The 109,659-nt window shown below is 44.9% G+C and overlaps 2 protein-coding genes and 1 pseudogene across 2 annotated transcripts; all 3 read right to left on the reverse strand.

The window, feature by feature from the left end:
• Positions 1-1,904: 1,904 nt before the first annotated feature.
• EHD4 (EH domain containing 4) lies at positions 1,905-70,207 on the reverse strand. The gene is made up of 6 exons (XM_016144895.2): positions 69,881-70,207; positions 53,408-53,584; positions 44,781-44,878; positions 19,889-20,301; positions 11,116-11,280; positions 1,905-5,811 (listed from the first exon to the last, which is right to left on the reverse strand). Exons 1-6 carry the CDS (start codon positions 70,114-70,116, stop codon positions 5,275-5,277), a joined length of 1,626 nt encoding a protein of 541 aa, XP_016000381.1. The 5' UTR covers positions 70,117-70,207; the 3' UTR covers positions 1,905-5,274.
• LOC118601154 lies at positions 55,328-55,446 on the reverse strand (annotated as a pseudogene).
• Positions 70,208-76,266: 6,059 nt separating the features above from the next.
• On the reverse strand, positions 76,267-109,320 carry PLA2G4E (phospholipase A2 group IVE). Its single transcript, XM_036238262.1, has 20 exons — positions 109,208-109,320; positions 104,332-104,404; positions 98,588-98,724; positions 96,818-96,949; positions 95,815-95,855; positions 93,926-93,968; positions 93,077-93,140; positions 91,982-92,142; positions 91,795-91,884; positions 91,336-91,373; positions 89,392-89,527; positions 87,993-88,129; positions 86,866-87,088; positions 84,213-84,327; positions 83,516-83,653; positions 82,230-82,337; positions 81,462-81,665; positions 80,489-80,655; positions 78,824-79,010; positions 76,267-78,359 (listed from the first exon to the last, which is right to left on the reverse strand). Exons 1-20 carry the CDS (start codon positions 109,301-109,303, stop codon positions 78,139-78,141), a joined length of 2,511 nt encoding a protein of 836 aa, XP_036094155.1. The 5' UTR covers positions 109,304-109,320; the 3' UTR covers positions 76,267-78,138.
• Between the last annotated feature and the right edge of the window lie 339 nt (positions 109,321-109,659).

Below are 109,659 nucleotides of genomic sequence, written 5' to 3' on the forward strand. Positions count from 1 at the left end.
TGAGAGCTTCCCACGGTGTCGTCCTCTACCTACAAAGTCCCTCCTGCCACTGACTGGTTTCTCAATGCCTCGGCCCAGAGCCTGTCGGTCACGAACAGCTGCTGCTGTGTGCCCCTAGCACTCTACCGTCCCTGCAGGTGCTCATCATCCTACCTGCACGTTGGCCTTCGCATGGCCCCCTGATTTACCTCCCAGGGCCTATCTCTGCTCATGCCTATGGAGACTCCTCATTGCCTGGACAGAAACAAAGCTTTGCTGCCCACGTCCAGACTTCAGCTGTTCTCTCGGCTTAGAATGTCCCTTCTATTCTCTATTGTCCCCATTCTCCTATCAGCCCCAGTTGAAATCCTGCCCCGTCTAGAAAGCCCCCCACCCCTATCTTGTTTCTCCTCCTAGTAAGACCCTTGGCCTAGGGCATCTGTGTGACGTGACCACCTGAGGATAGGATGGAGCCGCCTGAGGCTTTGTACACAGAACTCAGCACAGGTTGTTGTATCTGAGGTTGAGTGGGGCTGGGGAACTGCTCTTCCTCCTTAGCTCATCTGCAGCTGAAGCCACTGCATCGGCTGTGAGCACTGGCTCTTTTTGCAGTGACTGCAGCCCCCACTGAAATGAAAATCTCTGTTGGTCAGTACATGCTTTTGGATTATTTAAGTTGCAAGTAACTGAAATCTCAAGTCAAATAGATTTAAACATTATAAAGCGGATGTATTGGCCTGCATAATTGAAAGGTCTGACAGGAGGGAGACTTTAGGTGAGACTTGATCCAGCAGCTTGAATGATGCCACCATAGGCCCAAAGTCCCTCTGCCTTTCTCAGTGCCTCCTTCATCTTCACGCTCCACAGGGTGATTGCTATCAGCCTAACATCGCTCCCCTGCCCCCCGCTGCTCTGGGCACCCTCTCAATGCCATTTATATTACTGTACCAACAGGCTCACTTCTAGACATTGCGTGGTTCAGAGGAGAGAACATGTCTCCCAAGAGATGAAACAGAAATATGAGGGGCCTGGCTCTCACAGGCTTCAGCCGAACCACACGGCTGTTCCTGAACCAATTTCTGTGATCAGGGGGATGATATACTCTAACTGGCTTAAACCAATTAGGACCCGCCCTCGGGTGGGGGGGTCAATCTCACCCAAACTTTGTAATTCAGATTAGGGTGGACAAGTGGGGAGTGCTCTGCAAAGGAAATTCCTGGTCTGGATAATCAGAAGGGTAGATGGGTGCCAGTGGGAAAAACCCAGATGTTGGCTATGGGTGGTCTACACCTGTGAGGTGTGTCAAGAGGCAGGACGAGTGCCAGCCAGCCAACCAGAGCTCCACCCTAGCTCTACTGCACCTTCAAGTGCATGAAGAGAGAACACTGTGCCCAGTGATGCCCGGTTCTAGCCTCTGAAGGGCCCTTCTCCATGGCCCTCTTGTCTTGGCTTCCAGTCACTCTTGAAGCTTCAGCCTCCGTCAGGGCCTGCTCCCGGACCTGGCCTCTGCCTCAGCGGATGGAGCCATTTTTCTTCTAATGGAGCTTCATTTTGGGAATGTCCCACTCAGAGAGCACACAGGAAGTCGGAGGTCACAGGGATGCTGTACAGAGGGGCACCTCACCCCCTAACTCCTCGGCCTTGTTTCAGAATAGATGTCAGGGATCCCACTTCACTCCCGAGACAGCTACATGCGGTTCCTGGACAACCAGAGCCAGTAGAGTGATTTTTTCAGAAGTTTATTCATCAGTAGACTGTGTCTTTTTTTTTTTTTGACACTTCTAAACAAACTTACAAAAAAAATAGAAGTGCTGTGTATTAACTGCATTGGCTAATTGACATATAACCTGATACACTCTTAATTAAGCTGTTTACCTGAATAAACTCAGTGGTTATGTCCTAAGATTGTTTTTTTTTGTTTTTTGTTTTGTCACATTCCATGGAAGAAATTGACAGTGCCTCTGTTAAGTGCTCTGCTTATCTTCAAGGTGATTCGTCTGGGGTATTATGGCTCTGGGCGTAATGAAGGGGTACAGTAGTGCAAAGGGGAAAGGTGCAGGTGCTGGCCGTCAGGCGTGACTCTGGTGGCTAAGCCCCACCCTGGGCAGTGGACCCCAGCACAGGACATTCTCAGTGTGGTGGAGAGGCAACTTCTTAAGGAGACGCAGGGCACCAGAAGGGACTGTGGTCCGGGACGGTAGGGCCAGGGCTGGGGCCAGGGTTCTGCTGAGGCCTCTCCTGCGGGCTGGTAAGGAGGGGGATGGGTTTTGGGATAAAGTAGGCATCATTTTGCTTCTCCTCACACACTCTCTGACCCACCTGGACACCCAGTCCCATGATATAGAATAAGAATTCATTTCCTCAAGGCCTAACATCCTGTGGGAGGAAGCACAGCCCCAAATCCAAAGACGCCATAGCTGCATAACGAACGAGTATTCCAAAGAGAAACTGGTCCAGCCCTGGAGAAGCGAAAGCCAACTGAATGAATGGCCCTCCTCATGGAAGTGACCCCGCCTTGTGTCGTCCAAGTGTGCAAGAAAAAAACTGACGTGTAAAGCTAGGCTGGAGCATGACGCCAAAGCAGGTTAGATGTCTACAGGTGGCCAGGAGCTGGGGAGTTTCGGCAGGTGCTAGAGGGATTTAGGAGGGCCTCATTAGGAGGCTTAAAACTGGTAAGTCAACTTTGGGAGGAGTAGTCTGAAGTTTTCATTTTCTTCCCCTAAACTCAACATTGCAGAAGGTTGTGTTGTGCGATATCATGTTGTATGTAAAAATTAGATTCAAGATTCTTAGATTTTCTTCTGTGGAATCATGGAGAACATGGGGATAGTTTTTCAGTGCTAGAGTTTACTGACTTCCACCCTCCTACCCGTCTGTAAACACTCTGGGGAGGGGGTACTTTTAAAATCAGGGTGGTGTGGGAAGGGCAATATGGTCAAGACGAACAGATCTTAAGAGGACTGACTGCTCTTCTGCCATCCTGATGGGTGGGGGTGGGAATAATGGGCAATTTGGATAGAATCAAGGAACTTTGTGTGGGTCCCCGGAAGATATGGGGTCTCACTTGGCCACCATCCCTAATACTTTCCAGTGTGTGTCTTTCTAATCAACTCCAATGACTTCATGTTGTAAAAAAAATATTAAAAGAAAAATGGACATGTGATTTTTTTTTTTTTCTCAGTAGGGAAAGGATCCAGCTGTCAGACGTTATCCCACCTGAGGGCATGGGGGAGGGGAGCAGAGATCACAATGCTGGATGTTTCCTTCCACATGGAAACCAGAAATCGGTCTGTTGGTCTTCTAAAACAGTTTTCCTATATGTCTTGACATGGACAAAACATGCCCATAGTTACATACATACACGTTGACGAGTGTCAAAAATAATAACTCATGTGACATATGTGTATATATTTATCTTTATATATGTATGACAATCAAGCAGAGTTAAGAAGAAAGATATTTCTGAATGGAAAATCAGCTAACTTTGGCATCTCCAAACCTATGGGCAAATGACCTCTCTCTTTTCTCTCAATTTTGCCCTTTGGTGGATTCCACTGTGCTTATACTCTTAGGCGGTCCTCACGCATTCACAGATCTGCTCATGTTACAGTACTGGAATTATAAATATCTCTTTTCTCTGTCTAATTAATTTAAAAGTGCTCATTAAGATTAAAAACCATATTCCGCATTTACTTCTCTTAAAGCTAAATTATTTAGAAAGTTAGCTAGGGAGTATGAGGGCTGGCATCTGGATATATGCTTTTCTAAAATAAAAAGTTTCTCTTAAGTCTGCAGTTCTGACCCTGATGTCACAGGTGAAAAGAGAAAAACAAAAGTGGTTTTTGAAAAGCTCAGGTGGGACTGTTCTGATTTCATTGATTTCCGGTGCTGGAAGGGCCCCATGTCATGCAACCATCACTCTTTCCTGTCTTTTTCTATTGCATAACTAATGAGGAAAGGCACCTGCATCCTGGAGTTGGAGCCCACACAGCAGGGAGGGTGGCAGTGAGCATTAACCACCTCCACCTGACACAGGCATCTGAGTGCATAGTCCAGAGGGGCTGACATGGGGGACCTGGGAGAAAACCAGGGAGCCGATGTACAGGGACGTGCCCATACCACATGACAGGCAGTCATGATATGAACCACAAAGCCTTTCGAAGGAAAGGTTTTATATGAAAGTTTCCATCCTGTTTCTGTATAAAGGCTTTTATCCTGAAGAGAAAAAAAGTGGACTATTTTATAGTAAAAATGCCTATTTTTTAAAAATAAAAAGTGTCTAAACTGGTTGACTATTCTTTTCTACCTGGTAGCTTAGGGCAGGCTGGCCTCTCATTCCCCTTTGTGTCCACAGGCCCAGGACACTGCACGCACCAATATGTGTTTTTGCTGAATTTAAGTTCTGCCATCGACCGAGGAGCCTTGGGGACATGTAACCACACTGAATTGATGACTGGGGAGAACCACCCCTCTTCCTGACTGTAGTTTAAGTACGATAAATAGACTTAGCTATAACTTTTTGGATAGACCAGTAAGAAAAGTTACTCTTTAGACTTCAGCATGATTTAAACACTAGAAATCTTGCTACGGGATTAATAAAGGTTATGCATTCAAATTCCTAACCAAATACAACTTTGCTGGGAAGGCCAGTCAGCGGGGTGCTGGGACAGACGCTCTCTTCGGCCTGGCTGCCTGTTCTGCTCGTCTAGAGTCTGCAGAAGGGACGGGGCACACACAGATACTGTCCCTCCTTTCAAACCTTGGGCAACACCTGCCTTCTCTTTGGTAGACAGTTTGGAGAAAAAAGAAACCCTCTCTGCTCTATTTTTTTTTTCCACTCTAAATACAGCAGGAAACAAAATAAATAAGATCATCTTTGCTCCCTCCTGGTGCCCTCTGAGGGACAGACAGGTTCATAATGATGAGTGGTCCAGGGAAGCCCAGCCGATTCATGCTTCAGCAGGGCCCCTAGCTCACACCCTGTGCTCCGGGGACTCTGCCAAGCCCACCTCCACACCTGTGTCTCTCTAGGCTTCTGAGCCTTCTTTGGTCAATTTCTCTTCAACCCTACAATCTCTTTATCCATCCCCTCCCCCCAATATTTTAATAGAAACTCAGGGAATTTTAGAGGTGAAAGGACCATATCTAGTGTCCAGTGTCTACCCTCCCCATTCTACAGATGAGGAAACTGAGGCACAGAGAAGGCAGTGCCTTGCCCAGGGTCACTCAGTGAGTCAGTGGCAGCATGGGTCTCAGGCTCAGGTCCCCTGATTCCCACCCCATACTGCCTGCCCCTCAGTCAGCCTTCTGCAGGGGCTTCCTGTGAGAGGGGGGCACGAGGTGGAGGGGCAGGTCGTTGGGCAGCTCGTAGCCATCCAGCTTGATCTTGATGAGGTGTTTTGCCAGGGCAAACTCCTCCTCGTCCAGCATGCCGTCACAGTCACAGTCGGCCAGCTTCCAGATCTTGCCCAGGACGCTGTTGGGCAGCTTTGAGGTCACCATCTCCTTCTTGGCATTGACGCCCGTTATCTTGCCATTGACAGGAGACAAGGTGTAAAAGAGCTCGTCATAGACGGGCTTGTCTTTGGCCACAACCCATTCCTCCTCGTCGGCACCCTCCTTGGCACCCTCCCCATAGCCCTGGTTGAAGGGGCCCTCAGCAGTGCCATCGAAGGCACCACCCTGCACGATCTGCGTGGGCATGCTGAGCTCCTCCTGGCTGATGAGGCTCATCAGGGATGAGATCTTGCTGGTCAGCATGTTATCCACAGCCTCGATCAGCTTGGGCTTCAGCGAGTGGAATTTGGTGAAGTCATAGTTCTCAAGCTGTTCCTGTAGAAGGAAAAACCACATACTTGGTCACCTGCGTCTCTTCAGGAAGCAAACAGGGAGAGAGATGACTGAGGGAAGCGAATGCTCCCTTAGAGCAGACATTCCACCGCCCTGGGCTGTTTGGGGCTCTCTCTTTGGTGGGGTCCCCATATCTGAACTCAACAGAGACAGGAGTGGCTTTTGGAACAAGCAACAAGATGCAATGTTTTGCTGTAGCTAATATCTGCTGATGGCCCTCTGAATGACAGCCATCCTCTAGGGCATTGAGACAAACTTCCTTCTCCTTGCCTTTTTCTTTTCTTTTTTTTAGTGCTCTAGATATTTCGTATTTTATCTTTTAAGGTGATTTTATGACATATCTCAGTCTTCACAACAATGCTGGGAGTAAGGAAGGACGACCATTAATAACTGTGTTTTACACAGAGCAGATGAGTGTCCTAGTAGAGTCTAGACTAGAGCCTATGCGTCCTGCCTCTTGACTAGTCCTCCTTGTGCTGGAACACAAAGCTGTGACAGAGGGGCTTATTTAGGTGAAATAATTATTTAAGGACACTGTTTTGGGATCGGTTTTTTAAAGTGTAATTTCGAGTACAAATAAGTAAAAGCTGAAACTGGTAAGAGAGCGGAGTAGGAACAGGGAAGGTGAGAATAAATCCAGCCAACAGGGCTGAGTGTACTCGTCAGGTCAGTGCAGGTCTCTTTTCCACGTCCCAGGAGAACCGGCGATCAGCAGATGGAGCAGCAGGAGCACAGGCTCCAGAGAGACAAGGCAATTTCCGGGCCAGGACAGGAGCCTACCATAGATGCCACAGAGGCTCTGTAAATGGCTCTGAAGACATAGTTCTTCCTTCTCTTGGTTCTCCTAGGTTACTCATCCATCATCCATCCATCATCCAACCATCCATCCATCCATTCATCCAACATTTATTGGCCATTTGTTATGTGCCAGGCCCTGTTCTAGGGCCTGGGAATATAAAGAGAAAAAGCCACAGTCTGGACCCTCAGGTGGTTTATGTTGTAACTGAGGAAGGACACTATAGTTTTCTAGTTCCTGTCTGCTTTCAAAAAGGGCTTGACTTAGCTTATAGTGAAAACCTTAACGTGAAACTGGAGTCATTAGAAAGGGAAAAGCCAACCAATTAAAAAGGAGAGGAAAGGAATCATCACATCAGACAACGAAGGTGAGAAAAGCCATTGTTCCTCAGCAGCCCCAGTCAAGGTGGGGGTCACACCCCTCATTGTCTGAAGGAAGAAACCGCCTATTCATTGTAAGAAACAAACTTTCTCTGGCCCTTAATTGTGAGATTACCTGGGGCTTTTTATGAGGGGCCTCAAAGATCTAGAACAAACGACTTCAACAGCAGTTTTGTCAACTAAAAGCAGAAAATGCCTGGTATGGCAGTTTTTATATGGACTCTAGGTGAGGTATTTCTGCTGGGAAAATTCTAGAGAGCCAGGTATACAATTTTTGGGAGATAAGGCAGAGAGACTCTTGAGGAAAAAAAGTTTCACTTACCCCTCAGATATGACTTTTCAGGCAGAAATAATGTGACGGGCAGTCAGAAAAAATTAAAACTTTGTGCTATCATAAATATATTTTTATTGTAAAAATGTTGGGAAAAAACTGGTAAATAAAAATAAAAAATGGAAATTACTTATAATCTCATTACCCCAAAATAACCTGCTAATATTTTGGGGCATACATTTCTAGCCATTTTTACACACACACACAAACTCTTTAACTAAAACAAGACCACACGTGCTGCTTAACAACGTGCATTTTAAAGAAATAATGTATTATATCTTTCCATGTTATTAATTTTTATACCTTATTTTTTGTTTTTAGTGACTTTCCCAAACTATTTTTTTTGCAAAGACTGTATTCACTGAAATCTCTGTTCCTTAATTTGTGTTCAGCTAGAGTTTGGACAGAGATGTCTTTGAATGTCAGAACTAAAACAAAAACCAAACTCCAAGACCAAAGAACAAACAAAACACCCACTTCCCCATCTTTGTAGAATATAGCTCTGTTCGAGAGCAGTACTTCCATACTTGGCCAGGCTTGCACTGAACCTAGGAATCATCCTCATATATAACCTATTCTTAAAAGCTACACAATACTGAATTTATAGCTGGGCCCAGTCATCATTTACCCTGTCCCATGTAGTTGGATATTTAGGTTATTTCTAATGGAGAATTAAAATTGTGGTCTGTAGGGTATACTCTCAGGGTAGGTATTCTATGCTATTATTTGGAAATGGAGCCCTGAGCTTTAGATGGTGAAAGGGACAGAGCTGAATGCTGAACAGCCTGACATATTTCTACAGAGGCACCTTCAGCAGTACCCTTCTCAGCAGTAAACTCTGCAGCTGTCACATTTCATTGGGCTGAGATTACGCCCAGTGTTCAGTCTGCCCTCAGCTTAGAGCAGCAGGGCAGTGCAGGTTTCTTAAACACATTCTGGCTGGCGTGTCTTCCATCCTTATTGACAGACCACAGTCACCTGCATCTCACCCTAACATCAGCACCAAACAATGCTGCTAACACTTTGAGCTCCTGCTGCCAACTTCTCAATCAGCCAAGGAGACTGAGACAAGAAAGCCCAGGGGGAGGAGAGCAGGCAGCCTACACAAAAATCTGAGTGCTGCTGGGGTAAACAAGTTTGGATTCCCCTGGGTGCACAAACACCTACCCCATTTCCTCATGAATGAGCCTGAGCTCTTAGTACACACAGAGCCTCTGTGTCTAGCTAAGTGGACAAATGAAGGGCGGTGCCCACCCCAAATTTCTATCCTCTGAATCAGGGGGACGTGGATTCAGATCACAAACCTCTGGGAAGCCGGGAAAGGGAAATGGCCACATATTTGCAGGAAGCAGCAGCAGCAGCCATTCCTACCCTGAAAGGCACGTAGGAAATAAATCCTATACTCCCATCCTTGTGGTACCTCCCCGCCCCCCGCCTGATCACAAAGTATGGGGTACGAATTAAACTACCATTAAACTACCGTCATCCCTGCCCTCCACCAGGGTAGCTCCAAAACAAATCTTTTTAATGGGGTGAATATACCCTTGGGAATTTAAAGATTTACTCATTAGCAATTGTATCCATCAAAGCCACCAAACCCGGGATCCTGAACTGCTTTCTCCAAGACACAAAGGTCAGTTCCAGTCTCTGCAGGGCTATCCCTTGCCCCCATTCACTCCCAGCATTCACCAGTTTTCAAATCCTCGGGGTCTGAGCAGATGGGGACGGCTCTGCTGCCCTCTGCTGTTGAAATACTGCCAACTCATCAGCTATGGGGACCAAATTCTCCCTGAAGGAGAACAACTGAGTCAGCAATAGAAGTGGCCTTGCCAGTGTTCTCCTCATTTTCCGTATCAGTGTGGTAAATTAGATTCGCTCCTGAAAGGGTGCAAGGGAGACACAGGCAGCTTTACCAGTAGGTCACGGGCCTCTCCCAGCACTGGGCAAAAGCCTTCGAAATACACTCAGCTTACTGTTACAGCTAAGAGTCAGCTGGACTAGCTTGGCCCATGAGAGCACAGGGAGAAAAGAAATTTAAAGCTTGCATTGGTGAGCTCTCTGAGTGACCCCGAGATGTGCCAAGATCACAATAAATCCATTGCTGAGCCTTTACATTGCCAGCCCCTGTCTCAGACACAGGTGATGTGAGGTTGACCACCTGTGTTGGAGAGGATGTCAGACACTCAGCAGACTCAGGGATGACAGAGGCCCTGACCCACACCATGAACTCCCCAAAGTTTCCTGGTGACAGTAAACTTGCTTAAAGTATTGGGTGACTGTAAACATACCTTACAGGCTCTAGGCCTGCCTCGCTCCCTGGGGAGTCCCTGGGGGTCGTGTGATCAGGGCTGTCTTCCAGTTTCCAGGGGTTTGCTCTGGAAACTGCTTGTCTATGAGCCCTGTGAGAGTCAGGGCTGGGCCTGGGTCTGAGATCCTCACTATCCTAGAGCCTGCTATAATATAAATGTGAACGGAAAAGACGGGCTATGTAGCAAACCTGACAAGCTCAGTGACCGAGAGTACCCACACAGAACAGTCTGATCCCAAATTCCTAACTGGGCAGGTCATGGGGGACAGTTCCATTCTGGGCCTATAAATTCCTTAATAAAAGGTTAAGCTTTGCCTTAATTGAGCTCCGTCCATTGTTTTCATGTATCTAAGTAAGATAACATACTCTTGGAATGTCATATAACTACCTTTTCCAGACCCCTTGGACGGGGCATAACCATGCCATCTCTATTTTCTATAAATGCGAAATGTTAACTGCCCTGTACGTACCAATGTAAAACAAGTATGTACCTCTCCATTTTACTTTTTATCTAACCCTAGAGATTTCTCCCCTTTGCTTTCTCACCTCCTTAATCTACCACCAATAGATTTAATGTAGCCTTCCTTGTGTTTTCTCCTTTGATTCTAAATGTATAAAAAGAACTGCAAAACTCATTCCCCAGAGCATTTTCTCAATCCTTTAAGATTTTACTTCTGGGCTGGTCCTCAGTTTTTTTTAGCTCAAATAAACTCTTATAAAATTTTTCTATAGGTTTGGACTTTCATTGACGTGAACATGCACCAACTTATCGATGAACTCATTTGACAGATATTCATTGAGCACCTGCTTCATCCCATGTGCTGGGGATAGGGCAGTGAACAGGACATGGGTCACTGGCCTCATGGACTTACAGCCTGAAGAGGGAGAGAGCCCAGATGCAACTCAGGAGACCCTGACACCAGGCCGAAAGCTGCCCAATGCCAACTTTTAAGCAACATCCTCAGTGAGCACTTCTCGCTGTATCCAGTGAAGTCTAGCCATGTCTACAGAGCCCATGGCCTCTGACTAGGCCCCTGCGCCTGCACTAGCAATACTGCCTAAGCACATAATCCCACAGCACAGGGCAGTGCCAGGCAGGGCCAGCTTGAGGAGACTACCTGGGTGACCGCCAAGGTCACCCTCAGCTCTAAGCCTCCTAAGGTTCTGGGATTCCAAAAAACAGGTGTCACCTCAACCTTGTCAAAACAACCTTGAACACAGCCTAAGAAGGTCACTCGTGTGATTTTCTCATGTGAGCTTAATTGGCTTCTTGAAATGTATCCTGTTTTGTTTATATGTTCTGCTTTATTCACAGGAGGCTATTATCACAGACCACCATTAAGAAGATGAATTCATTGCATTCTCCTCCATCCTAAACCATGAAATCTACATGTGTACCAGCCTAGAAGCTGGGCAAGGTGGCAGTGCCTCTCCATCCCTCACTCATGACGTTGTAACAAGTGCCCAGTACCTGCATTGCCTTGACCTCCGGGAAGTCCCCTGCAGAAATCTGGTATTCTCGCTGCAGCTGAATGTAGATTTCTGGCAACCTGCTGATAAGCTCTCTCTTCTTGTTGTCCTTTCCAAATACACTCGGCATCTCCTTCTTCAGGTAGCTGATGATGTAGGCGTGTACCTGCAGAGGTATATGACAGTGAGGATGTGCTATTTAGAAGTCCGCCAGAAGGACAAACACGATGGCATCTTATATGTGTCACAATGCACAACAGGCATCTACACAGAGCCATGGTCCTCGGGACAGGAGGAGGGCAAGGATCCGGCAGGGAAGGATGGGGGATAATAACAAGCCAGGTTCCGGGTATGTAGGATGTGAGGTACATGAGGGACTCTTCGCGAGTGCTGTCTCAGGATGGCTAAAATGGAGGATGAGAGCTTGGGAGAGAGCTGGCCTAGTTGATGGGTTTGAGAACTGGACTAAAGGTGGTGACCAGAGCTGTGGGGAATGGATGAGACCATCCAGGGAGAGTGAGCAGAGAAAACCCCACCATCAAGGGCCAGGAGGAGGAGGAGTCAGAAAGAACTCGGGAGGTGGAACGTGGGAGATAAGGGGTGTGGGAGGACAAATTCAGGGAAGAGGTGACATCTGAGTGGGGACTTGAATAATAGGTAGGATGTGTAGATGAGGGGAGAAATGTTGCAGCTGTGGGGGAGGGAAGAGCATGGATGGAGATGTAGAGGTGACATGCTGTGGGCTGTATTTGGGGGCGGTGCCATGTATGAGGCTGCAATGCAGGCTTAGAAGAGGGGAACTTAGACTCTGCTTGGTGAGAGCTAGGAGCCGATGGAGGATTTAGAATGACTCTGCTATCCTAATACTGGCTAATGATGGTTCTGGGAGACGAGAGAGTCAGGAATAATGCTGTGAGCTTCTTGCTTTCCAAGTGGGCTGATGATGCCTGGCTAGGAACAAGGTGGGGGCAAGTGAGGTTGCAAAGAAGATCTGCCTTGGGACTCTATTCTAAAAAGTATCCCTGAGGAAGGGCAACTGACTTGGGGAAGTTCTATGGCCACAGTTAAGTTGTGGCTCTGAGTGGCTATCCCGTGTCTGTGTAGGGCATGAGTGGGATAAGTAGGGCCTGGGTGGGTTAATCTGGTGATGAACCAGAAGATGTAGAGAGAAAGGTCATGGGGCCAGTGCCCAGGAGCACCAGGAAATGAAACGAGCAGATGTAGATGGCTGATCTGCACGGAAATGTGTGCCTGGTGAGCAGTGAGGTGAGAATTCCACTACCTCCCCGTGGACAGTGAAGACCCTGAGATCTCTACCGGTGGCACTGAAGTCATTTCTGCACAAGACTGGGCCCAGGCTGGAGAGCAAAAGCTCTCTCCAAGAGAGCCCCCCCCCCCTCGCCCAGTACATGAGGGAGAAGCCCCAGAAATCCTGATCACCTGAGCAGGGGTGAATACTGCTTGGGCATGTCACCCTTTTCCTTAACGCTTCCACTCTTCCGCTGAGTTCCATCTTTAGCACATTAAGAAATGTTCATTACAAAAGTTCTCTTTGTGCATCTAGAATTCTACAGAGCAATTTACAAGTCAAGAAAATAACTAAAATAAGAAAGGAAGAAAGACAGAGCAGTGATTACGAAAATAAAATGACTACGTAGCTATGGAAAATCCTATTAAAGAAAACAGACTTCAACTGTAATCTTGTGGAAGAATGAAAATTAAATAAAAGGGGCAAGCAGATACATCTCATAGTTCAGCCGAGGGCCTCTGTGTAAGGATACACTCTGGGCATAGCCAAAAACATTTTGCTAAGACTTGGACACTAAAATAAGTACATAGCTCAAATGCTGGCATGCTCGGACCAGACAATGCTAACTTTTCCATCTTTATAAAGGTCATGTTTCACATAAGCATACATTGTGCTGCCTGGCTATTGCTACAAGTATAGACTGGGAGAGATGATTCTAAAGTTTTCTATTGCTAGTAAACTTGTTTATTTACTTATTTTGCAAATTAGGACATCCTATAATATTTACGTGATTCTCTGAGATAACTAGAGAAACCCAAACTTTGGGAATCATTTAGAGTGATGGGCTTTAACTGCATTCCTGAGGATATAACGAATAAGTGGTAAGACTAGTAATTTCCTTGCCTTGGATAGTAATGCCTGACCTGGTTTGGATGGGGCTGGAGGAAGGCCCTGCATAGCCTGAAGGGTTTGGTGGAGTTGCCATATTCCAATGAGGCGAACTGGCTGCTCACCAGCTACCCCTGTGTCATTTCCTGGGCTTTGGCCTTCCTGGAACGTCTGGACTGCTCCCTTCCAGGCTCAGATCTGTCCCGCTCTGTGGCCAGCCCCAACTGAAGTGAGAAGTCCCACAGATGCTCAGTTTCCCATCCACAAGGGCTTCTGACCCCCAAATCCTCCTTCCCCAAGCTCAGGCCTGGGGCAGCTGCCAGGCCCCTTAGGGATCCCTACGAACACCTCACCACCCACGAGTGTGGAACCTCGGAGCTTCCAGGTCCCTGCTCAGGGAAGGCTGACTCTCTACCTAGGATTGGCACCCTCTTTCTGAACACTGCCTGGTACTGGGGCCTGCTTTACCTAGGCTAGACTGTGGGTGATGTGCACCTGCCACAGCTCTCCACCCACTGCCTAGCACCTGCTCCCTGACCTCAGCCCTCACTGTGTTTAATGGCTAATGACTGAGGCTGCTGGATAATGGGCCACCTTTGAACACACCAGGCCTCTGGGGCCCTGATATAACTGGGGCAATTTCTGTGCCAGGCCTCAACTCCCTCCTCCTCTCCTTGCCTAGTGCCACCTGAGTCATGACCCTCAGGTGGCCTGCTCATGCTGGAGGCTGCTCTCAGCCTCAATCGCCACCTCTGGAGGTTCCGTTGGCCTGTTTTGTGGAAGGCTCCTGTTGTGCTGCCTCTGCAGGCCACCCGCCTCCTGCCCTGCCCTAGGCATCCTGAGACGATAACCTAGGTCACATCCACGCATGGACCCTGCCTCTAAGAAGTTTATTAAGTTACAAGGCATTTTATAATCCTTAGAATCATGGAGTTTTAGCTCTGGGTGGAAGGAACCCCCTATGTCTCGCCGAGTCCTGGTTCTGGGAAATTCATATGACTTACTCAAGGTCACACGATGAGTTAGGAGATGCGGAGCTGGCACTAGCATTCAACTGCCTCATCCCCATCTTTATACAATCAATTGCTTTCTGTGGATTAAAAATCTTACTGAAGCTGTTAAAAATCTGGAATTCAAAACGAACTGCATCCTATAGAACAAAAGTGTGGAAAACTTTGAGGTTTGGCTTCTGATTGTTCCTCATAGAGAAGCTTTGGAAGGTCACTTACTCCCCGCAACACCCCCCGCCCCGCCCCCGGCCATAAACGATATGTTATGACATACAACACTATAAACACCACAAAGAATGTGGGTAAAGACTGCAATCATCTGGCAGGAAGGCACCTTATAATTTTCTAAGGACTTTTGGTAAACAGCAGGCACAGCCAGGATAGCTGAAGTCCCCAGTCAACTTCAGCAAAAGCCCTTATGTCCAGACCAGGTTGATGGTCCCTGTGGAAGGAGGTGCAAACAGTTTGAGATGTTCTGCTCTTTATAATGAGAGAAAACCAATTGAGAGAAGAAAAACAGGAAGGAGAAGATGAGGGAGAAAGAGGAGAAGAGGGAGGCAGGGTGAGGCCCTGCCACCACTGCCCACTCGCTGAGCGGTTCCAGGAGAGTCGTCTGACCCTCACTCATTTGCAAATTGGAAATTGCAACTCCTACCTCACAGGGCTGCTATGAGAATCAAGAAGTCCTGGATGTGAATGCGCTTTGTCCACTAGAAAAAGGAGTGAAATACTACTTGTGATTGACTAAGATCAAAGACCAACAGCTGGAGGGGTAGCGATGCCAGAGAAGGCTCGTGGCTATTCAGTCCTTACTGAGTAATTAATACACTCTACATATTTGAATAGCAATATGATGAGTTTGGGTCCCATGTGCTTCATTTACAAGTTGAACCCTTGGGGCTTTTGAACATTCTTATCTTGCCTAGCTTGCCCTTTTCCATGTTTACAACTGGAAAAGCCCCAACTTGTCCTGTGGTGATGACTGGAGATAAACCAAATGGATCGAAATGCCAATTTTTCTCTGGGTTAATAACTCAGAAAGAGATGTCCTCCCTTTAAATGAACATAAATTTATAGTTCACATGTACACTGCCACAACCTTGTTAATTGTGTCCAGTGACAAGTGTTTATATACTCTGAAGCATGTGCTCAGAGTAACACTGGATACATCCACCCTGAGCTTGCTCATGGTCAGCAGGAATGAAAACACTCATGGAATTTGGATACTGGGAGCAGTTAGGGGAAAGTCAGGGTGAGAAAACACAGCTCTACACTGTGCAATCTCCTCAGCGAGCTTAACGCGACCTGTTGGCGACCTGTGTCTTTGTAGGCCCAGCTGGAAGCTTACACTGAACACCTAACATCAGGGGATCAGCACATTTTTAAAATGGGTTTATGATGACATAAGAAATTCAGTTCACAAACTAAAGACCCCAAAGATGAACCCATGGGTTACTAAGAGTGTGAGACTGAGAGAGGCAAAGAAAAGCAACTGATAGGTTCCCACTTGAGCAGGGGCCTGTTATTCTGTTGAAATACAAACTAGTACTGACAGCACGTGTGAGACTCCGAACAGCTTATAGGGGACTTGAGGGCCCCACCCAGTCATTTGAGGTCAACCTTCAAAGAGACAGGCTTCCCCACGCACATCCACAGAAACTCAGGGCTGCCCACTGGGCTATTTATAAACACCCCGTGGTGGGTTAAGCATTAAAGGGATCATCATCACCCACTGTAGAGTGGCTCTCACACTCTAGCCTGGTTCCATTTGGTGAATTTCAAAATCTCTAACTTCTCCACAGAAGGAACTGACAGTGCAGACGGACCGGAAAGCTGGGCTCTGCACATTACATGTGACCAAGAAGAGAACACATTTTGAAGATGAAACTAAACTCCACAGAACTATAGTGAACCCCCCAAATCACTGACCTCTCCTTTTCCTTCTCATTTTTCAGTTGTTCCTCAAATGCTGACTTATTTTTTTTTTTGTTGAGCAAAGATTTCCAAGTGGGTGTGAACCTTTTCTATGCTTAGGAAACATTTACAAAGGGTGAAGTCCGATAGTGAATGGGCCTCATTTTTTACTTTTGTTCATTTATCCCATAAAATACTCTCATTTGGGGTTTGTAAGAGCCTGATTTCTTTAATCTGGCTATTTTAATTACAGCTGAATATAATAAAATTATATTTTCTAAACTCTTTTTTTGGGCTTTCCCCAAATGAACCCTGACTGGTATCTTAGATTGTGAACAGTCTTCAAAAAATGATGTCTACTAATACCAACAAGATGTGATCTTTGAGGCTAACCAAAAAACCCACTTCAAAGGTTTTCTCTTCTTTAAAATAGAGAGTTGTGAAAAATACATGTAAATAGAAGAAACTGGGAAATCATTAAATTTCAAGAGCTATTTGATAAGAGTGTCATTTTTATGACACCTTGAGTTTGATTGCTGCAAAACTGGCAGGACATAAATGATGCACTTGTTTTATTTCTGGATGGGCCATGAATTCTGCCTAATTATGGTGTTCTATAAATAGACACACCCCAGCTCAGATCTGACACCTCCTAGGTAACATCTCAAAACATCCTTTGCAGGTTTTCAAAATGTCAGCTTGATAAAACTCTAAACTTCTGTAGGGTTTTGATGGGTGGAGAATTTTATAGAATAAACAGAATGACAGATTAATGCAGAAAGCAAAGACATACATAGTAAGGAGTAAGAGATGCTGGATTTCAGGTGAATGCTCTCTGGCCCAAGGAGTCAGACCGACTGGGGTTTGATACTGTATTTTGTAACTTACAGGCTGTGAAGCCTTGAGCAAGTTACTTCACCGTTCTGAGTGTCAGTTTCCTTGTGTGAGAGATGAATATATTGCCCAAGTCTGTGCTATTATTGACAGGATCAGACAAAATAACATGTAATGCAAACCATAGAGCTTCCGGAACACTGCAGACCCTTCGTAAGTGTTGATTTGTAAAAAAGAAAACTGGGCCAAAAGAAATAAAGATTAATATACCAGAATCCAAGAGCATTTTTAATAAATACAGCAAAGACAAAAACTTAGGTGACTTTTTGTCCATTTAAGCAACGAGTTCACAAATGGCCATAAAACTGCAGGTGGTGTGAAGTGGGTGGCCTCGAAGGCTACTGTGCTGAGTTCTGCTCCTTATCTGCCTGAGATTGCTTCCTGTCCCCCTGCACAGCATGGCACTGCCCCAGGAGCACACTGGCACTGAGAAGCTCAGACTGGAAACACTGGTACTTCAAACATGTTCCTTTATGAAAAGGAACAAGCCAGATACTATTCTCAGGAAGAAAAAAAAAAGACAAGCTTTTTCCCTAGACGTAAGCTCAGCAAGTTGACCGCCCCCTGTCCCCCAGCTCCCATCTGCACAAGAGCCTTCATTATTCCTGGTGTCAGTACAGAGCAGCATTCTGTGTCCCTCTAGACCCGGGCCATGCTGGGCCGTCCAGAAGGCCTAATGCTCGAGGATGGCAGGAAGTCTCATGATGCTTGACACTCCCAGGGAGCTCTTGGCTCTTTATTTAATTATATGACTCCATCTTAAGTTACTAGGCCTCAGCAATGACTGGTAAATTAAATATGTCTGTGGTCACTTAAAAATAGTTCCCAAAATTTTTGAGATCTGCAGAGGCTATAACATGATTTACCAGCCTTGGTCATAAAATAATGTTGGGTATTGTGTATCCTGAATGTTAAGTTCTGCTGTATCAGCTGGAGAAGAGAAGCACACATGCCAAGCGGTCACTGAATGGGCAAGAACAGACTTCCTGCCACAAATTATTAGGCTCAGGACAAGTAGGAGAGAGAAATCATTTCAGGAGAGCTATAAGCAAGTGGACTGATAAACCAGTTAGCAGAATTATCTTGCAGAACTGGAACAAAAGTAGCTATGGTTCTAGAAAGGAAGCAGCTTGTACCAGGAAGAAAGGATAAAGAGCAGTGACTCACAGGAGCAGCGGTGACTGTAGATTAGCTGAGCAACATGGGAGGATAACATGAGCACACACCAGGACGGAAGTTGGGCAGAGAGGAAAAGAGTAGATAGAGATACTGTACATGAGGCTGCGGTAGCCAGGGAGGCCTTTTTGACACAGGGGAGATTCTGCTGTATGAGCACACTGGCATGGCGACAAAGGCTGCTGAGAAGAGATAAAGTGTTGGAAGGCGGCTCACCTGCCCAGTGGTTACCCTCCATGATGTCCTCAGAGCACACTGTCCACACCCCAAAGGCACACAGCTCACTGTTTTGTAACAGGAGTTTTGGCACACACCCCGCCCCCCGCCCCCCACCAGAATAGGTTCCCCGGCCTTGTCCTGTGGGCGCTGAACAACTTTTGGATGAATAAGGCAAAGTGGTGAAGGCATGCTTGGCCCCAAAGCCAGACCAGAACACACTCACTGAACAGCAAGAGAATCTGGGAGGGGACACGGGTTCTTTGCCACCAGAAGACAAGGGGGAAGTGAGCTGACATTGTCTCCTAACCAGGGTACCAGCAGATTAGAAGAGGCAGGCCAGTGGATTGGTTTTAGCTGAAGAGACAAAGCCAAAATAGAAGGTTACACTGCGATCTGGGAGGGCTGTTGGTCCTGGCTTTGTCACTGATTAGGTGACCCTGGAAAAATCATTTGTCCTATTTTGTCCTTGTAAGATTAGGGAGTCAGGATAGTCCTCTGGTTCTCAAACTCAGCTGCTCATCAGAATCACCTGGGGAGCTTTACACACACACACACACACACACACACACACACACACACACGATTTGGAAGCTCGAGCACAGTGTCTGGAATTCACATTGGTTAACGCTGCTGGGTGTGCTACTGGGTGCTTCTGAGGATCACTGGGACTAGAAAAACTCTAGAGGCACTTCCGGCATTAGAGGACAATGATTTTATGACATATTTTTAAAAGAATAATTTTTTCCTATGCTTTTCCTTAGTGGGGTCATGTGCTTTTCTCTCTCCGGAGATATGACAGAACTGACTCTACTATTGGAGGGTGGTCAGCAGACTACCACTCACCCCTGCTGAGCACAATCTCCTGGGGCTGCAGAAAGATTCGTCTATGAAGTAGGGGGGCCAGGAGCCACTGTGTGCACACTCACGGGCCACAGCTCAGAATGGGGATAGGGTGTGACCCCAAAACCAGTTGGTTAAGTTAGGCTGACCCAACCTTCCTCCCACGGTTCCTCTGGGTCAAGGCGGCGACATCAGGTTCTATACCTTAGGCACAGGGTGACTAGTGCTGGCATTTCAGCAGCCCACCAGTTTGCTGGTGACGTTCCATTTTGTCCTAAAAGAATAGCAGCTTCCAGGTAGAAAGTGCACCAACTCATCCCTGTGCACCAGGTGTTGCACAGAGCACTTTGCAAGCCCTGTCACCCTGAATCCTCACAAGCACCCTGTGATGTGCTCTTCTTAGCTTCATTTTACAGAGCGAGGAGCCAGAATCTAAACAAGGCTTGAGGCCTTCTTCTGACCCACAACAAGTTCTGTCCCCTAAGGCTCCTGGAATGGGCACCCCACCCCCACCTTCCCTTAGAGAGGAGAGAGCAGGAAGGTCCCCTGCCTGAGGCTGCTGCCCCAGGTGTTTGCTGGCTTACCTTGGCCAGCCTTGCGCGCTTGATGAGGTCATTGAGTTTGCGCACCGCTGCCTTTTGGGGAAGGCTCTGGATGTCTCTGAAGAGGTCCTGGGCCTCGGCCTCGAAGAGCCGGCGGTTGTCAGTGTTCTGTAGGGGCTGCGCCCAGAAGGAGCCGATGTAGACGCGCAGCACCTCGGGTGTGTTGATGACCTTGCCTAGTGACCACATGAGGGCCCCATAGACGCGCATCAGCTGCTGCGTGTCCACTTGGTCGGCCTTGTTCAGCACCACACGGATCTTGTCATCCTGGCCCCGGAAGGCCTTGATGGCCTCTGAGAACTCGTCCGAGATGTCCAGTTTGTGAGCATCAAAGAGCAGGATGATCCTGTCAACCCGCTCAGCAAACCACTGCAGGACCTGGCAGAAGTCGTACCCTAGATGGAGAGAGGAGCGTGTTGGCGCAGCCGCTGCTGCGGGAGGCACGCTGACAGGGAGGGTCCTGTCTCCACCCTGGAGGCAGTGGAGGATTCAGGACCTGGGGCTCCCTGGGTTGGATGCATTCGATCAATGATGGGAGCCCTTCCATGGGAAGAAACAGAGAATAGAAAGGGGCTTGCGGGCAACGCTGACGTCCATATCTGTAATTTCATTTAGTCCTCACCAGTCTCTTATTTCGCATAGCCCTGTCCTTTTTGAGCAATGGAAAAACTGATTGGTGGCTCTGTAAAACCTCAGGCCCTGGATCAAAAGCTCTTCTGTCACAGTCTCACTTTTCTGAAAGTACCAAAGATGGAGAAGGATGAAAACCTGGAGGCCACCTGGAATCCCATGGGGTGTCCCGTCAGCACAACATAAAGGGAATCGCCTTCTCTTAACCCAAGTTTTTAAGGGTGTTAAAGGTTTTTAAGGAGGTCAAAGGTTGGCCTGGCCAAAACTGTGACCAATATTTATCATTCGGACTATTTATATCTTAAAGATGTTGTAAATATCTTTAAAAATTATGTCTTATTGCCATTCTGTGCCAATTTCTTTTTTTAAAATGGCTAGGCCCACAACAGATTCTGTTTAGTTTGCTTTGGCCATGTACCAATATGCTCTGAATCATGCAGCTAAATCAATACTCCTCTTAGCCTGTGGTCAAGACTTTCAGGCATTTCCCCAGGGAGCAGAGACCCATGAAAGGCAAACAAGAGGAGGCTAGTCCCACAAGGTTTATTTTTAATCTCAATCTGATTAGCTGTGGAATCAGAGTCTCAGTGCAGCCCAATCAAAGGCACCTTTCCTGACTCCTGATTTAGTGCTTACATCTTTTTTTTTTTTTTTTTAGATTTTGAAAACCCCCAAATGCGTAAAAGTCTAGAGAATCATATGTATGTTGATAGACTCATCAGGTAACTTTAATAAATTTTGACATTCCAGATATTTTAAATAATTTAAATCTAGTTTATTTTCATAATGAAATACCATACAGCACTGAAAATGAACTGATGATAAGATTATCACTGTCAGCATAGGTAAGTCTCCAAATAATTGGTGTGTAAAAAATCAGTTTGAAAGGGTATATCCAGTTAAACATTCATGTAAAACACTAAAAAAGAAAAAAAAAAACCCACAAAGCAATATTCAATGGCCCATGGACACATACTGAAGCACAAATACAAAATGTTACCACCTATTTTGGGATATTGGGAGTGAGGGCTCTAAGGTGGATGAGAGGGCATCTGGAGGAGAATAACCTATTAGGCAGAAATAAAAGGGGTCCCTGCATTGAAGTTTTCATGAATTTAAAGAACAGGTGTAAGGGGAGCAGTTGAACAAGCAAACTGGATTCAGATGCACTTTTAATAAAAAACCCAAAATGTTCGGCAATGCTGAAGCTCCCTGTGCACCCTTTCCGAGCCCTTTCCTCAACCTCCTCTCAGAGAAAACCACGGCCTGCATGTGCTGTTTATCGTCACTACGTGTGTTTGTGTGCTCCCAGGTCATGCGTTTCACTTCTCTATTCTGCTTCACTGCGGCACTCCCTGATTCCTTGGGACCAGGAGGCAAAGGTGGTTCTCAGAATATGGGCCAGAGTTTATTTTCATCACTGGCAGCAGCCAGATTAGAACAGAGAAAAATCAAAGACCTATTGAATGGGTCGCATAGTAGAATGTAAAGATTCAGAGTCAAGATTTCACTCCGAGTTATCCCTGTGAGGCCAGAACAAACTGCCTCCCAAGGTAACAGTAAGCGGTTCTGTCATTCAAGGCTGACTTATGGCCCAGAGAGCCTCGGATGCTGGCAGTAGATCCTCAGCAGATGAATGAAGGTGCTGTTTGTTCCCTGGGAGCTGGGAAGACACTTTGCAACCACCCACCAGAAGGATCTGCATGTGAACTTGCTTTTCCAATAGGGATGATCGACTTATCAGTTTAATCTAATCCTCTCTCATTCAGTCTCCTTTGTGTCCAAAACTGGGTAACTGAAGGCTCAGAAACATGGAAGAAAATGCTGTGTCAGATGTATGCTGGAGTGGACTCGAGCTGTGTTTTACTGCACACCCTTCCTGTGGAGGGTGGTCCTCGTGGGCCAACAAAGCTGCAGGTGTGGCAGACAGAGGATTTAGAATCAGACAATCTCCTTCCACCAGAGTGGGGTGTTGAATTTTAAGGAAATGATGCAAAACCATAGGGAGGATGAGAATTTATTCATGGTGGAGGTGGCTGAGTTGAGAGTCTAGTGGTGGCGGCTTCCTAACCTAGTTTTTGAGTCTAGTTCTCCAACCTTCCAATTAATTCTATGAATGACCTGATCTTCCAAATATCCCTTTTCTGCTCAAGTTAGTCAGAATCAGCTTCTTTGCTTTGCTTCCAAGAACCACGATTGGTAAGTAATTTTTCCCACATTTGAACATTTTTGAACTCTGGATGCCTCTTACAGTCAGTGCCAAAATAAACTTGCCACTCCCGTCACTGTCACCACTAGTGCATGTGCAAATTCAGCCACGTAGACATGTATCTCTTCCTCTGAGGGCCATCTGTGTTGAGTGGTTGGCCTTGACAGCACTACACGTGTTTAAACTTCAACTTCAACTTGGGTTCCTAATAGTTATTTTAAATGTCTTTTAAAAAGACTTCACATTGCACGCTCCAGTGCAATAAAAAGCTACTGATAACAGAGCTGCCATATATAAGTTAACCATATCCATTATTCATCTCTAGAGGAGTAGCTGCATGTATATATTTTCTTGTTTTAAAGTAATGAGAGCTCAGTAAGGTTGAAAAAGTCTAGGTACGTAGAACTGCGTCACTGAGAAGTTGTAAAAGGATTGCTTGTCACACATCACACAATGAAATCAAAGGCGAAAAAAATCACCAAGTGTCTCAGGAGAAAGCAGAGAATTATCAAAGCTGGAGAAGTTCGTTTTTTCAATCCCCACCCCACCTCCCACCCCTACACACGCACACAGTTTTCAATATTATAATTCAGTGGCATCAAGTACATTTATGCTGTTATGCAACCATCAACGTCATCCATCCTCAGAACTGTTTTCATCTTCCCAAACTGAAATTCCGTGCCCATTAAATACTAACTTTCTGTTTTGTCTATGAATCTGACTACTCTAGTTACCTCACAGAAATGGAATCATACAGCATTTGTCTTTTTGTGACTGGCTTACTTCACTTTAACATAATGTCACTGAGGTTCATCCATGTTGTAGCATGTGTCAAAATTTCCTTCCTTATTAAGGCTAAACAGGTCTGTTCATTTCTTTTATCTTCATGACATAAGATGGGCACCAAATATCAAAAATTCCTGGCTGATCTTTAAGAAATTATTTAAGATATGATATTTAGTCTGACTGAATAAAGGCAGAAGGAAAACAGTGATCGGAAGGACCTAGAGACCACTGATTCTCAAAGTGTGGTCTTGCATCAGAATCAAATAAGGGGCTTGGTAAAATTTAGACTCCCAGCTGCTCCCTAGAACCATGGAATCTAAATCCCTGGGGGTGGGCTTGGTGATCTGCATTTTATAAGCTCCCTAGACAATTTCAATGCCTGGTAAAGTCTGAGGACTACTGCCTTAGATTAAATATCAAGGCATGGACGGCAGATATGTCTTTGTTATTTTGGTCAGCAAAACAAAACACATTTAGTTTCTTTTGATTTTAAAAAGTTACAAATAGATGGTTAGATGGTGCATCACTGAGTTGGGGAAATAGAGAATTTGAATCTGCTTATTCAAAGATGGATTTTAAAATCCATGAAAGCTCCCCTATCTTTGTTTATGCTGGGCCTTGGCCCTGGCAAGCCCTTCCCCTCTGTTTTAGGACCTAGAAATCTATCCCAAACCCCTCTTCATTCCTTAAAACACCAGGGTGCATCCTGATTAAGTTACATATTACTTCTTTAAGCCCCAATTTTCTCATTTGTAAAATCGTGTTACTAAGTGATTACATGAGAAAATGCTTTTAGTGTGCTCAATATAATGTTGAGACTTAGTAAGCTTTCAATCAATATAAGCTTTTATTATTTCTGTCCCTCTCCCCTGCTGCAGGTGAACTCAACTGCTCCCTCTGCCAAGCTCCCAGAGCCTTTTGCTTGTGATCACACCACTTTATTCAGTGTGTTATCATCAGATGGATGTATGGGGTGCTCTTATTAGACTATAAATTCTTTAACCGCAAGGACAATGTCTTCTTGGTTGCACAAGACAGTGGATATCAGTGTGGTCTTTGGACTTAGACTGCTTGCGATTGAATCCTGGCACTGTCACTTACTAGTTCTGTGACCTTGGGCAAGTGACTTAAACTCTCTGTGCCTTGTTTTCTCATCTTGAAGAGGGAACTAATAATAGTATTCACATACCTCATGGGGCTGCTGAGTTAATATATGTGAAGCATTTAGAAAGCTCTCCAAAATGTTACGTAGTATTTATTTTTAAAATCTTTGTATCCAGTGCCTGGTGTATGGTGGGAGGTACAAAAAATGTTTATTGAGGATGCCTGGCTGGGTGAAGTATAGTCTGTAGCTACGTAAAGAAACAAAATTAATTAGCACAAAGGTAACAATGCAATGATGCTTGAGCCAAGTGAGAGGACCAGAGCTCAGAAAATAGCTAACGGAAGATGCCAATTGAGCAGAGGACCACTCACATTTTATAAATAGAGATAGAGGATGCACAGAGACCCAGTAGCCTTTCTTTCCTTGTTTGTTAAGTGGGCAGAGTTCTACTAGTTGGTCTTAAAGACCCTGGGTTATACCTAAAATAAATCTATCGCAGATACCCCCTGGCTTAGGAAAGTCCTGCATATACCACAACTGGCTGGGATAACTCAGGGTATGCACTGTACTCTGTAGGAGGAGAGAAATGAATTTTCCCAAAGATTCTGTTTGAGAGTGGTGAGGTCCCAATTAACATGAAGTAGGTCTATGATGGAGCTACCACTTGAAACAAGGTTGAAAACTAGTGGTCCTTAGACTAAATGTGGCCCTTGGCTGCTGTTTTGTTTGGCCTACACAGTGTCTTTGCATTTCGAGTTGGCTGTCTTCGGTCTGGATATGCATTATTCACTCGGTGCTCACTTCTGAGTGGGAACACTACAGCTCTGACGCAGCCTTAGAGACCAAAATGTGCCCTCTGAGAAGCCGCCCCAGTTCTCCTTGGCTCCCACAGGGGTCTCAAAGCCCCCCCGGAGAACTGTATCATGTGAGTTCACAGGCGTTTCCCTGACTGGGCCGTGCACGACTCTGAGGGCAGGGGCCCCTCTGACCCTGCTCGCTCCAGCATCAGAACAGTGCTGACCAAGAACAGGTCTCGGCAAATGCTTCCTGAAGACTGAATGTTTTCTGTGGAAAAATGTGTTCAAAATTCCCAGAACTGGCTTTAGATAATCTTTTGGAACACATCTCTCTGGAAATTGGAAGTACACTAAACATCTTGGCATTAAACAAGACATTTTAAATACAAAAATTAAAAATGGAATAATTAATAATTACCAAGTACTTAAGATGTGCTTGGAATTGTTGCTGAGGGGCATACTTCTATAAAACTGAGGCTCCTAGCTTTACCCATAATACCCTCAAACTGGAAACAATCCAAATTTTCCTTAGTAGGTGAATCGATAAACTGTGGTACCATCTACACAGTGGAATACTACTCAGCAATGCAACAATGCAGGTGAATCTAAGAAACATCATGCTGAGAGAAGACAGACACCAAAGAGTACATACTGTCCAATCTCGTGTAGCTTAAATTCTAGAACAGGCAAAGCTAAGCTACAGTGACAGAGAACAGATCAGCGGTTGTTTCTGGTTGAGGGTGGGGCTGAGACTGACGGCCAAGTGGCATGAATCAAGAAGGAACTTCTCAGGGTGACAGACGGTTTCTATTTCTTGATGATGACGGTGGTTACCCGAGTGTGCAAATTTGTTAAAACTCACATTTAATTAAATGAATGCATACCCATATGATTAAAGTGCTATACTTCAGTACAATTGACTTCTTTTAAAGTAAAAAAAATAGGAAATAAGGGAAGAAAAAATAAGAGAAAGGGGAAGAAAGAAAGAACCCAGGGCTGCTAAACTAGTTTAAAGATATACACCTCCACCAACTGCTGAATGGACCTGGAAGGTGAAATCTGTCAAACTGGGGGACCATGTAACTAATCTGGCTGGATATGGAGTTGTACTTAGCTAAAACAGGAGCTCTACGCTTTAGCTGAAATCAGTCTTAACCAAAGAGGTTAATGTGAAATTTGGCTCGTCCACTGGAACTTTTGAGTTGTGTTATTTCACATCTCCTGCCCTCTGGCCAAGGTGATAAGAGAGCCTCCCCCCGTGATGGATTGGGGATGAGAATGCTCTAAATTTATGGGAGTCATTCCAGCTGGCAGAATGCAACCTGGCCTGGGCGCATACAAATCTGGGTGTGTATGTGAACACATGTGAGCATGCATGTTGGTGCACTGAATGTATGTATACATGAGTGCATGTGTGGAGGCCACAGGAATCAACATATTAACAGAATTGTTCTCTTGGTGCTCAATCTATTTTTAAAATTTTATTCATTCAATAATAGACCTTTCAATTCTATAAGATCTTCCAATGGAACTTTGGTCTGGAACAAAAGAAGGATGCAATCAGTCCAATGTTCAAAAACATAGTTTCTATCTGAGCAAAAGGACCCTAATGCTATATAGCTTTGGCAGCTGAAAAAGAGAATCTATCCTGCAGAAGATCCCAGGCTTGGCATTCCTGGCTCCATGTTCTGGGAACAAAGGGAGGGGACAGGAAGGAAGGGGCCCCTTCCACCCAATCAGAGGCTTCCCGTCAAAGCCCCCGTGGAAACTAGTCTCCATCCCGACTGAAGAGACCCACCAGGAAATGGCATCTAAGGTTAGAACACTGGCCCTCTAGCGCAGGTAAATACACAGCGGGGGCCCTGAGGAAACAAATTTAGCAGACTATTTTTAATAGAACAACAGAGAAAAAAAAATGCTTCGATTTCTTCCCAGAGCCAAGTTTCTAATTACATAAGTTTTAAACAAGATGTGTGTTAAGAAAAGGATGCAAGATAATGGAGGATAGCCAGAACTGAGGCCAGATTCTCACTGACATGCCCTTAGCCCCATTCTTGGGTGACAAGGCCACTTGCCTAGCTGAACATAGCCTGAGACTCTGTTCAGACCACTCCTCTTTGGTGGGGACCCAGCCTGCCCCTCCTGGAGCTAGCAGCTCCTATTCCAAGCTGGGGGACTCATACCCCTACCCCAGCACATACTGTGTGGGTCTGTTTGTGGAACACCGGCACAAAGTTTCAGTTAAGCCAGAGGAGTAACTTCTAGAGATCTGCTACACGACATTGCGCCTACAGGTCACAATACTGTATTGTACATTACAAAGTTTAAGAGAGTAGATCACATGTTAAGTGAATAAAATAAATAGAATAAATTTGGTTTAATGAAGTGAACAGACCTGGACGAGAAGTGCAACTGATTTTTAGCAAGTTAGAGGGTTTGGTTGCTTAAATAGTACTGAGTTTGTAAAAAAAAAAAAAACCCAAACCAAAACAAACCAAACTAAACCAAAACAAACCATAAAAAGGCCATTACTAATTATAGGAAGTACAAATCATCTCAAAATAAACATCAAATATCTGGGATCACTCAGGTATTAAATATATGTTTTCAAAAATAGGCACTTCAGTTAAGAATAACAGCTGCTTCAGTTAAACATGCGCAAGGAGTCCTTGTATTGTTTCCAGGCTAAGTTTACTTTGCAACTGAAAAAGGCAGTTTTTGAAAATGTGATTGGGTTGGTGTAGAATGATAGCTAAAAATAAATACTTGCAGCAAATATTTACCAAGCTCCCTTGACATTCCTACACTGCCCTGAGAACTTTATATCAACAGAATCTCCTGTAATCCTCACAATAACCCCATGAGGCCGCTACTATTATTATCCCCTTTTTGTAGGAGAGGATACAGAAACTCAGAGAGGTTAAATAACTCACTCAAGGTCACACAGCTATTTCCAAGGGGAGCCAGGATTCAAAACCAGGGACTCGCATTCCAGGCCCTGTGCTTTTTGTTCATTGCGCTGCCCCATATGTACACCAGGATGGTGGGATTAGAGAGCATTTTTATTTTCTTCTTTTTGATCCCTTTTTAGTTTTCTAAGTAATCCACAATGAATATATACTATTTTTGTAATAAGAAGAAATAAGCATATTGTCAAAATTATTGGTCCGTAAGTGACTGGGTGCGATTGAGGAGGGGTTTTCTTCTACAATGGCGTTTATAGCTGGGCGCTGGATCTCCAGCTGCTTTCCAGCCTATCCCACCTTAAGAAACCCTGAGGGTGAGTAGGGTCTCTGTGACTGCACAATCCCCTGGGGGAGGGGCAGCCCCAGTCAGCTGTGCTTGCCAAAGCAATGGGAATAAGCTGTGTGAAAATGAGTCATAGACACTTAGCTCCTGCTGCCCTCTCTCCCTCTCTCCTCCTCTCTTGCCAGCTCCCCTGCCTCCCAGATGACCAGACACAGTTGGGACCGGATGGGGGAGGGGGCAGGCTCCTACTGAGTGTTGGGGAGGTACTAACACCGAACCCCATCCTAGAGATCAAGACTGCAGAGAGGACAAACACGGTGGCCAGCGGCCTCCACATCCACACTGGTGGTCTCAGTTCATCTCTTTTTTGTGGACATTCGGTGTTGTTGTTGTTGTTTTAACCTCAATGTATTCACTTGGTAATGGCCATCTCTTGGAGAATGGAAGTGGCTATAAATAGTCCCTGCACTCCCCTGCCTTACTGTGCCTGGCCTGAAGGAGTTTGGCCACTGAAAGTACCACAATTTAGATAAAATTAAGGACTGAACCTGTCCTGGGATGGGCTTGGTCTTCTTTATTCTCTAGCTCATCTCCCCAATCCATGTCCCTTTGGAATTCAGTCCAAGACTCTGTGAATTAACTTTTCTGTTGCCTGTTTCCTCCTAAAACAAACAAACTAACCTCACAGCCTGTCTCTCCTTCCTCTGGAGGATGTTGTGAAGATAACGATGGGGCAGATTGGGGCCACATGACCCTGAAGGCCCCTTGGATCACAGCTTCATGCCACACCATGGATGGGAACAGAAAATCTGTACTTGAACATTTAGCCCGATGAATGCTGCTCTTCCTGGCCATGTGAGCAAGTAAAAGGAAAAATTGAGTTTCATATCTCATTTTCCATCTCAGATTGAAAATTAGGTTAAGAAGCAGGTCCAATTAAAGAGGACTGAGCCCTAAAAACAGACAGGAACATTACGAGATATTTTAGGCTCTTTGTGGGAGAGAGAATTTTGTGAAATCTATCGAGAAAAATCCCATAAGTCCTGGAGCCTGGTTCAGCATTTCACTTTGCTGGGCTGTAGTTTCTACATCAAAGGAGTCAGATGATCAATAAAGATTCTTTCCTGATATATATGGTTGTTCTGAATATTAAGCTGTTCAGAAATAAAAAGTTATATTCTCGGGAAAATCAATTTAGTGTCTGTATAGTAGATATCAACTAATTACAATACCGGCATAAGAATATAAAATCGTTTAGGGGCTACAGGACTACTCAATGATTAAATTTAAATGATAAAATTATCAAGTAGCAAGTTTCATTTTATTATATTCATTCCACTGGACTCATGTACTATGGTATTTTGGGTTGGTTCGAAGGTCTTGCATGTTTCCAGAGGGTAGTTAGTTGCCCTGAAGTTTACTTGTCCTCCAATTCTAAACAACTCTATGCTGAAAGAAATGAGCCGAGAAAAAGTCACTTTCAAGGATGCTTAAGAGGTCATCAGGTTCAATTTTCTATTATTATAATTAATAGAATCCAGGAATCAGGCCACACACATGGAAATTGCCCATATCTCATTTTCAAGAGGGCTTTGTGTACCTCAGGCAAGAAAGTCACAGACAATAGTCTATAAATCAGTCAGTTTGTACTTGCATCGCATTTTCTTGAGGCAAAATGCCAGTGATATACAGACTCCACCCAAGGATGAAGAGGCCAAATATTTACAAACAAGGCTTCAGTGCATCTTGTTATTTTGTGGTTCGGAAGGGCAAAAGGACAACGTTTCTTCAAGTCACGATTTAAAAAAAAATAAATGTTAAACCAAGAGGATGACGACTTTGGGACTGACAAAGGGCATGTAAACACCTTCTGACCCTGAAAACCCCACCTTGCCCCATTCTCCCTTTTTAAACATTCCCAGTGTTGCATGAGTGTTCTGTGAGCATTTGGACAACAGCCTGTCATGAAGTCCATCTCCAGCAACTAAAGTATCACTCCTAAAGCCAAACTATTACTCGGGGTTAGTTATTTCTGGGTCTATGTCACAGATGGAAAGATAGATCAAGTCAGTGAGGACCACGTGAGTCCACATGAGATCCTTATTAAAAAGAAATAACTCACTTCGTTTACTAAAAGTCCATGTAGTTACCAATAGTATTTCAAATAGTAACTACCTCCGGAAATCTTTTGAAAAGATCTGTCATTATGAAAAGATGCTCAGTCACACTAATAATGAGAAACGAAAATTAGAATTATAATGAGATGCCATTCATTTGTCAGATAAAGCAAACATAAAGCGAAGATAAAGAAAAAAAATGGCAATGCCCTGAACTGGGGAGGATATGCAGAAATAGGTACTTCTGCGATATTGGTGGGAAAGTAAATAGGTACATCTTCTAGAGAAGGCATTTGGCATCTGCTACACAGTAAAAAGCCCACAGCTTCTTTTGATTCAGCAGTTCCACTACTAGGAATGTGTCTTATAGTTATATTTGCACATTACTGTGCAAACTGTATATACCTGCACGGTATGTGCAAAACTATATGCACCGTGGCATTGTTTGTGACAGCTAAAGATTATAAGCAGCCGGAATGTTATCTATCTAAAGGATACCAGCTATTAATGTTGGCACATCTATATGACAGAATAAGAAGGAGGCAGCTCTAAAGTCTAGATATGGACGTGTTCCAAGATTTACTGCTAAGGGGAAAAATCTTAGTGCACAGCAGTGTGCAGAGGGTCCTCCCACTCTGGGAGGCATCCTGAGACAGTGCTGACAGGGATTGCCCCGGGAGAGGGAGGATATGGGGGATGTGGATGGGACAGACACTCTTCCCTATCTAACTTTCTGTAACTTGAATTTTTTGTCCCAAGCACGTATACACATTTGCACAAAATGGTGGTACTCCTGAAGGGTACCTGAAAAGGTAAAAGGCTGAATCGCTGGCCTGACTTTTGCTTTGCATCATGATCTGAAGTCAAACGGAAGGTGGTTTTGAGAAAGAAACTAAAAGAATCCAGGAGAATTGCAGGTTTCTTGAGGAAACAGCACATGTGAGAAATATCCCCAGGTACAAGAAAGAGGATATTGACAGAAGAGAACTGGAAAAGTGACAAAAGCTGGGGCCCTTCGCCCCAGGAGAACACCTCCCTCAGGTCACCCTCTTTAGCAGGTTCCCCCCAACTCCAGCCCTCGCCCACATTCCTGCATTCTCCTGGCATTCTTTCCACAGCTCTTCTTTACCACCCCCCACCTCCTTTTATTGGGTCCCTGGAAGAGCAAGGTCCTGGCTGAGTTGACCCTGTGATTTTAGTCAGTCTATTCCAGGACCACCCCAGTTCCACCACAATGTAAATGGTTATTCAACCACCAATTACTCACAGGAGTCTATGTTAGATGGTGTAAATACCTTGTTTCACTTTCGAATAACCCTAGGAGAGTGAATGCCCTCACTTTATAAAAGTGTAAACTGAGGTTCCCACACCTCCAGGGACCACAGTGATCTTATCTGCACCTCATCACCTCCTCTCTGCTTCTATGGAAAACACAGATGTCCTGAAAGCACCACTATTTTCAGTGTTTCTACATCCACCATCTCGAGATGCCTACCCCCCAGCCGTGACGCCTGACTTCTGTCTATACTGCGGGTCCTCTTATTCTCTGCATGCTTCATAGCTCATGTCTATGGAGCACTTAGGTATTTACACAGACTGTTCAGATCCCCACAAGATCCAACCCTGTGAGGGAAAGTACCTTTTCCCCATTTTATAGTGGAGGAAACTGTGGTTCACAGAGGTAGAGTAGCTTGCACAGGTTGCCCAGCTGGTAAGTAGAAGAGCAAGGAAAATGGGAAAATGTCTCAGGCCAGAGTTTCTTTACATTACACTGTCCCTCTCCCACCTGGAACCCTGCATTTACAATGTCACTCCTACCTCCTGTCTGGGGGTCCCCCACTGGTGCACAGTAATTAGGGGGAGAAAGCTTTGCCACATAATAGTAGGGATAGAGGCTGTGTCTCAAGAATGTCCCCATTACAGCAGTGAAGTTTTTAAACATTTAAAAATGTAAACGAGAAATCTTTTTAAAGTTCCTTATTTTACTTTAGAGGTTCCTAAAAGCCCTACCTTACAAAGAGGTCTAGAATGGTTTGAAGTGCTCGTACCTGGAGTGAAGGCACAGGCAGAGCACAGTGGCATCAGGCCAGGGCTCTGTCAGACCCCCGCAATGTTAATGCAAGAGTGGTCATACCCATGGGGTAAAGATACCTCTGCCCCACTTAGAGCTCTCACCTGGGAGGGCGTTGGTTCGTCACAGCCCAGCCCAGTGCTGGGCTGCCCCTCACCCCACCCAGAGACCCCTGTCTCTCGCTTCCATCTTCTGTCCTGTCCTCTGAGGGCAGCACTCACACTGGTGAAACGGAGACGCGGAACACAGCTCAGGTCTGTTTCGGTCAGTTTCCCAAGTTTGAGATGATCTTTTCTTTCACTTGGTTCGGGGGTGGCAGAGCACAAAGAAGAATGCAAGCTCAATTCTACCTCAGATTCCTCAAAGTGGGGAACTCCTGCACCAGAGCCCCTGGACAGGCAGCTTTCTGGACCCACCTCAGCACCGCCCCCCCCAATAATTTGTATAAGCTGTGTGTGCTGGAGGCCAGGAAGCAGTGTATTAACAAGCTCCCTGGAATCTGAGAATCACTGCTCTAGGCTTCATTCATAGCCTCATTGACTCAAGGACAGAAGGGGAGCAGATGGGAGAGGGTAACCTGAGAAGAAGAAATGACAGTGACAGCCTGATGTCAAGGGAAGAGAAAACCAACCAACCAAACAAACCCACAGAAACTGAGAGGCAGACCCAGTGCTGGTTTTGGTATTGCCCAGTATGAGAACACCTGGATGTCCATAGCGACAATTTTGCATAATCACGAGGTTATAAAAGATCATCTTTCAATGGCTTCCTATTCCTCTCAGAATAAAACCTGTGTGCTTCTCTAAGGTCAACGATGCATATCGACAGGCCCGCCCAACCTCGGACCTCACTGCCCACCACTTCTCAGTTACTCACCAGCCTCCAGCCTTCCCTGAACCTGCCAGGTCTTACCTACCCTCTGGCCTTTGCCTTCAATGTCCTTACCCAACTCCCTGCCAGACTGGTCCCTTCGTCCCTTCATTCTTTAGGTCTGAGCCTAAATGCTACCTCCTCAGAGACCTCTCACTATCCATCTAAAGTAGGAATGCCCCTGCTGTGGGACTCAGAAATTGTTTCCTTCAAGTCTTTGTTTCAACTTACATTTGGGTTCAGTGTGTGCTCCAGCAAAGCAGACACAGGGCCTATCTTGCTGTTGCTAAAACTACAGTGCCTGGTATCTGACACATAGTATGTGCTTAAGCAATGGACCAGAAAGCATCTACCAGAGTGTGGTGTATGGCGGACATTCAATGTAAGCAAACCTCTTGCCTTTTCCAACATCCTTTGAATGAAAATGGAAGATGGTGTGCAGGATGGTCTTTTTCAAAGATTACTATCAAAAATCACTACAGAGAACCCCCATGAGATTTGGTATTTGTAAAGGAAAACCATCAATTACATGGAAACTTGCCCTCCACAGTACCCTTCCCCAGTGCCCGTCTTCTCAGTATGCGTGTGCTGGGAGGAGGGTGGGCAGGAGAAGGAGGGAGGGAGAGAGGTGGGGGAGAGAGAGAGTGTGAGCGAGAGAGACTCTCTTGTGGTTGATAGCACATGCTCTGGAAATAGACTGTCTACTTTGAATCCCACTCAGCCATTTACTAGCTTCTTTGGTTATCTTAGTAGCTTAAACAACGACTCATTGTTTTTTCTGGTCTAAGGGTTGACTGGGCTCAGTTGGGTGGTTCTCAGCTGGGTAACAGACGGGAGTTGAAGTTGAAGCCATCTGAAGGATACACTGAGCTGGCTGTCCATGGTGGCTTCTTCACTCACATCTGAGCTGTGCTAGTTGGAAGAGCTGGAGGATGCCTGAGCCCTATTCCTCCCCGTGTGACTAGTTTGGGCTTCCCTCACAGTATGGTGGTCTCGGGGTAGTTGAACCTCTTTGTGCCTCAGTCTTTTCTCCTATAAAAGTAATAATAGTTCCTACCTCATAAAACTTTTGTGAAGAGCAAATGAGTTAATAACATGAAAAGCACTCAACAATGCACTGAGTATTAGCTATTGTTATTACTGATTAAAAGAGTAAGGAGCAACCCTTTCCTAATTAACCTTTGCATCCCAATGTCTGTGAGCTGTTTAATGATAATGAATTGCTCTACATGAAAGGTAAGAGAAGTGAACCTCTCTCGACTCCTCTAAAATTTTGTTTTTCATTTAAAAGTCTAGGTAGGTTTAAAGTTTGAGTAGAAAAGGTCATTCCTCATGACCAAGTATGCATTTAAAATATCAACAAAAATGAAAAATAACTGCCAGGGCTTGGCAAATGCCATTCTGAGTCACAGTAATGACGGCTCAGATTCGGGGCAGAAGCGGCAACACCGGTGTGGAATTTCCTGTGGCACTGGCGGAAAAGGAGCCTTGAATGTGTTTGTCGGCAAACTTCCCCCAAACAAAAAGAAACCAGGATTTCCTGTTGGAGGCCCGTGAAACAAGTGATGTCCAAGACCTCACAACCCAACCTCAGACTGGCCTTTGCACTGCTGGGAAAACAGGATCTGCCAACAAATCACCAGGTTGGCTCCGGCCCTGCAGATGGACGCTTTTCTTTTGCTGCCAAATCCAAACAAAGCTCAGAGACAAGTCACTGAGCTCGAGCTCTAAATATAAAAATGGCTTCATGATCCAATTGAGCCTATGAACACATGTTCTGTTCCACAGAATTCTCTACCATGTCATTCTCCACTTCATTCTCTTCAGTATTCCACGCAGCCTGCAGGACAAAACCTGGTCTCCTGACATGTGCGCCTACCCGCCATATACCCATGTTCCAGCCATGTGCACAACTAGCATTCCTCCAAAGGGCACTGGGCTCCCATGTCTCTCCCTGTTTTGCACACCCATCCTCCTGCCATCTAGGAGAGAATAGTGATAGTAAGAGCTGCCATGGTTATCGTTCCCTTGACTATGTACTGGACAGGTGCTAAGAGCTTTACTTATCCTCCCCTATCCTGTGAAGCCCTGACCTCGCCGGCTGATGGGTGTACCTGCAGACTCTGATCAAGAGCCACTTCATACGGTCAGACATACAGGTCAAGGAAATAGAACTGAAAGTCCAGAAATAGACCTTTGCATTTATAGTCAGTTAACAAGGGGACCAAGACAATTCAGTGGGGAACATACAGGTGACTCTTGAACAACATGGGTTTGAATTGTGTGGGTCCAATTACATGCAGATTATTTTCAATAAATATGTACAGTACTGCAAATGTATTTTCTCTCTCTTATGATTTTCTTAATAACATTTTCTCTTCCCTAGCTTACTTTATTATAAAAATATAGTATATAATACATATAACATACAAAAGATGTATATATTAATTGACTATTACGTTATTGGTAAGGCTTCCTGTCAACAGCAGGCTATTAGTAGTTAACTTTGGGGGGAGTCACCTGCTACTCGCAGATTTTTGACTGCCCACAGACTCAGCCCCCTAACTTCCACATTATTCAAGGATCAGCTGTATTGTCTTTTTGACAAATGGTGCTAGGAAACTGACTATAAACATACAAAAGAATCAAGTTGGACCCTAACATCACACCATATAGAAAAATTAACTTAAAATGTATCATGACTTAAACGTAAGTGCTAAAACTATAACCCTCCCATAAAAAATATACTAGTAAATTTTCATGAGCTGGGGTTAAGCCAAAAGTACAAGTGGTAAAAATTAAAATAGATAAATTAACTTCATTAAAATTAAAAACTTTTGTGCTTCAGATAATACCATAAAGTAAAAGACAATGCAGAAAATTAGACAAAATATTTGCAAATCATATACTTGACTAGTATATAGTATACGGAATGTTGAAACCGAACAATAAAAAGACAAATAATCTAATTTAAAAATGGGCATGGGATCTACATACACATTTCTCCAAAGAATATATATACGTGGCCAACAAAGCACATGAAAAGAAGCTCAACATCATTAGACATCAGAGAAATGCAGATCAAAACCACAGTGAAACATCACTTCATAATTACTAAAATGGCTCTTATCGAAATGACAGTGTTGATGAGAATGGGGAGAAACTGAAACCCTCGGACACTTTTGGTGGAAATGTAAAGCAGTGGAGTCACTGTGGAAAAGTCTAGCAGTTCTTCAAAATATTAATATAAATATTGAGTTACCATATGATGCAGCAATTCTGTTCCTAAGTATATACTCAAGAGAATTAATATCATGTTTTCCCAAAAAATAGTACATGAATAATAATAGCAGCATTATTCATAATAGCCAAAAAAGTAGAAATAACCCAGATGTCCATCAATTAATGAATAAATAAAATGTGGTAAATCCATGCAATGGAATGCTATTCAACCATAAAAAGGAATGAAGTACTAATACATGCTAGTACACAGATAAACCTTGAAAGCACTGTGCTAAGTGAAAGAAGCCAGACACAAAGGTCATATGTTATATGATTTCATTTATATGAAATGTCCAGAATAGGCAAATCTATAGATACAGAAAGCAGCTTAGTGGTTGCCAGCATCTGGGGAAAGGAGGAGAATGGGTAGTGATTGCTAATGAGTACAAAGTTTCTTTTTCAGATGATGAAAATCTTCAAAAATTGATTGTGGTAATGGTTGCACAACTCTGTAAATATACAAAAAGCAAACAAAAATATCCCAAATGAAAAACACCCACTGAATTAAGAAAAAAATTAAAGAAAAATGAAATCCTTCCCCCTCACCCCCCCCCAAAAAAAAACCAACCACAAAAAAGGGGAAGAACAGTTCTTTCTCTTAGAAGCTTTGCTGACTCTGCCCACCTCCCATCCCCCACTGGAGGCTACTGTGTCCCTCTGCTCACTGCACCTCTTGATCAGAACTTCTGTAATATACAGGACGAGAGGGCTTGTTTACAGGTCCATTCACCCCAACAGCATGTGAGCACCCTGGCCAGGGCTTGTGTCTCACTCATTTTGAATGCTGGCATCCAGGACAGTGCTTGGCACCCACTAAATAATCAATATAAATGTGCATTGAACGAATAATCTTTAGCATGTCCCTAATATTACCCATTACTTTTTATACCATCACTTCTAAAATAAAAGAATGCGAAAAAGATCACACAGAGACATACATACAAGCTATTATCTTAAAATTCTTTTTCCATTAAATATTTTTAAAACTGAATAATCAGTGTTATTTGTTTTCTACTTCCAGCAAGACAGATGATTACAAAATTTAAAGCTGATAATGTGGAAAAAAGGTAGAAACACTTATCCCAAAATAGCATATTCAGTCCCCAAACAACAAACTTCATGTTTCAAGTAACTTGACATTTCCCTACTCTATGAGACAGAAAACTTTAAGAGGTAATAAATCAATATAAAGGCTAATTAAATGCAACCTTTGAAAACTCTTTGGCCTTCAACAACAAATGACCGTACAATGAGATGATGAAGATAATAATGATTAACGTTTATTGAGCAAGTACTATATGCTAGGCTGGGCATTATTTTCTGTGTCCTAGGTATTTGCTCAGTTACAACATTACACAGTAGGTACTATTACCTTCATTTTACAGAGAAATTAACAACTTTTTCAAGGCCACACGGTTGGTAAAAGGCTGAGCTGAACTGGAATCCAGGAATTCTATTGTCCATACACTTTCTACTCTACTATGCAGGACAGCCTCCAGGGACGTCGATTCTTTGATGGGACCAAAAAAAGCAATTTGTTTGATTCTGGGTTTATAGACTGATGAGTGTAGGTTATAGAAAAGATCTGTGGTGCTGCTGAAAAGCTTGGGTAATAGCTCAAATAAAAACACAAACTCTGAGAAGTACTAAAGAAAAGCTGGGATGGTCCTGAGCTGTATCTGTAATTGCACGGGGACCAGAATGAAGGAGAGAACAGTGCTGTCTCCCCCCTCTTCCCTCCTCCCCAATTATTATTTCTACTCTTATTTATAAACTATCCAAGTAAGGCACTAACTTCCTTGTTCCAGGGGTACTTGCCAGGCTTCACAGGTTTCTCTCAGAAACTTTTTCATGAAGTTCAGCATTTATACCTGCAGCCTGGCTGTGAGAGAGCCACCTCAGTGATAGCTCTACCTGCCATCACAGTCCTGCCCTGGAAGCTGCTGGCCTCTGAAGTCTTTTCAGTCTCAGCTCTCCCAGTGCTTCTTAGAAGGGTCTTTGCTGCTGTCGAACCTGGCTAACATCTAAGCTTTCTTATTCTTTTAGGGGAAAAGGTGGGTGGGTGGGTGGGCGGGTGGGGTGGTGTGTGTGTGTGTGTGTGTGTGTGTGTATGTGTTTTCTTCTCTAGTCTTTATGGTTCCCAAAGCCTGAGAGGAAAGCCATTCTTCTCTGGACATCTTTAAATGTTCTTTGCCTTCTTCGGACAGCCTTCGAAATTTGAATTTTTGTCTTTCAAGTTCAAAAAACATGTCAATTAGGTGTGTTTGTACTTCTCTGATTATAGTTTGTTCTTGTCTTTTCTATTTTTTCTGCACCTTTATTGATTACTGTTTGGAATTTCTTTGCCCTGTTTTCCAGGTCTATCAATTATTTTGTGATATTGTGTTCGTGTACCTCAGCTGTGTTGGCAGACCCTTAAAACTGCCTCTTCATGTTTATCTCTCAGTATTTGAATGCCTTTTTTTATTCTTGATGGCTTCCTGTAACATTGCCAAAATCAGGAGAACCTAAGGATGTCTGTTTGTAAATGTTAAAACATTAATCAATGATTTGAAGCTAACACTATTGTCTGTTATGTTATTTGAAGTGCAGTGAGATACTTTCTGTTTCATGCATTACTGTTATTTATTGTTTTTACTAGCAGAATACTTTCTGCCCTTTTATTTTTCACTATCTTCTCAGTTCTAGTCATTGGTTTATAATGAAAAAAGGTTATATAGAGAAAGGCTTAAACATCAGAAGAAGATACTCTCTAACTTTCATTTGACAAGCTGTTCATCCTGGGAAAATTTAGGAATTTGGATCGAGAGTTTTTTTAGAGTTATGTAAATTTTTAAAAGAGAAAAATAAGACTATTTTTGTTACCAAAGTCAAGTCTGTTGAAGGCTACACAGAACCTCATACTCTTAGGAAACCACAGGAATATTTGCTGCTAAAACAGCACATTCCAAATATGTATGTGCTAAGTAGATGGACAAGTCCACCAGTTGCCACATTAGAGTTTTTCATGGTGTTCTCCTTGTCAGACAAGGGCATTATGATTGGAGCCAGAACCCAGAGGTTTGTTCTTAGTAGTTGGGAACACACTTGCATTCATGCCAGGTCCAGAAATAAATCCTAGATGATGTTTAGGTTCAGCAAGAAATAAACAGTATTTTAGGAAGCAAAGAGTCCAGAAGCCAGAATAATAAGAGATTGAGAACGCAAATACAGATGTGTGCATAAACGTGTTCCTTTCTCACCACATAAGAGTAAAAAATTTGGATGCTGTCATCAGGGACAAAGAATGTTTCTCAAAATGAACTGACTCAGATTTCACCCACCCACTTCAAGAAAATAATCTTGAAAATCTTAAGAATCCAGGCATTCTTTTATTGGTTACAAGAAAAGAATCAAGAAAAAGTTTGTAAGACTTTTAGGTAGCTATTACTTGATTAGAATAAAATTATGATAAATATAACGTTCTTATTTCTGCTTGATGGGTTTTTTTTTTTATTAAAGAAATGATTTAAATTTTTTGATGGGAATTCTTTATGTTAGCCAAGAGAGCTATGGTTTAGTAACTAAGCTCAATTTTCTGTTCCTAAAAATTTTCTGCTAGCTGTGAGTAAACAAAAGAAAATTTGAAGAGTAACAGGTTTCCTTATGAATTAGCATACTAAAAATTGCTCCAAAATCAATTACTCTATTGGCTTTTATTTACATTGCAGATTTAATCCCCTCAAATGCTGGCTCTGGATTCTGGATTTATTCTGGAGCACACAGCAGGGAGGCAAAGAATGCAGTGACCTGACTTCTAGGGTAAGTGTTAAGATTCTGCTGATGAGAAGGCTGTGCTAAGACACATTCTTTTGGTAAAGGTCATTTCTAACATAAGAGTGAGTTTGCCAGGTTATGCCTCAAACCTAACACCTCATGTTGAAATGTCAAGTGTTTCTTCTCATCACCTGTGACTTTGGCTTAGAAAAGAGCAATGACTGTGAAATGCCATGTCCTCCTTTCCCACTCTACTCAGCACAGAATAAAAAGAAACCAGGCTTATAAGGTCATTAGAGAGAAGCCTGAACAAGGAAGAATGGTGGTCACAGGTGAGCTGAGACATGTGACTGAACCTCAGGTTCAGGGTCCCCAGTTTTGCTTTCATCACTGAGGCATCAGGACTCTTTTCTGAAGATACACCCTCACTAGGACATCTGGTCCCCAGAGCTCTGGGATGCCTGGGCAATGCGCTGGAGGTACCTGCCAGTGATGATGTGATTGATACCAGCTCCCCCAGTTCAAGTCCTCCTTACCCATTCAACCTTCAGCAAAGCAGTACAATGCTCTACCCCTCATGCCCCACTTGCCATCTGCCTTGTCTCATGCTGATGAGGAGAACTCTGTGTTGAAGATAACAGGTCTTGCTGGAGGTACTCAGCAGTCACCACGCACTCACCACCTCCTCCTGCAGACGCGCTGTTTGTCCAGCATGCTCTCAGCCTGGGCTGCACAGCCCTGCAGGCTACAGGGTGGACTGGATCCACACTGCGGCTTCAGGCTTTAGCATTCTCTGAGCCTGTTCTCCAAAAGTGGCATCTTGTCAACAGTTTTTACTCTGTCAAGCTCAGTCACCTATTTGCTCAGCAGCTGGGCAAAGAATTCTCACAATTACTAGAAGGCTCTGGTTTCCAGGAGGAGTGAAGGTGAGGGGGTTTCCTTGGCCAGGGCTTAGCTTCTGTTTGCACGTGATTGTGTGCAGGTTTAACTTAGATAGCAAAGCTTAAATGATAAGCATAGTGTAGACACACAGCAAGGGCTCAACACACGGTGGCTGTTCTCATACCACTATCGTGAACACACACTTTGAGGATATGCCTTAATTGTGCAAGAGGGACCTACTTGATGATACTGCTCAATTGCACTAAGGGACAAAAACAAGGGAGGCAAAGCTCCACTGGTCAAGTCAATGCGGATGTTTCAAGTGTTCTGTGAGGGTCAAAATTTGTACCTCTTTCCATGCTGACATAAATGAAGGTGGCGCTGTGATTTATGAAGCTGAAGGCATCGAAGCAGATATGAGCATGTGTGAGAGTGTAGTACTGTTTGTAATAGTTTAAGCGGAAGCCTCTTTAAAACAGTACATATTCTCTGGGGTTAGTGTGTCGGAACTGTCAGCTGAGTGACTCCAACCACCACGGTGTGATACTCAAGCTTAGAAACCCTGGCTGCATGCGTAGCGCTGTCACTGGCTGCAGTTCTTGGTCCTTCCTCACCGGCTGCTTTGTCTGTTAGGATGGCAGGGCCTGGCCGACTGGTTGGAACCATATGTGCTATTTCTGTGCATAGGATGTGAGTAAGTAATGTCACAGTAAGTCAGACCAGGATATGAGTCAGATTATTCTAAAGTGTTAAAAAGAACTGATCTTCAAAGCATCCTAAAAGGATCATGCCACATTACTCTGCTGTATGGGAGCTACAGTTTGAAAGACATTTATAATTACTAAGCAAAGGAGAATCCCTGAAGGGTGTGGATAATCAGAACCAGCTAAACACCTACCAATGAAAAGCAATGGATAAGGCTGAAGCTAAAATGCAGAGGTCTTAAAATTTAGAGATAAAAAGAAATATTTATCACAAGAACCACATGTTTCTCCAGCATGCTTCAGTTAGACATGTAGAAGTAGTGAAATGGGCAGCTTGGAAAAGCCGTGGAACGTGGGTCCGCTTTATTTTCCTTTTAAAACAAAATATTTTATCTGCAGAGCAACTTTCATGGGGCCAAATTAATGGTCCTAAAGTGGCTCTTAAAAAAAATTTATTGGCAGTGAGGCATAAATATACAAAAAGATATCTTTCACTATTTGTAAGAGTGAAAAATTATGAATCATCACAATATCCACAAATTAAATAAACTATGTTTTGTCCCTTTGATGGAACCTAAGCAGCTGTTAAAAGGAATAAAGTAATTTGAATATAGGAGTATGGAAGAATGATGTCTGAGGGAGATTATTATGGAGAAAATCGAGTTGTAGAAAATGTGCATGGTAATTGCATTTCTGTTAAAAATGATGTGTTGTACATGTATAGGAAAAAGTCTCTAAGGAGCCAGAGAAAACCATTAAAAATTGTTATTTGTGACAGAGATTTTTGTATACCCCTATTCAGTGTTTGAATCCTTTATAATAAACATTACTTTTATAACAGAAAATAAACCATCAAAGATATTTATGAGAAAAGAGTAGTATTAACCTGACTTTTTCTGTAACTGCAATGTTCTTAAAGGCCTCAGGGCAGCCTAATGGCCAACCAAGTCCCTGAGCGAATGAGTGAAGGCACAGCCAGCAAGGCTCTGGGGGAGTCCACGGAGGCTGCATAGTCAGTGCTTCTGAAATGCCATCAGAAAGGACGGTGTCAGAGCAAGGAAGCCCATTATGTACCCCTGCCATGGTGCCCTTGCATTCTAGCTCTTTCTGGCCTCTGTAACTGTGCTTCTGCTTCAGGGGCGCTGAGGGAGTTTTCACCGTCTGGCCATAAGCCATGGCTGTGACCTCAGAAAGGTTACTGCTCAACCTTGGCACGCTAACACTTCTGAACATAGTTTTGCTGGCTTGCTAGTCAAGGGGTGGTGAAGAGTTATCAGTGAGAAGTGACAGCAGCACTTTATCAGTTACATCTTCTTCCTCATCCCAGCAAAGCCTGGAGGAACTATCTTGTTTTAAGGGCCAGGGTGAAGGGAACTTTACCTGTGTCTGTGACCACAGGAATCCATCACAGTGCCCTCCCAGTCAGGAATTTCCTAAGTAAACTGTCTTCTGCTCTGCCCCAGATGGCCCATTTCTCTAAAAGGGTGGGAGAGAGAGCGGGCCCATTCGTTTAACCACAGGCAAGGGGCTGGAAACAGTTACTGCCTCAGCCTTGTCTTCTGAAGGCTGAAGAAACCCAGACATCACTGTTCTCCAGAAGCATTTTCTATTCTCCAACGATCTCTGAACACCTCACAGTCAATCTCTCCTTCCCCACCCCAGAGCTGCCCTTAGGTAGCACCTAGTCAGCCTCCAGATTCTGGCTCAAATGCATGCCCTCTGGGGAGCCTTTCTCAACACCCCAAGGCCAGACCGGGTCTCCTTATACATGACACACAGTCCCCATCTCAGAATGCTTATCCCAGCTCTCAATTTCCACTTATTTCTGTGATAAGTTGATTAATGTCTGTCTTCCTCTTTAGAATGTTAAGCTCCTTAAGGGTGGAAACTGCACTTGTTTTTGCTGAGCCCCCAGTTCATAGTACAGAGTCTGGTGCCAAGCAGATACCAATAAAGGCTTATTCAATGGAAGGATGCTGCAGAGGCAACTGGGCGGAATATGTGCCAATGGGGAAGGGAGAGCAGCTGCAAAGGCCCCTTCCCCTTGTCACTAGTTTGCCTCCTTTATTTTTTGACATATGTGTCCATGTGAATGGTTAGCCAGTGATATGTCTCCTCTTAAAATCCGAAGATTCATCTGAGGTGGGTCCTAGTAGTAGATGACAGTGTTTAAGGGAATTAAGAGGCTATGGCCAAGGCTCTGGCAAGTTTCTCCACTGAAATGGCAGAGCCTTTGATGCTATGACTTCTTGGTTACTTCTCGGGGACTTTTTAGCTCTGTATCTTGGGGCTGCCCAGGGATGCTTAGGATGTCCTGGAGCATGGAGAGAATTTGATGGGGACAGAAACCCTCTGCCAACAGCAGAGAAAGCATCGGCCAACACTGGGTGAGCGGTGGGGCGGGGTGGGCACTGACCTCGGCTGATGCGCTGCTTCTCCCCAGACAGGATGCCAGGGCTGTCAATGATGCTGATGCTCTTCAGGACCTGATTGGGCAGCTGGGAGCACATGAACCTGGAAGAAAGGGATCAAAGGCGGGGTCAGAAATTGCACTAACTACAGAGCTTCATGGCCTCTCTGGGCTACTGAATCATCTGTGGTAAAGCGGGGCCTTGGAGGGGGTTGTTGGCACCCCTCACTTGTGCTACAGAGACTAGGTGCCAGGAATGGGAGGGTGTGCTGGCACCTGCTGCTACGGGCCACTGAATCCTCTACCGCTAATTATGATTTTAGCTAACATTTATTGAATACTTAGGTATTTTACAACATCATCTCATTTGTCCCTCATTTTAACCTCATGAGGAAGAAATTACTATTAACCTCGGAGAGGTTAAGTGACTTGCTTAGCGTCGCTCAGAGCTGGTCTTTAAACTCAGGTCAGCCTGACTCCAAAGGCCATCTGTCTCATCTGTACCTCCTCCATGCTGCCCCTCTGCCAAGTGTCCCCAAGCTTCTCTCAGAGATCCCACGCCTCCTTCAGGGTCACTGCCACACTGGGCTGAGCATCCTGAGTTCCTTGTCCAGCCCCTGCCTACTCCTGATAAGTCAGCAGAGGTACTGGGTCTGTTTTCACTGTCTGATGACCCGTGACTCAGCAACCCACCTGATGCCCACTATGGCTTCAGGCTCAGGGTGGAGCAGGTACCTGCGGGCAAACTCCCCAAATCCTTCAGGTGCTTCTGAGTCTTGGGGGTGCCCTAAAAGGGCCTTGCCAAACTTCTCCAAGCCTCCTCCCTTGTCCATCACTTCCCCGATACTACCTCCTCCTCCTTATCTCGCTTCCCCTGAGGTCCAGGCAGAGTGCAGTGGGAGGGAAAGTGTGGCCTGTGGGTCAGCAGACCTGGGTTCAGGTTCAGCTCAGCCTTTGCCAATAAATTGCTGTGGGACCCTGGACAAAGTCTCCCCACTCTGGGCCTCGGTTTCCTCATATATATAAATGGAGACACTTAGACCAGGAGCTAGTGAGGTCCTTTTTAGCTCTAATGCCGTGTAACTCTAGAGTGGCAGATGGAAATGCTTTGTTCCCTCCAGCCCAGGTAACAGAGCACAGGTGGATCTGTTAGGCACTTGCATATTTTAGGGAGGAAACTGCAGAGTGCCTCTCCTTTCCTATATTGCCAATGTCTGTGTGGGCAGAAAGCTTGAAAACTCTCGGTGAAAGCTCAATTCATCCGCTTAGTGGAACTGGTGGGATTACTCAGAAAGTAAATATGCTGGGAATGCAGGACAGGGAGGCCTGCCCAGCCTTCACAGTGCATGTGTGGACAGCACAGACGCAGAAAGGACGTGGGAGCAGCCCGATGGGCAGGGGTGGACAGCCCTGAGCAAAAGGTACAACTACTGACATTTTGAAATAACTTTATTTGAAGGTGTTAGGACAAGTTTCTTACGTAATCTTTCCTAGATTTTCAAGTCAGCCCGGGAAGCTGTAAGAAAGATCTGATCATTTTATAGCTGGAAAAACTGAAGCGCGAAGCAGTTATGACATCTTGGGGTCATGCCGCAGATGCACGACTGGTTGGAGACTGCGACCTAACAGTTCTGATGTCAGTTGAGTAGAACCCAACCCATAAGCCCGAAAAACTCATAACGTGAAAAATAAATGGTCAAGTTAATTTAAGTGAAGCCCTTCATCCCTGATTTTCTCCAGCCCCTCCTGTACCTTGAAATAAACCCCACTGCCCAATACTCAGAGAGCAGATCTGTGAGAATAAAAGGCACTGAGATCACTAAACACTCTTTGTAATTTCACAGTGCAAAACCACCACATTCGATTCTCTCGAATTGGGGGTAGGAACGGGGTTCTGAGCATGTGTGGTGGACCACATTTCTTGTCAGTAATGATTCGGCCTCTTAACACAGTCCCATCCTTTTTATCGGATGGCTGGAGACATCTGGCAATGCTGAACAATTGCACATATGTGGAACTACTTTATGTAAAGTATTCCTGGGGGAGGCTGATATTTTTCCAAAACCAAAAGCTCACACTCAATATCAATATTTCTGAAACGCAAGACCCTTGGATTCTAGCGTGAAGTTAACAGAGGGATTCAAAAATTTACAAACTGTCCACTTCCTCTGCACGGTGGCATTGCAATAACTCCCATGGCTCCTGACACAACAGCAGAGGTAGAATGCGTGAGCTACAAAACAAGATGCTGTCAGATGTGCTGAAGTCAGCATACCATAGACAAGGGAGCAGGCTGAGGGGCCAGGAGAGTAACTGCAGAAAAAAGAGGAAGGGGAAGAGGGGGGTGAAGAGAGGAAGAGAAAGGGGGGAAGAGGGAGGAGAGGGGAGAAGGGGAAAGGAGAGAGGGAGGGAGAGGAGGGGAGGAAGAGAGGGAGGGAGAGAGAGGAAGGGAGTGAGAGAGGAGAGGGGAAGAGGAGGACACTAATATTCTAATTCAAGGAGAAAGGGGAAGAAGAAGAAAGGGGAAAGGAGGGGGAAGGGAAGAGGAGGCACCCCGAGAGGGGGCAGTTGGGGCAGTGTGAAAAGCTGGGCTCCAATCTGGGGAAGAAAACACATATGGGGGGATAGGGAGCACAGAAGGGAGTATAGAACACGAGTCAGCTTTGAGACCCCTTATATTTTCTAAAATATACTGTAATCAGAAAAAACCCTAATGCAATGTTGTTAAAGCAATCCTGTCTTACTTTTATGCTGTAAGAAAGGAAGGTGACAAGCAAGGTTATTTGCTTTGGGTAGATCACAGTAAGCTGTGGGTCAGGCCTTCTCTTCCTATGTGTGTCTGCTGAAATGTTTCCAAGCACAGATTTGCTGTCCCAAGATGGATTTCCTACTACCTCCCGGAGTGACTGACATGAAGTGTATCCATGCTTTGCCTTCTGCGTTTCACATGGAACCTGCAGACATGTGCTGGTTCAGCCCAGGAGCCTCACGTAAGCTTTTACGAAGTATCCCTCACCCAGGGCTGACCTGATACATTTTATTTTCTGAAAATATTCCATTTCAATAACCAATATTTTAAAAGAACCAGGCAATATCTTAATAGTGCTTTTGATTTCCAAAAAATGTAGTGATGTGTAGTAGTTAGAGTAATAATAAACTGGCGCAAACATTTGTGGACCACTTACCGTGTGTCAGGCACTGTTCTACACACTTTCCATACACGTTAAGTCAATTCTTGACACAACTTCAGAAGTAGGGACTTTGTGTCATTTTACAAAGGAGGAGACTGGGGTACAGAGGGATCACAGACCACAACTTGCCAAGTCACATGGCTGATAAGTGACAGAACTGGGATGCTAATCCGGCAGTTCTGACTCCAGAGCCCAGGTTCTTAACTATTAGGCTGCTTCTACCAGTCATGCATTTGAACCACCACTATGGACCTTCATCACACAGAGGGCAACATCTTGAAACAAAGGACTGGCACGCCATAGTCCTGAACTCCCCACCCAAGAGGCCCCCACTTGTGATTTGCTCTCAACCCAATGGTGGAGAGTGGGGCAGTGAATAGGAGGTAAAAGATCCAGGCTCTGGGCATCTTCTTTATTCACATACCCTATTACTTCCTGCAGGTCTCTGAGCAATTCCACCAGCCTGAGGACTCCCAGATTGTTAGGTTCAAGTAAACCTATGCTTCAATGGAGACAGTATAGAATTGTTTCAAAGCACCTCCTTTGATAAGAGCTCACTTTACTGATAAGACTAAGACCAGAGAGATTACACACCTTCCTAAATTGGCACAGTAAATAACATACAGTATACAAAAGACTTTGACAATTAACCTGTAATAATTATTACATGGTCTTACCACACATAGCTGATATAACCTTCCACTGCTCAGGAGGAATTTAATTTCACATCCAGACTATAAAAAGCCGGTGGTTGCCCCTTAGATTGAATCGTACAGAATTACCACTTTTACAAGTGACAGATGATTGAGTATTGGCAATTTCACGTTTAGGTTCAATCTAAATATGTACTTTTCTAAATCAATCAAGCCTCTTTCTTCTGACTTCTGGGGGAAAGCCTTGGGAAAAGCTGGGTGCAATGCACCACTGCCACTGTCAGGAAAATATGTCTGAACCCAGGCAGTAAAGCTGTTTTTCTGGACTGTCAGGCAGGACTGTATGGGTAGCTGCCAATAAAAAACAATGGTTTAGTGACTTGGGAGCCACCACAACCCTGAGGTTAAAGATCAAATGGAAGAGCTTCAGGGAGTTTATTATGGACAAGCACGCCATACACAAAAAACTAATTAATCTCTCAGGTAAAAATAGATTTTTTTTTTTTTTTTTTTTTTTTTTTTGCTGGTGAATCAAGGTGATTCTTGGCAAGAGACTGTTTTTCTTAATTTCTGCAGCTAAATTAGCTGGTGGAGCCAGCATGTGTCTGGATTAATGTTGAATAATTGTATTAAGTCAGTTTTTAAAAAATTCCCAATGATACTAAGTAACTATGAAATATTCCTAGTCTAAAAAAAGTCTATTTAATGAAACTTCATTTAATTACACAGATGTAACAAATAGAGTATCAATCCAAACACACACACATGTATTCTATTACTGATAAATCATTACACAAATGTACAACAGTAGTTTTTTTGTTTTGTTTTGTTTTGCTTTTGAAATCATCACTATCATCAGGCCTGGCTAAAATGACAGGAGCACTGGAATACTGTTCAGATTCCTTTAGCTGAAAAGGAAGTTTCAAAATTTCAATTCCCAAGGCCAGCAATTATTTTTAAAAAGAAGCAGAGGCAATTAAGAAGTAAATGAGATTAAGATTTTTTTCTGTGGAAGACTACAATTTAAAATTATACTAGATACTAAACTAAAAACAATGTCTGTAGCTATCTTGATTTGAAAAAAGACAATTTTAGAAAAGCAGATTGAGGGAAAAACATAACATTCAATTCAAAAGCAGACTGCAGGGGGAAATGAGAAGCCAATTCTCAATCAAAATACACTGTTCTCTCCCAGGACTTGAGGCCTGAGGGTGCTGTTGCTCTGTACATCTCCTTCTCTGTGAAGTGGAACTGCTTCCTGATAAAAGACGCTGAAATTTCAATAGCCACCTTGTCATGGAGCAATTCCAAAACCGGCCAGCCCGGGAATTCTTCTTGGCAGTAAAGCAGCATGGTGGAGCTGCAGAATGTCACATTAAAGTCGTTCCCATAGAACTCTTTTTGTTTTGGACTCAACTCCTTTTATTGTTCAAGTAGGGAATTTCTATAATTTGAACTTTCCTTTTTGGGAAGCTGTCTTCTTTCTCAGAAGTGCACTATAGACACCTTGTTACTTTCTTAAAAACTAGCCGTGGAGAATGAGACTCAGGGTCCACTGGTTTGCTTAATGCTTCAAGGCCAGTGTTATCCTCTAGGCATCTTGGGGTCAGATGCCCAAGCTAATGCCCTGTAATGAGGGGTCAGGGCAAGGGGCCCTATCCCAGGGGTAATGACTTGTGGTTGCTCAGTAGGTGGAGAGGAGTTCACCACAGCAGAAAATCAATTCTCTTTCCTACTAAATGTTGTATTTTGACCTCATTCCCAGAAAGTATGCTATGTAAAATGAAGTTTGCCTACCTTTAGAGCAAACCTGCTGATGTTCCCACAGGGATGCTAAAATTACAGACACACATTTGAATGTCCTACACTAATTGACTTTCTTATACAAATACTGGGTGAACAGCAGTACTGTCTGTAGATACAACTTAATCATGCTGTTTATGCTTAAGTATTTTATTAATGTATATGAGGTACATCTCTTAACATGTGAGCCTCACATATACACAGCCACCAGGATGGCGAGAAGGACAGAAACTCCTCTTTGCCAGTGCTTTGTGAGGTTGAGGGTAGCTGACAGAAAGGAAGAAGAAACCTGAATTCTAGCCCTGTCTCTGTCTTTTCTTGGGCAGGTCATTTTACTTCTTTGCTCCCGTTTTCATCATCTGTAAAATGGCCACAGCATCATGTCTTATTAACCCTGTAAAGACAGTGTCTATGAAATTATTAATCTATGATGTGGGGCATCATCATCTTCATCATTGTTGGTGGGCTATATTAAGGACAGCCTTCAAAGTCAGATAGGAGGCAAGAGGCAATGGTTCTTAGTCCAAACATTAAACCATTGGGCAGCTCAGTAGAACAGTCACTAGCATGGCCTATGGGACAGAAGGCCACTAAGCTGAGTGACCCTGTAGAAGTTAAATTAATCTCTCTATGGATCAATCCTTCCTCTAGACATTGGGGACAATGGTAGCACCTATGTCACAGGGTTTTTGTGAGGATGTAGAGCTAGAATAAAGTTTAAAACAGTATCTTACACACAGTAAATCCACATAATTATTTGCTATTATTTTTGTACATATTCTGAATTCAATTAACACTTAATTAACATATAATGCATGGATTATTTTTAGCAAACTTTAAATTTTGACATAATGAACCTAGCCATTCAAAATCTTTCTTGAACGTGTTTCTATACTCATCTGCTTTGGATTTGAAAAAAAAAATTTTGTCAGGAAAGTAAGTCATTTGCCAAAATAAAACGAGCCAGTAGCCACTCTGCCTGGTTTTTCCCTTTGAATATGGACTTCAAGAAATGTGAACTTGAAAAAAGTAGCAGCTTATTCCTTTCTTTTTTTTTTAGGCGAGGCAACCTCACAGATTGCAAGGACCTTGCCATCTTACAATCCTTTACTTTTTATTTTTTACGCCTACAGCACCTGGTCTTCCTAGCTGGTCTCCCATCCAAGTACTCTAACCAGGCCCAACCCTGCTTAGCTTCCGAGATCTGAGGGGAATGCAGTTTATTCCTTTTTTAAGCCTTTTTTAGGCAAACAGACAGTAAGACCAAGGGCAGTGGTAATGAAACCACAAGACTCTAGGCAGCCTTCCACAGATAAGGATGCTGTGCCCTACACTTCCCAGGACCTCTGGAACCTTCCAGGGCCAGTCTTGGGAGAGAAAGCCTGGCTATTGCCTGCCCCGTGACCATTGCTTCCTGGCAGTCCCTGAGGGAGGAGCTTCTTGACTCGCTTCCCCTCAACTGTGGTCCACTCTGTCCCAAGAGACCCTCTGGCATTCTCCCACTCGGGGTTGACCCCTACTTCTCTCAACGCTTTGGTGCCAACCAATGCTGCTCTGGAGGGGAGGAGTAAACTCCTCTTAGAGGAGAGAATCCTGCAGGTGGAAAAAAAATCACCTGGACAGACAGTATCCTGCAAATCACTGTCAACAACAATATGAAATTTATATCTACATCATCGACACCTTTCTATTATCCTACTGCTGAGTTTCCTCGTTGCTATTTGGAGGCTTTCTTTCATCTGTAATAGAAGCATTAAAAAGCCCTTAAAGAAGAGTATGGGTTCCTAAAGAATTTAGTTTTTCAGAGAAGGCACTTGTGGAGGTTTCCTGGGTCGTCGTCGGCAAAGCCACTGCACAGCACCCCGACACAATGATCATGCCACAGTCCTTGTGAATGGAGCCCCCTGGAGTCGTACAATGAGGTACATCAGCCCTGAGACAACAGCAGTCAGCTGGGAGAATACATTCCTACTTTTTTAAAAACATATAAAGAGGAGAAGCACAAGTCAAGTCTCCTGTCTGTCAGCTCTAGTCCCACCTCTCCCTGGCCCGGTACCTCTCACAGCCCAACCAGTCTAGAGCAGTAGACACATGAAAGTGAGGATGGAGGGGCGAGGGAAACAACAGGAAAGAAGAAAGAGAAAAGGTAAAAAAAAAAAAAAAAAGGCTAGGAGTGGCAGAGAAGAGGAGAGGGAGGTGACAGCAGAGCACGTCTGAAAGTGCAGCGCTGTACCCAGGAGAACCTGCCGCCTTGTTCTCGCCCCTGCACCTATTTCACTGGGAACTCTGTGAAAGGTTATGGGGTAGTGCAAATTAAACACGTCTCCAGTGAAGGCAGACCTCAGCTAGCCTACAACCTCACATCTATAAAACAATGATCCTGTAACAAAATTAACTTTTTGTGTTGTTTTGGCTCTATTTTCCCTGACCTTCTCTAGTGTAGAAGGAAGCAAGCATGGGAGTAAGAAGCATAAGGGGACAGCTAGGGAGGTGAGGTAGTCCTGAAATAATCAACGGACTAAATCTGGTGTCAAGTGAACCTCAGGGGTCCTCTGGGCTGAGCTCTCGGTGCAGGAGGCCCCCAAGCACATTATGCCTGAGAGGTAGCTATCCAGCCATCATTTAACATCGCCAGTGATGGGGAGCTCACAACCTCACAAGGCAACTTAATCTATTTCTGGATAATAATTCAGATAATAATCTGAAGCTCAAATTATTAAGACTCTGTTCCTTATACTGTGTGGCCTTATAATGTCCAAACATTGGCCTTAGCTCTGCCCTCTGAAGCCACCCAGGATAGATGTAAATGATCATTTCCCACGAAAATCTCTCAAATACTTGAATATAATAAGCTTATTCTCTATAACTTCTCTCTCCTAAGACGGACACACTCTGTTCTTGTTTTTGAACCTTTACATGTAATTGACAAAAATTCAAAGAAAAGTTTTAATAACCTGACCAAAGATGACAGTTTGTTGGTCCTTACCGATTCAAGAAAGCATTTCCAAAGCGGCTGAGCTTTCGAAATGGCTTTTTGGGGTCCACGACTAAAGCATTCCCTGGGGTGCTGCCCTCGGTCTCCCCGTGCATCACAGCGATAAAGGAATCAGTGGTGGGCTCTGGACCAATCCTCATGCCTGGGAAATCCTGCTCCAGTAAGTATCTAGAGGGGGGGAAAAAAAAGAAACAGCATGTTGTCACAAAGCAAGAGGCCAGAAAGCTTCCTGGGTCTACCAATTTTTAACACAATCACTTAAAAATATGGAACTATAACCTCTAAGTAAAGGAGAATGGCATTTCACATTTGTAGCATACTTTAAAAATAATTATTTGTTAACATTCTGTCTGGCAGAATTGCTACTTGGCATTTTGCTCTTTTGCTAATAATGATTTTTCAAAGCCTAAAATCTACAGACTGATCCCCCACCCCACCCCGCCCCTCTGAGTGTAAGAAGCCCTGTGAACGAGATCAGACATCTTGCAGACTGACTAGGCCTTTTGAAAGTGTGCCTTTGCTCAGCACAACAATTCTTATTCATGTTTCCATTGGTGCAACAGACACCAATCAGCCCAGAGAAGCGTACCCAGCCAGTTCCTATGCATCCTGGAAGACCCAGCTCAGGCCCAACACCTTTAGAGAAGTGTCCCTGCCCCTCCAGCACGTTGGGGAGACCTCCTCTGTGGGTCCCAGGTACCCTGTGCCTGTGGCCAGCATGGTGGTTGCCAAGGGTACTGTACTTTTTTGCTTGTGGGCCCCTGCAGGCAGGCCCGTGTCTGTGGCCAGATGCAGTTTTACAACTGCTCTGGGATCTCTAGTCTGATGTCATCATCAGAAAAGCTAGAATTCAAGTCCAGATCACACTCCTCCCACATCTGTGGCCTGGATCATGCTATAACAGGAAGCTTGGGGGAGAGGCAAAGGAAGAAGAGACAACTAGGCAGAGGGGCCAGGGCTTGGAAGAACAGCAGCAACCAGTGTCACCAGGCTCCCTGCAGCATACACAGTTCCCAACTCACAAAAGGCTTAGGTCCAAGTGTTGGTTTGAACCTTGCCAGGCACGTTCCACAGTATTAATGTTAACTGCAATGGTTGGCTTGCCAAAACAGCCTACAAAAGGCCACACACAACAATAAAATAGACGAGAACTGATTTCTCGGGAAAGCTCAGTGTTGAGTTCTACCTTGGGTGGTTCTCTGCAATATGGCTCCTTCTCAGCACCTTCTCAGGCCCGGTGGGGAGGTGGGCATGTGAGAATGGGGCTCAGGCAGGGATGGAGGGCTGTGTGGAAGCTGTAGTTAAGCACTGAGTCCCAGTGGGGCAATAACTCACACGGAAAGGTGTGTAAGTCAGACCATCACTGTCAAGGAGTGCCTGAATTGCTTCCTGATGGTTCATTTCTATAAAAGCATAGCAAATCCCACGATTTTGGAATGACAGGAGTTTCAGTGATACATCTAAAGTATGAAATTGTCTAAAGAAGATCAGGTGTTTCTTACTTTCAAGTTAATACTGTAATAGAAGCTAGAATATGCTAAGTAGCAATGCTGCCAGACAGAACATTAATAAATAATTGTTCTTTAAGTATGTTGCTAATGTGAATCAGTTCAAACCAAAAGATGCTCCCTGAACTGTGACCTCGGTAAATCATCCAATCTCTGGGTCCCACACACAAAAGAACTTTGCTTACATTATTAGTTTACTTAGCAATACTTTTTCCCATAGATAACAAAAAGCCAAAATTCAATGTTCAATTTCATGATCAAAATAATATCAATTAAAGACATACCATATTAGCACTTTTATTTATATTCATTTTTTTAGGCGAGGCAATCCTTGGTTGACCTCATAGATTGCAACGACCTTGTCAGCTTACAACCTCTTATTTTTTATTTTATTTTTTTTTTACGCCTACAGCACCTGGTCTTCCTAGGTGGTCTCCCATGCAAGTACTAACCAGGCTCGACCCTGCTTAGCTTCTGAGATCACATGGGATCGGGCTTGTTCAGGGTAGCATGGCTGTAGACCATATTAACACTTTTAAAAACTCATAATATTCAATGCTGGTTGAGAATTCAATGAACTAAACAACCTTATATATGTTGGTGGAAGAATAAATTGGTTTAACTTCACTGGAAAGAAATTTGATTCTTTGTGTTAAGAATGAAATCTGTAAAATGGGGGTTTTTGAAATCAAACCTTAGCAAAAATCCTAAACACATGAAAAAGATTTCTGCATGAAGATATCCAGTGCAGCATTATCTATAATAGCGAAAAATTAGAAAATTGTGTTCTTTCCCATAGCTCTTATCCTCCTCTATCATAATATGAAACTGACTAATTATTTTATAATTTATTCCCTGTCTCCCACTGTAGAGTGTAAGACTCAGGAAAGCAGTGCTTTTTATCTTGTCTGTTCACTAATGCCGCTCACGTGCTTGCAACAATCTCTGAGCACATGGTTGAGGTGCTCAATAAACACCTGTTGAAATAATGAATGTATAAGTGTTTAATAACACTGGCCTTAGTACCACCTTCCCGATGTGCTATGGCCATTCCCAGCTCAGAGTTGCTTGGAAAGCCCATCCCCCACATCTCTGCGTGTCAAATGGTACTTCCTCAGTGAGCACCCTGCCAAAGTAGCCTCTCCAGTCTGTTCGATCCCCCCATACCTATCTCTATCCCTTCCTCTCCCTCTCCTTCTCCTCCACGACCCCTCTTTCGGTTCCCCACTTACAGCACTTATTGGTGTCTGAAATGATTTCATGTTACTGTTTACATGTTATTGTCCCAGGATATTAGGAACTTCTTGAGAGAGGACCCTCATCTGCCTGGCTCACCACAGCATCCCAGCATCTGACGTAGCATCTGACACAGAGTAGCTGCAGAATCAGTATCCGTGGGCTGACCAACTTTCTCCCTGCCCTCATCCAGGAGACCATCAGGGTTTGGCCTCCCTCCCTCACTTCTCTGCCTCTTCATCACACCTCATTTGGGCTCTGGTCACTCTGTACTTCCCAACTGCCTCCCTGCCTTCCTCTTCTGCCATCTGCCCATGAAGATCAGATTTTTTTTCTAAAGTACCACTTTAATCAGACAACCTTATTAACAGCCCAGTCCCTCCCAGATAACTTCCATTCAGGGACCCCCATAAGCCATCTCCTTCTACTTTGCAGTCTGGGCTCTTGCTCCTCCTCTACTGTGGACCTTCTTCCTTCCTTGATCAATCTCTTCCAGGCCTCAAATTCCCACCTCCATCTTCCCTCACTTCATCTCCTCTGTCTGGTGGGGAATCACGTCTCTGATCTCTACTATCTAGCCTAACCACTTTTTAAACCACTTTACAAAATGTCACCTCCTTGGAGGAGGTCCTCCCTAATCACTCCAGAATCTTTGTTTTTTGGACACTCCCCACCTCTCCCCTTGTGAACTCTTATGAACCTCTCCTCAAGCAACATTTGGTATCGGTGTTATTGGTGGGCGTATTTCTTCTCTTCTGATATGTAGTTATTTCCTGCAGGGCTCAAGCCACACATTTAGAACTTTGGAGCCCCAAAGTCTATGAGGAATCATTTGGTTTAGCCCCACTTCTTGACAGGTAAAGAGATTGAGGATGAGGGCAGGAATGTGACTTGTTGCTGGTCAAACCTGCCTGTGGCCATGCTGGACTGTGTGCCTGGAATTCCTCCCTCCTGGCCCAAAGCTTTTGCTCTTATACTAGGCTCAGCTCCACAACCTTAGGGTCCCGCCCTCCACCCCAGCTTCTGGTCCCCTAAGGAGGACCTGTCAGATACATGAGTCAATATATGACATGCTCCACTGACTGCCTGGAAGACTTCTTTATTTTTTTACACTGGGGATGGTGAGACTCAGATACACTTATGTCACACTGTTGGGCAGGCACGTACATGGCAAGGCAGTGAGACAACTAAGAATAACCAGGACACAGAGGAACTGACGTGAACTGAGTGAGAATGAAGTGATGAGGTTCAAAACCAGCAACCTGGAAAGAAAGAGTCTGAGTGGATCCTGAGGTGTGATGTACAAAAATGGTTTACTCACACAGCCCCATGCAGGATGCTAATCAATTGTGTTAAATTTTTTTCTGACACCTCAGAGGCTTTCCCAAAGCCACGAGTTCCAGGGACTTTGTGGTGTTACTGCGATAACAAGAATTCAAAGGAACAAGAGGCCACAGGAAGCCTACAGAAAGAATTGACCACGGTTCAGAGCCGCTGGCCCACTGCACAAGCATCCTGTGCGTTAGATGGGTTTCTGTCCGTGGCTCCACCTTGCTCTCCTTTTCCTGTGTTCTCAGAGAGTCTGCCAATTCCAGTGGTGATTGCTCCCAGAGTCTTGAGCCAAGTTGTCAACATAAAAAGATACAGACATTTGGATTCCAAGCAGCTGGGTGGAGGGGATGGGTGGTTGGGGGAGGACAGGAGACACGACATCTCCTTGTCCCTGTCCGCTGTGGGCCACAGTTTGGCCTTGTGCTGATGGCTCCTGGGTACACTGGCTGCCATGCTCAGGCTAGGCTCAAGAAGCTGCTTGCAGGCAAAGGTATATGTGGACAGTGTCTTTTTTCTTTCATTGCTCAGGCTAGAAATTTTTTTTTTAACTTCATAGAAAAAAATGTGACAAGAAGAAAAAATCTTCAAGACAATGAAAAGCGCCTCAACATATACAAACACCATCTTCTCAAAGATAAGCTTAAGAATGACTAAAATACAAACAAACAAACTATAAAAGGTAAATTATTCCAAAATTCTAGCTGTAAATTTTGTCTCCCCTGGGCATTCATCTTTGCATTCTTAAACTTATTCCATCCTAAGTACCTTCCAGGGTAAATACTATTTTTCTCCCCATTCTACAGATGAGAAAACTAAGGCTCAAATAGATTAAATGGTTTATTAGACCCTAGAATTTATTACTAGTCATGTGAGAACACTACTTGTCCTAAATCAGAGCTTGAGAGGCTGAGTCAGTCTCCACCAGGAGCATTTATAGGAACACATTCCGTGAATAACAAATATACAAATCTAAGACTTGTTAGTAGTAGTAGTATTCAATAGTTAAGCAAGCATTCTGAAAGTAATATGGCACATACATTTGGAGTGTATCATGAGTATTAAAATTCTCGAGAAAATCTAGAGAAATAGCTTGTATAATAATAAATGAGATTTAAAAAAATCTTTGTGCATACACTGGCATCTGTGCATAGAGTTTGAGGCTTCGATTCATTGATATGACCTGGGACATTTTTGCAAAAAGAGCATTCAACTAACTCCAACAATCATTTTATTCTTTCGGTACCACTAAGGTTTTAAACCATAAAGATGTGAAAAAAATATATAAAGTACAACTTTTGAGTTCAGTAGAGAAGCAGTTTTATTTCCTAATGTTTAAATATGGGACTATGAGTTTAAATAATTTCAATTTATAATAAGTGTAGAGAGTTTTACATTATGCATTTTTGATAATACTTGATCCACTATTTATTAGTAGAGGGACTGAAAAGAAAGGGTTAGTCCTTCAACTCTGATTTGTCTTGAATCTGGAAATGTTTTTAAAGCAGTTTCCTTTGTTTATCCTCATGTTGATACCAAGAAATTGAAGTAGAAAGAGAATCAAACATTTATTATCACAAAATTCTTATGAAATGGTTCAAAATATATAAGTTGATACTACCACTTCTACTTATAGACACCACCAAACAAAAGATTATTCTGCAACCATGCTGTACAGTTTATAAGGCTTTTCACACTTTTTATCACTTTACCCTCACTGTCATTGGAGCAGGTACTCCTATCTCTAGCTTATAAGAGGGAAAATGTGCTTATGACAAGTTAAGTAGCTGGCACGAGACCACGTTAGCACAGAGTAATGACTACTTTTAACATTTTGAAATATTTCCATTCAGTCATTTTTCAGCCAATATATTTTTTAATAAAATTGGGATCAGAGTATTTAAATAGTTTTGCATCTAGATTTTTTCACCATTAGATTTTCCTCATGCCATTAAAAATTCTTTGAAAATGCAATTTTTAATGGCTGCATACTGTTTCAGGTGAATATATATCATTTTAGTTTACCATTTCCTATTGGGCATTTAAATAGCTTCCCGTTTCCTACGATTATTAATAATTCTGAAACAAATATCCCTGAACAAACATCTCATCTACTTTAAAATTTTAATCTTCTTTGAGCTGTTGAAAAACAAAGTTAAGCCGAGCTTCACTTCCATTTTAAAATGATATGTCTTCCTTACGTGTGAAACCTAACTTTTATTTTCATTTTTGTTTTTCTCTTGGTTCTCTTGATTAAACTGACATATTACCAGAAATACTTATTCAGATGATATATTTGAAACTGCTGACCTACTAAGGGAATAGACAGTAACCTGCTGGACCAAGAAACTGGAATTTGCTGGGTAAAGCCTTTTCACATCTCTATTTTTCCAGCTATGAATGGAATTTAAACTATACGGAGCCAAGATGTGCTTAAAGCATACTGTGGTCTAACCTATGCCATTCCCTGTAGCTGTTCCATTCCACTTTCCATGCTGTTTAGGAAAGAGAATGGAAGGATGGGAAATGAAGAAGAAAGGAAGGGGAAGTTTATTGGAATAAAAAGTAACATGCTTTCCAATTTCTTATAGCCCTATTTATTTTTCCATTCATTCATTCTTTCGCTCATGCAATGAAGATCTATGTTATGACTTGTAATTTATGAATCTGACAACAGACTTTAGGTTGATCTGGAAGCACTGTAAGCTTCCTGAGAAGGCTATAGAACAAAGTATTTCCCAAAGTTACTTGACTAGAGAACATTTTTTTTTCTTTGAACACCTATTAATCTCCCAGAACTGCATTCCAGAGAACACAGGGTAAAGGAAAAGGTTAAAAAGCATTGAATAAAACTCATCATTCATTCTAATTTTTTTCAAATGCAATTCTTTCAAAATTAACAATAGAAAGATAATTTCTTAATGTGAATAATTTATAAAATATTAAACTGACAGCTAACATCCTATCTTGAACAACTACATTACCATTAAAATTAGGAGCTTAATATGGATGTTCACTTCCCAACATAATAAAATATGAAACAGAAGATGAAACAAAGTATTCATGAATGTAATTGATATAGCAGTCTATCTAAAAAACCTAAGAGAATCTAACAAAAAAACTGTCAGAATAACTTGAATCAAAGGAATATAAAATGAAAAGAAAATAAATCGGTAGCTATCTTACATACTAGATATATCCATCTAGAAAATATAAAGGAAAAAATCTGATTCACAAAGTGTCAGAGGATAAAATACATAAGAATAACATTAAATAAAATATATATAACTTGTATGAGTAAATTAACTTCTTTTCTGAGATACAGAAAGTCTGAGAAAAAGCAATGCTGAGTTCCTGCTTGGGAAGAGCGAACACCAAGACACAATGCAGTTCCAATATAAATGGATCCCAATGGTATTTTCTGGGAAGAATCTAATGAAGTAATTTTAAAGTTCCTCCAAAAGAATAACAGGAAATGATGATTGACAGTATTTGGGAAACAAAGAGAAGTGAGATCAAAAGAGTCTGTGATGAAATTTATTAAAGAATGTTTTAAATTGACAATAAAGTCACTTAAAACATTTAAAATGACTTATGACAGTATGGTGCAAGAGAAAGGTCTCAAAAGATCCCAATATTTAGTAAATTACCATAAGAGGAAGCCTTGTGTGACATTAGGAAAAGGTAGAATTATTCATTAAATAGTGTTAAAAAAATGAATACCTTTGAAACAGATTTTACTTCCAAGTGGATTAGAGTAAATATTTTTAAATGCCTATTAAAAAGAAGGAAATACAGGTGAATATTTACTAAATCTTAGGATAAACAAGGATTTTCTGTGCATAAAAGTGATAAAGACATTCATAAAAGAAAAAAAGTATTATTTTGACCACAAACATTAAATATATTTACATGTCAAAAATCATCATAAAAAATTAAAAAGGCAAACCTTGAACTGAAAAAAATACTTAAAATACTTAAACTTCGACAGGATAAAGAATATTCCTCCAAATGAAAATTGGGCGAAGTTCGCAGACAATTCACAAAGAAATATAGATGATGACTATATATTTTACAACTTCACTAGTTTAAACAAAGCAAATTAGAAGAAAGGTTTTCCCATCATATTTATTTAATTTTAATAGTAATACTTAATTTTACATATTAGACTCCCAGGTGGGAATCTAATTTGGAATAAGGAATATGTATATATTATAAAATCAGGAATATATGTAAACTTGAAAAATACTTATACTTTTTGATGCAGTAATTCATGCTCAGATACCTATTCTTAAGGAAAAAAAAAAACTAGAAACAAAGACTTATAGCCAAGAATGATCACTGCAATATGCATAACAGCATAAAATTAGACATAACTTTCCAAACTGTACAATAGAATATGATGGAGTCATTAAAGTTATTTTTGAAGTTTACTTAATGATATAAGTTCATCACATCAAATGAAGTGAGAAAGGCTATTTATTAAATTGCATTTATTGGATAATCCCCAGTTTTGTAAGCATAGCTTCTATGTCTTCATCTAGGTCGTTTGCTAAACATATGAACAGATGGAGCTTGGACCACAAGTTATGGAATGCCCACTGAAGTGAGACTCCCTCTTCTCAATTGAGGCTGACCCTTTTCAGGCTTGATGGTTCAATTGCCATGATTCTATCAAGTGAAACTTCATCTGTCAGTGGTTCCCGAATGTTCCCTGGGACAGGTTGCCTAAGAATCACTTTGAAAGGGTTGGTTTACAGAAACAACAAAAAGCGATTTCCCCCATTCCTCTCCTCAGAATTCTTGCTCCACGTCCTGCTAACTCTTAGGCTTATAACACACCAGCTTTCTCCTCTATAGCCCCCTTCCATCGACTTTTAACTTGCTCTCATCTTGAACCAAGCTTCTGGAATGCCTGTGTCCAGCACACAGTTCCTCCCCTTTAGCATCCAGTGGCTGAGAGTTTTCTATATTTGACACTTCACCTCCTCCTACTCATGCTTCAGCCCACTGCCACCTGGCTTCTGTCACCACCACTTACTGACATGGCTCTTTACAAGGTCACCCTGGCTCCTGATGGCTAATCCACAGGCTCCATTTCAATCCTTTTCCCAGAAGCATCTGATGCTGCTGACCACCCCCTTTCTCTTTCCCTGGCTTTTGCGGGGACTGCCTACTGTTTCACCCATCCAGCATCCATCCCCCCTTTTTGATAATGGCACCCTTAGTAGTCACCTCTACCCACTCTGCATCTACATGGTTTGGGGGCTGACCACCTCACTCCAGGAATGGGTATTTCATTCCCCTTGGCTCTAGGGCTAGCTCAGGGATGGGCATGTGGCCAAAGTTGAACCACTGAGACTCAAATCTGAGATTTTTGCTGAAACTGTTGGGGAAGAAAACCTATTTTTTTTTTTCCACTGGAGTTGCTGAGCTGTCAGAATATGAATGTGGAATTGGAGATGGCCATCTGCCCAATTCATGAGGGGGCAACTGCCTGAGAAGGAAGCCGACATGAGGAAGGCAGCAGAGAGAGTCCTGATGCCACTTGGGGTCCTACGCCAGGCTTGAAGCCAGGATACCCGGGTCTAATCAGTTTCATGATAATATGAGTACCTTTTTTACTTAAGCCTTTTTTAGTTGACTTCCCATCTCTTGCAACCACAAGAGTCCTAAGCAACCTCTAAGCCACTATCCCCCCTTAGCTTTACTCCACCTTTCTGGTAACTTTTTCCCAAGCTCCTCTTCCGCTCACTCTAGACCCCTATGTTGGATCCCTTGTGGACTCTACACACCTAGGTGTCCACTTAAACACAGGTTTAAACCTAAGTCAAATTATGCCCCTACTCTTTCTCTTCTTGTGTCCCCACCTCAGCGGTTAGCTCCACCACCCGCCTGGTTACTCAAGACACCTGGGCCTCATCGATGACACTTTCTCACCCTCACCTCCTCATCTCTAATGAGGAGCTAATTCTGACTTATTCCTCAGGGCTCGGCTTTTAGGTTGTATCTTCAGGGAGGCCTTTTCCAACCTCTAAGCCTGAATGCAGGTCCCTCCTATGCCCCCATCCCACCCTGTGCTTCTAGTGTCATAGCTTGTCACCCAGAGCCTTAATGGCTTGTGGATTCTTTCCCGTATTCTCCATGAAACTCTAACTTCTGTGATAGCCGAATCCATTTCTGAAATCGGTATTACAGTAGAGTATGTAGATATGATCTTTTACATTGTAATAGTCTACTCTGGTACAAACCAAATATTTCGATACTGCAGAGAGATCTGCAAAGGGCATGGTATTTGGCACAGAAGACTAAGATTTTTCAGGGGCTCCAGTGTGTGAAGGAGGGTGAGAATCACCAAACTGGGCCCAGTGTTTCCCTAATGGGATTTTTTTTTTTTTAAATGGGTGAACCAGGCTGCCTCCTGTGAGTGCCTTCACTTCTCTTTAATAATGGAGTCTAGGGCTTATCAAAGGAACGAAGTGGAGCTTTGTTCTTAAACACGCTCTTATTCCTCCCCTTTTTTGAAGACTGGGACATTTGCCTGCTCTCAATTTTCTGATACTTTTCATATCCTTCATAATTTTTTTAAATATTATTATGATTTTTATTTTCAGTGAAGACTTTTCTATTCAGATGTTGCTTTTTTTTTTTTTTAATGGCAGTTTACCTTTTTTCATACTGTATATAATTTTTCCTAACATTTTTTTTCCCTCTCCCTTCTGGTAACCACTAGTCCATTGTCCATGTCCATGAGTCTCTGTTTATTTGTCCTGTTCATTTGTTGCTTTTAGGTTTATATCCCACATATGTGATATCATGTGATTTTTAACCTTTTCTGTTTGGCTTATTTTGCTTAGCATGATTATCTCGCAGTCTACCCATGTTGTCGCAAATGGCAGTATTTCATCTCTTCTTATGGCTGAGTAATACTCCATTGTATATATGTATCACAGCTTCTTTAGCCAATCATCTATTGTAGGACACTTTGGTTGCTTCCTTTTCCTGGCCACTGTGAATAATGTTGCTATGAACATCAGTGTGCAAATATCTTTTTGAAGATGAGTTTTCAAATCTTTGGGGTAAATATCCAGTAGAGGGATTGCTGGATCATGTTAGGTCAATTCTTAGTTTTTTGAGAAACCTCCATACCACTTTCCATAGTGGCTGTACCAATTTGCAGTCCCACCAGCAGTGTATGAGCGTTCCGATGTCTCCATATCCTCTCCAACATTTTTTATTACTTGTCCTGTTGATTACAGCCATTCTGACAGGTGTGAGATGGTATCTCATTGTGGTTTTGATTTGCATTTTCCTAATAGCTGTGATGTTGAGCATCTTTTCATATATTTGTTGGCCATTTGTATGTCCTCTAGGGAGAAATGTCTGTTCAGGTCCTCTGCCCATTTTTTGATTGGATTGTTTGTTTTTGTTGTTGTTGTTATTGAGTCGTATTCTTCATAATTTCTTAAAAATTATCAATCCTAGTTCTTTGAGCACAACTACACGTTCTTCCTCTATAGTTCTCCCATCCATATATCCCCTCAAGTATTTACTGAGCTTGCCTGTGTGGGCCCTAGAGAGTGCCTGTCTCAGGGTTTGAACCCCGGCTCAAACACAGCTGGGCTCCCTCTGCCATCTCGAGATCATTTGCTGTGAGGAAAAATGAGGAAGCAAAATAACTAAGTAGTTCTCCTTTCCTCTAATGTTATACAAATAGAGCTAAACAGTGGGCCTATCACTTCCTGAGTATTTTTCTTGTTCTAAACAGGCCTAAAAAGTCTTTTTAAAATTGTCCGAGGCATTTCTGCACTCTCATTTCTGCCCAGCTTCTTAATGCTCCATACTGTCCATAAACCTTGTTCCTATCCTTGCATACTGAACCCCTGCCTTTTTGCCCCATTAACATATTTAAATAATATTTAAAGTTTTAAAATACAATTATTTTATCAAGCATTTTATAGAAAAACATTGTACCTTGATTTTACTAACTTGAGTGTTATGAAGAATGTGTTTATACGTTGACAAGGATATATAGGGAAAAAGACCATACAGGTATTGTGTGGTGGCTACTACCTTTCTTCTCATGTCTGCTCCTTTGTTCTTTTTATCCTTGTGTTCTTTTAGCTATTCCCACGTTTTTTTTTTTCTTCCTGGCATCCATTTTTATTTTAAATTTTTGCACACAGATGTAGAAATTTCTTGATACTAATTGAAGAATTATGGAAATTAAATAAACCGTAGGATGCGTAAGACCAGAAAACTGAATTGTTTTATATTCTTTTATTGAGATATAATTCATATACCATAAAATTCACCCTTTTAAAGGGTACAGTTCTGTGGCTTTTAGTATATTCACAAAGTTGTGCAATTAATACCACTATCTAATTTTAAAACATTTTCATTATTCCCAAAAGAAAGCCAGGACCCATTAGCGGTCACACTCTATCCCTTTAGTGTGTGGATATCCAGTGTCCCACCATCTTTTGTTGAAAAGAATATTCTTTCCTCCATTGAACTGTTTTTAAACCCTTGTAAAAATGAATTTGCCATAGATGTATGGGTTTATTTTGGGGCTCTCAATTCTATTAAATTAATCTACATATCTACCCTTATGCCACACCCTTGTTTAGTGTAGCTTTGTAGTAAGTTTTGAAATCAGGATGTATGAGAACCCCAGCTTTGTTCTTTTTCAAGATTGTTTTGGCCATTCTGGATTTCAAAATTTCTAAGTGAACTTTAGGAATGGCTTGTCAATTTCTTTAAAGCAAGTTGAAATCTTGGTAGGGATTGCACTGAATCTGTAGATCATTTTGAGTTGAATTGCCATTTTAAAATTTTAAGTCTTCCAAACCTGAACATAGGAGGTCTTTTCATTTTTTTACGGTTTCTTTAACTTCTTTCAACTAAGTTTTATAGTTTTCAGTGTTTTATACTACATTTGTTAAATTTATTACTAAGTACTTTATTATTTTAGATGCTATTATAAATGGAATTTTCTTAATTTAATTTTCTTAATTTAATTTTTCAGATTGTTCTCTGCTAGTGTATAGAAATACAATTAACTTTGTATATTGATCTCATATCCTGACACTTTGCTGAACTCATTTATGACATTTAAGAGGTTGTTTAGGATTTTCCTAAATCCTTAGGACTGTCTACATAAAAGATCATGTTCTCTGTGAATGGAGATAATTTTACTTCTATCCAACCAACATGCTTTCTATTTATTTTTCTTGCATAATTACCTTGGCCTCTGACCTTTTAAAACTTATACAGTATCTTGAGTGACTTCTCTCTTTTTTCCTCATTAGAAGGAGACAGAGTATAGAAGTAAGAGACAAAAGTGAAGCTTTTAAAAATCAGAAGTTGCAACTGTGTGGTTTGAATTGGTTTTCATTGAGCCTCATATTTTCTCATTTGAAATGTCTTCCTTCATAGCACTTGGGCCCAGGGATTTTCTGGAGGAAATCTCAGATCTGTTTTCCCCAGGTTTTGGGCACAAGCCTGGTCAAGCCCAATATCTGCCCTTCCTTGGCTGTTTCAGAGACTAAGACGACATGGCCATTTCTCCCGTGCCTGTTTCTTTTCCTTCTCTGGACAATTTTTTCTTGTTGGTCAGAGGCAGGGCACCAATAACTCCTCTTATGCATCCTCCCTCTTCTGGGAAATAAAACTGTCAGTGAGACAACAGATTTATCAGCTATTCTGCTTCTACCCCAAAGAGACTTTAGCAAATATCTCCATCACATTTGAAATCTCCTTCTGGGCCAGCTTTGTGATTCACATGAGGAGAGTCCACCAAGCCTCTATTACTCGTCCCTTTCTTTGTATTTGGGCCCCTCATGGTGATCTTCCCCGCAGAAGTGAGGATATTTTCTTCAGTCAGGCTCTTCATCCACCCCATCTAGGAGACTTTTCATTAGAACAAGGCACACACTTAATTTCTGATGAGGGTCCTAGCTCACCATGTTTTAGTGAGGCTCATAGTTCTTTCCAGTTATGGGACAAAAGGAGAGAAGAATAAGGTTCCATTAAAAAGGCCTTACCAAGTGGCTTTGCCATGAGAAAAAAAATGCAGGCCCTGACCAGATTCACAGAAAAGACAGCCACATATGCACACAGGATCCACGACGTTCAGTCTTTCTGCGCCCCAGTGCAGGTCTCTAGAAGGTAGCTGCCTCCCTTTTTGGGAAGGGCGGGGGGCTTTCCTCCCAGGAGCTAAATCTCTTTTTCCTAGCTCCACTCTGAAATGAAACTCAGGTCTCTGGTGCCTCACCAAGCTTCATGTCCACTCCAATTTCCTTCTAACTTCACAGGTCTACTTTGTGCCTGCTGCCCTACAACAAAGTCAGTCCAGGGATGATCTCAAAAGCAAGTGACTTTCTGAAATGGTAATCCCTCCTTCACTCTGGCAGTGGTCCATTTGGATGGAGTCTCCAGGAGTTGGATCTCAAAATCCTTAAAACTATTCTTAGCTATTCCACAAAACTACCCTCAAATGATGAAGCAGAGAACAGTGAGAAATAATATTATGAAATAGTAAATTAAAAAAAAAAAGATCAAATCATGTTCCTGTGAATTGTGTTCTCCTGCCTCAGGTTTGCTTATTATCCAGGTTATGGGAGCAGAGAGAGAGAGCTACATCCCATACAGAATGGTAAAGCATCACCTGGGGCTCCCTAATCACACAGGGTACAATGAAGTCCCTGTGGCAAAGAGAGGAGGAACTGCCCGCAGTGCTGTAAACATGTCACCATGAATGTCTGAGATTATTATTACAATGTTACCTTCTCATTCCTCATCTGTATATTTTAAAAGGTCCACTCTGTATCACTTGGTCATAATACTTCATTATCCCACATACTTAAAAACTACTATTACTGAGGACCTCAAATGTATTGTCTGTCATCTTTCAGGGTACCAGTTTACTGTAATATTTCTATGGTTCATTTTGAGTGTCTGGGGTGACACATTTAATACTATTTTCAGCATATTAATAAGCACCAAAAAAAGCAATTTAAAATTATTTTCTTTAGTCTTCCTTCACATTCAATTTACTGTCTAGGATTATACATTTCAATATAGTGTATTTGCTTTACTGAATTCATTCATAGACTATCTGCAGGCCTGGATTGAACATATTTCCTGTAGTGACAACTCTATTTGTAGGAACTATTCAGGTCACTGGACTGGAGAAAAAGAGGCCGCTACTTAATAGAAATGGCACAATCCAAATATAGATTGTAGCTTTCTGAACACCTGTTAAACATCAACGATAAAGAGATTGTTACAATTTCCAAAATCCTAGACCAAAACCTTAAATAGCCAGTCACTTTGTTTCAACTGACACAGGCTTTAACCCAGGAAAGGAAGTTTCCTAACCAAAGAATGGAAAGCCTTAACTTGCCAGCAAATGCTTTGGAAGTAAAATAGCCTCTTTGAATATCCGTTTCAATGTCAATTATTTTCCATCAAAAGTCACTTCCCCGGAAGCGATAGGATTTGAACCTTAGGGCATGCACAGTAATTGTTTGCTTTTGGAGACACAGCGAGCATGACAAATATTTTCAGTTGTCAAGGGTGAGCGAGGAAGGAATGACCAACCCAAGAAATGGAAACTACGAATAGTAATATGACACTCCCCCTTAGTTTCTCTGGGTGCGGGCTGCTACGCACAAACTAACTTCCTACAGCAGGATAAAGGCGAGGCTGTCCAACAGCCGAGAGAAGGCGGCCCCTCTACCCACTCCCGAGAACACTGTGGTGGGAGGTGGCATGTAAGGACCTCAAGGGAAGGGAACATAGGCAATACCCTCTACGATTACCATTTATTCATTCATTCATTCAATAAATAGTTATAAACTGGGCACTGTGTTAGAGGCTTAACTCTCCAACTATGACTCAACAGCCAATTCTGATAACCCACACAACACCTCGGTCCCCATTTCTAGCCCTAGGCCTCACTCGCTTTATCAAGAAGATGCTTATTATAGCCTTGCCCTCCTTCCCTTTCCCGGGTCCCCAGGCCGGGGTGACAGGATAAAGCCAGCTGGAGCAGTGCCTTTAACGAGCAAGGAAGGAGAGCTCGGAGTACGCAGAGAAGGGACTCAGGGTACCCTCCTGCCCGTGGGCGGTTGAGCCAGTCCCTACTCGGGTGGTTACGCCCTGGGGCAGGGCTGCGGGCACCTAGCTGAGATCCGGAACCCGAAGCCATGCCGATGCTGGAGGGGCAAGCAGTGGCGAGGGGGTTCCGCAAAAGGGGAAGTGGGTGCTGCAGAAAGCCCAAGGGCGGCGGGAGGCTAGTGACTACACGCGCACACGTGGGGGGGACTCCTTCCACCTAGGTGGAGGGGGGGGGTCCAGGGGGGTGAGGATGGGCGGGGCGGCTTACCTAATGAAGGTGGTCTTGCCCGTGCTGTACTGGCCCACCAGTAGGATCATGGGCTTGTTCTCGAAGTCGGCGTCCTCCAGCGCCGGCGAGTGAAACTCGTGGAAGCGGTACGCCTCCTCCAGCGGCAGCACCTTGCGCAGGTAGAGCGAACGCAGGCCACCAGTCACCGTCTGCACGGCGTCCGCGCCACCAGCGCGCTCGCGCCCGCCGGCCTGCTTTCCCATCCAGCTGAACATGCTGCCGCCGCTTCGCGCCCCGCGCCCGCCTCTCAGCACCCGCTCCGCACTCGGACCCCGCTCGGAGTCCGACCCTCCCCGGCTGGCCCTGAGCTGCCCCAGCGGCGCTCGCGGCCGTCCGAGCTGGCCCCGCCTCGCGCCGTCGCAGCCAATCCTCGGTCGCTACGTCACGAGAACTCGTTCACTATTCAGAAGGTCTTTCTCAAGTCCTTCCTCATTGGGCCGCCGCCAGCGCGGGTGGAGACGTCAACCAATGGAGAGAAGGCTGTTAATGAATTATTGATGACGGAGTCGGTCCGGAGGACTGGGGCGGGGAGAGGGTGTCTCCAGCCGGGTGACGCAGACCGGTATTCCGAGGGGCCTCGTCGGTCGCCCGGGCGCCACCTCTGGCCAGGTGGCGTCGGCTTCCGGGCAATCTGAGCTGGCAAAAAACGAGTCTCCGGAGGCTGCTTAGTTACTTGGAATGTTCACTTGTCCCAGCCCTATGGACGTCAATACCAGAGACAAAAGTTCAGAAAGTTGACAGACAGGTTCTTTCTACCTGCTGGCAGGTTATCATTACCCTCATTTTATTGGTGGAGAGACCTTGACTCAGGGACATAAATGACAACATTCGAAGTTGGGGAAGGAGACGCCAATCTACTTGGGTACATATTTCTCTTATCCACGCTGTCTCCACTAAATTGTGGTCAGATAGAAGACTTTTTGCCCGTAGTTTTCATTGATTTTCCGTAAAATTGAAAATTCAGTCATCATCCTCATTGATTATAACCTAATTTCTGCGTATTGACATGTAAAAGAGTTAATGTTACCTACTAGCTGTCTTTTTTTTTTTTTTCAGGTTAAAAAAACACTTAACTTAAATTGAGATTAAAAGAAATAATCAGCCATCTCTTTCCGTGTTTTAACCTTCAGTTTTCGAGTATTTCTCAGTTGTTTTATTTAGAGTATTTCTCAAGTGTGATCAAGGGACCAATTGCATAAGAATAACTTGAGATCTTGTTAAAATGCAGATTTGTGATCATCACCCCAGAACTATTGAGTTAAAATATTGAGGAGTGATGTAGCTTAACAAGTGCCCCAGGTGATTCTGTCGTACCCTAAATTTGGGGAAATATGCACAACAGTACTTCTAAAACTTGATGGAAATGTAGACTCTGATTCACTGGGTATGGGGTGGGACCCAAGACTCCCCATTTCTAACAAGTGCCCAGGTGTTGCCAATGCTGCCCGTCAGTCCATGGACCATACTTTGAGTATCCAGGTTGTTCTGGAGAACAGGATCTGACATCAAAAGACCTGGTTTTGAATCCTGATTATGTAAATTAATGACTACATGGTGTCCTTAAGTGCAATGAGTTTTCAGCCTCAGTTTCCTTGTTTGTAAAATGGGAACTCCTTTGGAGTTGTTGTGTGGATCCAATATTTAGAGAAACTTACTCATAATTATGATAGTGAAAAGAAAGCCAAAGGAAAATGACATTACATATTGGCCTCATGTCAAAATAAAACAAAGATCGATATGTAAAACTAAAATGAAACTACAGAACTACTAGAAGATATAAAATTTCAAATAAAATTTTAGAAAGGAAAAGCCTTTCTAAACAAAACGAAAGGCAAGAATAATGAAAGAAAAGGTTGATAGATTTGTCAACGAAAAAATGAAAGCTTCTATATGTTCTAAAACATTCATAAAAAACCCATATAAAAATACTCTTACCATGTGATTCAGAAATTGTATTCCTTAGTATTTACTGAAATGAGTTGAATAGTGAATATATGCAATTGCTATGGAAAATAGTATGGCAGTTCCTCAAAAAATTAAAACTAGAACTATCATATGATCCACCAAGTCTACTTCTGTGTATATATTGAAAAGAATTGAAAGTAGAGTTTCTAAGAGAAATTGTATACCCATGTTCATATCAGCACTATCCATAATCAAGAAGCAAAAGCAACCCAAATATCCATTGATAGGTGAATGGATAAACAATATGTGGTATCATGCAATGAAATATTATTCAGCCTTAAGAAGTAAGGAAATTCTGTTACATGCTACAATCTAGATGAACCTTGAAAATATTGTGCTAAGTGAAATCAGCCAGTCACAAAAAGACAAATAGTGTGTGATTCCACTTACATGAGGTATCTAAAGTAGTCAAATCCATAAAAACAGTAAAATGGTGGTTGCCAAGGCCTGGGAGGAGGAGGAAATGGGGAACTGTTCCGTGAGTATAGAGTTTCGATTTTGCAAAATGAAAAAATTCTGGAGATCTGTTGTGCAACAATGTGAATATAGTTAACACGACTGGACTGTACATGTAAAAGTGATTAAGATGGTAAATTTTGTTAGGTATTTTTTAAAAATCACTTTTAAAGAAACAAATGTATAGGATTTTTGTACTCTTGTAAAAAAAAAATAAAGTATTCAATAAAAAGATGGAAAGGATAAACCCCCAAACAGTAATGACCTCTGAGTCTTGGAATGATAAGTCATCTTAGTTTCCTTTTTTATGTGCTTTTGGATCTTTTGAATTTTACACAATAATCAGAAAACAAGTTCTAAGGATGAAAAAAATGTATTGTCCTTAATTCTAAAAAAGAAAAAAAAAAAACTCTGAAAGAACGTGGCCCAGAGAATATACTACCATGCCTGTTCTTCCTTCTCAGTCTTCTTACAGCTGCGATGTTAGCTTTCTTATTCTTGTTCTGTCCTCAGTGGAGTGGGAGAGTCGCTAATCCTCCCAGGATAGTTATCTTGCATCCACTTGCAAGTTCTGATACTCTTGGTTTTCTTTCTTCAGACTAAACAATTCCAATCTCTGTCGCTTTTTAAAAATTTTAAACTCAATTGTTTTTTTCGGGTTAAGTCCTATTATAGACAGTTCTATAAGGAATGCTATTGCTGCCTGGAAATTTGTTGTATTGCATACTTCTTAAAATAAGTATCTTGATAACAAGACTCACGATTTTCTTTGCCATATGAGAATTTTAATTGTAATTCTTGTGGAAGGTTTTTTTTCCCCTTCCTCTCAGTAGGAAGATGGTCACAAGGTTTGCTCTAGATCGCGTCTAGTGTCTTACTCTGATAACTTTAAATTCTGGAGCGGTTAAAGACTTGGGAAACACATGATGAAGAGATTAGAAGAAGTACTTTGGCCTAGGAAGAGAGGCCCCTTCACTCTCAGACACACCTCTTCGTTCTCTGTGGCCACTTAGCCAGGTAACTGCTGCCACTCGGAGATGTGCTTGTAGGACATGTAGGAGGAGATGTCTAGTAGGTACTTGCAACAAGACTGCCAGTTGCCTATAAGTTGTCCTTCTTTAGTAATAGAGCTCTTATTTTTAACTGGGCATATTGCCAACCAGGTAAAAACAAAAATTTCCAGTCTCCCTACAGTTAAGTGTGATAATGAGACCAAGTTCTGGTTTCTGACATGTTACCTGAAGATGTGTAGGACTTGCAGGAAGTCTCCTTTAAAGAGAAGAGAGTTTAATCTTTCTCTCCTCTCTTCACTCTCATAGTCTGGGATCTGGATGTTATGGCTGGAGCCACAGGTTTCATATTGGATCATGAGGCTAAGGACTGCACAAGGGATGGTAAATCAGAGAGCTGGAAGGAGCAGGATCCCTGATGAATCATGAAGTGCCATGCCAGCCTTGGACTACCTCCCTGTGAACTTCTTTTATATGAATGCATTTAAGCCACTATTCATCAGGTTTTTGTTAGAGATGAAACTAATTCCTAACTAGCAATGACTTTGTTACTAGAAATGGATTCTTCAGTAACAGAACCCAAAATGTGACATTTGCTTAGTAGAAGAGGAGCAAGGTCAACTATAAGAATTCAATGATTGCAGTCCGGGATTTAAAACTTGATCACCTCCCCACCCCCTTCTACGACATGCCTCCTATCAAGAGATGGGATCTTTGTCTTCTCCCCTTAAACCTAGGCTAGTTTGTGAATGCTTCTGCCAATAGAGTACAGTGGAAGTGCTGCTATGTGACTCCTGAGGCTGGGTCATACATTACACCATACAGCTGCCACTATGTAACACTCACTCTTGGAGCCCTGAGCTGCTATTTAAGAAGACTGACTATCCTGAGACCATCATGCTGGGGAGGCCACATAGAGGTGCTCTGACAAATAGTCAATCAAACTGAGCTTGTCCTCTGTCCTCCCCAGTCTTTCTAGCCCAGGCACCAGGTATGCGAATGAAGGAGCCATCTCAGAAGTGGATCTTTCAGCTCCAGCTGTCTCAGACTCCAGCCATCTGAGTCCTCTCCAGCAGTTCAAGTCATTTGAGCTGAGGCTCCACACATGAAGCAGATAAAAATTGTCCTTGCTGTGCCCTTTTCGAATTCCCGACCCAAAGAATCTGTGGGCATAATCAAATGGTGGTTATTTTATGCCATTATATTTTTGGGGGTTTGTTGCTCAGCAACAGATAAATGAACCAGCTGGTAATTCTCATTATCTTAAGATAAAAGTTTAGTTTTCTTTCACAGAAAAGAAGTCCAGAGCTAGGCAGACTAGGATTGGCTTGGTGTCTTCATAGTCAGCAGGAGCTCAGACCCCTTTATTCTCCCTGCTGCCCACAATATGAATACGATGCGGGGAGCTCTAGCAGCCATAATGGACCAGAAGGCAAACTTGAGGATAGCTGAAAGGAGCCTGAGTTTCTGATAATAGAAATGAACTTCTATCTTGTTTAAGCCACTGTAATTTTAGTTCTTTTGATTATGTAGCAGAAGTAATGCTAACTGGTATAGAATTTGAATACACAAATCAGGAACTTAGGAATTCAGTTTGGCTAGAGCTAAAGGTTTGAGAGTTTTCAAAACAGAAGTTGTACTTGAAGTCCTAGGTGTAGGTGAGATTGCTTAAGAGAGTATAGATTGAGAAGAGGGGAGAGCTAAGGAGAGAACCTCAAGGAATACCAGCAGCTAAAGGAGAACAAGAGAGGTGAGGCAAGGGGAGGGCCTTGAAAGTGGGAAGAAAGCCAGGACAGAAAGCATCCAGCAAACCTGGCTCCTTCCCTCTAGGGCTGGGTTGGCAGCCCCTGAGGTGTGCCGCTTCTGTATGCAGCTAATATGGAATTTTCTCTTCGTATTGCAAGGTTCTGTTTCCATGTAAGCCTCCTACATGGGACCAGAAGGAAGCTCCTCGAAATGTGGGGTCAATTGCTAATTCTTTTTATTGTCTCAATGCCCAGTGACTGGCATGCAGTTGGAAGGCAATAAATATTTTGCAAGCAGAACTGAATTGAACTGTTGGCAAGGAAGTCATGGGAAGGGAGGGCTTTAGGAAGGAGGGAGTAGTCTGCAGTGCCAAATGCTGAGAACAATCGAGTAAGATAAGGCCTGTAAAGGGCCAGTGCCTTTTGATTCTGTGTATCTGGCAACTGGGTGGATATTGGTGGCCTTGGGGAGAAGTGTTTTCATGGGGATGTAGGAGACTGTGGGACAGGGAGACTGGCTTGTACAGCAGTGTGGTGTGCTGGCTACTTTCCTGAGAAGGAAGGGGAGATAAGGAGCAGGGATACAGGGAGAGAGAGGAACTTTTTCTACTTAATCATGTTACAGGCAGAGAGTAAGGAAACTAAGGGGAGAGAGGCTCCCCGATGCTGTGTACTTGCCCCTCTGAGAGTTGATGACATTTTGGCCTTAACCCTTGTGCTCTCCTGCTCTGTGACATCGCCAGCATTGTTTTAGAATCTAAGTCACTATTTCATTTCTCAAATCCAAATACAAATCTTTGCATATTTTTATCCCCAACCTAAATCTAAGTTCTTGGAAAGCAGAGGCTGTTTACTGCCCCTGGCCTCCATGCACCAAGTAGGTGCTCAGCTGATGCTGGCTGCCCTTTCTTCTACACCAGCACTTCCCAAAAACCATCAGAAGCTAAAACAGCATGGGTCAGCAAGAGTTGGTGCTCCACTGGGTGCTGAGGTGGCTTCATAAGAACAGAGGAGTACCCCACCGCAAGAATGTGGGGAGCCCTGCAGGAGGAAAGGAAGTGGTCAAGGGGAGGAGGAATGGGATGGAAATGGCCTTCTCACAACCTCTGGCAGTAACCAGGCACGGATGAGGGCAGAAGTTTTGCAATTTTCACAGCATCAGATAATGAAAGCAAATGAGTCAACAGTGTTAACCTACATGGCCATTTTATTCCTCGCTTAAATAATACAGTGGTTTCAGAAACCTCATTCTGCATACTTGGATGAATGCATTGCAGGACTGCCTTCACCTTACAATAAACAGGTCTTGCCGCATGGCTTGCTTTGATAAGAAGAACCTGCTTGTTGCAGATAGAAGGAAAAGATGTCAAAGTGGAGACAGTTGGCTGCCCTGGTGGAAGGGAGGAGTAGTGTCCCAGGTTAGCATTATCTGGGTGGGGACCAGTTTTGCAGGTCCAGGAGCTGAGTTTATCATTGGCTCATGGAAAGTATGCTTTCCAGGCATATGGGAAAGTATGGCATAAATCTACACCTCTCTAACTTTAATATGCATAGGCATCACCTGGGAGGTGAGCATCTGGGAGTTGGAGAGGTGGGAATCTCTCTAAAATGCAGATTATTATTAAATGTGGCTGGGGTAGGGCCTGAGATTCTGTACTGTTAACTAGTTCCCCAGCACACTTTAGTAGCAATAATGTGACATGGAGGCCAATTTTTCTAAACTTTTGGTACCTGTCACCACTTGTCTCCTAACCACCAAAGGACTGCTCAAGGAACCACAGTGACACAGAGAGAAGGGCATGTCTTCTGGGTCTGCTGGGCTTCACGCAGACCACTTGCCTTGCTGGCCATACCTTCCGCTGGCCTGGGCATTTCAGGGGCTCAGGTTACACATTTTTTAGTTAAGTTCCCAGACTTATCTAAGAGAGACCTGGATACTTTGATTGGGCTTCTCAGTGAAAACCATCTTGAAACCACCTCCAAGTTTGGGTTTCATTCTCAGGGCTAACCAGGTCTTTTCTGGGTAGATCCTTCCTAGTTCCATGCCTTCAGGGGAACTCTCCAAGAGCTGGGAAAGTGCTGGCCATGGTGTTTACATGATAAATAAGAGGAATCCCATTTAGAAATAAATAATCCCATCTGGAAAACAGAGGGGAGGATGATAGAGAACTGAGACGAGCTCCTGGAGCAGGTGTGTCAGCAAATGTTGGTCCCTTAGAGTGGGTGGCACTGGGCGGCATCATTCACCTGATGCCTGACCATTTACCTGACCAGACATTCCTGAGCTGCATTCCAGATCCTTGTTCCATGAACCTGAGCTGCAGACTTGGGCTTTGCCTGGGATTTCATTGGAGCTGGATGTTAAGACGGGGGGCTGCCTGGTAGGGATCATGGGGCTCCCCAGTGCTAGGGCTCTGAGTGGCCGGAGAGGGGTTGCTGAAATCCTGTCACCTATTTGACTTTGTTGCTGAAGAGGTCAGGATGTCTCTAGTGCTCCAACTACATCTTCTAGCATCATGATCCCTATTCATATCCTGATTCAAAAAAGTAAAAACCACAAAATAGAATTGCCTGCAAAAATTACAAGAATATAATTGTCTTAAATTTTAAAAAGTGAACCCAGAGTGCTTCTCAGGTCACCTTGTGTCTTCCCCCGAGGCCCCCCACAACAGGAGGCAGAGAGGAGTAGAAAGGAGAAGGCTCTGAGCTCCAGCTCTAAGTCTGAGGTTTGTGGGGAACCAGCCTCTTCCTCAGGCCATTTTATTCTCCACACTTTAGGCATGTGTGGGAGCCCGTGACCATTGGGCCCTTTTCCCTATAGAGAAAGGTTTAAAATAATATCAGTGGCTTTAAATTCCCAATACATGCCTTGTTATTTTCATGTCTCTCTCTCTCTGTCTCCTTCAACTATTTGAGATTTTTATTTTTAATAGGAAGTCCAGGCCAGCCTGCCTGCACCCCTCGCCAGAGAGCAGAGCGGGCTGTGCAGGCGGATCAGCCCTGATGGGTTCCCCGCTCAGACGGTGGAAGCAGACACAGGAGTGTTGTGGCTTCCTGGGACTTAGGAGGGACACCGGCTCTTCCAGAGTTTCTTCTTCTCCACTGCCATTCGCAAGGCCTGAAGGAGCTGGTCCTTGTTATTCAGGATGTTGTACTCACAGAGATTCACCATTTTGTCAAAGGCGGCTTCTGTGTACGTCAGCTCCTTGGTGGAATAGGGAGTTTTGGGGCCATAAATGTCAACCTGGCCCTTCTCCATCTCCTCAGGGCTTCGTTCCACACCTGGAGGCAGCAGAAGGACTCACTATAGACTTTTATTATATTAGGTTATAATGACTTGCATCCTATCTCTCCCTGCAGCACAGCCTTGCATACACGGGCACACACACCTACATGAAGATGTGTACACTCATGCACACTCTCACATGCAAACACATATGCACACCTCAAAGCTCCTAGGGCAGAGCACAGCTTGCCCATCTTAGGACTTCCCTAGCACCAACACAGTGCCAGGCACATAGTTGGATGTCAATAAATGTTGAATGACTGACAGTGTTCGACACTACTAGTTCACGAGGGTGCGTGGGGGTGGGGATCTTTTCTTTCTTGCCAAAGCCAAGGTTGGCTCAGACTGGAGCTAAGCCAGACTTCCCATTAGTGCTATTGGAAGACGGCATAAGTTTAAAGACAGGAGCTCTCAGTCCAAGGCCAGAGGGTGGTGGGAACTGAGCTTGAAGGTGGCTTACCTGGAGCCTTGTACTTTTGGAAGGTGTCATTGATGAGTGGGAAGAAAAGCACGATGGGAGCATCAGGTTCTTGGGAGTTTTCCAACAGGTAGCATTCCTTGAGATTATCATTCTCTTCCTCTTGCAGGTCATATTTGGGGAAGGGGATATTCTTCTCGGTGCAGTACTCACAGGTTTGTTTCATAGGCTAGAATATCACAGGAGGGCATGTTTGAGAGGAGGTGTCGGGGAGAATAAGAAACACAGAGTTTTTAGATCCAGCTTCCTGATTTCCCCAGGTAACTACTCAGATTTCCAGCTACTTGGCCTCTTTGTGCTATTTTTAGAACAAAGCCAGGTCAGGACAAAGGGCCTGAGACAGCAGGTTGGCGTGTGTCCAAGTGGAAGCTCCTTCCCCAAGTAAAATGGACAAAAACCCTTTCATTGGCGCTTCACCTAAATACAAACCTGGGTAGATGTGGATGGCAGCCTGAGGGTGACTGGAGCTGAGCCATGTACAGCCATGGCTGGCAGTCTCCTGTGGGACATATGTGGGCTTTGGAACTGACAAAGTGTCACAGGGCTGGAAAGGACTGTGAAAGGGCATCTTTATACATGTGATATAACAGAAAGAGCAGTGGGCTTAGAGGGTCAGAATGCCCTTAGATCTGCCCTCTGTTCCGTGCTCACTGGTTGCGTGATCTTAAGGAAGCCTCTTACGCTCTCCATGCCTCAGCTGCCTCAGCTACAACATGGGAATAGTAGCCAGTGTACCATCTACCTCAAAGAGCTAGTATAAGGATCAAGCGAAATCACGCATAGGAGAGGACATTGTCCCTCATTTACAAACTTAGGTCATTATCATTGTTGTCATCCTTATCATCTGTCTACACTGCCCTTTTCCGGCTTTAAGATGGGACTGGATCAAAGAAGACCAAAAATCAGTTTCTTTCCCTTAAAAGGCCAGAATATTTCAAAAGTAAATAAATAAAAATAAATAAAAAACTTCTGGTCTTGGTTCTTTAGTATAATTATATGAAGGGTCATATTCCCTGGGAGCGGGAGATAGTGTGATTATTTTTAAACTAGAACATTATAAGCTCTTGAAGTGGTATAAAACCTTGGAATTGATCGGGATCCATTAAGATTATTTTTTAAAACCTTTTTTTGGTCTACAGCCAAGCCACCCTGAACAAGCCCAATCCCGTCTGATCTTGGAAGTTAAGCAGGATTGGGCCTGGTCAGTACTTGGAAGGCTAGGTGTATAGGTGTAAAAAATAAAAAATAAGAGATTGTAAGATGACAAGGTCCTTGCAATCTGTGAGGTCAACCAAGGGTTGCCTCGCTACAAAAGAAGTTTTATGTTTTTTTGTAGCTGAAGAATTGCCAAATATGACAAATGCTCAGATGCAAGAATTGGAATTAACCTAGTGAGTTTACACAAACCCCAGCCCCACTGCATGAGGGCCAGCTGGCTGCCCCCTGAGGTTTGGATGGCTCCCCTCACGTCATACATAGCAGCTTGAGTTTCTCTCAGGCTATGTCTTGGAGCCTGTAGGAAGCATGCATTCTCCCATTTCCCAGTTCTAGGAGCTCATTCAGTGGCCTGTCTCAGAAGAGACACTGCTTCTGCTCAGTGTACGTGTGTGCGGGGTGGGGGTGGGAGGCTTTCTTTGCCACACTTGCCTTTGTCTGGGACCCCGCACAATAATTGAGATGAATGATGAGGTCGGGTTTTCTCTCAGGCCTGAGGAGTGGTGGGTAGCTAGAGTTGACGAAGAATGCTGTGTCCAGTAGACTCAAGTGGTTCACGGACCCTGTCAGCTGGTTCGGGAAGCCGTCAAGCACAGTGTCTGAAATCCAAGGCTTCCGGTTACCATCACACCTCTGTACCCTCATCTCAGCAGATAGTTAGAAGCATCTGGTAGGGATGAAGTACCTTTCCCTGAGCTCCTTCACCTCAGCCTGGGCCTCCAGCCCTGAACTTCTGGCCAGGACACCCAGGTGAGTGGACTGAGGTTTTAGCAAATCTTTCATGAAATATGCACAGAAAACCCACTATGATTCAACCACAGAGCTAGTGGGATAGCAGGGGTGTACAACTGCTATCCTATAAATTGGTATAAACTTGGCACCCAGGGCCAGTTGCCCTTTCTGACCCAGACGGTGAGGATGAGGGTCATTAGGCCAAGCCCAAGAAGCCATTTGCAAGCTGTGGCCAGGTAAAACACCAAAACAGTCAACCTTAGAGCCTTAACAAGGTGAAGAGGAGGCTGCATAGACTAGAGTCTAAGGCCTGGCTCTGCTACTTACCACTTGGGGGTTCATGCGCTGGGCTGACCCTGCCCAACTCCAGGGGGCACCATCCATATGAAAAGGTGCCTCAAGAGCATAACTGCAGAAAGTCAGGGCCCACAGTTCCCTATTTATGAAATGGGCCGACTTCTACCTGCAGAGATTCTGCTTAGAGTCATACACCACTCCGCCCACTGTTCAGGACTTCATTAAGGAATACTCTGTGGGTGGTGGTGGGGACTCTGCCCCCTGACCCCGTGGACATGGTCAAAGGAGTTTTCTCATCCTGTCACTATGGCAGCCTTAAGATCTACTTCTGCCTCCAAACAGAGGCAGGCCTTAAGAAACAGCCAGGTCAGGGTACCTTTCCACATGGAGAACTGGCCATTCTGGAGGTAGTTGGTGTGCAGCTGCAACCCCAGTAGGAAGTTGTGGAACTCAGACACAAAGGACCGATGGGTGAGGATGTGGCGGAAGGTATTAGACAGCCATGACGCTGGGACCACCACCGAAGTGTCCAGGACGTTGGCATCACATATGGGGATTTCAGGAAGGAGAGACTCATCTTCTGCAGGGGAGATGGGGATAGAGAGCAGGTCACAAGAGTTGGGGTGGATTGCCCAGGTGGAGCCCTGCATGGTGGCCTGGCACCTTGGGGTGTGCCACTGTAAGTGCCATTCGCACCTTCCTTGCCTGGCTCTTAAGACCCTGGGGCTGGAGTACCCAAGTGAGAGACATAGAACAGGGGCAGTGGGTTGGGGGGAGGTGATAGGTAAGGCGGGGTCCCAGAGGAGACAGTCCAGACGAGCGACCTTTAACTGCTTATAAATCTCTACCCTCTTCAACTCTCCTAGACTCCTCACAGCTGTGCCAAGCTTACCACACAGTGGACTCAGTCCCCTAGCCACCTTTGAGCTGACCCCGGGGATTTTTGGCTAGACCTTGGAGTGAGTGTCTTCACCAACAATCACCCTCCCCTACAAGGCAGGGAAGACTCTCCAGCCCTAGCTGGCTTCCCATGTTTGTAGCCACAGAGACGGTGTTGAAACACATGGAAGGTGGACTAGTCCTCGGTTTGTGATCCACTTTCTCCTTTCACCCAACTAAGAGGGGAAGCCAGTGGGTCACTCACCGATGTCTTGCACCTTCTCTCTCGTCCACCTGTGGAAAAACTCGTCTGAAGTGCTACAAAAATTCCAAACATCGAGCAGGTTCACGGAAAAGATGCTGCTCCACAATCCTAGGGAGCAGGGCCAGCTGTGAGCGGTTCTGTCCAAGAAACCCCAGACCCACTCACACACTGACTAGTTCTGCCTTGCCCTTGATTCCCTCTCCTGGTCAGGCTTCTTGGGAGTGGGACAGGCTTTGATTTCCCTCTGCCCACAGTGCAGCAAGACCCAGATGACTGATGATCCCCAGCCCTCAGCTCTTCTCCATCCTCCTCTTAAGGCTGTGAGAGGGTGTGAAGGCATATGAGGCACAGCCCCAGCAGTGACTTGATGCTGACAGGTGAAGGCTTCAAGTTCAGCTCCACACGCTGACTTTTGCATCAGTTAATACACTAGTTTAGAACAGTGCCTGGCACATGGCAAGCACTTGATAAACATAATGCTATCTCTTATTATCATGATTTTAAAATGCAATGCATTAATAATATTCATATGAAATATTTCACATACTTTGACCCATTTGGATTCTCTATAAGGTAAGTTTCGCTCTTAAGCCTAATTTACAGATAAGAAAAATGTAGCTCAGAGAGGTTAGGTAATTTGTCCAACTCCACGCAGCTAATAAATGAGAAGTCAGAATTCAGGCCCAAGTGTCTTGACTGTGGAGTTCTGAACCACATGCCTAATAGCATAGGTATTTAGGGGAAGGATTGGCCACCATAGGCTGGGGGCTTCTGGGCTGGCTTTATGGAAGATATAGGTTTTGGGTTGGACCTTCTGGACTGGGTTGGATTGGGATAAATGGAAGAGAGGGAGGTGCAGGCAACTATTTTAAATAAAACATAACTGGTTCAGTCTGTTTCTTGAGGTCGCCCTCTGGCAGATGCACTTCAGACTTTGAAGGGGAGAACTGAACCAGTGGATATCAGGGCTCCCTGCTCTGGAGAGGCATAGGGTAGGAAGCTGGGCCAGGCTTTCCCAGGGACTCTGCCTTCACTTTGTGGTCCCCTTCTGGCCCCTTATATCCCAAGGGCTAGGTTGGCCTCTGGAAGTAGGCATGATGCTGCCTGGAGCCAGAAGGGGTAGGAGTTCCAGAAGCTTCCATCTCAGCCTGCCACTCCCATTCTCACCTGAGACAATTCCTGGGGGAATAGAGCATGCCTCTCTGTCATTTTCTAATTCAAAGGCAAGGCCTTGCCCAGCATGGGGCAGAGTTCCCAGGGGCCTCCCCCAGCCAGAAGTTCCCTACCAAGCATGTAGCACATCCGAGACTCTGGTATCCTCTTCATCAGCCGCCCCATGAAGAACTCAGAGCCGAAGAGCTCGGTGGGGACGAAGGCTCCATACTTCTGCATGCCTACCTCGTAGGGGGAAAACTCACACCACTCTGCACAGGTAGCATCAGGACAGGGTGTCAGTTTCAGGCTGGGAAAGCCCTGCCCTCCCTCCTCACCTCCTGAATTGGCTTGAGGGTTTTGGGGAGACGAAGACAGGGAGGTCACCACAGTTACCCCACAGGACACATGGGGGTGCCAGGGGGCCAGCATCTGCTGGTTCGGCAAGATGCAGGTTTGTAACCAGCTGGACTCATTTGGTCTTCATAACCCAATAAATGGGACCAATGCTGACCCTGAAGCAGGGCTGGTCTCTAGAGTGTCTCCATGGTTTTTATCTCCCTGTCTCACCAAACCACAACTCAGGGAAGCTAGGGGACCCTGTCCCCTTCTCCCATCTCCCATCTTCTTCCCTTCCTCCCTTCTACACCAACCAGGCAGCAGGGAAGAAGTGGGTAGCAAAGTAGGTTTCTTCAGCTGTCAGGACTGCTTTTTGATGCAGAGACTGGCAAAGGTGTGGTGGGTGTGTGTGTGTGTGTGTATGCTGGGGTGCTGGGTGTTTCTGCCTGTTGGAAAGGGGCCTTCTGGTAAATTCCTAGCCACCAGTGTTACCTCTGAAATCCTGGTTGCTTACATCATCCTTGACATTGATGGTGAGATAGATGGGCAGGGGGTTCTGGCCCTGGCTCAAAGCAGCACGCTGCTCTGACAGTTTGCATTCATTTCTCTGTGGAGAAACGAAATGGTTGAGAAGAAGCAGATGAGCAACTCCCTGGCAGCACAGAATAAGGTCACAGTCTGGACCTCCAGCAGCCCATTTCATAGCTCCTGAGCCCACCAGGCTGCTGTGTAGGCTTGGGCTGATACCAGTCAAACCTGCTCTTAAAATGTAGAAGGTACACTTGTCCTTGGACCATGCACCACTCCAGATATGTGGATGGGGTAGGACTGAATTCACAGTTTAGGGCTGTCCCTCAGAGTCCCAGGATTCTTCTCATTGTGTCTCATGGACCACAGAATGGCAAGGTAAAAGTGGGAGAGGCCAACAAACCAGAGCAGCTCCATTTCTCATATCTGCTTCGCATGTTGCATAAAATATGTTTGGGATATGAAAAAAAAGCTTCTCTCTCTCTCTCTCTCTCTCTCTGAATGAAAGGTTTAGAAACCTGGGTACCACATGGCAGCCAGGGGCTCTCTAAGTTCCCAGAGCACTGTGCTGTGTAATCAGAGAATCCTAGAGATCAGCTAGAGTCACAGGCCACCCCCTCCAAAATGAATCAGCTAGTGTAGATAAGGCCAGTTGAAATCTCAGAGGCCCAGGCTCTGATCCTAGGCCAAACAGCCACCTGCTGGATGACCATCAATGGTTATTTGAGCTTATGAGGGCCACAAAACTTGTGTGGGCAGAAAGACTCTTGGACCTCCCTTAAAAGGAAAACAGGGTGCCTGTCATAACTAGGCTCAGAGATCTGGACACCATGGAGCTGATGGTCTTGGAAGCAGAGGAAGCTGCAGACTCATGTAAGAGCCAGTCCCAGTTCACACTCATTGTCAAAGAGGGCGGAGGGAAAGAAGTTCCTATGTTTGGCCAGAGTGGAAGAGCAGAGGCCTCTTAATATCAACCCTAGACTTCTTGGGGACCCTAGTTCCTCCCCACATCAAACCCTGAGGGCAACACTCAGAGTTCTGATGTCGAAAGCCTTGGTGCTTTCTTACTCATCACATGGGGCACTAACTCTTGTTAGAAATATTAACTACCACTTATTGATATAATTCCCATTTAAGGAATAGCACAGAACAGGGCCAGAATTTAAACCCCATCCTGCCTGACTCCAAAAGCCAACATCTTCAGTCTCTGCCTGCCCTGCTTCACCATGAGGACAGGTTAGATGGTGGGTTATCAACGGAAGGAATTGTGAAGTGGGATCTATCAAAAGCTGTGAGCACCTCATGTCTGAATCCCTTTGGCATGCAGGAGGAACTTAATTTATTAAAATATTGAATGAGGAAATGAATGAATGTTGAAGACACGGTTTGTACCATCCTTGGTTGTTCAAATGGTCTGCGTTTTCTGGAAGAGGGGACCGATTACAAACTAATTGCTATCTCTCTTCCTTCTGATTTGAAATCAGAATGCCTCAGACACCTTTGGGAGTGGGGCAGACAGCCATGGGCCTGGATAAAAGTTAGGTAGGAAGCATTGCTTTACGGCGATGCAACAGCCGAAGTTGGTCCTCCCTGGGGGCTGCATGGCCCCACGGGTCCGGGTGTTAGCTGAGCTCACCCTAATGCCCAGGATCATAGCCTCCCATGGGAACCCCACTCCTCCGCCACGTCCCACACAGCTCTCAGCACAGGCTTGTTTTCTTCTTGGGCACATATTGCTTAGATCACTAGGTCTCAGAGCAGGGAGGAACCTTATTGGGCCCATCCTCTGTGTGGTGACCATGAGAACGAGCCCTCCAACTACAGGGTGTCATTGACTAAGGGCCTTACTGCTGTGCTCTGAAATCCATACTGAGTTTGTGTTGGGGCCACGCTTCACATGGATGCTCCTGGCCCACGACTAAATAGGACAGGGATACTGAGGTAGGCCCTTTCTTGGGGTCATCGGACTCCTCTGATGGCCAGTTTGGCTGGAGGACTCTCAAAGGCCTTGCTGAACCTTCTAGATCAGGGGTCCCCAACACCTGTGCCATGGACTGGTACCGGGTTCATGGCCTGTTAGGAATCAGGCCGCACAGCAGGAGGTAAGCAGCAGCTGAGCCAGCAAGGCTTCTTCTGTATTTGCAGCTGCTCTCCAGCACTAGCATCACCGCCTCAGCTCTACCACAGATCATCAGGTATTAGATTCTCATAGGAGCACTGGTCTCTGGCGCCAAAAAGGTTTGAGATCTCTGATTTAGAATACACAGCCGTTTAGGATGCTTTCACCCAGCCTTTCTTTCCTTTCTCCTCCACAAGGGGTCAGACTTGCATCACAGTCTGGTGACTCTCCACCTTTTTCTTGCTCCCTCCCCATTTTCTCTCAAAGGTGTCTTAGTATGGCTCTCAGAGGAAGTGCTGCCTCTCTGAGGGACTGCTCCTAAGCCACCTCCAACATCATTCTCATTTGGGCACCTCACCCCTTTTACGACTTAAGGATGCATCTGCAGTTCTCACCTAACTCCTTCCTGCTGTGATATAAGCCCAGATACCCTGATGAAGAAAGAGAGCTGGACATCAGCCAGGGCAGGGCGCAGCCCAGGAGAAGCTGGGCACCTACCTCGTCCCCCAGACAGGCCTCAATCAGCAGGCCCCAGAAGTCTGTAAAGTTGACCTTGTAGCCTTCCTTGCTGCGCTGCTGGAGCTCCTCCTGGTATCTGAACAGCTGGTCTGGGTGCAGGATGGGCATCTTGTCCTTGACCACATGCCTCCGGGCCTCGAGGATGGCAGACTCCAGGTTTTTGGAGGACCAGTCAGGGTCACGGTACAAATTAGCCATGGTCCTGGAGAGAGAGAGACAGGTGTGGCTGATAGAGCTGAGCCAGCCCTGGTTCAATCAACCCTGGACCCTGGCAAGAGGGAAGGTGGGCAGCTACTGGGAAACCCCAACATGCCAGGGGAGAAGCCTGGAGAAAGTGGGGGACATTATTACTCATAGTCTCAATTGCTACCATTTCTTGATTGCCTGCTGTGTACCAGGTATATCATGCTGCTCAAGATTGAGGAGTCCGGACTCAGATCTTCCTGGGTTCAAAACCAGATCCGGTCACTCACTAGCTATATGATTTGGGGCAAGTTACTTAACCATTCTTTGCCTCAGTTTCCCTATCTGTAAAAATGGAAGAGTTATACTAGTTATACTTTCCTCGCAGGGTTATTGTGAAGATTAAATGACTTGATGTAATATAAAGTGGTTAGACTAGTACTTGGCTCAAAGTAAGTGCTAGGCCATGGAGTGATGAAGCCAACATTTAAACTCAAGGTTGGCAGATTCTGGGAGAGGGCAGCCATGTCTCCCCAGCGGGATGGGGTCAATGGCACCAGGAGTTTGTTCATAGCTGGCCACCCTGCCCCTGGGTCCCTGCGCAGCCCCAGGGAAATAGTAATATCAGTAATGACCAATGTGTATGACATGTATAGAGTCCCTTGCATACCCAGTACAGGGAGAGCCTCTCCAATAACCACATGAGGTTAGTGCTATTATTATCTTCACTTTACAGTTATAGAACCTGAGACTCAGAGAAGTTGAGTTGTATGCTCAAGGTCACAAAGCTGTAATTGGTAGAGCTGCCCAGGCTTCATGAGCTAATCTAACTTGGGGTTGGAGAGAGCTTCACTAGAGATCTGAGGCCAGACCATTTGCTGCTTGCTCTGGGCTCCACCAGACAGTGTCTCCTAGCTCCTTACCAGGTAGCCCCTGATATGCCAGTGATGTAGCTGGCACAATTCAGGAGGTTCAGCTTCTGCAGCCCCAGCAGGTGCCCATACATGGCAGTCATGGATCTTGTTCCACCCCCAGTAGACATGATGGCTATGAGCGGTACCTGGGGGCACAGGGAGACAGACTGTTGGGGCAATGCTGGGTAGGAGAAGACTTGGAGTGCCAGATAGGAGCTATGAGAAAACAGTGGAGAAGGGATAGCTGGCCACACAGCAGAGAGTGAGGCACTGAGGGACCTAAAAATCGCCTTTCACAGAATGACAGTCCACCTGGTAGATCTAGAATTAGACTAGACCTTAGCTCCAAGCTCAATAGTTGGCATCAATAAAGGGCTCTGAAGCCTTATACAGGCTTTGTAAATCAGAAAGTCATGGCTGAAAGAGTTAGCACTGTAAATCTAGCCTTCAGTTAAGACATGATGAGATAGGGGTCTAGGGAGCTGGTTGGCTTGCTCAAAAACCTAGCAAGTGTGTGATTCTTTAATGGTTGCAAATTGATATCTTCTGTAGAGGGATTTGATGTGAAGGCCCCAGGCCTTGTGCATCATATGTGCTCAATATGTATCATATATACGTGTAAGAGCAGGAAGAAGTGAATTTTTGATATAGAAAGGAGCAGGGTTGTCACCTCTGGGTTGACATAGGTTTAAGATGCCCTTGGTGTGTTTCACTAAAGGTGAGAGGAGGGGGTTATTTGCCAAGACTCACTGTTTTCATTTGAGTGGGGACTGTAAGATCCTTCTGTAGGCCAAAGCCCAGTACAGCTCTCCATGAGGTCTTTGTCTACACCTATAGTTGGCCTCAGAAGGTGGAACTGGGAGGGCTGACCTGCTGCCTAGGGGAGTGTGGGCCTCAGTCCATACCAGGGAGGTGATGGAGGGCTCCAACAAAGGGACCACTGTTTACTCTGTGGGAAGAAGTTGGCCTTGCAAGTGGAAGCTGCTTCTTTCCCAGAGCCACCTGCAGTTCTTTCTGGGGAGTGTGTGTATGTGTGCACACAAAAGGGAAGGGAGAACTGAAGAATGAGGGTCTTAGGGCCTTTTGGGTGGAGGTATGGGGTATGGGAGGTGGTGGAATCTCACATGTTTCCTGAGTGGGGAGAGGAGGCCATTCTGCCACCTCAGGATCTGTTAGCGCTCCTTCCATTCTCTCTCTACTCTGCTCTCTCTGCTCCTGTGAACACATAACTGAATCACATCCAACATAGCCATTACCTGGAATCTTAGTACTAAGAGCAACCATGAAAGGCAGCACTGAGGCTGCCCTGGGCAGGGAAGGCCTAGGGGGCAGCTGGCAGGATGCAGTGTCAGAAAGACAAGCTTAGTTTAGAGCAGGCACTGAGCCCAGGTTACTGCTGCTTACCCACCTCGTCCATCCGCAGGTCCTCCTCCAGCTGCAACACCTGCTTCAGTGCTTCAGCCACCACCACCTTTCGTTTCTGTAGAAACTCCAGTTCCTCCTGGCACAGGCTGTAGCCCAGTCGCACATCCAGTGTCTTGGGGCTGTGGGCACAGAGAACTTTGGCTGAGCAGGCCTGTAGATTTCACCTCCATGGATAAGATGTGGCTGTGGATCTCTACTTTCTCATCTGTAAAATGAGGCTAATTGTGCTTAACTCTCGGCACTGTCTCCAGGACTTAATGAGATAGAAGTAAGACCCCAAGGACTTAGCTGGTGCATTATAAGCCAATACTTAACAAAATTAGGGATTCTCTGAGCCCTCTGCCTCCTCAGCAAGGTCCATAAAATCCAGAGAGGTTTCCTCCAGGCATCTTCTATAGACTGAGGCTAGACATGGGGTGACAAGGGGCCTTGAGATCCTTTTGGCCAATTTCTCTGGACAAAACTCTACAGCAAGGGCTCTTTATCTCTGGATAAACACAACTCCATTCTTGTGGAGCTCACATTCTTCTTTAGGCTCTTCCTGCTCTCAAAAGACTAATCATTCCATATGTTTGTGCAGTTGACAAAAACTCTTCATATCCCTGATCTCGTCATGTCACCTCTCAGGTCTGCAAGGCAGGTAGGGCAGGAGCTGTTGCAGTGTAACCAGTGCTTGCCTTTTTTAATTACATCCACACCTTGAACAAGTCCAGGCTGCTGGCCTGGCATACAAGATCCTACACGATCTGTCCAACCTCGCCTCCTGCTACTTCCTAAAAGGGCCCATTGGTTCTCGGAGCCCAGAAGCACTTTATTTGCACAGGTCCTCGCCTTCACTGGAAGCTTCCTCCCTCTGCATCCTCCAGCGCCCAGCTCCTCAGTGACTCCAGGCAAATGGACCTTGACAATGTCTGACCTGAGTCTTAGTGAATCACTAACAAGTTCACGTCTCCTTGATTGCAGGGCCTAGTAGCAATTCCATAACATTTCCTCCATGTCTAGCACAGGCTTGTAGATACAGTGGTGAGGAAATAACTCCTTGACCTCAACAAGGAATGGATAATAGAACAACAACAATAACAATAGTTGATAACTGCTGAGCATCTCACTTGCCAAAGAGATCAGTGAGTTCTTCACGTGTGTTATCTATCTCACTGGATCCTCAAAGCAATGAATGATGGTCAATATTTGTGGTCTTGCTCCAATTTACAGATGAGAAAAGCTGAGACTTAGAGAGGAGGTTAAAAAACTTTTCCAAGGGTAGAGAGCTAATCAAATTGTATATGGTCACTTGATTTTTGACAAGGGTGCCAAGACACTTTAATGGAGAAAGAATAATCCTTTCAACAAATAATGCTGGGACAACCAGATATCCATTTGCAAAAGAATGAAGTTGGGCCCCTATTTTAATATTGTATATAAAAATTAACTCAAAATCAATCAGAGACCTAAATGTGAGAGCTAAATCCATAGAACTTTTAGAAGAAAATATGAGAATAAATCTTCAAGACTTTGAATTAGGCAATGGTTTCTTAAATATGACACCAAAAGCATAAGTGACATGAGAAAAAAATAAATTAGAATTCACTGAAACTTGAGATGTCTGTGCTTCAAAGGGCATCATCAAGACTATGACAACCCCCAGAATGAAATAAATATTTGCCCATCATATATTTGACAAGGGTGTTTTATTCAGAATATACAAAGAACTCTCACAACTTAAAATAGAAATAACCCACTTTGAAAATGGGCAAAGGATTTAAATAGACATTTCTCCAAAGAAGATATACAAGTGGCCAATACGCTCATGAAAAGATGCTCAACATCATTAGCCATTAGGGAAATGTAAAACAAAACCACACGGAGATACCACTTCAGACCACATAGGATGAATAAATCAGAGGAACAGACAGAAAGGGTACTATACCAGGGTGTAGACTTCACGTGTAATTCACAGTTCTCTCCCTGGGATGCAAAATATGAAAAGCTTGTCAGAGATGACAATTCAGAGCCAAGTGATCCCAACCAAAGAAGTACAAACTCACCACACTGCCTGCCTCCTGACTTGACTCAGCACACACGTGCCTACACAGATACATGCTCACATGCACACAGGCATGCATACACACATGCTCACACACAAGTGCTCCAACACCACTTCCTCTTCTGGACCTGACCCTCCCCAACATCCTTACCTTGGCCTCCACACCCTCTGGCTCCACACTGCAGCTCAGCATCTCCTACCCACAAGACTCCTCTATCCTGCCTGAGAGACCCCAGGAGTCACCTTCCCCCAAAGGCCCCCTGCCAGGCTCTCCCCATCTTCCTGCCACAGGAGCTCCAGGCTAAGCTGCTCGGGGACCCTGTCTCAGACCTAGGCCCTCACCGCAGGCAGGGTCACCGTCTGGCTGTCCGAGAGGCAATCGAGGGGCTGGCAGACAGGGCTGCTCTTCTTGTGCACACCAGAGAAGCAAAGCTGGAAGCATAGGCGGTTCTGTGAGTAGTGGTGAGGGCCTCCTCTGGCAGCCCGCCTGCCCCAGTCCCCTACATCACCCCCCGATGCCGCCTTGTACCCCACAGCTCCACTGGCTCCGGGGCAGGTCCACATGCATCTGGGACTGGAAGTACTTGGGGTAGTGAAAGCAGGCAGGTTTTTGGCAGCTGGGCTCCAGGTGTTGGGAGATGTGCTGCGTGTGCTCGAAGGACTCTGTCACTGTCACTAGGAGGTCCCTCCCTGGAAGAGGATACAAGAGGGCTGAGACTGCCAGAAAGACTCTCACTCTCCACAGCCCATCCTGGCCCAGCACAAAAGCATCGCTGGTGGTGCCCAGGACAGGGGTTTAGAATCACCTGGGGCACTGCCCCAGGTCTCATTTTGTAGAGAAGGGCTGGCCCAGGAATCTGCATTTTAACAAGGCTTGCATGTGATACTGACAAATGAGGTCCCCAGAAAGGCCCCTGAGATGCTGAGTCCTCTGGACTAGTCCTCCTAGGTTCTGCTTCTCTGGGAAGTACTCCAAAGTCATCTCCTACTACACTGAAAGCAGCCCTCACCATACTGCCAGTTTGGGGGTAACAGCCTCTTTCTTCTTCCTTCCCTCATGTCTGTGGGGTCATGCTGCTCCCCTCCCTTGGGATAGGGCTGGTAGTCCTTAGCGGGCGGGATGGGGTGGAGTGATGACTAGGAGAGTCTCATGTTGGTGGATCTCTTAGGTCCCTGTTGGCTACCAAATGTTAGGACTCTATGAATTATAATCTGGTTAGAGGAAGGGGTGTAGCTAGAGGGGCCCTGGGAATTATCAGGGCCTGCCCACCCTGGTACTGACCACTGCACCAGATCTAGGGAACCCCTGGTTGGCAGAGGTGCAGCATGGACCAGTATGGACAGCACTGTGCCACTAACCCCTGACCCAGGATACTTGTCAGGCCTGGGAAGCTCCAAGGGTCTCGTGGGTGCCTGGAAGAGCACACCCTTATGGAGAGGCTGTGGAGTGGGAGACAGGGGTTCATGATCCCCGAGGGTGAGATGATCCTGAGGTATCTCAGCCAAACTCTTGGTTACTGAGCCCAGGGCAACCCCAGAGCAGCCAACTCTGGTGCTGGCAGAGTTGGGAAGTAGCACTGGCCCCCTCCCCCCGGCAGCAGGCAGAAGTGGTCAAAGAACTCACGTTTCCCTCTCTTCCTCTGCCTTCTGGATTCTGCATGAACCTCTAGGGAAGAGACTTGTCGAGCCTGCAGCAAAGAAAGGAAGGTCATTCTGAGTACAAGCCATTCCCCTCTTTGCCCGGCCTAAGAGAAGAGATGAAGAACTAGAGGCAAAATTCAGCACTGTTCTGCCTGGGGACGCCTGAGTGTGCCAACCATATTTTCAGAACCCAATCAAGGCCTGTTGTTTCATTTGGAGATCAGATATTTGAAAACGAAGCTCTCCTGAAAAATCTAGGATGCGCAGTCACCACTTACTAGGGGTCACGTTCTCAGCTGCACGTTGCGGGTGGAACCTGAGGGAACCTACCTCTCTGGGCTTTGAAAGCGAATAACTTTCACGGAAAAGCCTTCTAAAGAAGCAGAGATGGGTCAAATTCCTTCACCACAAACTGTCAATGACAGATTTTGCAGGTAAAGATCTTGAATCCTGGGGTTTTAGATGCATCTAACACCTGAATTATTGAACTTGTGCTCGTGGAGAGATTGAGGTTGGGAGAAAATAAGACCCAGATTGATTCTGGGGGAAGGCTGCCTCCCAGTGGGTGTTTTTATTGGGGGGGGGGCGGTGGTTCCCAAGAAGAGGGGTCATCGTTGTGGCATATGGGATGCTGAGCCAGAATAACTGATGTCTCAGCTACCTCCTTCCCAAGGGCAGGAGCCCAGCTGCTGCCCCAGCCCTGCCTGCATCCCCCTTGGCTAGCTTCAGTTGGTTTGATTCCTAGTGGCCTCCAGGATAGGGCCTGGTGTGCTCTCCCACAGTCTGTTCCCGGACAGCAGCTGGAGCTACAGGAACACGCAAGGATAATTACCACCAGCACGCCATTGGTGATGAGGGTCTCAGGTGGACAGGGACTGAAAAACAAAAGAGAGCTCCTGGTCAGTTATATCATTCTTGACTGATTTTTCACGCAGAGGATAGAAAGCCTAAATAGGGCTAATAGTGAGATAGCAGAGGCTTTTTTGGTCCTCACGAAAAATATTGGCTTAAGAAACCTCATATTTGTAGATTGTCAAAGAGAAAACTGGCATACGTTTTAAATAGAATGTCCAGGGAAAAAAGTAGGTTCATATGTCGGAAGGAGTAGAAAAAAAGTTCCCTTTTTTATCCTTAAAGAATAACTATCCTTTATGTCCAACCAAATGAAAATTCATAGAGTTATGAGGTTGCAAGAAAAACCTGGACCACCACCTGGAGCAGATATGAATAGTGCTGGTAGCGAAAGTGACCCATTCGCCATTCTGTGCTTTATTTAATTTATGTATTTAATGAACAGTTCTGACCCAGGCAGGGAGCGCCTTGTGAACAGGAAATGTCTTTGTGTTATAAAGCCCAGAATATAAGCCACCAAGGTTGCGCTTAGCAGTTCACATCAGCCCAAGATGACTGTGTCTCCAGATCAACTCTTATTACCAATTTTGACATATTTCATTTTGCAAGCCACTTTCTAATTCAGCCAAGGATCTCCCCGGCCTCCCCTGCCAAAAAAAATTCTTGTCAAATCAAGACCTAGAGGAGAGAGCCCAGATTTCTTTCAGCGTGGAACAAAGGTGATTTCAAATTGTCAGTCGGCTGTTGATGGGGAAATGAGGCACCTCCAATACAGGAGTTCCTCACTTAATGTCGTTGACAGGATCTTGAAACTGAGGTGAAACTGTGTAATGAAACAAACTTTGGCACAGGCTGATTGATACAAACAAGAGTTATATTTCTACGGCATCTCATCAACGTATGATGAAATGATGTCGAACAAAACATTATCCTGAGGTCCTGCCGTAGTTCCAAGAGTGTCTAGGCAGAGGATTCTCTGAGTGGAATGTGACAAGCCCTCTTGTAGCTCATTCCTCTCATCTTCCCTGATCCTGGCCGATCATAAGTTCAGGGGGCTTAGCTCTACCAGGGTCACAAAGAGGGGGGCAGCCAGCTGCTCCAACACAAGGTACACTGCCATCCTGGGGCAGGCTTGTCCTTTAGGGCAGGGACTCTTTTGCCTCCCCCGCCCCTTCCCTTACTTCCTTCTCTCTCTGCCCCTTGCCCTTCCCATCCTCCAGCTCTGTGACCCAATTCCACTTGAGTCCCTGACATAGTCAGAACTTCAGGACCCTGGGTCATTTTTCTAATTGAACATGATGGGAAATAACCCCACATGTTGGGTTGGAGCCTCCCCAACTTGGTTCCAGAGTGGGCTGTAGACAGAGAAAGAGGGCAGCCTCTGTTCTAGGCCAAGGTTTGGGGGAGTTTGTTTCAATAGTTCCAGGTCCAGGAGAAGAATCCTTGGTCCCGACCTTTTTCTCAGCCCGGCTTCAACAAGCCACTGTCACTAAGGTGGCAGGAATTCTTCCCAGAGGCCACTCTCAGGGATGCAAGGGAATTAAGTATTCTAATACTCCGATTTTGGCCGGAGTAGTAGATCTTTAAAGCAATACTGATGTAGAACAGGATGACTATGGGTGGAGCCCAGGCACCTTAGAAGTTCCCAGTGATTCTGATGATGTACTTTGAGGAGTCTGAGGTGAGGGGGGGGAGAGAGAGAGAGAGAGAGAGAGAGAGAGAGAGAGAGAGAGAGAGAGAGAGAGACAGAGACAGAGACCGAGACCGAGTGCAGAAGAAGGGAAGACAGCAAAAAGGCAGACCAGGCTCTGAAATGCTACTTGGGATTCAGGATCCCGGAGGAGCCCCTGGGGGCTGGAGCCTACTCACCTTTCCTCCAGCAGAAACTCTACCTCCAGCTCCTCCATGGCCTGCAGGGGGAGGAAGGAAGGGCAGCTGTGAGCTGGAAGCTGTCCAAGAAGCCTCTGTAGACCTGCCCCATCCTTCCCACAAAGCTGTCCTGCTGAGATGGAGTGAGGGCAGCTGCTCCTGGCTCTCATTGTCCCCTCTGCCTCCATCTGTCCCCAAGTCTTGGACATCAGGAAAATCACTGACCACTCAAGTGAGTTGACCCCCAGCCCTAGAACATTTTCCTTTCATCTTTTACACTCATGACTCTACTTGCATTGCTCTCCTACCTTCCCAAGGGGCTCAGTGCCAGGGGCAAGGGAGAGCTGAGATATTGCCCCCAGAAAGTTCAACTCAGAAGGGTAGGGGCCCTTTCCCTCACCTATTCTTTCCCACCTCTTGCTGTGTAACTTCAGGCAAGTCAAGACTCACTGGACCTTAATGTCCCTGCTGAAATATAAACCAGGTGAGGGCAGGGATGCTGTCCCCTGATGTGTCCTCAGTGTCTGGCCTATAGTAGACTTTCGACTATTTGTTGAATCATTGAATCTATAACATCCTGATCCTTTCCAGCTTTGACTCTGATTTGCAGATTTGCCCTCTTTTACTCTCATCTGTCATCTGTCCTCTGGGGCCATCACAGCAGCAGGATGCTAAGGGAAGGAAAGGGGGAAATGGGACAAAACTTACTACATCTTGGTTTTGTACCATGAATAGTGCTAGGTGCCTTAATTATATTTTCTGATTTCAGTCTCACAACAAGCTTGTGTGTGGTAGGTACTATTATCATCATTGTATAGATGAAAAAACAGAACTCAGAGGAATTAAATTTCCACAAGTTTCCATTGCTAGTAAGTGATAGTGCTGGGATTTAAACAAGCAGCACTCTCTTATTATGCAGAGAAGAGCTCATGGGAAGGCATCATGGGAATGACCAGCTGCTCCTCATGAGGCAGAAGACAGAGGGGCTGGGCACTGCACCTACCTCTGGGTTAAGTGGGAACTTCACATGGGTTTTCCTCCGGCAGCCGAGCTTGGTTAGGTCATAGAGAACTGTCAAAAGATGGTCATCTGGTATTACTGCGTCTTCATCACAGATGCTAAGCTCTAGCACGTTCTAGGGGGGAAGGCAGGGTGCAAGTCTGGTTATCACGGTTTCACCGACCCATTGACCCATTCCCAGGACAAGGGGCCTGACCCCAGTCCTAGCAAGGTGGTAGGTCTGAGGGACAGGGACCAACACAAAGATCCCTGCTCAGGTGTGAGAGACATTTGTAGGGAAATGAATTAAGAAAGGAAAATATCTACTTTGTTCTTTCCAACTCTCTGAAGCCTTCCAGTCCCTCTGCTCTGAATTTTCTACTGGAGAATTTTGCAAGCTTGGCAGGGGCCTGTGAAGTGTGAGGGATTTCATTTTACCTGGGGAAGGATAGAAGGGCAGAGCAAGCAAGACTCCAGCCAGGATGTGGAATGTGTTCAGTACCCAGGCCTTAGTACCCAGGAGCTGAAGAAAGCCCCTGTGATGTTAGAAAATCCAGATCAGGGAAACTAACATCTTAGCACTCCAGGAGAATGATGTGGCAAAGATTATAGCATTCTGATACTTTATGGGGATGGCATAAGGTGTTAGAGCTTTATCCTTTGGTTCATTAGCCCCTAATGTGGTCTCATATATGGTCCTATGGTGCGTGCCAAGAGCTGAACAGTTACCCTGTCAACTGACTGAACTTTGAGGCCAATGGTCTCAGGTGACATGGATTAACCCCTGAGGCCTCTTGTTCTAAGGATCCGGGAAGATGTGGGTGGGGGCTGGGTTTCCCCCTTTGATACCTATTTTGTAGACTGAGGTGGTTCTGAATAAGAGCTGTTGACCTTGAAATTACTAGAATTCCAGATATATCCCAGAACCAACCCAGAAGTCCCTTAGATCTTTTGACAAAGGAAGCCCAAAGTCTGATTTCAAGATGGCAGATTGAGCCCACACTGAAATCCCTGCTCTTGCCAGAATTATGTGTATGATAGAAAAGATCTTTTAAAAACAATAACTATAAAAAGGACTCATCGTGAACCAGAAATGGATAAGCATCCTTTAAATAGAAAGCAGTAAGCTGGATAGAACTGTCAGGCCACAAGTGTCCCAAGACTGGTTGATGCCTTCATAATGAGGTCAAGTTTGTCTTAAGAAGCACTCTGCTGAGGCTGTCACAACTCAAGATACTCAAGGGAGACTTCTCCCACAGGAGATGTGAACTCAACTTGGAGTCACCATATATCCGAATAAGACAAACACAACAAAATAACAAATTAACAAACAGAAGAACACACACCCAAAGAATAAGAAATAACAAAGCAATCTAAAAAGAATTTAAGATAGAAAAAGCCCTCTCGATGAAATTAGACTGGCCTTGGACCTCGTGAATAGAATGACTCTTCTTGGAGTATGTACTGGAAGGTACTGGAAACACACACTATTTGGGGGAGAAGAGGCACCCTGTTCTAGAAACAATTAGGTAGAAGGACAAGAGAGACAGGAAAGAAATTAGAGGGATTAGTGGACTAGGAGAGGGACAAACACAAGACAGACTGAAGGAAGGAGTGAATGAGTGGGAAGACGGGTGGACAGGATCACAAGAAGTAGGTAAAAAGAAAGACAAATGGGCATAAGAAGTACACATATGCAAAGAAAAGGACAAGCAGGCAAGGAGGGAACTAGAAATGCAGACAGAGCAGACAGGTACAGTCTCTCACATCTCACCTTCACTTGCCTCTGGATCTGGAAGTAGAAGCTTTCATTCCATTCTGGGTTTGGGCAGTTGGAGATGGTCCTCGTCCTCACCCTCTCGCGAGAGGCAGTAGGCAGCCAGAGGCTCACATAGCAGTCTGTCTGGGTCACTGTCCAATGAAGACAAGGGTGGGAGGGAAGGGTGAGGTGCCAACCCAGGTCCAGAGAGGAGAGAGTGTGGAGTCAGAAGGTAACTCCAGGCAAGCCACCTCCAGAGCGAGGCATTGTCTCAGCTTCAGGTCCCCTCTTAACTCATGGGTCTGACTCTCCAGAGACTTCTGTCCCAAACCCTGAGAAGGTCATAGACTGCAGGCTAGGGGTTTCACAGAGGGGGACCTAGGTCTCACTGACTATTCTCATGGACAGATGGTTTTTGCCCTTATTATAAGCACCCTGGTTCTCCAAGAAAATACCTACTGATTTGGGACAAGGTATGGCTGCACAGTCTTCCCTTTGCCAGGGAAAGATCTGGCGGACCAGCCCCAAAGGGTCCAGTTTACTACTTGCATTAGCCCAAGGCATCAAGAAAACCAAAGTAGGGCCCAGCTCTTCCCTTGAATGAGAAGCAAGGATTAGAAGGGACACAGTCTGTTGTGAGTCATACCAGAGGACCAGGAAGAAAGGGCTTTGGAGGAACAAGCTATGCAGCAGGATATAGGCGCCAGGACTAACATCTACATATGACTAAATGCTTCGTACCTACACTGGTCTCGCAGCATGGGGTGTGTGACCCATCTCACACATCTGAAACCACATACTCATTTATTTATTTTTTACTTGAAATGAACAACCCAAGTGTGCTGATGCCGGATGTGCTCTGGAGAAGGGACAAAGGCTGTAATCCCAACAGCCCTCTCAAATGGAAGAAGGCATCCCAGGTCTCTGGTTGGAGCACCAGAAGGCATAGGGTGAAAAATAGCACCCCAACCTGGATCCCTCCCTCCATTCTACAGGGGAGGTGGAAGGAAGAGGTGTCATGACTTCCCTTGTCCTCCCTCCCGGCAATCTGCTGAGTTAATTCCCGAGTACACACCAGATACATGGAAAATGAGAAAAGTCAGTAGTTTCCAGTGTTAGAGTCCTCTAGGCAGTAAAGCTGGTGTGCAGATCGGAGTTCTATACTGGTTGGACTGACCCAAACTAGTTCACAAGTGCTATTAATAATGAGAAGTGTACCATTGAACTGACTTATTCCTACAGCTCCTGGGTACTGAGGCCTGGTCAAGTCACTACACTGAGGACTTGATCAGAGTTGATAAGCATGGATTGCATCACAAGAATTTTTAGCTTCTGATTTTATCTCCAACATCTGGTTAACTTTTGAGGGCTCACTATTCAGTGAATTGGAATTCACAGCCCTCCTCCCATTGAATAAACTGTCCTTTAAGTATCATAATCATCATTTGATCCAGACACAAAGAATGACTAAAACCCAAAAGAATCAAAAGAAAATAATGGCCTCATCATCCCCACCATCCCTTCTGTGCCCAACCAGCTCCTCCTCATCTACTCAGGTGTCCAGGCCAGATACCAAGTATCATCCTCGACTCTCACTCACATCGAGTGGATTTAACTTCTTTGACCCCTCTAGCCCATCCATGTCTCCTTATTTGTACTGCCACTAACTTGGTGCAGGTTACCTTCATATCTGCTGCCCCTTCCCCACCGGGCATCCTGTCTTCTGTTTTGCCCTACTCTAATCTTTTCTCTCAAGATAAACTGGAGGGATCTCTATAGTTCTAACCATGTCACTCTGCAGTTTAAGATCCTCTAATGGCTCTCATTTACATTCAGGAAGAAGTCCCAACCACTCAACGTGGCTGCTTTGCCAGCTTCCCCAGCCTCACCCTTATTTTTCCACCCTCCCTATACCCCAGCCCCCAAATACACACCCGTACTTGCACACACACACATGTGTATGCACACACACACACACACACACACACACAAACATATGCTCACACTTGCATTCAAGACTCTAGCCAAACCAATACTTGTAGGTCTCAGAAGGTGCCATGCTCTCTTGTCAATTCTTCTACCTAGAACACTCTTCTATTCTACCCCACCCTTCCCTTGGCTTGCCCCTTCAGATTTCAGAAGCAATCTCCTCTGGAAGCCTTCTCTGAGCCCCCAAGTCTGGCCCAGGTGCCCTTCTTAGCCCACAACCCTCTGCCCTTCCTCTGGTTCGAGCACTGGCTACACTGCACTGCAACGACATGTTGGTGCATCTGTCTTCTTTGCAGCCTGAGCACTGGCAGGCCCGGGGGACCGTGTGTTGGCACTCACTAGATATTTGTTGTATAAATGAATGAATGGAAAAGCTCAACTTCCTGCTACTGGGCTACATCAGTACCTCCAGAAATTCTGGGCTGAGTCCTTATAGCTGCAGATAAGCAAGTTGGCATGTCTAATTGCTGTGCCCACAGCGAGACTTCCTGGGGACCCGTTCATTCCTCCTGGATGCTTCCCATGGCTTTTCCTGGCCACCGGCCCCTCTTCTTGGGCCTGTAACATTGTCCCTGTGTTCACCTCCTGCATACTAGGAACCTCCACCAACTCCATGCCCAACTGCTTAACATGGTATAATAAACCCTGTAAAGTCCCCTTTCCCCATAAAATCCTTTTCCTATCATCAGTCCATTCCTAGAATTCTCTCATTAAACCCATTAAATAAAATTTCAGTATTTTTTTCCTAAAGCTTAAACCTCTGGTTAAGATAAAAATACTCCCGGAAGGGACAGGGTTAGTCAGACACCCACACTTAAAGTGTTGATTTGTTTTTGAGTCATTTTGCAGAGAGCTATTCCCTCCTCCTCCCCCATAAGTTGGAAAGAAAGAGAGTGCAGCCCAAAGAGGAGGTAATCCTGGGAGGGAGGAACAAAGGAGGAAATCTGGCTGAGCCCAGATGGCGTCCTCAGATGACTGTAAGGGTAGTGTGCAAGAAGGTTAAGCAACGGTGACACAATCCTGAGAATTTCAGAGACTGTAAAGGATTTCCTAGGCATAGATGCTTTCTAATCCTTATTCTTCATGGAGTGACAAAGGGCTTGGTCATCTGAATGATATATCTCCTTTCCTAGAATGTGGGTAGTGAAGATGACTCAATGATCTCTACAGATGTTGAGAGCACTGTCTCTCTAATATCTCTGGAGATATCTGCCTCATGCCCCTTGGGGTGCTGGTTTGCATTTAAATTTATTTTCCTAAGAGGAATGAAAATGGTTGATAGCTGGAAGGTTTCTGGAGGACTCCCTCCCTCCCAGTCCTGACCCAGGTCTGAAGGGCACGTTCCCTGAGGGGGGTCATCCCTGACACTCATCCCTTTCAGGCTCCTTGAACTCTTGGAAACTCAGACACATATTAGAAGCTGAACCAGAGAGCAGTGTGTTTATGATCCAAGATAGGAGAGAACACTTTGGGGTGGCGAGGGTAACTCGGGACCTGGAAGGCATCAAGATAGTCTCAAACTTCACCAGGCAAGGCTGTAACAGAGCCTAGCCTATGATAACTGTGGAGTCCAGACACAATACGATGGGTCTGGCACCCCCAGACACCATGCATGCTCCCTAACTCTGTTCCTCAGGGGAAATGAAAAACAACAAACCACAAGGGATACTCAAAAGGGACCAAGTACACCCAAAAGGCACCCTGTGTGCAGAGGGGCATGTGGAGAAGGGGAAAAGGAGGTGGTGGACCCAATCGCAGTCCATTTCTCTGGCTGTCTGCTCCCCAGCCCCCTACCTCTAGTGATGAGTGTGGCAGGCGAAAGACAAGGGGAATGTCTGAGCACCAGTATAGGCATGCCATGAGATATGCAGCCAGGGTGACCTGCAGGACTGGGACAGACACACCTCGAAAGGAGTTGAGGCAGGTGGGTGTAGCAGTAGGCATGTGAAAGCTGTGGCAATCCCTGAGCGGAGTTGGGTGACATGTCTGAGTGACCCACCATGCCATGGGCAAGAAGAGTGAAGAAGCAGCCAGGCCCCGGGCCCATGTGATGCTTCCAGACTCCTCAGATGACTCATTAGTGGGGTGGAAGGCTGTGAGAAGCCCAAGGAGAAATCCCTGGCCTCTTGGCAGAGCCAGGCCCAAGCTGGATGGTGGCTGGAACAGCTTCTGCTGGCACAGGTTCTGGATACTCACCTTCCGAGGAAATCAGTCTGAATCCCGTCTGCTCCCTTTGCTTTCTCTGGGGCTCCCAGGCCCTCCCTCCTCCACCTTCTACACTCATCCCTGTCACACTCATTCCTGTCATACTCATTCCAGGGACAGCTTCCCAGAGAATTTCTCAGCCTCTCCCCACCTATGCTTCAGCACAGTCTGGATAGGAGCCTTGCGGAAGTCATGCAAATCCTTCCTGAAGAACTGAGGTGCCTAATCACTTAGATTCTGATCTCTGCTCTGCCTGGCTTCCCTGCTTTCCACCACTGGCCCCAGCCTCCTTCTCCTAGCTTGTCCTCCTATTCCCCAGCTCTCCAGGCTTAGGATCGAATACTGCTTTCATTAACTCTCAAGTGAAAAATGGGCCTCGCAGCACTGCCCGCAAGTCGTCAGAAGGATCAAATGGTATTTGGCCATGTGGCTCTACCCTGGCCCCAGCGGGTGGTCTGAGAATCTGTTCCTTTCCCTCCTTCTCCCTCCCCAGATTGGGCCCTGGGCCTCTGGATACTCACGCTCTCTCAGACCTCGGGCCCCAGCACAGCCTTCCTTGGCTGCTCCCAGTTTTCAGTATCCTCCTCTGAGTCTAAATGCTGTAGTCACAAAATTAGAATGCCATCTTCTATACCCCAAATAGTTATAGAATAGTCATGGCTTTGTGCATACTCTACCCCTCTGAGTTGAATCTCAGGACAGTGAGAATATAACGAAGCTTTGGGAAACTCTGGTGGTCCTTGGGCCATTCATGAATGGAGATACCCCCTCACAGTGGGGACTTGACAGTAAGCTTTCTCCCCCTTGAGGTCCAAGCTTCCTCTCTGGATGGGCGGGGTGTTGGGGGTGGGGGTGGGGGTGAAATGAGAGCAGCATAGGGAGGAGCTTTTGGTTCTCCTGATCTCTTGAAATGCCATCACAAAGACAAGTGTGGGGAGAGCATCCTGCCCACCCAGATGCCATCATTTCTTCCTGAAGCCAGAGACTTCCCCGGGCTCCCATGGTCTAGGAATGCCGCAGGGGCTGGGATGAAGGTAAAGTTGAGGCTGCAAGAAAACACTGCACAAACAGTTCTGGTGAGTCAAACCACATCATGGGGCTGAACTGAAGAACTGGGTGCTATGGGGTTTCTGACCTGGACCTTAGAACTGAATATGGGATCCGTATCCTAAGAAGGAGCACTGGCAGTAGGCTGGCAGGTAGTTCCGTGATGCCTAAGGGCCTCTCCTTCTCCTCTACCCTGAACAGTCCTTATAAACTCATGCAGAAGTGAGGAACACCCAGTGCGGGAGAAGCTGGCACTCCCGGAAATGGACACTAGGGAGGGGGCTGTAGGAGGAGGAGTGTGGTGAATGGTACTCTTGGATGCAGGTAGAACACAGGGGCTAGTAGTGCCAAGGTTCAGCTAGTGGGAGGGGCCTGGAAAATTGATATAAAACTCAAGGTCGGAAATACAACCTGAGTATAGAACACACGCACACACACTCACGCACACATCCTGACCATTTCTCCAATCAGGCCCTACAGGCAAAGGAGAAAGAGGGAAGTGAGAGGAAGATACTCACCCCTATCAGCCTGCCGGACATTTTTCATCCTGATGACCGTCACTGTTAGCAAGTGGCATGGAGATAGCTCCTTCTGTGGATTGAGAGGCAGTGGATTCACTATTCAGGCAATGGTGGCGGGTGGCCTTGAGGGAGAGAGCAGCTTAAGCTGGCCACAGGCTTCCATTGTCTGGATTCAAGAAGGCTTCTCTAAAGTCATTTCACTTATCCGGGCCCTGGAGGACTCTCTGGTTCCCAGGGGACCTCAGGCACTGAAGTGGAGGGGCTTTGCCCTCACCCTACTCTGAGGCAGCATACTCTGAAAGAGGGACAGCTTCAGACCTGTTCTGTTTGTGTTTTCCTGTTTGAATCTCAGGATTTGAAGCCCTTTCCCTGAGAGTTTTACCTGGGCTTAGATGACTGTCTTTTTCCAGTCCACTCCGGCTCAGGCCCACGGTAGGGCTCCTCCAACCCACCAGGTCGTGACTATATTTATAGAGGCCTCCAAACTAGAACCTTTACACTCCATTCTGTCCACTCTGTGTTGCTAAAATCACTTTATATCTTTTTAAGAGGATGCAGTTTTTCTCTATTTAAAATAATATTGGGGCTTGGGGAAAACCCTAAGGTAGGAAGAAAAAAAGAGTTTCCATAATCTTATCATCACTCAGATGGTCATTATTATCATTTTTTTCAATATTATAATTATTTTTATTTTCAACTTAGACTGTCCACAGATAGTTCATCTGCCTCAGCTATTATCAAAGATAATATTTGTAATAGCTAGCATCTATTGAACTCCTACTGTTTGTCAGATATTTTTCTTGGTTTCTAATCTTCATAAGACCTTTATAATGGAGGTGATGCTATCTTCTTTTTTAATTGAGATGTAAGTGACATATAACATTATACCAGTTTTAGGTGTCTAACATGATTTGACATATATATTTATATCTATATATTATGATATGATCACTACAATAACTTTAGTTAACATCTATCACCACACGTAGTTACGATTATTTTTACTTGTTATGAGAACTGTTATCATTTTGATGTCTGTCCTTCCAACCTCTTCCGGGGCTTAATTCTAACCAGCAACAATAGAATAATGACTGAAAAGGCTGTTACTTAGTCCCTGAGATAGATCTGTTAAGTCAATTTTTCTTCTTCCTCTCTTCCCAATAACTGCCTCAAAAGCCAAACTGACAGTCAGTCACATGTAGTCTAAGGATTCCTTTTATGAAATTAACTTTGAAATATTGAATATCTTCATGGCCAATAACTTACTCTAACAAGATTCTTTTTTGAGCTTTATAACTTGGGCCAAAGGCCACATACTCTTCTGGTTCTGGAAATATGGCTGTGACCTTTGGCTAGACTCCCTCTGGGCCCAGTAGGTTCCTCACTTCTAAGTCCCTACCTGGACAGAGTGGTGTCCTGGGCTGATCTTGTGAGAAAGGAGGAGTAGGCTTTCACCCAGCAGAGCAGTTCTGGTGAAGCCTGTTCCCACTGGCCCACTTTCTCAGAGGCCAACTAGAGGGCTCCAAATCGGGAGCCGCCCAAGGCCTCAACTAGGCAGGGGCCAGTTCTCAGGAACATTTAGTAGTGTTAAAGTGCTCTGAACCCAGGGCCATGGTCCTCTTGTTCATCACAGCCCTCCTCCTGCCTCCAGCAGGGGTTGCCCTTGGCCCTGCCAGCTCTCTTGTGTCTTTACTGGAAGGCAATAAGCCTCACTTGAGGTCTCCCTGCCTTCTAGAAAATGCTCTCTGCTGTCATCTAACTCTAATACCTTCCAATAAGGTCAATCATCTCTTTCTACTATAACTCAGCAACAATAACCATACCAGCTACCATGTGCTGAGTGTTTGCCATATGCTAAGTGTTGTATATAATCTCCTCACTTTACAGATGGAGAATCTGAGCCTAAGTCCTTTGACTTTAGGCACTCCACTAGAATCAGAGGAACCCAAGTATGAATCCAATTCTAATTCTTAAGCACATGTTCATAACCACGCCATCACTATCACCTTACTTGAAAATGGCCCTCGACAAACATGAAGATGGGTGCTACTTGCCTCTATCTCATCTTCATTGGTCTTTTGCTTCTTAGAATCTATTTTCCTGACAGATTCTTCTTTTTACCCTGAATTTTCCCAAAGCCCCCAAATAACCCCCAACTCTGGTCATCTTTCTAGTTACAGTATTTTATGGACACAGTCCATGATCTCTCTCTTTTTAAAACAGCCAGAACACATCAGAGGGCTCCTTGTGGTCTACCTTGAGCCACAGATCACATCTTCTAGCCTGGGCATTTGCAGGAGAGACCCAATTTCAAATCCCTCTACAAAGTCCTGTTACCCCTCCCATCAGAGAGGAAGAGACTAGTGGGTTTGAGAGAGAGCTCAGAAGGCCAAGCTGAGAGAAAGGCAGCGAGAACGTGTGACTCAGGTCTTGGGCCCAGATGGCTCCAGGAACCAGATCTGTAAAATATAACCTTCTTGGCGTAAAATGAATGTATGTATTTTGCTCCTGATATAATATGCTCAGTTGAAGTGGTGCTAGAGATAAGCAAACATTCATGGCCCCAGGGGTAATTGGTACACAGAAAGATGCAGAAGAATAAAGCTCAGTGTCTGTGACTCTGCAGATGAGAACTGGGAACCAGAAACCAGTAAAATTAGGGAACCCAAGTTTATGGGGTAGCTTATAGTGTGTTAAGCTTGGACAAACCCAACCTTAGCACAAGATGCCCTGGCTGGATATTAGGGTGAAAGCTGAAATATCTAAAAACAGACATGATCAGGCACCATGCCAGCTGGGCCACAGCCCTGGGGCAGGAACAGGCAGGAACCCTGCAGTTCATGAGGGCATTGGAGGGTCCTGGGGTGAGGACCAGGGAGCACTCAGAGTGCTGGAGCTCCAGGCAGGGACTCTCTGGCTAACAGTACAAGAGTGCGTTTAAACAGTTTAACAAGTACAGCTGTATAAGGAAGACAGCTGGAAAGCAGTTTTCTGGGACACATTTCAACCACCTAGAGGCAGGCCTTCACTGTAAATTAACCAAATCAGCTAAAAGCTTACTCCCGGTCAAGCATAGACTAGTTCATAGCAGAGGCAGGAGTAAAACCCTCAGCTCTCAATTCATGACTCTTCCTAAATTCCAAGAATTTAGCTATTGCTATAAATAAGAGGAATATTTAGTTACAGATAGTCACTCAGGGTCAGGCTCCCAGGTGAGGGTGGGGGTAGGGAGGAGGGTCTGACAACGATGTTTCAGAAGTGGTGGGTCTGATGCCCATCCCTGGCTCGAACACACCCTAACCAAACAGGCCCACAAGGTCCGGGGTGCTGGAGCAGGGAAAACAGTTCCCAGGGAGCCTGTGGGAACTCTCCTCCCCAAGACTTCTCAGGGCAGGACAGGCTGGTGATGCTACCTCCTCCTTCCCAGAGAGCTGGGTGGATCCAACAGTTCCTTGTAACACCTGCATCAGAGATCAGACCAGCCTGGCGATAGCTTCCAGGATGCACAGGCCCTTCCTAAAAGGAGATCTTTATGGGATCCAAGAACATTTCCAAGCTAGTGTGAACAACATCCCAGAACAGGGTCACCTGTGAGGAGCCACTATGGCTGTTTTCCTTTTTATCACCCAGTCTAGGTGAGGGGTCAGGCAAAAAGTCCCAGCTCAGAGTCATGGACCCTCCAGGACCTGAGAGGTACAACAGGCACAGTTCTCAGTTGCTTCATTCCCTACTTTGAGGTAGGTTCTGTCCCTTCTGTGGATGTCTCTCAGACCCAGGCTCCTGGAGGCTCAGTAAGACCAGAGAGGGAGGAGGAGCAAGTGTTGACCACCTCCTCCATGAAGACTTCTCAGATTCATTCTTTCCCTTCCCAGCTAACATCCATTTTTTATCTTCTGTGCTTTTTAGTCAGTTATTAGCTCTGTAAACCACAGATGTTTACAGTGTGAAGAGTTTATATTGATCCTCCTAGGATACCCCTGTTACCACAGGAGACTCATACCTCTGGGCTTCTGAGGGATATTTAGCTGTTAACTAAGTGTCCCTGAAGGCTATGGGGGAAATGTGGGCACACCTCTGAAGGCCATTTCTATCCTGGCCAGGGCAGCAGGGCACCAGCACCATGCAGCACGGAGCTCCCCTCCTAGGCTCCTTAGAGACTGGGCGGGGTTTCCATCTCCCACCCTGAAGGGACAAGACACTTTCAGAGCATCACTCATCTCATTCGGTGATTTAGCGTGGGCTGAGGTGGGGAGAGGTAATGAGGAATTAGTTGCTGCTGGGAGTCCTTGCCACGGCATGCCTACAGCAAGTTAGAAGAGTGAGATAAGATAGAAAAGCTGAGGGAGAGCAGGTCCAGAGCCCTGGCTACCTGACCGTGAACCTTGGGTCTTCCTGCCAGGCTGAGAAGAGTTGGAGAAATCCAGAAGTCCTGACCACAGACCCAGGTGGAAGACTTCTTGGCTGATGGTGACAGAGTAGCAATGTCACTGATGCTCACCAGACACCCCACTACCCACTCACACAGTATAGCAGTTTAGAATGTCCAAAGGGTAAAAGGCTGCTCGCTGTTAGGACAGGCCAAATGTGGACTTACCTCTAGCAGAGCTGAGCAATGTCTACCTTGCAGCTGGCTTGGCCCCACGATGGCCCTGAGCTACTACATGGCATCTTGTCAAGCCCGTGGGGAACCACAGCTGGGCCATCCACTGTGGAGCTCCATCCCCAACTGGGCTGGGACACATCCCCAGGTGCTAGGTGGGGGCTGCCCCAGTGGAGGTGCTCCATGTTTTGGAGTCCAGAATGCCCCTAGCCTCCCTGAGCCTGTCTCCTGCCCTCAGCTCCTGGCCCCATTCATCCAGCACTGCACCCTCACCTCCAAGACGCAGGTAGCTGAGGGTCTGTCATCTTCTGCTTGGCATGGGTCTGGCAGGTAGTGAGAGATCCAGGCGGGAATCTGCTTCTGGAACATCACGGCAGTTCTCCAGCTGGGTGGTGAGACTGGGAATTTATACTGTGACTCAGAGCTCCACCCTCTGGATGCCTCTTGTCACTGGCTGGGATTGCCCAGGGAGGGGTTAAGGAGGGTAAGAAGATAGGGAACCCAGGCTTAGGCTTCTTAATATCGAGGGACCCTCAGGTCTTCAGATCTTGGAAATGCAGGGACCAGCAGGGACTCTGGCCCTTGGGTCAATGATCTGTTGCTCCTAGAAGCTCAGAATGTCTAGGCTATCTATGGGAACAGAGGGTGGCAAGAAAAGGGTTCTAGACCCTCACAACTTTAGAATAAGCCCACATCCTTCAGCTTATCAAGGTCCTGGCTCAGAG

The sequence above is a fragment of the Rousettus aegyptiacus genome, unplaced genomic scaffold (assembly GCF_014176215.1).
Source record: "Rousettus aegyptiacus isolate mRouAeg1 unplaced genomic scaffold, mRouAeg1.p scaffold_m13_p_3, whole genome shotgun sequence".
NCBI classification, from domain to species: domain Eukaryota; kingdom Metazoa; phylum Chordata; class Mammalia; order Chiroptera; family Pteropodidae; genus Rousettus; species Rousettus aegyptiacus.

What these genes read in the sequence shown, in the direction of transcription:
- EHD4 (XM_016144895.2), bottom strand. Translation starts at nt 70,116, where the DNA reads ATGTTCAGCTGGATGGGAAAGCAGGCCGGCGGGCGCGAGCGCGCTGGT. An exon ending in GGAAATGCTTTCTTGAATCG is followed by an intron (nt 44,879 to 53,407) that starts GTAAGGACCAAC and finishes CCTTTCTTCCAG; the next exon opens with GTTCATGTGCTCCCAGCTGC. An exon ending in CGGAGGTCAAGGCAATGCAG is followed by an intron (nt 5,812 to 11,115) that starts GTACTGGGCACT and finishes TTCCTTCTACAG; the next exon opens with GAACAGCTTGAGAACTATGA.
- PLA2G4E (XM_036238262.1), bottom strand. Translation starts at nt 109,303, where the DNA reads ATGTTCCAGAAGCAGATTCCCGCCTGGATCTCTCACTACCTGCCAGAC. An exon ending in TGTCCGGCAGGCTGATAGGG is followed by an intron (nt 98,725 to 104,331) that starts GTGAGTATCTTC and finishes TTCATTGGACAG; the next exon opens with TGACCCAGACAGACTGCTAT. An exon ending in CCAGTTCTCCATGTGGAAAG is followed by an intron (nt 80,656 to 81,461) that starts GTACCCTGACCT and finishes CTTGGATTTCAG; the next exon opens with ACACTGTGCTTGACGGCTTC.